The 144179-nt window shown below is 44.5% G+C and overlaps 1 protein-coding gene and 1 long non-coding RNA gene across 2 annotated transcripts; one reads left to right on the top strand and one right to left on the bottom strand.

Moving 5' to 3' along the window:
* Positions 1-21949: 21949 nt before the first annotated feature.
* Positions 21950-83343, top strand: LOC120033512 (xin actin-binding repeat-containing protein 2-like). The gene is made up of 13 exons (XM_038979884.1): positions 21950-22047; positions 22485-22784; positions 45901-46021; positions 55937-56112; positions 57446-57580; positions 59864-59932; positions 62189-62258; positions 62619-62722; positions 63007-63124; positions 63287-68433; positions 69151-73435; positions 82998-83131; positions 83229-83343. The coding sequence occupies exons 2-12, from the start codon at positions 22539-22541 to the stop codon at positions 83090-83092; spliced, it is 10566 nt and encodes a 3521-aa protein (XP_038835812.1). The 5' UTR covers positions 21950-22047; positions 22485-22538; the 3' UTR covers positions 83093-83131; positions 83229-83343.
* Positions 40976-44988, bottom strand: LOC120033513. Its single transcript, XR_005473965.1, has 4 exons — positions 44750-44988; positions 44320-44431; positions 42334-42542; positions 40976-41982 (listed from the first exon to the last, which is right to left on the bottom strand). It is a non-coding gene; the product is annotated as an uncharacterized LOC120033513 (long non-coding RNA).
* Positions 83344-144179: the final 60836 nt, after the last annotated feature.

Raw genomic sequence — 144179 nt, forward strand, 5'->3', positions numbered from 1 at the left:
TGAAATTGGCACTTCTCAGCCTTGACGAACTGGTGGTTAGCCAGGAGGCGTTCCAGGACTGCTCGAACGTGAGTGATGTGATCTTCTAGGGTACACAACCACCTGACATCCAAGCACGTCCCTGAACTCCTCGTTAACAAATGCCTGGAACACTGATGGAGCATTGGCTAAGCCCAATGGCATCACCAAGTACTCATGGTGGCCAGACATCGTGCTAAACAGTCTCCCGGATGTGGATGAGCTTGTATGCACTCCGCAGTTCGGTAAAAAAAAACGGGCCCCGCGGAGCTGTTCGACAGCTGTCGGAAAACAACGGGAGAGAGTAACGGTACTTTGTGCTGATTTCATTGAGTCGTCTGTAATCAATACATGGATGTAACCCTCCATCTTTCTTGGCCACAAAGATGAAGCTAGCTGATGCAGGAGAAGAGGACGTGTGGATGAATCCTTGTTGGAGCGCCTCTTGGATGTAATCCTCCGTGGCCTGGGTCTCAGCCACCGACAGAGGGTAGATGCTCCTGTGCGGAGACCCTGCCAGCAGGTTGATGACACAGTCCCAGGGGCGATGAGGAGGAAGACAGGTGGCGCAGGTCTTGGAGAATACCTCCTCCAGGTCCTGGTATACCTGGGTAGTTGGGCTGAAGGGCAACCACAGGACTCTCAACGGACGTAGAACCAACATTCGGGTGACCAGTCTGATTCTCATCCTCGACCATGAGATGGTGGGGTTATGGCATTGAAGCCAAGGGAGGCCGAGGGAGATCTTGTGAACTGGTAATGTAGAAGGGGATGTTCTCTTGATGAATGGCTCCACGGTGAGGGTGAGTGATTGGGTGATGTGTGTAATGGTTCTGGATCCTAGTGGTCGACTATCGAGGGCTTGAACTGGGAAAGGAGAGGAGAGCGGGTATGAGATGTTAAGAGAGGAGGCAAGGGTCTGGTCAATAAAGTTCCCTGTGGTACCGGAATCCACTAACGCTGTAGACGCAGTACATGAGGGACAGTCAACTAGTATTATGGACACCAAAAAGAGTTTAGCAGAAAGTGATGAAGATGGAATACTCACTCCTGCCCCAGGAGGTGGAAGATCATGTGACTCTGCTCTTGTGGATCCCGGATTAGGAAGTGCCGGACACCGCTGGAGCTGGTGCCCTCCTTGACCACAATACAGACAGAACCCCATCTGTCTCAGTCTGCGTCGCGGGGAGGCATGTGACCCCTAACTCCATGTGTTCAGGCTCTGATCGAGAGTGTTCACTGAGAAGGGGAGAGAAGCGATGAGTGCCGACGCTGCCGAAGTAGGATATCCAGACGGACGGCCATCACAATGAGTGCGTCCAAGCAGAGGTTGTCATCGACAGGCCAGTTCCGTCTGGACCTACTTGTGCAGACCTCTTCTGAATAGCGTACGAAACATCCACTCGTTCCATCCGCTGGATGCTGCTACTGTCCGGAAGGTGAGCGCATACTCGGCAGCCGTCTGGTACCCCTGCCATAATTGGAGTAGGCGCTCACCCCCCTCTGCCCTCCAGGGATGATCGAAGATGCATTTGAACAGAGCCATGAACCCCTCATGAATCTAGCTCCTACTCTCCTCTCCTAGACGGCCGTGGCCCATTCCAACACTCGCCCAGTCAGCAGAGAAATAACCTCGGCAACCTTGGACCTCTCGTTGGTGGGGGCTCCCATTTGGTGCATAAAGTAGAGGGAGTACTGAAGTAGGAAGCTACGGCATTTAGATGGGGTGCCGTCATATTTATCCGGGAGGGACAAACAGGCATCCCTGACCTGAGCAGGTTGCTAAATGGGCTGGTTGTGCTGGCTCGCTGGGTCAATTGGTTGTAGAGTATCCTCCGCTAGTTGACGGCAACGCCTCTGGGTATGTTCAAGACGTTGCACACTGTGAAGAACCTCTTCCATAGCCGTTGTACTAGCTGGTCATGGTGTTGACGTAGAAGGTATCCCTGCTCGTCGACCGTCTGGGAGATACTCTGTTTTCCTGCTGCTTCCATTGTTGGAGTCAGTATTCTGTAATGGAGACGCTGAGAGTTGAGAAGCAGGTGAAACTTTTAATAAAACAACAACCATGAACCGAGACAACATAACAGTAGCGTCTATGCATAAACACAGGAATAATACCGACTGGTGAAAGAACCAAAGGGAGTGCCAGATATAGGGGAGGTAATAAGTGAGGTAATGGAGTCCAGGTGTGCCTTATGATGACATGCAGGTGCGCGTAATGATTGATGCCAGGTGTGCGTAATGATGGATCCCAGGACCGGTGGTTAGTATACCGGCTACGTCAAACGCCGAAGGGGAAGAGCGGGTGTAGACGTGACACATAGCCATTAAAACCAGTAGATAGTGATAGTGCTGACGTCATCCACGTATTCCTATGAAAACTCCCAATGGCGCATGAAGCCAGAAGTATTTGAATTTGAAGCATGCCATATTGCTAAATGGGTCTGAATGGCACAAACAAATTGCTAAGGATCATGGTGAAAGTGGCCGTAACTAGCAAAAGATCATGGTTGATGTAGGTGATTTCATCCTGGCTGAGAGAGTCAACAGGGAGCCTCCGCGTATCCTGCCGGCCCGTGATTGGTCTGTTTCAGCATGTGGCACCTGTGTGACTACAAATGTAATAGTCAGAATGGATCACTATTGATCATAATAAACTAACAGCCTTCAAATCAAATCAAATGTATTTATAAAGCCCTTTTTACATCAGCAGATGTCACATAGTTGGTATATAGAAACCCAGCCTAAAACCCCAAACAGCAAGCAATGCGGATGTCTTATGGGCACAGAGGGATCCAGCGATGGCTGATGTAGTACCCCGTAGTACCCCGTTTGCTGTATCAAAATGTGGGGCACAGTCGTCACAGCAATGTTTTTAGTGGAGTGGTGCAGCTGCACGGGGGTCTACTTCCTCATCGGAGGAGCACGCAAGCCCTGCTCTCTCTACTCCCTCCAACTCCAAGAATTAAAAATAAGAGTAGGGTTGCCATAGCGCTTGGAGGAACACTAGTAAGCTTCATTCACCGGAAGTTATGCATGCTAGCTGACATTAGCCAGGAGGCTCTTTAGTCTAAACTAGGCTTGCTAGCCTCTTTGATCGCAGCATGGTCCGTTAACAATAATCAAATCAAATCAAATTTTATTTGTCACTTACACATGGTTAGCAGATGTTAATGCGAGTGTAGCGAAATGCTTGTGCTTCTAGTTCCGACAATGCAGTAATAACCAACGAGTAATCTAACCTAACAATTCCACAACTACTACCTTATACACACAAGTGTAAAGGGATAAATAATATGTACATAAAGATATATGAATGAGTGATGGTACAGAACGGCATAGGCAAGATGCAGTAGATGGTATCGAGTACAGTATATACATATGAGAGGAGTAATGTAGGGTATGTAAACATAAAAGTGCATAGTTTAAAGTGGCTAGTGATACATGTATTACATAAAGATGGCAAGATGCAGTAGATGATATAGAGTACAGTATATACATATACATTATATTAAGTGGCATTGTTTAACAACTTCTTGACGCACGGATCCCTTTAGCGGGATCATTTTCATCAACAACCGCTGAATTGCAGAGCGCCAAATTCCCCTCAAAATTGCTAAAAATATTTATATTCATGAAATCACAAGTGCAATATAGCAAAACACAGCTTAGCTTGTTGTTAATCCACCTGTCTTGTCAGATTTTGAAAATATGCTTTACAGCGAAAGCAATCCAAGCGTTTGTGTGAGGAAACAGCAGAGGGAGCACCCCCCTATCCACATCGACGGGACAGTAGTGGAGAGGGTAGTTAGTTTTAAGTTCATCGGCGTAGACATCACGGACAAACTGAATTGGTCCACCCACACACACAGCGTTGTGAAGAAGATGCAGCAGTGCCTCCTCAACCTCAGGAGGCTGAAGAAATTCGGCTTGTCACCAAAAGCACTCACAAACTTCTACAGATGCACAATCGAGAGCATCCTGTCGGGCTAGTGATACATTTTTGATCAATTTCCATCAATTTCCATTATTAAAGTGAGCTGGAGTTGAGTCAGTATGTTGGCAGCAGCCACTCGATGTTCGTGGTGGCTGTTTAACAGTCTGCTGGCCTTGAGATAGAAGCTGTTTTTCAGTCTCGGTCCCTGCTTTGATGCACCTGTACTGACCTCGTCTTCTGGATGATAGCGGGGTGAACAGGCAGTGGCTCGGGTGGTTGTTGTCCTTGATGATCTTTATGGCCTTCCTGTGACATCGGGTGGTGTAGGTGTCCTGGAGGGCAGGTAGTTTTCCCCCAGTGATGCGTTGTGCAGACCTCACTACCCTCTGGAGAGCCTTACGGTTGTGGGCGGAGCAGTTGCCGTGCCAGGCGGTGATACAGCCAGACAGGATGCTCTCGATTGTGCATCTGTAGAAGTTTGTGAGTGCTTTTGGTGACAAGCCGAATTTCTTCAGCCTCCTGAGGTTGAGGAGGCGCTGCTGCGCCTTCTTCACAACGCTGTCTGTGTGGGTGGACCAATTCAGTTTGTCCGTGATGTGTACGCTGAGGAACTTAAAACTTACTCCCTCTCCACTACTGTCCCGTCGATGTGGATAGGGGGGTGCTCCCTCTGCTGTTTCCTGAAGTCCACAATCATCTCCTTTGTTTTGTTGACGTTGAGTGTGAGGTTATTTTCCTGACACCACACTCCGAGGGCCCTCACCTCCTCCCTGTAGGCCGTCTCGTCGTTGTTGGTAATCAAGCCTACCACTGTAGTGTCGTCCGCAAACTTGATGATTGAGTTGGAGGCGTGCATGGCCACGCAGTCGTGGGTGAACAGGGAGTACAGGAGAGGGCTCAGAACGCACCCTTGTGGGGCCCCAGTGTTGAGGATCAGCGGGGTGGAGATGTTTTTACCTACCCTCACCACCTGGGGGCGACCCGTCAGGAAGTCCAGTACCCAGTTGCACAGGGCGGGGTCGAGACCCAATTACCAAGCGACTTAATGTTATGTATACTAAACAAGACAGTTACCCCAGCAACTCCATCGTGGGGAGGCAGGTATAGCTAGTAGTAGCTAGCTCGCCTCGCCTCATTAGCTAATCTGGCTAGCACACTATGCAGCGCTTGTTCACTAACCTGGTCTTGAAAGTGTACGTAGGACCGGATCACTGAGGTGGGAACGTACCCTTCTGGGAAGAGAGACAAGCGGTGCTTAATAACCAAGGTAGACACAGGCGGTGGGGATACCCACAGAACCTGGTCGCCCTCTCTCTTCAAGTAGCCTCCCGTAACCGGAGGCAGTGTGCACAGGAGCCGGGAGACATTCTACCCGACCAACGACCCAAACCATCAGCCGAGGTACGGGCACCCGGGAGAGGAAGTCACTATCGGAAACACCAAGTCCCCTAAAGAATGCTACACGATTGTCAAGAGAACCTGTGCCACGGATTAGTAGGGGAACAGTGCCAGCCATCCCCTAGTCTCTCGCACACAAACAGATTCAAGTGAGGGCAGCCTGAGCATGTACCGAGCCGAGACATACAAGACAACCAACGTGAGTATCTTGGGGCATGGTCGCGAATCCGAACCCGGCTTGTTAGCCTTCGTTGTTTCGGTCGCGTAAGCCAGCTTACTTATTGCTATAGCCAGGCCAAGCAATTTGAAGAATAACTAATTGTTTGTGATTGGGAAACGTATGAGAACCATACAAACTTCAGAACACAACATCCAGTGGGTGAACACTCTCTACCAATATGGGACAGTTGAGATGGCACGACGTCAGACTGTCTCGTCTTCCAATTGTGTTTTCGCCAGGGTGCGACTCACCATAGTGTGTTGTACCGAAGTTGACTGACTGAAAGGGAACATGCATCAAGGAATGCACACATGTAATCACCTGCACTGTGCATGCACACACACAGGACTCATAGAGGGATGTTTTAGACATAATACACAGATGATGCAGTGGCAGCCCTGTCCCACCCTTCCCATCCCACTCCACATACAGTACAGGACATCTCTCTGTCATACTGTGTTCAACCGTGTTGCATCTTGCCTAGCCATCTTGTCTCAAGAGGACCACAATGGAAATAAGTCCCAGACGTTATTGTGTGTTATCCTCCATGATGTTACTCATGCGCATGTATGGCTTTAAGTTTTATGTGTTCTTGTTTTTTTTTTAAATGGTCGAGTGAATAAACTAAACTGCAAACACAACCCCCCACAGTGACAGTATGGGGAGATGGTGGGAACTGGGTAAGGGTTTCCATGGCTATATCTAAGCATCATGTACCAACTTCCTGCACTTCATTTCAGTCATGTATTCTCATTCCCATCCTCAGAATCCAGCGCTCCGTACACCATGCTACCTATTCCTTGAAAACCCTGCGGTGGTTGCCATGACAACAGTGTCATCGTATACATGTATCTTATTAAGAGACATGTTAAATTCAGACAGTCGTCGCCTGATATAGACATTATGGATACTATGTGCAAAACAATACCACTTAAAACTATGGTTTACTGTCCACACAAATCCCAATCTCATAATAAATGCCTCCTTACTGATGGCCACAAAACAGGACCTGAGGCTGGGAGCTTCTCCCTCTGTGAACTGGTACCAGATGACATCATGCACCACAACAGAACACAGGAGCAGACTACCCTGCAATGGCAGTGAGAGAATCTCTCTCTCTCTCAAGAACTGTAGCTGTGCAGCAGGACATACACTGCGAACACAACGCTGCATAAGCTCCCTCAACACCAGGTGCTACAGATAGTGTCCTGTGCTGAATGGATCACATTCGTGACTTTCCCCCATAAAATGTAAAAGTACCAAAGGTGAGGATATATTACCGCCACAATTCAATAATGTATGTTACCACTGACTGACCTGTGTCGTATCGCCTTGCAAACTCCAGGAATCCTCTAGTGCATTCCCACAGTATTCACTACATAAACGTCCACATCGACAGGGCTCCCAGAAGAACAGACCTTGCTGCTACCCTCTTACTCTATTGTTTATCACCTGTCTGGCGTTCACAATCTTTCTCTCAATTCAATTCAATTCAATTCAAGGGGCTTTATTGGCATGGGAAACATATGTTAACATTGCCAAAGCAAGTGAAGTAGATAATATACAAAAGTGAAATAAACAATAAAAATGAACAGTAAACATCACTCACAGAAGTTCCAAAAGAATAAAGACATTACAAATGTCATATTATGTACATACAGTGGGGCAAAAAAGGATTTAGTCAGTCACCAATTGTGCAAGTTCTCCCACTTAAAAAGATGAGAGAGGCCTGTAATTTTCATCATAGGTACACTTCAACTATGACAGACAAAATCCAGAAAATCACATTGTAGGATTTTTTATGAATTTATTTGCAAATTATGGTGGCAAATAAGTATTTGGTCAATAACAAAAGTTTATCTCAACACTTTGTTATATACCCTTTGTTGGCAATGACAGAGGTCAAATGTTTTCTGTAAGTCTTCACAAGGTTTTCACACACTGTTGCTGGTATTTTGGCCCATTCCTCCATGCAGATGTCCTCTAGAGCAGTGATGTTTTGGGGCTGTTGCTGGGCAACACGGACTTTCAACTCCCTCCAAAGATTTTCTATGGGGTTGAGAACTGGAGACTGGCTAGGCCACTCCAGGACCTTGAAATGCTTCTTACGAAGCCACTCCTTCGTTGCCCGGGCGGTGTGTTTGGGATCATTGTCATGCTGAAAGACCCAGCCACGTTTCATCTTCAATGCCCTTGCTGATGGTAGGCTTTGTTACTTTGGTCCCAGCTCTCTGCAGATCATTCACTAGGTCCCCCCGTGTGGTTCTGGGATTTTTGCTCACCGTTCTTGTGATCATTTTGACCCCACTGGGTGAGATCTTGCGTGGAGCCCCAGATCGAGGGATCAGTGGTCTTGTATGCCTTCCATTTCCTAATAATTGCTCCCACAGTTGATTTCTTCAACCCAAGCTGCTTACCTATTGCAGATTCAGTCTTCCCAGCCTGGTGCAGGTCTACAATTTTGTTTCTGGTGTCCTTTGACAGCTCTTTGGTCTTGGCCATAGTGGAGTTTGGAGTGTGACTGTTTGAGGTTGCGGACAGGTGTCTTTTATACTGATAACAAGTTCAAACAGGTGCCATTAATACAGGTAACGAGTGGAGGACAGAAGAGCCTCTTAAAGAAGAAGTTACAGGTCTGTGAGAGCCAGAAGTCTTGCTTGTTTGTAGGTGACCAAATACTTATTTTCCACCATAATTTGCAAATAAATTCATTAAAAATCCTACAATGTGATTTTCTGGATTTTTTTCTCTCATTTTGTTTGTCATAGTTGAAGTGTACCTATGATGAAAATTACAGGCCTTCTCTCATCTTTTTAAGTGGGAGAACTTATACAATTGGTGGCTGACTAAATACTTTTTTGCCCCACTGTATACAGTGTTGTAACAATGTGCAAATGGTTAAAGTACAAAAAGGTAAAATAAATAAGCATAAATATGGGTTGTATTTACAATGGTGTTTGTTCTTCACTGGTTGACCTTTTCTTGTGGCAACAGGTCACAAATCTTGCTGCTGTGGTGGCACACTGTGGTATTTCTCCCAGTAGATATGGGAGTTTATCAAAATTCTTTGTGGATCTGTGGAATCGGAGGGAAATATGTGTCTCTAATATGGTCATACATTGGGCAGGAGGTTAGGAAGTGCAGCTCAGTTTCCACCTCATTTTGTGGGCAGTGTGCACATAGCCTGTCTTCTCTTGAGAGCCATGTCTGCCATGCCTTTCTCAATAGCAAGGCTATGCTCACTGAGTCTGTACATAGTCAAAGCTTTCCTTAAGTTTGGGTCAGTCACAGTGGTCAGGTATTCTGCCACTGTGTACTCTCTGTTTAGGGCCAAATAGCATTCTAGTTTGCTCTGTTTTTTTGTTAATTCTTTCCAATGTGTCAAGTAATTATCTTTTTGTTTTCTCATGATTTGGTTGGGTCTAATTGTGTTGCTGTCCTGGGGCTCTGTGGGGTGTGTTTGTGTGTGTGAACAGAGCCCCAGGACCAGCGTGCTTAGGGGACTCTTCTCCAGGTTCATCTCTCTGTAGGTGATGGCTTTGTTATGGAAGGTTTGGGAATCGCTTCCTTTTAGGTGGTTGTAGAATTTAACGGCTCTTTTCTGGATTTTGATCATTAGCGGGTATCGGCCTAATTCTGCTCTGCATGCATTATCTCTCTCTACCCCCTCTCTGCCTCTCTCCCTCTGGTGTTGCTTGCTGTCAGCTTTCTCAGCCAGCTTCTCTCTCCCCTCTAGCTCTCTCTCTCTCTCTCTCTCGTTCTTTCTATTTGTATCTCTATTTCTCTCGCCCTCTGTTTCTCTTGCTCTCGCTCGCACTCTCTCCCTTTCCACACAAAGACTCGTTGGCTTGTGCTGGCTGAAGTGCCGAAGCCTGACTGAGGTAGAGGAGGAAGCCCTTGGAGATCACATAAAGAGGAAGAGGATAGAATGAAAGAAGAGGAGAGAGAGAGATGGGGAGAGAGAGAGAGGGGGGGGTGTACTCAGACAATTTCAACAAAATAGCAAAAAGGGCAAGGAGACAGATCTGCAATACGAAATCTCCCTTTTATAATCCCAAACCCTGCACTGCCCCTGTATAACAGACAGACACAACACCACTGTGTCACTTTACAGGCTCAGGTTGCCACAAATAGCATGGAGATGAGTGACAAAGCTTAGTGGGAGGTACCGTTGCCAGCCCCTGTCCTGACCCTGTCCACAGACACTCAGTCTCGATTGTGAATACGGGCCAACTGTCAAACTCAACTTAACTCACTGCCCTAAAATACCCTCCTGCATTTCCTCTCCTCCTCTCTCTCTACTTCCCATTTCCTCTCATCTCTACTCCTCCTCCTACATTCATGTTTGGATTCATTGGGTTAATGGTGTGTGTGTGTCACACAGCAGAGAGGAGCCCTGACTCACTCACTGCAGTGAGACTGGTTGAATTAGCGCTAGGCTAGCTAGCCAGCCTCCATTCAGGCTGCAGGCAGGGAGGTTGAGAAAGGAAGCCCTCTCTAGATTCTAGAAGGACCTCACAGAGAGGGTCAGTTAAATGGGAACGGACCCTAATGTCATCTGGCGCTGAAGAAGCCTACTGCCGCAGACATGCACAAATACTACACACACACGTGCACATACTCACACACACGGAGGCAGGCAGACACACACAAAGACACACAGACCTGTCTTCACCTCTGGGCACAGGGAGTACAGGGGAGCAGGGCTGGGTAGGGCTGGGTAAGGCAGGGAGGACAGGGGAGCAGGGCTGGGTAGGGCTGGGTAAGGCAGGGAGTACAGGGGAGCAGGGCTGGGTAGGGCTGGGTAGGGCTGGTTAAGGCAGGGAGTACAGGGGAGCAGGGCTGGGTAGGGCAGGGAGTACAGGGGAGCAAGGCTGGGTAGGGCAGGGAGTACAGGGGAGCAGGGCTGGGTAAGGCTGGGTAAGGCAGGGAGTACAGGGGAGCAGGGCTGGGTAGGGCTGGGTAGGGCTGGCTAAGGCAGGGAGTACAGGGGAGCAGGGCTGGGTAAGGCAGGGAGTACAGGGGAGCAGGGCTGGGTAAGGCAGGGAGTACAGGGGAGCAGGGCTGGGTAAGGCAGGGAGGACAGGGGAGCAGGGCTGGGTAAGGCTGGGTAAGGCAGGGAGTACAGGGGAGCAGGGCTGGGTAGGGCTGGGTAAGGCAGGGAGTACAGGGGAGCAGGGCTGGGTAGGGCTGGGTAAGGCAGGGAGTACAGAGGAGCAGGGCTGGGTAGGGCAGGGAGTACAGGGGAGCAGGGCTGGGTAAGGCAGGGAGTACAGGGGAGCAGGGCTGGGTAGGGCTGGGTAAGGCAGGGAGTACAGGGGAGCAGGGCTGGGTAGGGCTGGGTAAGGCAGGGAGTACAGGGGAGCAGGGCTGGGTAGGGCTGGGTAAGGCAGGGAGTACAGGGGAGCAGGGCTGGGTAAGGCAGGGAGTACAGGGGAGCAGGGCTGGGTAGGGCAGGGTAAGGCAGGGAGTACAGGGGAGCAGGGCTGGGTAGGGCTGGGTAAGGCAGGAAGTACAGGGGAGCAGGGCTGGGTAGGGCTGGGTAAGGCAGGGAGTACAGGGGAGCAGGGCTGGGTAGGGCTGGGTAAGGCAGGGAGTACAGGGGAGCAGGGCTGGGTAGGGCTGGGTAAGGCAGGGAGTACAGGGGAGCAGGGCTGGGTAGGGCTGGGTAAGGCAGGGAGTACAGGGGAGCAGGGCTGGGTAAGGCAGGGAGTACAGGGGAGCAGGGCTGGGTAGGGCAGGGTAAGGCAGGGAGTACAGGGGAGCAGGGCTGGGTAGGGCTGGGTAGGGCTGGGTAAGGCAGGGAGTACAGGGGAGCAGGGCTGGGTAGGGCTGGGTAAGGCAGGGAGTACAGGGGAGCAGGGCTGGGTAGGGCTGGGAGTACAGGGGAGCAGGGCTGGGTAGGGCTGGGTAAGGCAGGGAGTACAGGGGAGCAGGGCTGGGTAGGGCTGGGTAAGGCAGGGAGTACAGGGGAGCAGGGCTGGGTAGGGCTGGGTAAGGCAGGGAGTACAGGGGAGCAGGGCTGGGTAGGGCTGGGTAAGGCAGGGAGTACAGGGGAGCAGGGCTGGGTAGGGCAGGGAGTACAGGGGAGCAGGGCTGGGTAAGGCAGGGAGTACAGGGGAGCAGGGCTGGGTAGGGCTGGGTAAGGCAGGGAGTACAGGGGAGCAGGGCTGGGTAAGGCAGGGAGTACAGGGCTGGGTAAGGCAGGGAGTACAGGGGAGCAGGGCTGGGTAGGGCTGGGTAAGGCAGGGAGGGGCTGGAGGGGACTGAAGGAGATGTGAGGGAGTTGACTTTATGGAACAATGTTTCCTCTTCCTATCCACCCACCCACACAAATGTGCTCTTCCTTTCAATTTGAGTTGAAAATGTTGCTGGATTGCCAGAATGGAGGGGGAGGGAGGGGGGGGGGGGGGGGGGGGGGGGAAGAGAGAGAGAGAGAGAGAGAGAGAGAGAGAGAGAGAGAGAGAGAGAGAGAGAGAGAGAGAGAGAGAGAGAGAGAGAGAGAGAGAGAGGAGGTGGACAGACAAAGACTAAGAGAAAAATCTAAAATTAGACTAGGCGCCATTGAACAAATCACGAAACGATGACTCCATGCCATTCATATGTTCTGCCATTATATTTCAAATAGACATGAGTCATGAGCAATACCAGACAGAGCGCTGTATCTCCCTTATTCAGAGAGCTGTATCTCCCTTATTCAGAGAGCCGTATCTCCCTTATTCAGAGAGCTGTATCTCCCTTATTCAGAGAGCCGTATCTCCCTTATTCAGAGAGCCGTATCTCCCTTATTCAGAGAGCCGTATCTCCCTTATTCAGAGAGCTGTATCTCCCTTATTCAGAGCGCTGTATCTCCCTTATTCAGAGAGCTGTATCTCCCTCATTCAGAGAGCTGTATCTCCCTTATTCAGAGCGCTGTATCTCCCTTATTCAGAGAGCCGTATCTCCCCTATTCAGAGAGCCGTATCTCCCTTATTCAGAGAGCCGTATCTCCCTTATTCAGAGAGCCGTATCTCCCTTATTCAGAGAGCCGTATCTCCCTTATTCAGAGCGCCGTATCTCCCTTATTCAGAGCGCCGTATCTCCCTTATTCAGAGAGCCGTATCTCCCTTATTCAGAGAGCTGTATCTCCCTTATTCAGAGAGCTGTATCTCCCTTATTCAGAGAGCTGTATCTCCCTTATTCAGAGCGCTGTATCTCCCTTATTCAGAGAGCTGTATCTCCCTTATTCAGAGAGCTGTATCTCCCTTATTCAAAGAGCTGTATCTCCCTTAATCAGAGAGCTGTATCTCCCTTATTCGGTGAGCTGTATCTCCCTTAATCAGAGAGCTGTATCTCCCTTATTCAGAGAGCTGTATCTCCCTTATTCGGGGAGCTGTATCTCCCTTATTCGGGGAGCTGTATCTCCCTTATTCGGTGAGCTGTATCTCCCTTATTCGGTGAGCTGTATCTCCCTTATTCAGAGGGCTCTTCAGAGTCAATATGGTCTTATAATGGTACCTTGGGTGAGTGTGGGTGTGTGTGTGTGTGTGTGTGTGTGTGTGTGTGTGTGTGTGTGTGTGTGTGTGTGTGTGTGTGCAGCAGCTACAGTTTACCCATACATGAATGAAAACTGGTTGCTATAGCAATACCAGACATATAGCACCCAGACAAACATCCCAAATCCCACAGCCTAACGAGAGAAGGAATACCCTTTCATCATAACCCAGCGCACCACTCAAATCCTATAAGGGACACTTGAACATCCATCCATCTAAATTCTACCTAGACATGACTGATATAGTATTGGGGAGGGTTGACATTCTGTCAGTATGCACTCACAGTCTAAAGCTTTTGGAGAACAAAGACCAACGTAAGATAATGAGCTATTTGCAAAGTTAATCTACGGACACTTGTCTCATGAGCTAACGCGTCACTGGAAATCAATTCAGTCTCTAGAAAATGTTAAACAAATGCACTCAAACGAGAGGTATAACATAGATTAATTTACCACTGACTGAATAAACAGTGGCCTTTACCACTGCACAAAATATGGCCTAGCTGTTGGAAGCACAATAAGAGGAGATAGTGGAGACGTCCAATTACTACTGTATGTTTCGTTTCCTACAGCGAGTTAGTGAGCCCTTTTCGCTGCTCTCTTCTCCCTCTCTTCTCCTAGTGACTGGTGGAAACTAATATTGCTGCATTTAAAATCTGCTACTGATTTCTCTCCCAGCCTCTGCTCTCGCTCTCTTTATCTCTCTCAACATCCCTCTCTCTCTCTCTCCTCTCTATCTCTCTCACCCACACTTCCGCTTTCTGTCGATTTCTCTCCCCATTTCCATCTCTTTCTGTGCTTCTCTCTCTATCTGTTTCTCTCTCTCAACATCCCTCTCTCTCTCTTTCTGTGTTTCTCCCTCACTCTGTTTCTCTTTCTCTATATGTGTCTCTCTGTTTCTCTCTCTATATATGTGTCTCTCTCTCTCTCTTTCTCACTCTCTCAACATCCCTCTCTCTCTCTCTCTCTCTCTCTCTTTCTTTCCTCTCCCTCTCTCTCTATCCATATCAATTTCTTTCTCTCTCCCTTGCTCTTTCTCTCTCTCAAATTATCTCTCTCCAATCAAACGTGGAGTAACGGGATGCAAAATAATTACCTCGATGAAAGTGGAAGGTGAGCGAGCGGTGCTGTGTATCTCCTGTCTGCATTCTGCCTGCAAGTTTATTTCATGGAAAGTCTCCAGACAGAAGCCTTAAAGAGGTGTGATCATGGTTGGCTATGATTGGGGGGTTGGAGAATTAGTTTACTAAACCTGCAACAAAAAAAACGATGAACATTTGTCCACTAAACCAAGTCAAATACAAAGAATACTATACATTTACAGTGGTTTGCCAGGTCATAATATATATATTTTTTATTACACTAAATAATCCCAAATAATGACCATCTCTTACAAGTAATGAACATGTGAAAAGAATTAATCCCACTTTCAGCTGACCTCAGCACCCTGGTTAATTCCTAGATGTTACCTTTTGTAAGCGGCTTGTCCTCTCCTAGGGGGTGAACAGCAATATGCTGCTGGAGACTGAGTGAACATTCCAATCAGCTGCCATGGCAACCAGCCACGAGGGGGAGGGGGGAGTGAGGGGAGGGGGGTGGAGGCGAGGGGAGAGCACTATGCTGAAGCGTGAGTTGGACTGGGAAGTATACATCTCACAAAGAACAACTGTTATGTATGCTAGCCAGGAGAGGCGAGGACTATAGATACAATATACAGTGTGGTTGCACACAATAGTTATGGAGCTGTATCAATGACAATACAGAATGATCCATTGAAATATAGAATAGTAATACAATTCTACATGTAAAATACAGTATAGACTATCATATTATTACTATGCATTATGAAGCATTCATTGGAAGTGTAACTAGAATACTATATTTAACAGACAATGATGCAGCCGCTTTCTCTCTCTCTCTCTCCCTCTTCTCTCTCTCTCTTCTCTCTCTCTCTTCTCTCTCTCTTCTCTCTCTCTCTTCTCTCTCTCTCTCTCTCTCTCTCTCTTCTCTGTCTCTCTCTCTTCTCTCTCTCTCTCTCTCTCTCTCTCTCCCTCCCTCCCTCCCTATGAAATTTTAACAATGTATCCTTCACCTTAATAATATACAGTCAAAGCCTGATGAAAACATGGCATGACCTCTAGTAATATAATTTATGCATTGGGAATTGCTTGATGATGGATTTGATAGACAGATGTTGACAGATGGAGAATCAGGGTGACCTTTACAGAGTGTGTGTGTGTGTGTGTGTGTGTGTGTGTGTGTGTGTGTGTGTGTGTGTGTGTGTGTGTGTGTGTATGTGTCTGTGTCTTTGCATTGTATTGTGTAATAACACCCCATACTTCTCCAGCTCTATTTTCTCTCCCCTGATATCTCCTGTAGAGATAATAACCATGGGGTGGTGGACAAAGAGAGGCTCTACCCAGATAAATCAAGCATCATTCAGCCTGCACTGGCACTTAGCTGCCCCACTCACTACATGATGACTTGTCCCATCAGGAACCTTTTAGGAAACGCCAGACAGCTAACAGGGCTGCTAGTTGGACAGACCTTATATGGAGTCTATGTTTAAAATCAGTCTATACAAACTGGAATAAAAACGCTTGGACAAGTTAAAGCCAACCTACCTTAGATGCTGAGAGATCAGGTTAGGTTGTTGGCATGAGAAGTCGCTGGCCTGTAAGGAAATGCACACAGGTGAGGACTGATGAGCTAATGTATTCTTATTTGACAATGGCTGAAATATAGCGAGACACAATTCACTGATAGTGTGGATTGGGTTCTCATAGAAACTACTCATGCAGTGAGACACAGCCTATAGTGAGAGTTTGGCTTGGGGAAGTGGAAAGCAGGCGTAGCTGCCCCCCCCCCCCCCCCCCCCCCCCCCCACTACCCCCTCCTCCCTCTTCTCCTCTTGTGATGAATAATTGGTTCCCAGGGGACTCAGGAGTGGGGCCCAGCAGTTCTACACACACAGATGCCCTTTCTCAACAGACTGACTGGGGCTGTAGCCTCCTCTCTGCAGCACTGAAGTGTAAGTGTGTGTGTGTGTGTGTGTGTGTGTGTGTGTGTGTGTGTGTGTGTGTGTGTGTGTGTGTGTGTGTTTACAAAAGCATAGATTGTTTTATGATAAGACATGCAAATACAGTTTAATCAATCTGTTTTAACTAATCGTAACCTCGGAATAAGTTAAACAGAAAAGGTTAAACTATGATGTCATTAATTATAAATGTTTTGGGGTACTAGCATATAAACTACAGCTTATATAAAACCAATGTCAAATTGTTTTAATAATAAAACATAGTGGTGAAACCTTTTGAATGAAAACATAATGTAGTTATACCTGTGACAAAGCAAGAAAACCTGAAGGCTATGAGGCCTCTATGACAAACCACGTATCCTACAACAAAATGTACTATTCTATTCCAAAACACTTTATATTTGTAAAATATGTGCATTGTTAGCGTAACATCGCTCAAATCATGCACTCACTCAGCTTGTTTAAAATTCAGATAGTGAAAAAGCACAGTAATGCGCTCATGGTATCGCGGTATACAGTGCTATATAGGAATTGAAAAGGCTAGCGGGAAAGACTAATACAGAGGTATCAAAAACAGTGACTTACCAATCATGTTGTCAAACCATCACGAAAAACTGGCAACTGTATAAAATGATGTCCTGTATTGGCTAAAATAAACGAATGAATAGTCTCAATGACAACTGTTAAATTAAAGGCTAATTGTCAATGCAACTTAAATTATATTTGCGCCCCATACACACAAACGCATAACATAGTGATATGGTCCTGTAACTGATTATGTTGTAAATGAATTAGTAGGTTTTGCAGCACGACAGATGCATGGAGGATTTTTCGGCTGCGCGCGCTGACAATGGTGGAGAGAAAGGGGTTGACACGAGCGCTACAGGCAACGTGACTACGGTTAGCCAATCATTCCCAGGTGAATGAAATTATACGTGGACTACCAAAGTGTTGGCTACTGTAGCAAATAATTACACGTTTTTGAAACATGGTAGCTTATCTTTGAAAACATAAAACAATATTTTTGTCAACGCCAACAAAAATAATTGTGGTCTTTGGTCTTCAGATAAGAAGCTGTGTGTGTGTGTGTGTGTGTGTGTGTGTGCGTGCGTGTGTGTGCATGCGTGCGTGTGTGAGGGTGTGCGCGTGTGTGTGTGTCAGCTATGGATTTGGTGCGGTGGAAATGTTTTGCTGCCATCCAGTGGAAAGCTTGGCTAGACTCTCAGCAGGGTATTTAAATACTTAATGTATTGTTTTATGTACTGAGCTGTCAAGAAGTATTATATTTGAATGGCGTAGCTGAGGTACAGAAACACCCTGCCAGGATGTGTCCACAAGTTGTTATAGTTGTATAATAACTAATATATATAGTATATTCTGTATGATTATCATGTGATATTTCATTACATTTGTTTTATTCAAGTGTTGGATTTGGGTACAGCACATCGTTTATTTGAATAGATTACTTAATAGCAACTACTTGGGGCCATTTGCAGCACTGGCCTAAAAATTGTTTATCAATGGGTACAGGTACTAGAGAGCGTGATATTAGAGCCAGGAGACAGTAGAGGGCGCTGACAGCCCACATACGGCACTGGATCCGTTCTGTTCCATTTCCAGTCTCTGGTTTTACAGACGTATTTAATCACTCTTCTGTTGCTGATAATTTTCCCGCACAGCAGGAAATGCAAACCTGTAGTGTGATTTTTTTAGAGTTTTAAAAAAGCTTCTAAAGTTTGTAATTTCCACTTTGAAATTTAAGACTTGATTTACCCTAACGGAAAATGTATCAACCCCTTCAAAAATATCCATTAATTGTAATCCACATAATAATTCAAATGTCCTTTTCTGCTGAAACAAACTGGCTCAAATTAAGATCCTACATCTGTATTAATGACAGGCACTGTAGGGCTCATTGCAGTCTACATACACAAAGGTAACTAATGTTGATTGTCTTGCACATTCATCGTCTTCCATCTGTCTTTGTAACAGAACGTCTTGCTTAGTACCTGGGAAACATAGGATCTATGAGACCCTTATCCCCTGTTGACTCTCGCTGCATTGTAATGAGAGCTAAATGAGATGGAGTCACTTTTTCCAGCAGCAGCAGTAGAGAGAGAGAGGTGGCTGAGAAATGTCCAGATACCATCTGAGTTTGTGTTTAAAGAACGGTCTGGTCTGGGCAGAGTACCAAGCCAAACAAGCTAACTATGGCCTCAAGCTTAGGATAAGTTGAATAGCTCTTTGCTTGTAGCCTAGTCATTCCTCTCCAAAACTGCAAGATAAAGCGTTCCCTCACTAAAATGGTGAACTCTCAACTGTCTATGTTGCAATCTGTCTCTTCAGTCTGGTTTCCAGGAAGTCAGTCATTAAACTATTCCATCTGGCTGTCAAGAGAACACGACGAAAGACTGAACGGGGGAAGAAGCAGTGTAACAGTTGGGGGAAAAAAATCTCCAATAACAGTTTATGCATTGTTCTTTTGGTCAAGCATTGTTAGAAGTTAAATCAAATGGACGTTTGTTTAAAGATGTATAGTCAATAAATAAGAAAGGTCAATACACTGTTTAACACCTATCGTGAAACAAGCACAACTAAATAATATAAAAGGAAATGTTTGATAATATCACATAGTGTCCAAGGCATTGAGTGCCATGTGCATCTCTGTTGTAGCTGTTGAGCTACATGAACACCCCATTAAACATTGTGTAAACATAGGCTGCAGTATTAGTATTACTGTTCACTAGGTAGTGTCCCTTCTCACCTGCCGTATCGGTGACGTGTGAAAACCAAGCTCTGAAGTAAACCTCAGTAACTGGAGTATGTGAGACAGAGATCTGATACTGAATGACTAGAAAGCCAGGAATAGATCATACCTACCCACATGTCTAGTACTGCATGCAGCAATTCTCCGTCTGCTGCAAAAAGTACACGTTAATCTAATGAAAGCTTAGAAATAAGAGCTTTTATTTGGATACAAAAGAAACAATACAGTGTTTTTTTATTGAGAACTTCTCTGTAGAGAAATACACCCCCATCTTACTTTTTGCAATCCAAGATAACAACTTATATTCCTACTTGTCATGACATGGTTGGTATGTAGCTGTTGAGTTATGTCTTTTCCATGGGAATGAAGAGGACTTTAGGACTACAGATTATGAGGCCCATTTCTTACTTCTGATCCGCTTTGGGAGGGAGAGGGCAGTGTGTGTGCGTACGTAAAACTCATCAAAAAAAGAAATGTCCCTTTTTCAGGACTCTGTCTTTCAAAGATAATTCGTAAAAATCCAAATAACTTCACAGATCTTCATTGTAAAGGGTTTAAACACTGTTTCCCATGCTTATTCAATGAACCATAGACAATTAATGAACATGCACCTTTGGAACGGTCGTTAAGACACTAACAGCTTACAGACGTAGGCAATTAATGTCACAGTAATGAAAACTTAGGACACTAAAGAGGCATACCTACTGACTCTGAAAAACACCAAAAGAAAGATGCCCAGGGTCCCTGCTCATCTGTGTGAACGTGCCTTAGGCATGCTGCAAGGAGGCATGAGGACTGCAGATGTGGCCAGGGCAATAAATTGCAATGTCCGTACTGTAAGACGCCTAAGACAGCGCTACAGGGAGACAGGACAGACAGCTGATCTTCCTCGCAGTGGCAGACCACGTGAAACAACACCTGAACAGGATGGGTATATCAGAACATCACACCTGCGGGACAGGTACAGGACGGCAACAACAACTGCCCAAGTTACACCAGGAACGCACAATCCCTCCATCAGTGCTTAGACTGTCCGCAATAGGCTGAGAGAGGCTGGACTGAGTGCTTGTAAGCCTGTTGTAAGGCAGGTCCTCACCAGACATCACCGGAAACAACGTCGCCTATGGGCACAAACCCACTGTCGCCGGACCAGACAGGACTGGCAAAAAGTGCTCTTCACTGAGGAGTCGCGGTTTTGTCTCACCAGGGGTGATGGTCAGATTTGCGTTTATCATCGAAGGAATGAGTGTTACACCGAGGCCTGTACTCTGGAGCAGGATCGATTTGGAGGTGGAGGGTCCGTCATGGTCTGGGGCGGTGTGTCACAGCATCATCGGACTGAGCTTGTTGTCATTGCAGGCAATCTCAACGCTGTGCATTACAGGGAAGACATCCTCCTCCCTCATGTGGTACCCTTCCTGCAGGCTCATCCTGACATGACCCTCCAGCATGACAATGCCACCAGCCATACTGCTCATTCTGTGCGAGATTTCCTGCAAGACAGGAATGTCAGTGTCCTGCCATGGCTAGCGAAGAGCCCAGATCTCAATCCCATTGAGCACGCCTGGGACCTGTTGGATCGGAGGGTGAGGGCTAGGGCTATTCCCACCAAAAATGTCTGGGAACTTGCAGGTGCCTTGGTAGAAGAGTGGGGTAACATCTCACAGCAAGAACTGGCAAATCTGGTGCAGTCCATGAGGAGGAGATGCACTGCAGTACTAAATGCAGCTGGTGGCCACACCAGATACTGACTGTTACTTTTGATTTTGACCCCCCCTTTGTTCAGGGACACATTATTCAATTTCTGTTAGTCACATGTCTGTGGAACTTGTTCTGTTTATGTCTCAGTTGTTGAATCTTGTTATGTTCATACAAATATTTACACATGTTAAGTTTGCTGAAAATAAACGCAGTTGACAGTGAGAGGACGTTTCTTTTTTTGCTGAGTTTATGTGCATATGTTTGTGTGCATGCATGCGCATGCACGTGAGTGTTGTAACTCCTGTAAGATGAGTGTGCCAGGCGGATACAGGATCCATTTGAAAGTGGCACACATACCTTTGGCCTCCACTAAATAATGTATATGCCACAGGTTCAAATGAAGCTGGATACTATATCCACTCGCACTCATTACGATGATCTGATCTCTCGCTCAATCTTTTTCCCTTTCTCATATCCCGCTGTATCCATCTCTTTATTCCCTGAGCTGAACGACTTTGGGGGATTTGACTATTTTCTAATAATGTGGCCCGAATCAACTACTTACTTCTATTGGGAGTAATTTAAGGCATTTTCAAATAATATGCTATAAATAGCCTACTATTTGAAAATATTTTCAAATACTCATTTTAAATACTATTTTAAAACGCATGGGAGTGTGTTGAGTCAGTGTATTTGAGTATTTTCCAATACCTTCTAAGTGTATTTTAAAATATATTCAACTACTACCTGAGATGGTTGCCAAGGTACTCTTTGAAATCCCGTTGCTTAAAAAAGTCCTTTTGACATACCTGAGAGGACCACAGAGTTGCCTTGGTGGATTTCACAACCTATGCATAAGTAATTCAATTAATTTCACATGGTTGACGATTCATCGCTTAAATTCATTCAGATAACCCAGCAAAACCTTACAGTACAGTTAGCATATCCTCACACTGCACAAAGTCCCCACACTGAAAGACCCTTGCCTTGACACAAAAAACATTCAACGCAAAGCTGTGAGAGACACCATTAATGTTACAGGGGGACAAAGAAAAACAGTAGAAAAGTTGTGCTCCAATGGTGTAAGTAGAGGAAAAAATGTGTTTAAACCGTCAAACAACCTTTAGCCGTGACCAGTGAAGTAAAACCCTCCCAAGGAACGGAAGGGCAATAAAACAACCATCACACTGGCGGCTGGGGTCGGAGGTTAATTGTGACAGAGCTTCCATGATTTGTTCAGGAATAATAGGATTGGAGCCAGACAAGAATAGGGCTGGGGTTGGGCGGTGTGAGGGTGGAGACGTTGTCAACCCTGGGTCTCAACTGTTTCCTGTCAGCCTGGCCTGGGTGGTACTGACAGAGGGAGGGAGAAAGGGGTCTGTTCAGTCTAAACTGGGTTCTGGAGTTCCTTGCTTCAGGATTAAGCTGAAAGGTAGGATATAATACTTCTATTAGTGTAATATTACATTTATAAAGGAGGCCTTATGTTGGTCAGTCTGTCTGTCTCTCTCTTTCTATCGCGCTCTCTCGCTCTCTCGCTCTCTCGCTCTCTCTCTCGCTCTCTCTCTCTCTCTGTTTCTCCCTTTGTCTCCCTCTGTCTCTCTCTCTAAAGTGAATATTTATTTCTCATAGCTATGTAGCTGACGTTACTGTGAGCTGCATCCAAGATCCAAAACGGTGTGTCACTGGGAAAACCCTCTCTCCTCCTCTGAAGGCCAGCCTCTCTGTGTCGTCTATCAGCCTGGTGTGTCTAGAGCTAGCCACAGGGTCAGAACAGAGCAGAGAAAGGCATCTACCCCCATCTACTCTTCTTTCTCTCATTCTCTCACTCACAAATCTCTCTTCCTTTCTCCCCCTTTTACCTCCCAGTCATACAATAGACTTCCCCTGTACGCTCCTGCCCAGAAGAAAGAACGGGGGGATATGGTTTCCACAACAATGGAAATTCAATCAGGAAATGGAGAGGAGTTGGAGGTGGTGAGTGGCGAGTCATTAGCGACCTCGGGCTCCGTTTCCTCCTCGCCGTATCTCTCTGTCCCTCAGGCAGACGGCACGGACGACCAAGTACTCCGGGAGGACCTCCAGGCTGCCAAGACCATTGAGAGGTTTGACATCCCTCTGAGTAACTTGAAGAGGATGTTTGAGAAGCCCCCAGGAGCAGCCAACACTGTAAGTACACTTCTTTGCTTATTATGCAGTACAGCGTTATGTGAATTGAATGTTTAAGGGAGGGAACCAACTGATGGGCTACATTTACTGTGAGAAACGGAATAAAACTTTAGTGGAAAGTTCAAAAAGTAAGTTTAGTGAAGTAGGTTCATTGGAGATTTTGTCACAGTTGTAATGCATCTGTCTCTAGTTTCTGAACGACAGTGAGCAGAGTATCAGTGTAGATAGAGGGAGGTCTGGTGACCAACGGCATCACACCTTTTAAAAACATCAGCTCTGCTGCTCGTTTTTGTGTTCTTGTTGCGTCTCTCACTTAATTCCATAAATACGTCTATTCTAGTTTCAAGGTGGCTATGTGGGATCCTGTGAAAGACTTCCGTGTGATCACTGACAAATAGAAAACCCCTGGTGCAGCACCTGGTTTCAGGATTTTGGCCTCTCTTTTTATTGCATTTTGTTTTAACACAGTTAGAAAATGCACTATTTACTAAGATGGATGGTTTAAATGTCACGATAGAACAAGATGACAAGGGATAGAAAGTATGTTTCAAAGAGCAGTGGATACCACGGTCTAGGGGTTAGGAGTATTGTTACAAAGAGCAGTGGATACCTCGGTCTAGGGGTTAGGAGTATTGTTACAAAGAGCAGTGGATACCACGGTCTAGGGGTTAGGAGTATTGTTTCAAAGAGCAGTGGATACCCCGGTCTAGGGGTTAGGAGTATTGTTTCAAAGAGCAGTGGATACCTCGGTCTAGGGGTTAGGAGTATTGTTACAAAGAGCAGTGGATACCTCGGTCTAGGGGTTAGGAGTATTGTTACAAAGAGCAGTGGATACCACGGTCTAGGGGTTAGGAGTATTGTTACAAAGAGCAGTGGATACCACAGTCTAGGGGTTAGGAGTATTGTTTCAAAGAGCAGTGGATACCACGGTCTAGGGGTTAGGAGTATTTTTACAAAGAGCAGTGGATACCTCGGTCTAGGGGTTAGGAGTATTGTTTCAAAGAGCAGTGGATACCACGGTCTAGGGGTTAGGAGTATTGTTACAAAGAGCAGTGGATACCACGGTCTAGGGGTTAGGAGTATTGTTACAAAGAGCAGTGGATACCACGGTCTAAGGGTTAGGAGTATTGTTTCAAAGAGCAGTGGATACCTCGGTCTAGGGGTTAGGAGTATTGTTACAAAGAGCAGTGGATACCACGGTCTAGGGGTTAGGAGTATTGTTACAAAGAGCAGTGGATACCACGGTCTAGGGGTTAGGAGTATTGTTTCAAAGAGCAGTGGATACCTCGGTCTAGGGGTTAGGAGTATTGTTACAAAGAGCAGTGGATACCTCGGTCTAGGGGTTAGGAGTATTATTACAAAGAGCAGTGGATACCTCGGTCTAGGGGTTAGGAGTATTGTTTCAAAGAGCAGTGGATACCACGGTCTAGGGGTTAGGAGTATTGTTACAAAGAGCAGTGGATACCTCGGTCTAGGGGTTAGGAGTATTGTTACAAAGAGCAGTGGATACCTCGGTCTAGGGGTTAGGAGTATTGTTACAAAGAGCAGTGGATACCACGGTCTAGGGGTTAGGAGTATTGTTTCAAAGCCAGAGAATATGATTCAGCCTTTGGCATAGGGTTTACCCAAAGTTTGTTGACTCTGGTAAAAGTGCTTACGTCTTATTTTTTCACTGAAGTCGAGGGCGAATGACTCACCGCCTGGTTTTCCATCACATTACAGCTGGCTGCTCTCAGAGGAAAATCTAAGACACTTGGAAGCAAAGTGGGTCATTTTGGGGAAAGCATCCCACTGCCAAATGTCTACCAGTGAGTAACGAATGGTCCATCTGACCTAGTTATTCTCTTAGTTGGTTTAAAAAACCGTCATGATGTCAACCATATTCTTCCCAAATCTGGCCATGATGTGTTCGTAATGCCAAAGATCCACCGCAGATTCGATCGGTTTAATCATAACTATAATACAAATATTATTACAATATCCTTAGTGAATCTATAAGCTACCAGCAGATGGCATGAAGAGCACAGCAAAAGTGAAAGAAATGAGTGAACTCTCCCCATTAGCTGCACTGAGAGATCTGTATCGATCTCCAGTTCATCCTCCTGTCTGTGAAGTGTAGCCTAAATACACAACTGATGCTTCTTAGCCCCGGCCATGGTATTACTGTCCTCTTGAGAGTTGTAAAGGGAACTTAGTCATGCTGTAAACAAAACAGATGACCATGTCTCAGTGTCAACCACCTGAAAGCAGCTTTAGTCATTTCTAAACTAGATCAATACACTGACAGTGTTTATTGGTTTATTCAGATGTCCATTAGCTTTTGACGAAGCAGCAGCTACTCTTCCTGGAGTCCACACAAAACACAAAACATGACGAGTAACCAAGCACTGATACACTGATAGACAAGAACAGTCACACAAATGTAGAATACAACGATGTACAACTGAAAAATAATGTGTGTGTAGATTGTGTTCGAGTGTGTCTGTGTGTGTGTCATTTCACAGTCGCTATTTTGCCATCAGACGTTGTTTTATCCACTTTTTTAAGGTCATTTTGCTGTTTGCTGGAGTAATTGGATCATGCCTCTGTATAATAATGTGTGTTGTCGTGAATTTGTTTTGGACTTGGGGAATGTGAAGAGACCCCTGATGGCATGTCTTGAGAAGTATGTATGGGTGTCTGTGCTGAATGTTATTTGATTATACAGACAATCTGGAATTTTCATTACAGCAATACTTCTCATAAAAATAAAAAGACAAGCAGTTAATCTCTCGTCAACCCTCAACCAGGAAAGACTATCATGAATGTCGTTGATGCTAGTTCTGTATGTGCAGTTAAGGGCAAGGCGTGCTGCTCTGTTTTTAGCCATTTTCAACTTTGCTTGGTCTTTCTTTGCTGCACTTGACCATATTACCGGACAGTAATCAAGATGGGACAAGACCAGAGCCTGAACAACTAGTGCAGTTGATTTTTGTGTCTAAAACGCAGAACATAATTTCAGAACAGACATACCCCTCCCCATCTTCACAACACATTTTTCAATATAACTTGACCATGATAATTGACCATCCAATGTTATACAGTTGGAAGTTTACATACACCTTAGCCAAATACATTTAAACTCCGTTTTTCACAATTCCTGACATTTAATCCTAGTAAAAATTCCCTGTTTAAGGTCAGTTAGGATCACCACTTTATTTTAAGAATGTGAAATGTCAGAATAATAGTAGAGAGAATGATTTATTTCAGCTTTTATTTCTTTCATCACATTCCCAGTGGTTCAGAAGTTCACATACACTCAATTAGTATTTGGTAGCATTGCCTTTAAATTGTTTAACTTGGGTCAAACGTTTCTGGTAGACTTCCACAAGCTTCCCACAATAAGTTGGGTGAATTTTGGCCCATTCCTCCTGACAGAGCTGGTGTAGCTGAGTCAGGTTTGTAGGCCTCTTTGCTCGCACATGCTTTTTCAGTTCTGCCCACAAATTTTCGAAAGGAATGTGGTCAGGGCTTTGTGATGGCCACTCCAATAGCTTGACTTTGTTGTCCTTAAGCCATTTGCCACAACTATGGAAGTATGCTTGGGGTCATTGTCCATTTGGAAGACCCATTTGTGATCAAGCTTTAACTTCCTGACTGATGTCTTGAGATGTTGCTTCAATATATCCAAATCATTTTCCATCCTCATGATGCCATCTATTTTCTGAAGTGCACCAGTCCCTCATGCAGCAAAGCACCCCCACAACATAATGCTGCCACCCCCGTGCTTTAAGGTTGGGATGGTGTTCTTCGGTTTGCAAGCCTCCCCCTTCTTCCTCCAAACATAATAATGGTCATTATGGCCAAACAGTTCTATTTTTGTTTCATCAGACCAGAGAACATTTCTCCAAAAGTACAATCTTTGTCCCCATGTGCAGTTGCAAACCGTAGTCTGGCTTTTTTTATGGTGGTTTTGGAGCAATGGCTTCTTCCTTGCTGAGCGGCCTTTCAGGTTATGTCGATATAGCACTCGTTTTACTGTGGATATAGATACTTTTGTACCTGTTTCCTCCAGGATCTTCACAAGGTCCTTTGCTGTTGTTCTGGGATTGATTTGCACTTTTCGCACCAAAGTACATTCATATCTAGGAGACAGAATGCGTCTCCTTCCTGAGCGGTATGCGTGGTCCCTTGGTGTTTATACTTGCGTGTTATTGTTTGTACAGATGAACGTGCTACCTTCAGGCGTTTGGAAATTGCTGGATGAACCAGACTTGTGGAGGTCCACAATTTTTTTCTGAGGTCTTGGCTGATTTTTGATTTTCCCATGATGTCAAGCAAAGAGGCACTGAAGGTAGGCCTTGAAATACATCCACAGGTACACCTCCAATTGACTCAAATGATGTCAATTAGCCTATTAGAAGCTTCTAAAACCATGACATCCTTTTCGGGAATTTTCCAAGCTGTTTAAAGGCACAGTCAACTTAGTGTATGTAAACTTCTGACCCACTGGAATTGTGATACAGTGAATTATAAGTGAAATAATCTGTCTGTAAACAATCGTTGGAAAAATTATTTGTGTCATACACAAAGTAGATGTCCTAACCGACTTGCCAAAACTATAGTTTGTTAACAAGAAATTTGTGGAGTGGTTGAAAAAAATTGTTTTAATGTCTCCAACCTAAGTGTATGTAAACTTCCGACTTCAACTGTACCTCGGAGTTTAGCTTCCTCAACTTGCTCAATGGTCACACACTTAATGCATAACTCCAGTTGAGGTTTGGGTCTTAGATTTTTTTTTTTTCCAAATACAATACTTTTAGTTTTAGATGTATTTAAGGCCTGTGTATTATTGAATCACCCATTCTGATACTGATTAACTTCTTATTTATCTATTCAGTGAGCTCACTGGCTTTGATTGCTTAGTTGTGGGACTCATAGTAGCTCTGACTAGTCCATAATTAGGTTCTAGAGTTGTTCCTGACCATATAGCCTTAACTTAACCAAAGTTGTTCCTAGTTAGCTCATGGTCAGGGAAAACTCTGAGCCCTACTCATAATAAACATACAGTAGTCCCAACTCTGTGGGTTTTAGAGGTCTTGTGGCGGCAGCACAGCTGCAATATGGTGTCTCTCTAGTCTGCCGACTGTGGGCTGAAACCTGTAGGTGGCACATGCTGTCTGTGCAGTGCAGTGCCATGCACAGACGACGGGGCTTATTCCACACTGTGCTATTTAAAGCCTATTCCTGGGGTTGTATGGTTAAGCTGTATTTTAAAATAACCCTGTAATTGGTATGTCTGCTGTGGCTGACAGCGGGGGAGTGGAGGGCCTAGATACTGCCAGCCTGCCATAGATCAGATGGGAGCACAGGCAGAGTGGAGACGTGGATCTATAGAGAACTGGATCATGCCTGTCGTAGTCAGAGTTCTGGACCGGGTCCTGCTGTCTGTCTTCTTATGTGGATCTGTGGGTTCTGGTGTTGCTTCAGATCACAAAGAGGAAGCTGAAGTCAGCTAAACTGATTAAAGGGCGAGAAGCTTCATTCTTAGTAGTTTAACCACAAGAGCAGAAGTGTAAAAAACAAAATAGTTCTTCTTTTTTTCTTTTTGTGATGGGGTTGTTGTTTTTATCTTTACTGTTCTTTAATTAATATGTATAAGTGACCTCACTCTGTTGAGACAGAGACAGAGACAGAGACAGAGGCAGAGGCAGAGACAGAGGCAGAGACAGAGACAGAGACAGAGACAGAGACAGAGACAGAGACAGAGACAGAGACAGGGGTGAGAGTGACTAAAGATGTGAAAGGAAATGTGAGAGGTTTCTCAGATGACTGTACCGTAGTTTGCTGTGACCACAACACTGAACCACTGATGCCAAAGGTCCAAAAGATGCAATCTTTCACAGACATTCTTTGGCTCAGAATAACTGGCCATGTCTCAAATACACAGTAAAAACTTCATCTGGTACTGAGTGAAATGTAGTATTTTAGGGAAAGTTAAGTCTTGTTAAGTATATTTAGACTAGTGTGGCGAGACAGAGTGGAACAGAGCCATAATAAACCAAACACGTCCTGATAAGAACGGTTTGGCTATTCCCCAATGGACCTTGTCCTATAATACATTTAGGAGACATTTGCTTCAAAGATGTATTATTTTATTCCCTTGACATGAGCTGACTGACAGTCATGATGAGACTGAGACTATGTAGATTAGGCTAACAGATGCTCTTATCCAGAGCGACTTACAGGAGCAATTAGGGTTGAGTGCTTTGCTCAAGGGCACATCAACAGATTTTTCACCCAGTCAGCTCAAGGACTTGAACCAGCAACTTTTTGGTTACTGGCTCAAAGCTCTTAACCACTAGGCTACCTGCTTCCCCCAAACCCCATACAATGGTGGTTATCTACTGTACCTTTATGATATACTAACACTGAACTGCTTGTATTTCTATAGGGATCCAATATGACGACTCTCAATCCTTCTTCTATTTCATCTTTCAAGTCAAGGAAACAGGGATATGGCCTTACTTTTAGTCTACGACACCCATTTGGAATTCATCCTTTATTTTACATGACCAAAATTCGTAAAGAAACCGATCTTTCTGTCATTATCTCGAATCTTAATTTTGAGAACACCTGTTTAATTCTTCCTTTGAATCATACTTAACCTGACCTTTCTATTTGACATTTTATTCTTAATGAATGTCAATCCAATTTGGCGTTTCCTTTCAATTTCCTCTGCAGAAGATTTCATTCTCGTTTTTAATTTTCGTTCTGCGTGCCCATGGTGTCAAAGTGCTTTTTTATTCCCCCAAATCAGATTAATTGTCCCCTTTTGGGGCAAGGTGACCTGAGAAACAATAAAGCGGAATATTAATATTTGATTAATACCCCTTTAGAACATTTAATTAAAGGAGACCTTGAATGAAGCACAATAATCTGACTGTTAATTTGTCTCTGTTTCACTCTGGTTTCTAATAACATTCTCAGCCACACAGTATTCCCAGGCAATGGGAAGGTCACCTTCTTATCTCTGATTTAGTCGTCTAACAAAAGCCTGTGTCAGTTCAACACAGGGCCAGTGTTCACAGATCACAGAAGAAAAGGTTTGCAGCTCACTATAAAACATGACTCTGTCTCTTGCCTTATCTGTAGGGTTGTAATGCAAATGTCAGCTTTGGTGGGATATTTTAATATTTATACAGTGGAATGCCTGGGATGTCATTGAGAGGTTAGACATAAGAATGGAGGATGGATCATCGCCGGGTGGTCGTATAAGTAGTGCCATATCTTCACTGATTCCACTGTAGAGGAGGACAGGCTATGTTTCCATTATCCACAGATGTGGAGTGATGCAATAGTTTATGTTCAGAGCGAAGAGCTCCTTTTTTGCTCGAGTGGACTAGCTGACTAGCCGACCCCCTTCTGTTTATGTTTACATGGTCTGTCTGACCCTGGTTGTGTAACACACATGTGCACGTCTTTTTTTATATATACAGTACCAGTCAAAAGTTTGGACACACCTACTTTTTAAACTATTTTCTACGTTGTAGAATAATAGTGAATACATCAAAACTATGAAATAACACATATGGAATCATGTAGTAACCAAAAAAGTGTTAAACAAATCAAAATATTTTTTTTTTTTGAGATTCTTCAAAGTAGCCACAATTTACCTTGATGACGGCTTTGCACACTCTTGGCATTCTCTCAACCAGCTTCATGAGGTAGTCACCTGGAATGCACTTCAACTAACAGGTGTGCCTTGTTAAAAGTGAATTTGTGGAATTTCTTTCCTTCTTAATGCGTTTGAGCCAATCAGTTGTGTGGTGACAAGGTAGGGAGGTATACAGAAGATAACCCTATTAGGTAAAATACCAAGTCCATATTATGGCAAGAACAGCTCCAATAAGCAAAGAGAAATGACAGTCCATCATTATTTTAAAACATGAAGGTCAGTCAATCCGGAACATTTTCAAAAAACATCAAGCGCTATGATGAAACTGGCCCTCATGAGGACTGCCACAGGAAAGGAAGACCCAGAGTTACCTCTGTTGCAGAGGATAAGTTCATTAGAGTTACCAGCCTTAGAAATTGCAGCGCAAATAAATGCTTCACAGAGTTCAAGTAACTGATACATCTGAACATCAACTGTTCAGAGGAGACTGCATGAATCAGGCCATGGTCAAATTGCTGCAAAGAAACCACTACTAAAGGACACCTAAGAAGAAGAGACTTGCCTGGGCCAAGAAACAAAAGCAATGGACATTAGACCGGTGGAAATTGGTCCCTTGGTCTGATGAGTCCAAATTTCAGATTTTTGGTTCAAACCGACGTGTCTTTGTGAGATGCAGAGTAGGTAAAATGATCTCCGCATGTGTGGTTCCCACCATGAAGCCTGCAGAAGGAGGTGTGATGTTGTGGGGGTGCTTTGCTTATGACGCTGTCAATTATTTATTTAGAATTCAAGGCACACTTAACCAGCATGGCTACAACAGCATTCTGCAGAAAAACGTAATCCCATCTGGTTTGCACTTAGTGGGACGATCATTTGTTTTTCAACAGGACAATGACCCAACACACCTCCAGGCTGTGTAAGGGCTATTTGTCCAAGAAGGAGAGTGATGTAATGCTGCATCAGATGACCTGGCCTCCACAATCAGCCGACCTCAACCCAATTGAGATGGTTTGGGATGAGTTGAACCACAGAGTGAAGGAAAAGCAGCCAACAAGTGCTCAACATATATGGGAACTCCTTCAGACTGTTGGAAAAGCATTCCAGGTGAAGCTGGTTGAGAGAATTCCAAGAGTGTGCAAAGTCATCAAGGCAAAGGGTGGCTACTTTGAAGAATCTCAAATATAAAATATATTTTGATTTGTTTAACACTTTTTTGGTTACTACATGATTCCATATGTGTTATTTCATAGTTTTGATGTCTCCACTATTATTCTACTATGTAGAAAATAGTAAAAATAAAGAAAAACCTTTGAATGAGTAGGTGTGTCCAAACTTTTGGCTGGTACTCAATATATGTATTCACAAGTCATATACACATTTAATGTGAATATAGAGACATCGCCATATTGCAACTTCTTAATCATTTGTGGTGTTTTAACATGTTGTTTTAATGCGAGAGGAGCAATATCAACATTTTCATTATCATCTGATATCTAGATTTTAATTAAACATGACATTTGTTATAGATGAGAAACAATAGCGCTAACCACTAAAGTGTTTATAAATGTCATAGCTGTTTAATCAAATCAAAGTTTATTGGTCACGTACTGTACATAGTTCAGCAGATGTTATAGCGGGTTCAGCGAAAGGTTTGTGTTACTAGCTCCTAACAGTGCAGCAAAAATGTCAAATAATAATCAAGAACAATAAATCACAAATGTCAGAACGAATCCAGTTAACAACTGTAATCCAAATGCAATCTGAAGCCATCCATAAAAGTTACATACCTCAACAGGTAGGTCTATAATGAAGAAACCAAAGTCATACAGCATATATCACTCCACAGAGATAGAATCTATGTCACCACACCATGGCACAGAGATAGATTCTATGTCACCAAACCATGCCACAGAGATAGAATCTATGTCGCCACAGAGATAGAATCTATGTCACCACACCATGGCACAGAGATAGATTCTATGTCACCAAACCATGGCACAGAGATAGATTCTATGTCACCACACCATGGCACAGAGATAGAATCTATGTCGCCACACCATGGCACAGAGATAGAATCTATGTCACCACACCACGGCACAGAGATAGAATCTATGTCACCACACCATGGCACAGAGATAGATTCTATGTCACCACACCATGGCACAGAGATAGAATCTATGTCGCCACACCATGGCACAGAGATAGAATCTATGTCACCACACCATGGCACAGAGATAGAATCTATGTCGCCACACCATGGCACAGAGATAGAATCTATGTCACCACACCACGGCACAGAGATAGAATCTATGTCACCACACCACGGCACAGAGATAGAATCTATGTCGCCACACCACTGCACAGAGATAGAATCTATGTCACCACACCATGGCACAGAGATAGAATCTATGTCACCACACCATGGCACAGAGATAGAATCTATGTCACCACACCATGGCACAGAGATAGAATTTATGTCACCACACCACTGCACAGAGATAGAATCTATGTCACCACACCACGGCACAGAGATATAATCTATGTCACCACACCACGGCACAGAGATAGAATCTATGTCGCCACACCACTGCACAGAGATAGAATCTATGTCACCACACCACTGCACAGAGATAGAATCTATGTCACCACACCATGGCACAGAGATATAATCTATGTCACCACACCACTGCACAGAGATAGAATCTATGTCACCACACCATGCCACAGAGATAGAATCTATGTCACCACACCATGGCACAGAGATAGAATCTATGTCACCACACCATGGCACGGAGATATAATCTATGTCGCCACACCATGGCACAGAGATAGAATCTATGTCACCACACCACTGCACAGAGATAGAATCTATGTCACCACACCACGGCACAGAGATAGAATCTGTCGCCACACCATGCCACAGAGATAGAATCTATGTCGCCACACCACGGCACAGAGATATAATTTATGTCACCACACCACTGCACAGAGATAGAATCTATGTCACCACACCATGGCACAGAGATAGAATCTATGTCACCACACCATGGCACAGAGATAGAATCTATGTCGCCACACCACGGCACAGAGATAGAATCTATGTCACCACACCACTGCACAGAGATAGAATCTATGTCACCACACCATGGCACGGAGATAGAATCTATGTCGCCACACCACTGCACGGAGATAGAATCTATGTCACCACACCATGGCACAGAGATAGAATCTATGTCACCACACCATGGCACAGAGATAGAATCTATGTCGCCACACCACTGCACAGAGATAGAATCTATGTCACCACACCATGGCACAGAGATAGAATCTATGTCGCCACACCACTGCACAGAGATAGAATCTATGTCACCACACCACGGCACAGAGATAGAATCTATGTCACCACACCATGGCACAGAGATAGATTCTATGTCACCACACCATGGCACAGAGATAGAATCTATGTCGCCACACCACTGCACAGAGATAGAATCTATGTCACCACACCATGGCACGGAGATATAATCTATGTCGCCACACCATGGCACGGAGATAGAATCTATGTCGCCACACCACTGCACAGAGATAGAATCTATGTCACCACACCATGGCACAGAGATAGAATCTATGTCACCACACCATGGCACAGAGATAGAATCTATGTCGCCACACCACTGCACAGAGATAGAATCTATGTCACCACACCATGGCACAGAGATAGAATCTATGTCGCCACACCACTGCACAGAGATAGAATCTATGTCACCACACCACGGCACAGAGATAGAATCTATGTCACCACACCATGGCACAGAGATAGAATCTATGTCACCACACCACGGCACAGAGATAGAATCTATGTCGCCACACCATGGCACAGAGATAGAATCTATGTCGCCACACCACTGCACAGAGATAGAATCTATGTCACCACACCATGGCACAGAGATAGAATCTATGTCGCCACACCACTGCACAGAGATATAATCTATGTCACCACACCACGGCACAGAGATAGAATCTATGTCACCACACCATGGCACAGAGATAGAATCTATGTCGCCACACCACTGCACAGAGATAGAATCTATGTCACCACACCATGGCACAGAGATAGAATCTATGTCACCACACCATGGCACAGAGATAGAATCTATGTCGCCACACCACTGCACAGAGATAGAATCTATGTCACCACACCACGGCACAGAGATAGAATCTATGTCGCCACACCATGGCACAGAGATAGAATCTATGTCACCACACCATGGCACAGAGATAGAATCTATGTCGCCACACCACTGCACAGAGATAGAATCTATGTCACCACACCATGGCACAGAGATAGAATCTATGTCACCACACCATGGCACAGAGATAGAATCTATGTCGCCACACCACTGCACAGAGATAGAATCTATGTCACCACACCACGGCACAGAGATAGAATCTATGTCGCCACACCATGGCACAGAGATAGAATCTATGTCACCACACCATGGCACAGAGATAGAATCTATGTCACCACACCATGCCACAGAGATAGAATCTATGTCACCACAGCACGGCACATCCTGTGTCATTGTCCTGTTATTTCACCAGGGATTTAATCTCTGGTGTTTGTTTTTGGAGGTCCTAGGGGTTCTCTGAAATAGATAGCCCACTCCCCATCCTCACTTCACGGGACATCCAGACTCTAAATATACAGCCCACTGTGACTTATGAAGCTTGATGTCATGGGTGGCTTTAAATGTGACATGTCCAGTTGGACACTTAAATGTGAGGCGTCTGCACACATTCAGATGGTGGCACGTGCGGGTGGGAATGTACATGGGAGCTTAGGTTGATCTTCACAGCTTGAGTAGCTACCGTACCTCTGTACTGTGTTGGATGTACTACAAAAGCATTTATCTTTATTTAGCTAGGCAAGTCAGTTAAGAACAAATTCTTATTTACAATGACAGCCTACTCCGGCCAAACCCAGAGGACGCTGGGCCAATTGTGCGCCACCCAATCACGGTGATACAGCCTGGAATTGAACCAGGATCTGTAGTGACACCTCTAGCACTGAGATGCAATTCCTTAGACCGCTGCGCCACTCGGGAGAATGATTGTCTTTCATTTTTATGGAGGCTTTGAACATTGCTTAATGTGTCCCATATGCATAATTATCAGCTAGGTAACTTGACACAACATCATGTGTATGCTTGTGTGTTTTATTTAGGGGTTAGTCAATTGTGTTTACTGTCATTTCATTGGCTGCCCTGGTTGACAGGAAGTGGTATTTGGAAAACAAGTATGAGAGCCTCTTTTAAAGCTCCAAATGGTTAATGTTATGTTGACATTAAGGCTACAGTTTACTAACACCCATACCAAAACCCCTTCATTTTGACCCATTCTTCCAGCCCTCTCTTGTCCAGCCCAGCCCGGCCCTCATGGCTCACTTGTAAAATTCCATTAGCTCTATGAGACACTTCCACCTCTTCTCAGTTTCACTGATTCAAATCATTTAATGGAGTCACGGCTGTATGAGTCCAACCACACGGCTCAATGACAAAGGAGTTGGTCTCTGAACGCTAGACATTCCAATTATTACCAGCACTTATCTGTTGTATAGTTAAACCAATGGCCAGGCCACATCCTCACCTGGCTTTCCATTTCCATTGACTTGACCTACAACAGGTTCTATTCTAGATACTCTACGGGTAGGGAATTTGATTGGGAGTTTCCCTTTCTAAAGCATTCATCTTGTACTACTGTTATGTGCATATGAGCATTCCTTTCCTATTGTTCACCAGTCATCTTCATTATCGTCATAACCCATCTTCGCCACCAGCATGATTCTGTGTTTCAGGGCCCTTTTCTTTTTTTTCAACAGTATTATGATGACACCCAGAACGGCACCGGAGCGTGCATGCTAACGGATTACCACACGAACCACGGGGCTTACAGTTTAATCATTTATGTAGATATTGCTCTGAGACAAAGACAGCACTATAATTCATAACGTCCCCTCACACAGACCTGGCTGCTACTGTGACTGTTGCCATGGCGAAATAGATTAAATTGTTGTTTGTTTCCGAACCTGTTAAAGCTTTATTTATAACTTACTGGATGACGAACGGTATTCGGAGTGACGGCTTAATCATTAACAGCAGCACCGTTGGTCAAACTGAGAACACACTCGCAGCTAGTTTATTTTACTTCCACCTGTCTATATTCATATAAACAAAGATAGACCAGGCCTATATCCCCAGAACATTGTATCGGTATTGATGAACAAGGGGCCCCTGATTCAGCTTATGTCCAAAGTCACTGTCTGGAAATGGAGAAGGTTCTGGATATACCGGTTTAGATCCGTCACTCGTACGTATAAATAGCGTCGGATGGAGTTGGTGTTTGGCAGCGCTCAGTAAACATTTAGAGGCAGAGGAGCCTGATGAAAGGGAGTGAAACATGATTTGCATTCATTACGCATAGGCCCAGTGGGAAGAGACAGAGAGAATGGCCTAGTCAGAGAGAGAGAGAGTGAATGAGAGAGAGTGAGAGAGAGAGACATTGGAAAGAATTAACAAAAAAACTGAGCAAACTAGAATGCTATTTGGCCCTAAACAGAGAGTACACAGTGGCAGAATGCCTGACCACTATAACTGACCCAAACTTAAGGAAAGCTTTGACTATGTACAGACTCAGTGAGCATAGCCTTGCTATTGAGAAAGGCGCCGTAGGCAGACCTGGCTCTCAAGAGAAGACAGGCTATGTGCACACTGCCCACAAAATTGGGTGAAAACTGAGCTGCACTTCCTAACCTCCTGCCCAATGTATGATATTAGAGACACATATTTCTCTCAGATTACACAGATCCACAAAGAATTTGAAAACAAATCCAATATCTCCCATATCTACTGGGTGAAATACCACAGTGTGCATCACAGCAGCAAGATTTGTGACCTGTTGCCACAAGAAAAGGTCAACCAGTGAAGAACAAACACCATTGTAAATACAACCCATATTTATGTTTATTTATTTTCCCTTTTGTACTTTAACTATTTGCACATAATATGACATTTGTAATGTCTTTATTCTTTTGGAACTTTTGTGAGTGTAATGTTTACTGTTAATTATTATTGTTTATTTCACTTTGTTTATTATCTAGTTCACTTGCTTTGGCAATGTTAACATATGTTTCCCATGCCAATAAAGCCCTTAAATTGAAATTGAGAAAGAGAGAGAAAGAGAGAGAGAGAGTGAACGAGATAGCGAGAGAAAGAGAGAGCGAGAGAGAGAGAGAGATGTTGGTTCTCGGGACTTAACAAGCAGGTCACTGTACTTCATAAACAAGTCCCATCTATGCTGAAGCATGACGAGCACATTTCAGAACCACACTATTTTGTTCATGTTGACTCTCTATAGTTCCAACTCGCCATCTCTCTATACATCTCTCTCAGAAATGTTCAGTGTAAAAAATGATTATACATGTTATATCAACATTGACAACTTTTTCAGAGTACTTCCCACACCTTCCATAAATCCAGTGCAAAGTAGCCTACACTCAGAGGAGTGTTACATCATCACTAACCCACCACTGTAGCTGGGGCTTTTCTGGTTTTGATGTGCTGTGTTGTGATAGAGTGAGAGGTGTTACCAACAATAAACCCTGGTGCCTAGAATAGTGCTCTCCACCCATACAACATATGACACCTCTGCAGCCTGTCTGTCTGGCCGTCTGGCCATCTGGCACACAGTACTGTTTAGCTCCTCTGTGTGTGTCAGCTGGCCCAGCGAGACAGAGGCTCCTAATCATCTCAAACCTGCTTGGAGACGCCACGGCCAAGCTGGGCCCACTCCGTCAACACACTCTCTCTCTCTCTACTCAGCTTCTCTCTATCTCTCCACTATGTACCTGTCTGTATGTCTCCTCTCGCACTCTCTGCTTTTCGCTCTCTTGCTCCCTTTGTCTCTCTCTCCGTATCCCTCTCTCTACCTCTCAATTCAATTCAAATGGCTTTATTGGCATGGGAAACATATGTTTTCAGTGTCAAAGCAAGTTAAATAGACAATAAACAAAAGTTGAATAAACAATCAGAAATTAACAGTAAAAATTAGAGTCACAAAAGTTTCAACGGAATAGAGACATCTCAAATATCATATTATGGCCATGTACAGTGTTTGTCAAGTTTTGACCTCTTTCTTGTGCAATTCCCCACTTGAAAAGGACAGTCCCTCCACATGAAGATTTTAACTGGATTTCACTCAATAAACAGCCATGGAATCAGTTGTTTGTCTTTTATTTACCATTCTTTGGTTGGCAGTAAACAGGTGAAAAACCTCAAAAAAGAGATGACAAATACAAGTGATTATTTGAGTTGACAGCCTAATTAAATACACAAAATTATCCACATCCACCTCAGAAACACATTTCTGCCATTATCAAATACAAGGTTTCCACTGTTAAGTAAATGTTTCCCAAAATAGAAACCCACCATTTTTAATCAAATGAGCAGAATCAGTACACTTTTATCCAAATTTGCATTTTAGCCAAACACATTCAAAATACCTCTAGTAGCAAAAAAACCACACTTATTTTCTAATCAGCAGTTAAGCAGACAAATCCTACATCTTTTAGCCAAAGATTTTCCAGACTATACATTTGTTACTGAATTAAGAACTTGGTTTACTAAGATTTCTACAAAGTTTAACTTACTTTTAACCATTTCAAACAAGTTCTATCAACAATGAATTTGGCTCTTCTTACTTTATACCCCACAAACAACATTTGAAGTTATAAATACCACTGCAAAAGTCCTATCAAAGTTAAGAGTTAAGTCTGTGTTTTCCAGAGTATCATTAGCAGTGCACTGCTTAAGTCAGTCTAACCAAACATGGCCAATATGGCGCTTACCGGCTGTCTTTCACAGTTTTGTGGAGGGCTTGGACTTGCACAGTCACCTTGATCACATAGATGAAGTTTCCTTGGTCTTGTGGTGCTATAAATGCTCCTTTCACTGCGTTCTAAAGACAACAGCAGAGCCAGGTGCTGGCACGCCCAGATTGCCTGGAAGATTTGTTCCACCTGGTTCACCACTGATTGAAGGAGGAGGAGTTTCACCACTGAGGAGCTCCCAGGCAGTTTGACAGCACAGTGTTATAACGATTTTAAAATAATTAAAGTACAAAAGGGAAAATAAATGAACAAACACCATTGTAAATACAACCCATATTTATGTTTTTCACTGGTTGCCCTTTTCTTGTGGCAACAGGTCACAAAACGGCACACTGTCGTATTTCACCCAATAGATATGGGAGTTTATCAAAATTGGATTTGTTTTGAAATTCTTTGTGGATCTGTGTAATCTGAGATAAATATGTGTCTCATACATCCTAATTCGGATGTCGAATTTTATGTTCCTTTCGATGGCGTAGAAGGCCCTTTTTGCCTCTCAGACTGTTCACAGCTTTGTGGAACTTACCTGTGGTGCTGATGTTTAGGCCTAGGTATGTATCATGTTTTGTGTGCTCTAGGTTAACAGCGTCTAGATGAAATATGTATTTGTGGTCCTGGCAACTGGACCTTTTTTGGAACACCATTATTTTTGTCTTACTCAGATTTACTGTCAGGGCCCAGGTCTGACAGAATCTGTGCAGAAGATCTAGGTGCTGCTGTAGGCCCTCCTTGGTTGGGGACAGAAGCACCAGATCATCAGCAAACAGTAGACATTTGACTTCAGATTCTAGTAGGGTGAGGCGGGGTGCTCCAGTCTGTTCTAGTGCCCTCGCCAATTCGTTGATATATATATATATATATGTTGAAGACGTAGGGGCTCAAGTTGCATCTCTTTCTCACCCCCAACACCCTTTGGAAATAAATTAGTTTTTTTGCACATTTATTGTTTGTGTACATGGATTTTATATTGTTTTACCCCAACACCATTTTATTATTGCATAGCAGATTTTTTGTAATTATATAGCAGACCTTCATGCCAAATTGAGTCAAAAGCTTTTTTGCAATCAACAAAGCATGAGAAGACTTTGTCTTTGTTTTGGTTTGTTTGTATGTCAATTAGAGTGTGCAGGGTGAATACATGGTCTGTCATACCTTAATTTAGTAAAAAGCCCATTTGACATTTGCTCAGTACATTGTTTTCACTGAAGAAATTGTCCTGTAATTCATTCAATGTAATTGGAGAATCCAGTGGGTTCTGGTAGTCTTTAATAGTTGATTCTAAGATTTTTTATTGATCATGTATATGTCTTTGCTGGTGATCTTTGTTGTAGGGTCAAAAAGATTGGATAAGTGGTTTACCCATACATCTCCGTTTTGCATAGATAACTATTTGTGTTGTTGTTTGTTAAGTGTGTTCCAATTTTACCAGAAGTGGTTACATTCTATGGATTCTTCAATTACATTGAGCTGAATTCTGACGTGCTGTTTCTTCTTTTTCCGTAGTGTATTTCTGTATTGTTTTAGTGATTCACCATAGTGAAAGCTTAGGCTGTGGTTTTCTGGATCTCTATGTTTTTGGTTGGATAGGTTTCCCAATTTCTTTCTTAGGTTTTTGCATCAAATCATTTGTCATTGTTGTTAATTGTCTACTTGAAATGTCTAGATTTGATAGGGAAGCTGAAAGGTCAAATATACTATTTAGGCTTTCTACTGCCAACTATCGTCATTATCTCTTACAGTTGAATGCATTCAGTTGTACAACTGACTAGGTATCCCCCTTTATCTCTTGCTCTCCCCGCTCTCATCTCTATCTTTCTATCCTCGCTGCAACTCTTTTGTGACTGTGTTGGCTTGAGAGTGAAATATAAGTGGGTGGATCTCAGTGGCCTGTGTGTCCTAATAATGGTTAGAGTCAATAGAGAATTGTACTGTACAATATTCTTCACTGCAAACTTTTGGATTGTGAGGAGAGCTTATGGCATTGGATACAAACAAGTAACTCAGATGGAAAGAGAAGCTCGTGCCAAGGTTTGGATGAGACACTCTGGAGTCTGTTAAGTGCCTCTGGGTGACCTTCAAAGACAGGAAATATCTGCTGTTTCAGCAAAAGCTTACAAACCAGAAACTAAACCTTTGTTATTTCACTAAGAGGAGGAGAATGTGAAATCAAACTTGTTCAGGCACAGTACGTGCTCAGGTGAAGCAAGTTTTGTGACGCTGTTACTCAAAACATCGGATCGATTAGTAAAGTATTGGATTGATTTAAGGTGAGGAAAGAAAAATGAGATGTTCTCCACCAGCAGCAAGGCAGATGCCTCCTACAGCCTAATGGTATGTCTCTGTCTTGACTATCAACTGTGGATCCCGATGAGTCATCTTCATGTCACTTCATGTTGTGCCAGGAAAGCAATAAGGCAGCTTTCACAACATTAGACCTCCTAGCCAGGAGCAATCAGGCTTGGTGGTGTGTATATGTGCATCTGTGTGTGCATCATTTGAAATAAAGCATCCCTCCAAGCGGTGAGTCAGTCACATATGAGCTGCCATTTCCCTCAGCAACCCCTTCTAGTCCGTCATCTCAGCCAGAACTCCTTTTTCTATACAGACACAGAGAGAGAGAGAGAGATCACCTATAGCTGCTGTATGACGTGCTTCACTGGATTTTAATAGGCATGGTTGTGCATGAGTGCACCTCCAGGTGACACAAAACAACAGGTCGCGATGTCACTTCCTAATCTTCAGCTCCATATAATAAACTGATGTCATCGCCATGGTTTCCCCTGACAAGTGTCTGACCGGCCTCACCGTTTTTACTGTGCACGCTGTCATATCAGCATTAATATCATGGATGGGTGGCATTGAATTCATTAGTGAGACACCCTTAAAATAGTTATTTATTTTTCCTGCAGGATTGTCTCTGAGGCTGGCAGATTTCCTGAAGCACGTACCTTATTAATGATGTCAGTCTGTCAAGGGGAGCGTAAGGGGAAGTAATTCCCCAGGCTGGACGGGAAGGCTGACGGGGAAGCTGACGTTGAAGCTGTGGCAGGGCCAACGGGAACATATGGAGGACAAGATCTGGCTAACAGGGAGCCCTGGGAAATGGCCTCCTGTCTGTGGCTTATCTGACCCCCATTCCTCTTCAGAACAGGAGATGCTGTGGCATGATAGTAGAGAAAAGCAGAAAACATTTGATCTATTTTAATGGGAATGGGTGATGAAATACATGACTATACTGCTGAATGACCATATATGTACAGTTGAAGTCGGAAGTTCACATACACCTTAGCCAAATACATTTCATTTAAGTTTTTCACAATTCCTGACATTTAATACTAGTAAAAATGTCCTGTCTTAGGTCAGTTAGGATCACCACTTTATTTTAAGAATGTGAAATGTCAGAATAATAGTAGAGAGAATGATTTATTTCAGCTTTTATTTCTTTCATCACATTCCCAGTGGGTCAGAAGTTTACATACACTCAATTAGTATTTGGTAGCATTGCATTTAAATTGTTTAACTTGGGTCAAACGTTTCTGGTAGACTTCCACAAGCTTCCCACAATAAGTTGGGTGAATGTTGGCCCATTCCTCCTGACAGAGCTGGTGTAACTGAGTCAGGTTTGTAGGCGTCCTTGCTCGCACACGCTTTTTCAGTTCTGCCCACACATTTTCTATAGGATTGAGGTCAGGGCTTTGTGATGGCTACTCCAATACCTTGACTTTGTTGTCCTTAAGCCATTTGCCACAACTTTGGAAGTATGCATGGGGTCATTGTCCATTTGTAAGACCAATTTGCGACCAAGCTTTAACTTCCCGACTGATGTCTTGAGATGTTGCTTCAATATATCCACATAATTTTCCATCCTCATGATGCCATCTATTTTGTGAAGTGCACCAGTCCCACAACATGATGCTGCCACCCCCGTGCTTCACGGTTGGGATGGTGTTCTTCGGCTTGCAAGCCTCCCCCTTTTCCCTCCAAACATGGTCATTATGGCCGAACAATTCTATTTTTGTTTCATCAGACCAGAGGACATTTCTCTAAAAAGTACGATCTTTGTCCCCATGTGCAGTTGCAAACCGTAGTCTGGCTTTTTTATGACGTTGTTTGAGCAGTGGCTTCTTCCTTGCTGAGCGGCCTTTCAGGTTATGTCAATATAGGACTCGTTTTACTGTGGATGTAGATAGTTTTGTACCTGTTTCCTCCAGCATCTTCACAAGGTCCTTTGCTGTTGTTCTGGGATTGATTTGCACTTTTCGCACCAAAGTACGTTCATCTCTAGGAGACAGAACGCGTCTCCTTCCTGAGCGGTATGACAGCTGTGTGGTCCCATGGTGTTTATACTTGCGTACTATTGTTTGTACAGATTAACGTGGTACCTTCAGGCGTTTGGAGATTGCTCACAAGAATGAACCAGACTTGTGGAGGTCTACAATTCTTTTCTGAGGACTTGGCTGATTTTCTCATGATGTCAAGCAAAGAGGCACCAAGTTTGAAGGTAGGCCTTGTAATACATCCACAGGTACACCTCCGATTGACTCAAATGATGCCAATTAGCCTATCAGAAGCTTCTAAAGCCATAACATAATTTTCTGGAATTTTCCAAGCTGTTTAAAGGCACAGTCAACTTAGTGCATGTAAACTTCTGACCCACTGGAATTGTGATACAGTGAATTATAAGTGAAATAATCTTTCTGTAAACAATTGTTGGAAAAATGACTTGTGTCATGCACAAAGTAGATGTCCTAACCGACTATAGTTTGTTAACAAGGAATTTGTGGAGTGGCTGAAAAACGAGTTTTAATGACTCCAACCTAAGTGTATGTAAACCTCCGACTTCAACTGTATATATACACAGTAGAGATATGACATGTTTTGTATAGAAATATGTCATATAATTTCTGCCTATATTATGTGATGTAAATGCTCACTTATCTGATATAGATGTTCTACATCCTGCCCTGTTTGTTGACATCTGACCTCAGAGCTGAATAGCCACAGAGGGGTTCGAGCCCAGTCTGCCCGGTAACATGACTGCGGGCCCTATCCAATGAAATCAATTAGAATACACCACTTGCTTGCTGTGATACAATGTGCAACTGGATTCTTTTAAACAGTGAAATAAGCTCACTGTGCCAACATGTTTGTAGTGGAGCATTATTATTTACAGGAGATTTAACTCCAAAATCCCCTTGTGGATTAGATTGAATGGAACCCTCGTCTCGAGATTAGCACACAGTCCTCTCTATACAGTCAACCCCTACTTCACAGACACACATGCTGTTCAAACATCAGTTCTGTTGCCGCTAACGACGCTCTTAAACATCTCTGGAGCAACACACAACGCTGCCGTAGACTTACTATTTATCACTATTAAATAACGGGAGACGTCAACAGAAATGGTAACACGATCCAGTGGGAGGCTGGGAGCTCGTTCCTGAGGAGAAGTGTGGTTTGAGCTTTACAGTCTCAGAATGGAGAGTTCAGCTACATGGCGTTTACTACTGTACTGCTGTTGACAAAGCTTGAAGTGTGAGGGACTTAGTCCCACATTCAGTCAATCGAGGAACCCAGACCACAGGTTAACTCTGTTCACGCTGTTTTGGGACCTGTAACCTCGACACAAAGCACAAGCGGTGTGGACATGCCCTTCAAATACATTGTATCTTTGTGTGTGTGTGTGTCCCAGATTTGTCTCAGGTGCGTTTCTCTGATTGTGGCAGTGTGTTTTGGAGCATTGTCTGTTGTGTCCTTGTGTTGTTGTTTGCTTGTTGTCACTCTTCCCCAGGTCCCGCTGGGAATCTGTAGATGAAATACCACAGGGAACACATTTGATTTGCAAATAGTTCTTGGAAAACAACACATAGGTGTGTTTGTTCCAGACAGTGCTGATTTGCAAGAAAACTAGGCGTGCTTATTCTACTGGTTTCTACATTTGACAAAAAAACACTTTAGGAAACACAAGATTATATGCCTCAAGGATATACCACTAACAACAAGACATGTTTTGCATTATAATATTGCTTTTGTCTAGCACGGCAGTTGTGTAACCTACAATTCTGTTGAAGGGTGGAGCCTTAAGCTGCTACACACACCAGGAGTTTGCCAATTAAAATTCAGTGGAGTGTTTTGTTTGCTGTAACTTCCCAGTCGTTGCCTGTTTTGCACATTCCAGTCAAGGTTGTCAGTGTTTGCGCTGTAAGTTCAGAGGTTTGTTTGCCATCCAGTCAACAGACACAGACATCCTCGCTACCAACTATAATGTTCCACTGGTGTCCAGGGGTTCAATGACACCTAACACTCACTGGGTGGATCATTTTTCAGATATGGGCATGTGTGTGTGTGTGTGTGTGTGTATACCAGCCTGTGTGTGTGTGCCGATTGAGCTATGACCTGTACCTCAATCACCACCCCCTTCTGCGAAAGCACAGGTGTTTCCTCTGATAATATACTCACCTGCCCCTCTTGTCTCTCTCTCCTCCCTCCCTCCCTCCCTCTCTTTCCCTAACCAGGAAGTGAGAACCGTACAGTCCAGCCCATCCAGAAGAGCCCCAGCCAGTAGCTACCAGCTGGACCAGAAGAGGGACCCATCACCTGGTGAGAAGATGGCCTCAACTCATGAGCCCAGCCTCTGTAAGTAGTTCATTACTGTAGTATTACACACTGCCCTACCTCCTCCTCCTCCTCCAGGACTTTTATTCCATCAGAAATCAGGTTTCACAACTTTCAAAGAATTTCTTCAAATCCACATAGCAGCTACAGAATGTGATACTGGTTATGTGTACTTGAGAGAGAAATCCGAAGACGAGCTTGTGTGTTGAGAATGTACTGTATTGTCCTGTGTGGGATCAAATCAACTCTGGGAATTGAGTATCATCCGAGGCAGAAAATGAACAACCCTAGATACACAAACAGTGTTTCCATTACTGTGATAGGAGAAGTTGCTGAGTGGCTGCATTGTGGCTTTTCTCTTTTCCACTGCAACTGATAACACTGGCTGTACAGAGTAGTCGTGGGGAAGGTGCAGTATTCTCCATCTGAAAAACTGCAGTATTTCTCATTTAAAAAGGTTCACAGATATATGTTTCTTTATGGAAAACCATCCACAAATAATTTCACTGTTTCACTCCATTTAAATGATTTACACGTGTGAAGGCAGAAGACATGACCTGAGAGAGATAGTGCTTGAGTGTGTGACATTGGGGTCATGTTGAGGTGCTTCTGTGAGTGAGTGTGTGTGAGAGACAGAAAGGCTCAGTGGATTGATGGACATGTTGACAGCTCACTGTGTGTTTCACTCACGTACTTACTGACATGCACACACACAGACACAGACACAGACACAGACACAGACACAGACACACACACAGACACACACTCACAAGCACACACGACATGAATCCTAGTTGTTGTGGTGGTTTCAGTAACAACCTATATACAGCAGTTCAATCTCCAGAATGTTTTTTTTCTCTTCTCAAATGTTACGTCGGCCATGTGAAATGGTTAACCAGTCCTAAATCACTGTGGTGGCTAAAGCTGGAAGACACTGTGGCCTTTGCAGACCGGTGTTGGTGTAACTGATGAGGGTTTGTGAGAGCTGACCGATCGACAGTGTCATGTCAGTGACAGCATCATGTGATTTACAGCTCACAGTGAGTGACAGAGGAGGTAAAGGTGCTGTTTTCCCAAAGCCACCGTGTTAAATAAAGACCTGTGAACGACACACTGCGCTTTGTGCTTTAAACAAGCACCGACCTCACCTCCGAAGCAGCATGCTTTTGTCTTTTAAATAGACAACCTTGGTTACAATATCTCCCTTTTGTATATCCCACTGGCATCTGGGTCTGGTTTATATAGCCCACACCTGTGGGTCCAAACAACACTATATTTTTTATATGGAATGTAATATTCACAGTTGTAGTGGTATTATTTTATAATATCAGGGGATACGCTCCGTTGGGAAAAGCACCACTGATTTTGTTAAACAAGTGTCACGACTTCCGCCGAAGTCGGCCCTTCTCCTTGTTCGGGTGGTGTTCGGCGGTCGACGTCACCGGCTTTCTAGTCACCATCGATCCATTTTTCAGTTTCGTTTTGTTTTGTCTGTATTATACACACCTGGTTTCAATTCCCCCATCATGTTCCCTATTTAACCCTCTGGCTTTCATTTCTGTTTGTCCGTGATTGTTTGTGCGTTAGGTGTTGTATTTGATACGTGTTCGTATCTGTTTATGTTCCATTTGTGGAATTGTGCATTTATTTTGAGTAAAACTCTGTGGTTTCGCTCAACACCTGTGTCCTGCGTTTGACTCCAAATATTCTCCGCACACAACCCTGACAACAAGGCAAATTTGTTTTGGGATTTTACCCAACGAAGGTTATTGGAGGAGATTTTAGCAGGATACCTGCTTGAATTGGAAATCGAAGCTCCAGTCACTCAGATTGACACCTATTGATCCACATTATTTCTCTTAGGGCTTCTCTAAATGGCAAAAGTTCACTTCCTCCCATTATCTTCCATTAAGCACAATACTCAAACAGAATCAGAGGGCTACGGTGCTTTGAGGGACAAGAGTCTCTACCTAGACAGGCAGCACATCAAATAAACTGTGATTATCTATTGTCTAAACACTGACCTGAAAATAAGCCTTGCCAGTGAATTTGCATACACATCTACTGTACATAAAGCAAAAAAAGTTTCCAGAATTTGTGAAATGCGTTCATTATTAACCCTTTGAAGGCCTGCAGGCATTAGCTAGCTGATAAAGCGCCAAGGGATGCTGCCTATGACATCAGATATTCCGGGCGAGTGTGTTTACACTCCACGAACAGGAAATCCATGTGCAATTTCAGAGGGATTATCAGCATGGCACAGGTTCCTACAGCAGAGATAACCAGGCTTTCCTTTAGTCAATGCACTGCTATGTCTGACTCTGGGGGTACTTACACACCAGAGGAGGCTGGTGGGAGGAGATATAGGAGGAAGGGCTCATTGTAATGGCTGGAATGGAATTCATGGAATGGAGTCAATCATGTGGTTTCCATATGTTTGATACTGTTCTATTCATTCCTTTCCAGCCAATACAATGAGCCCTTCCTCCTATAGCTCCTCCCAATAGCCTCCTATAGTAGGCACTGTGTTTCCTCTGCAGGGCCAGGAAACAACAATCACTGCTATCTATTTGAATTTAGTGAACTATACAATACCTGGTGGCTTTCTGAACAGAATCAGGAGTACCCTGGGTAAAATGTCAAGATACGTCAGGGTCTGCACATTGATGCCTTGAGCGAGCTAATGCGAATCAGTCTTTGATAAAATGCCTGAATGAGAGAAGTTAGCATGATGAAGCTACTCTCACAAGGTCAATGGCTTAAGGGGGGCTCGCTCTTGTTGGGCAAAGTTTACTCCCCTCTTTCATGCTGAGCTCTTTTCTCTTTCTGCAGGTTAGTGAGAAAGTTACAGAGGGTCAAAGACCATACCCCCAAGACATGCTAACCTCTTCGCCATTACCAATAACAGGGAGGATAGCCTGTCCTGGGGGTATGATCTTTGACACTCTGTAACTTTCTCACTCATCATTATTCACAATTCATTTAGGATTATCCGTAATCATTGTGGCATCCACATTACTGTAGTAGTGTTTAGAAACCTATTATATTCAATTTACAATAAAAGGGACTTCAAAATGAAACAATACATTATTTACCATGCATTTCTATTGGACACAAAATCAGACTCAGAGTCATTGCTACGAATATGGGACCAAATACTACACTTTTGACTTCTTTATTTATAAGAATCTTCAGGGGTGTCAATAATTTTGACTCCTACCTTAAAACTTCTTCAGGATTGGTGCGTCCCCCATGGGACCGTTGAGCTAACGTAGGCTAATGTGATTAGCATGAGGTTGTAAGTAACAAGAACATTTCCCAGGTCATAGACATATCTGATTTTGGCAGAAAGATTCAATTCTTGTTAATCTAACTGCACTGTCCAATTTACAGTAGCTATCACAGTGAAATAATACCACGTTATTGTTTGAGAGTGCACAGTTTTGAACTTGAAAAGTTATTAATAAACAAATTAGGCACATTTGGGCAGTCTCGATACAACATTTTGAACAGAAATGCATTGGTTCATTGGATCAGTCTAAAACTATGCACATACACTGCTGCCATCTAGTGGCCAAAATCTAAATTGCACGTGGGCTGGAATAATACATTATGACCTTTTGTTTTTTTCTTTGCATTATCTTTTACCAGATCTAATGTGTTATAGTATCCTATATTCCTTTCACATTTCCACAAACTTCAAAGTGTTTCCTTTCAAATGGTATCAAGAATATGCATATCCTTGCTTCAGGGCCTGAGCTACAGGCAGTTAGATTTGGGTATGTCATTTTAGGCGAAAATTGGAAAAAAAAGGGGCAGATCTGTAACGGCAGTCGTAATCCTCCTCGGACGAGGAGAGGCGAGACGGATCGGACCAATACGCAGAGTGGCTAGTTTCCATAGTGATTTAATAATTAACAACAACAATATGCGATACAAAATAACTACCGTGACAGTCCTGTGTGGCGGAACACTGACACAAGAACAAACACCCACAAAACACACGTGAAACCCAGGCTGCCTAAGTATGATTTTCAATCAGGGACAACGATTGACAGCTGCCTCTGATTGAGAATCATACCAGGCTGAACACAAAACCCCAACATAGAAAATAACACATAGACAACCCACCCCAACTCACGCCCTGACCAACTAAATAAATACAAGAAAAAGGAAAAACAGGTCAGGAACGTGACAAGATCCTTAAGAGGTAAAAAATAAAATGTATTTCTTGTTAAACAAAATCTCTTTCTCTGAACAATTTTTTGGAGCATATAACATAGCTCAGTATTTGAATTATTTATTTTATACACTTATTATTGCTCATCTTTAACAAGGGTATCAATAATTTTGGACCCCACTGTATGTAAACACTGGGTTGGTGCTGGAGATGATGAATATGAGGTTGAAAAGTTATTGAATGATACTTCTTGTATGTTACGTAAAGGGCCAAGTTTTCATTCACCAAATATTGTATTTAATTTATGTGTGTTCTTAAGATAGAATCCTTAATTGAAACAATAACAAAACACAATCCCCGCCCCTGTTTAGCTAAAAAGATAAGTAATGGGGCTGGAGAAATTTAACCACTCTCAAATTTATGATATCAAATGTATAGTTTTAACCATGTTTTGAATCTCTATAGTGTTTGTTTCAATTCACGCTGTTTTAAAAACATTGGAGTAAAGCAAGCTATTTGGGGTTCTGATGGGGTACGACAGTTGAACTAAACTCATTAAGCATTTATAAGATATTCTTCAAGAATCAATGGGAATCAATAAGTCCAAAAATGGATTTAGCAACTAAGGATTCTAGCTTTAAGGCATGCATTTATGTAACAGTTCCTGGAAATGTTTTCAAGGATTCCCAGAACACAAGTGGCTTTAATAAGAAGAATAATAGTAATAATAATCGATGCATTTTATGTAGCGCTTTTCATTACAAAGATCATTTCAAACACGCTGTGAAAACAAACAAAACTAATGTAGAGATCTGGCAGGTCTTGGACGATGTTCTTCCATCTTCAGATGATAAGGTGCAGTTCAGAAAGGCAGTTCAGAAAGGCTGGGCAGTAACTTAAGGGGAGGGAGCCTCGATGGCACAAAGAGGGAGCAGCCTCACTCAGTTACTTAGACAGGCCCGGTACCACAAACACACACACACACTGAGATCTGAGATATATTTGTATATAGTGTGTTGTAAATGCCATGATCATGGCTGATGCATCAGGGCGAGCTATGACAGGTGGCTCTGTTGTGGTCTCAGAGGGGACTCCTGCCCATCTGGTATCTCTGTCCCCCATCTGGGCCCGGGCAGCCAAGGGAGATCCCTGAACCTCAGGTGTCTGCCCTCTACTCAGTCCCCTTCACTTTCTAATTTTCATTTTTGGCATGTAAAAAGTCCTGCTGTCTGTGGCTCTTAATAAAAGGGAGCCTAGGGTGGATTCACGCATTTCATCATCAAAGATATTAAAATAACGTCATCATGGTGAATCATCGTTGTCAATATTTCTGGATTTGGGGACGTGTATGAGATTATCTGGGTCGGTCCTCTCATTGGGTTGATTACCCACCCCATCCCTTCGTCTTTTCCCCTCCTCTCTGAGAAACGAGGGATGCGGGTCCGGTTTCGAGGTCTCAGTGAAGAACGTCTGTTCCGTTAGGTCCGTGTGACTTAAGGTAAAAGGCATGTAGGGTACCTCATCTAAAAAAAGCCCCCCTACCCCTCCTGAGCTCCGTCTTTTAGGAATGGGGCATCTAAAATAAAATCAGCTGTCACTGTCCACTAGGCCCCACAGAGCTGAGCTGATCGCAACACTGCTGGAGCCGGTCTCCAACCCTCATTAAATCACCTCCCAGGGTTTTGTTTAGTTTCCTCTGGTAACGGCTGGGCGAAAAGACCCTGCTGCTGGTTCTCAGGGGATTTCAAGGCCCCTCAACATTATCTGAGGGATTGTATTGTCCGAGGTACACGGTCGTGCTAAAGGCATAGAGAGCATTACAGTAAGTAAGCCAGTCTTTACAACCTTCATATCCTTTCAGTGTGTTACAATACTCTGCATGTAAAGGTGAACTGACATTCATTGACACATGATTGATTTGAGTGAGACACACAAAGACACTTCGAGAGATATGTAGAGAGAGAGAGAGAGATACTATATGTACTGGATGAATGAGAGGCTGAATGGTGAATTGACTATGTTGACAGTAGATTGCCGTTTGAGCTTTATACAGCTTTTGCTTGCGTGTACTGTACGACTAGGTTGTTTTACCATGTAAAACAGGACTGGAATTACAGCAAGAGTCTTCTAAACGTGTTCCAGAAGTATAGAGTTGTCAGATGAAGCTGATTGGGCCGGTGACCGAGGGGTCGATGGTTCGAATCCCCGTGCTATCTAGGTGAGGGATCGGTCGATGTGCCCTTAAGCAAGGCACTTGACCCTAGTTGCTCCTGTAAGATGCTCTGGATAAGAGCATCTGCTAAATGAATAAAATGTAAAATTGCGAAAGGAAGCATGATTCCACGAGGATGTGGGATTGATAAGTATGCATGAAGTCAGCTTGTTTTTCCCGATCTGATATGACTTAGTTATTTCGCCTGGAATGCTCTCCGACTGTCCGACTGTGAGCGTACTCAGTAGAAACATCATGACCAAGTACTTGAGGCCGATCCAGTGGTCTATTTGATCCATTTGACAGCTTAATAATTGTGCGTCGTCTCTGTGCCTGTGGAACAGCCAGTTGAACTGGAGTCACAGAACAGTGAGCTTTGGCTCAGGATCTCAGCTGCTTCTCTGGGTCTGTGGTTCCATGAGGCTAGCTAGTAGTGTAGCCCACCTCTGATCACATAACCACAGGCAGAGCAGCAGCAGTGACCGTGGGGGGGGGGTTGGCTCAGCTCAATATAGCCACTGAGCCATGCATACCAGATGCAAGGCCTCCCCCACACATACTGTCTCCCCATAGACTTTTCCTGACGCCCACCCGCCACCTCCAACCATCCACCAGCCGCCTCAACCTCCCGCTCCTATCCCTAGAGCCAGATGAAGGCACCTCTGCCTCGCAAATCAGAGAGATTAAGAGTTATCACTCCTCAGGAAGAGAATAAGAGCCGCCCATCCCTTCCATGTGGAGTTTCCGCAAACACACTGCTGACTAATCATACAGTAGGTGGCCTTCCATGGAAGGGAAGTTAATATAGGAAAATAAAATCTGTGAAAGCACCTCTGCTTTTAAGATAGCGATGTCAAAACGCAAACAGATGGTAATCTGCTAGAAGAGTATGGCATCTTACCCAGTAAGTCATTTGTAAACGTTATAATCATTGAAATCGGTTGATATCGCTAATTAAACAGAGGAACGTGCCAGTGATGTAGAGGAAAAAGCTTTTTGGCTCCTGGAAAAATTTTGCTCTTTTGAGATGTCCTTGTGTTTGACCTCTCTCTCTTTCTCTTTCCCCTTCATCCCTCTTTCTCTTACTGGGAAACATGACTGCAGACAGGGCCGTAAAAAAAGGAGGATTTATTTTGCGACTCTCATGGAGCCTGGTTTAGTTACCTCACTTTCCCGCTATGGCGAGCTTTGCATTCATTCACCACCATACCTCCGCCCGCAGGCTGAACATACCAAGGGACTGTTGTCAATGTTTTTATGGCATCAGAACGCTTGTATGTCTGTCTGTCTTACTGACAGCCCAGGGCCCAGTTTCCTGATAGCGATGTAATTTAGGGTTAGGATTGTTTAAAATATGCATCTTTCCTACAACGTCCGAAGATATAACACACGTTTCCCAAAACACCAGGCAGAGAGAACGGTCACTAAGTGTGTTGTTGGCGCATGTGTCAATACTGATGGGATCAATAGAAAGGGAGCGCTGCTCTTGGATCAGCTTTCTCCATTCAAATCTTTCCTTAACATTATAATTATTCCACAATACTGACAACGGATCAGCTCCTAGAGAGATATTACCACCTACGGCTACAAATATTGAGGTGGCTTATTCTAATTACCCGGAGATCTGCTGTGGATAAAGTGACGCAGGAACGCCAACAAGCCTCTAACAACGCACTTTGCTGTCTTACGAGTGGTCCGAGGCAGGCGTTAGATTACAAACGTTTTCAAGTGCAACGTTAATAATGGTTTTGGGAAACAGCTCGGAGATTTAATGATGCTCCTACGAAGGTTCTAACGAGGAATTTAGCCTTAAGATGCCTTTGGGAAACCGGGACCAGAACCATGACGTGTGGTACGCACTTATCCCCAGTGATAAATGAGGACATTATCCCTCGTTCGCTGTGTTAAACGAGTGTCAGGTTTCAGGTGATCTCAGGTGCAGAGTATCTGACCCGTATTTATAGTCAAGAGCGGGTAAAACCCACATTTATTTTTGGACGTTGCTGTGCTGGTCAGTAATCCTCTACCTATCTCTCTCGGCAGCGCAGGGTGATTGGTTAACACTAACACGCCCGCCATAGCAGGAGGATCTAAAAATTGTGGTTTCATCACATGGTAGCCAATCCAAGTGCTCTGCTCCTGTGAGAAATCCTGTTTGTTTATGAGACAAATATATAATTTGGCCCTGTTTTAATAGACTTGAAGTAGGGAGCATGTTTGACTTGTGTCATCCGGTCAGATAACCAGTCAATTCTAGGAATAGGAAATCAAACCGGCAGATAGTAACACATGTATTCATAGGACTTTTCTAAAAGTGGTCTGACAGGCATTAGGACGACTAGCTCTTATCCATAGGGGTATATGCGTACGGTATGTACCAAGCAAAGAATAGCTTTAATCGCTAATAGTTGTAGCCGAGCTACCATTGGAATAGTTCCTTAAAAGATACCAGTGTTCTATCCGTGCTTCTGTTTGGCTAAGATCCCCCCCCCCCCCCCCCCAGTATGTGAAACGGCAGAGAAAATCCACAACGTAGAAATGTCAACGTGTACTACATAACACAATGACCATTTCCATCCGTGTCCAATGCATTATAACCCAGGCAGAATCAACATGCTAAAAGCCTTGAGGTCCAGTATGGGTGTTAGGGAGTCATCTCACTGGCTTAACGATGCTTTATAGTGTAGCGGAGTCAACCATAAATCAATACTTGACTCTAATTGGACGTCTACAGGGATGTACTGTACTAACTGCTAATCAGTGTGCGCGTCCATTTGTGTGTGCGTGCGTGTGATGTTAGAGCAGTCCTGGTTGATTGATGAGTTTGACTCGATTCTGTTTCATGACAACCCCCTTTGTGAATCCCCATTGTCTTGTCTATGGCTATGTATAGAGGGGTCCTGTAAGGAACATGTGACAGGGCGTGGTTCTGGAACAAGCCAGACGGAGGTGTGTAGCTAACTTGGATGGCAGAAGAGATGAGTGGAGGCTGCTGAGGGGAGGACGGCTCATAATAATGGCTGGAATGGTATAAACTACATGGAAACCACGTGTTTGTGTTTGATACTATTCCACTGACTCCATTCTAGCCATTATTATGAGCCGTCCTCCCTACAGCAGCCTACACTGGTGGAGATTGTCAATGTTGTCGCTCTGCCGCTCGCAGTTACATCATGGCCCCGTCCTTACAGATAATAGGATGTAGCTAGCAGAGCTGTTTTCCAATACGTCCTGTTAAAATGTCGTCCATGGTTATTTCAACAAGTATCTCTTGAAAGTATCTATTCTGTTTGTACATGTTTTATTTTATTTGACCATTAGTCTATTGGCACCACAAAATGGTGGACATCAATGGGCTGAAACGCTGAAAGGTTGACTCATAACTGATCTGACTCTTACGTAAACCATGGATTTACTGTAAATCAAGGATGAGAACGAATGCAGACATCCGTGTGACAAACGCCGCTTTCAAGTCAGGATTCGGCTCTTTATGTGCATAAACTGCATTCTCATGTCCTGGAGAGTAAACTGTTGCGTTTTGCAGCTGCGGGTGGAACCAGGTCAGGACGTCCTGAGGAAAGGGAAGGGGTGGTGAGTCAGAGGAAAGGAGACGGAGGAGCGCCCACCAGCGAGGAGGCGGAGTCCGTGTCACTAAAGGAACGCATGGCCATGTATCAGGCTGCCGTGTCCAAGAAGGAGGCCAGCAGCTCATCCCCCACGGTAAGGGGATACTTCCACAAGGACGTAAAGAGAGATGGAGGGAAAGACACTCCAAGGATAATAACTAGACAGGCTGCTAAGCAGGCAGGACAGGCAGACAGATACTATACCTTCAAACACACACATTGAAATGTGTGTGGTATAATTGGCAGTGCATCCCATTTTAATGCATAGTATTAACAGAACATTTTCACATATCTCCAAATATGACGAATTCTCAAAACTATTCTACACAGACATCCATGACCACACAAACATGCTGTGTAAAAAACACAACAAAAAAGAGCTTACATGCCTGGCTCATCAGAGTAAAGAAACACCTCTCTGAAAGCAGCTTACACTTTGTCCAACCTCTAATTGAAAACGAGGGCATGTATTAAGCCGAGGCCATTAATTCAACTCAGTCTGTGGACTGAAGCCATCGGAGCCGCAACCTTTTACTATACGTGACTCAGCGGTTCACTATTATTCACTATTATATGGCTTCTCTTCCCTGGTCTGTTGCATTCCATTCAGCTTCTCTATACCCAGGTCACTGTTATCTGATTGGAACTGAAAGGAAGTCAGGAATACATTTTCATATTCCTAAGCCTTTTTATATTGAGAATCCTCATAATTAGAAATAATTCCTCTTTTGTCATGAAGAAACCCAACGTTGAATATTACTGGACACTACAAAGATCTTCCAGCAACCACATATTCCAGGAACCTCTGTCCACACAGTAATATGTAACATTCTGAAGACAAGTAGTGGGATATCAACATTCACCATGCATCATTTACTTTTACATTCAGTACTGAATAATGACACCAATGTAGATTTGCTCTGAGGCCATCAGTGTCATTTGCCAGTGCCACTGCGGTGACCTCCGTTGATCCCAGTGTCACAGCCCATGGGGAGACTGGGCTGTAGGGTTACTGAACGCTATGAGGGGTAACAGACAGAATCTGGACCAGAATTATCCATCAATACATTTACAGCCACTGTCTGCATACGCCACTAAAACATTGCTTGATACTGTTATACTGTGTTGTACTAGTTAGTTTGATTTGACTTGATGTCACAGATGTTTGGGATTTCCAATTGCGTGGGGAGACTGGGGACATCCTTCTCTTGCAAACGTCATGAGGTCCAAGTCATAACTCCCTACTGTATTTAGGGTTGGAAGTAGTCCAGTCCTGTGGAATATGCTGCTCACGTATGCCCCCTTCAGGAAGTCCCGGGAACTATCACTTCTGCATTAACTACCACTGTACCCATGAAGATACTTTAATGAGAACTGTTTGCATGGAGATGACTCGAACTAATGATGCCTATGTCTTCTCTTAATAGGTTATGGAGGAGTCTGAAGCCTGTTCTCTGCCAGGGGGTTTGGCCAGTGTGAAGAAACAGTTTGAGAGCCAGGAGTACGCCTCCTCCTCCCAGTCCCAGACCAGCGTTACGCAGGTCCACTTAGAAAAGAGATCCGTACAGGTACTGGCAACTAAACAGGCCATACATAGAAATGTATTCTTATTTATTTATATTGCACTACCATAGTAAAGCATACTGAACCATACTGAACCATACAAATCCCTAGTAAAACAAGGCAGAAAGCCCATATACAGGTCCCAGCCACACAGGGATAGAGGTGTGTGATGACTCATCATGCTGTAGTGATCTCACTGGATCTCATAGAAGTCGACTCAACTTTGCCCAGTCATGCATTCTATAACATCCTGCCGAGCTTTAAAAACAGGCTGGATTCAGACAGTGGGCCCGGACTTGTGTAAATACTTAATGATGCATGGGGCTGTGGTCAGATGTGGAGCAGTGGGTTTTGTTGAGTTGTTGTTACTGTGCGTCAAGAGCCTTTTTACGCGTCTCTGCAGCTCAGGTAATGCAGCTCAGGTAATGCAGCTCAGGAAATGGGTCCACATGCTGTGTGGCAAGTTGTACAGCAACAACATACAGTGGGGGAAAAAAGTATTTAGTCAGCCACCAATTGTGCAAGTTGTCCCACTTAAAAAGATGAGAGAGGCCTGTAATTTTCATCATAGGTACACTTCAACTATGACAGACAAAATGAGAAAAAAAATCCAGAAAATCACATTGTAGGATTTTTAATGAATTTATTTGCAAATTATGGTGGAAAATAAGTATTTGGTCAATAACCAAAGTTTATCTCAATACTTTGTTATATACCCTTTGTTGGCAATGACAGAGGTCAAACCTTTTCTGTAAGTCTTCACAAGGTTTTCACACACTGTTGCTGGTATTTTGGCCCATTCCTCCATGCAGATCTCCTCTAGAGCAGTGATGTTTTGGGGCTGTTGCTGGGCAACACGGACTTTCAACTCCCTCCAAAGATTTTCTATGGGGTTGAGATCTGGAGACTGGCTAGGCCACTCCAGGACCTTGAAATGCTTCTTACGAAGCCACTCCTTCGTTGCCCGGGCGGTGTGTTTGGGATCATTGTCATGCTGAAAGACCCAGCCACGTTTCATCTTCAATGCCCTTGCTGATGGAAGGAGGTTTTCACTCAAAATCTCACGATACATGGCCCCATTCATTCTTTCCTTTACACGGATCAGTCGTCCTGGTCCCTTTGCAGAAAAACAGCCCCAAAGCATGATGTTTCCACCCCCATGCTTCACAGTAGGTATGGTGTTCTTTGGATGCAACTCAGCATTCTTTGTCCTCCAAACAAGACGAGTTGAGTTTTTACCAAAAAGTTCTATTTTGGTTTCATCTGACCATATGACATTCTCCCAATCTTCTTCTGGATCATCCAAATGCTCTCTAGCAAACTTCAGACGGGCCTGGACATGTACTGGCTTAAGCAGGGGGACACATCTGGCACTGCAGGATTTGAGTCCCTGGCAGCGTAGTGTGTTACTGATGGTAGTTACAGGTCTGTGAGAGCCAGAAATCTTGCTTGTTTGTAGGTGACCAAATACTTATTTTCCACCATAATTTGCAAATAAATTCATTAAAAATCATACAATGTGATTTTCTGGATTTCTTTCTCTCATTTTGTCTGTCATAGTTGGATTGTACCTATGATGAAAATTACAGGCCTCTCTCATCTTTTTAAGTGGGAGAACTTGCACAATTGGTGGCTGACTAAATACTTTTTTGCCCCACTGTATGTTATACCAGACCTAGGTGGTCTCAGGGAGCCAGTACTATTCTGGCATGTATGCTTCTATGCTCTACATGCCAGGGAAAGAAAGTCCAATTTCAGGTTTTCAATTTCGAAAACCTATTTGAGGTACATTTGGTGTATTTTCAATTTACTTCAGAGATTTTCCACCTCTCTCTATTTGTCACTCACTCTCTCCTTAAGTTACTGTCTACTATTCTCACGGAGAGAGCTCTGCAATTGATATAAAATAATGTATTATTTGTAGCAGATGAATTTTCCAGTAAGCTTTGCTCTCTAAACATTCATATTTTCCCCTCCTGCTGCTAAATATGGTCTGCTGTCATGGAGAACACAATATTGCTGTGTGTTTGTGACTGCTAGCTACAATGTGTGTGTGTTAAAGTGTTTGTGTGCGAGTGTGCTGCTTGCAACCTGTCAGCGACAGGAACAGACGCTAGTCGAGCGGGTCCGTGACAAAATACTGTATGCCGCCCTCAAGTAAAGTACCCCCGTAAAGTAGAACCGGTGTAAACCACACCCACCGGCATCTGGAGACATTTGTGTTTGTGAATCATAAATATGTAGGCCTAGTGTGTGAACGGTCTGTGTGGTCTTTCTGACAGGAGGTGTCCAGCTCACAGGAGGTGACAGTGAGGAGCAGTGTCAGGGAGGTCATTCCCACCACTCAGCAAGTGGCCTACTTCCATGGCCAGGAGGTAATATCACTTAAACCTTATTACAATGCATTACTTACCTGTTATTATTATTGACATTTCACATTCTTAAAATAAAGTGGTGATCCTAACTGACCTAAAACACATAATTTTTACTAGGATTAAATGTCAACTGTATAGTTGAAGTCGGAAGTTAACATACACCTTAGCCAAATACATTTAAACTCAGTTTTCACAATTCCTGACATTTAATCCTAGCAGAAATTCCCCGTTTTAGGTCAGTTAGGATCACCACTTTAAGAATGTGAAATGTCAGAATAATAGTAGAGAGAATGATTTTTTTCAGCTTTTATTTCTTTCATCACATTCCCAGTGGGTCAGAAGTTTACATACACTCAATTAGTATTTGGTAGCATTGCCTTGAAATTGTTTAACTTGGGTCAAACATTTCGGGTAGCCTTCCACAAGCTTCCCACAATAAATTGGGTGAATTTTGGCCCATTCCTCCTGACAGAGCTGGTGTAACTGAGTCAGGTTTGTAGTCATCCTCGCTCGCACATGCTTTTCCAGTTCTGCCCACAAATTTTCTATAGGATTGAGGTCAGGGATTTGTGTTGGCCACTCCAATACTTTGACTTTGTTGTCCTTAAGTTATTTTGCCACAACTTTGTAAGTATGCTTGGGTCATTGTCCATATAGAAGACCCATTTGTGACCAAGCTTTAACTTCCTGACTGATGTCTTGAGATATTGCTTCAAAATATCCACATAATTTTTCTCCCTCGTGATGCCATCTATTTTATGAAGCACACCAGTCCCTCCTGCAGCAAAGCACCCCCACAACATGATGCTGCCACCCCCGTGCTTCACGGTTGGGATGGTGTTCTTCGGCTTGCAAGCCTCCCCCTTTTTCCTCCAAACATAACGATGGTCATTATGGCCAAACAGTTCTATTTATGTTCCATCAGACCAGAGGACATTTCTCCAAAAAGTACGATTTTGGTCCCCATGTGCAGTTGCAAACCATAGTCTGGCTTTTTTATGGCGGTTTTGGAGCAGTGGCTTCTTCCTTGCTGAGCGGCCTTTCAGGTTACGTCGATATAGGACTTGTTTTTCTGTGGATATAGATACATTTGTACCTGTTTCCTCCAGCATCTTCACATGGTCCTTTGCTTTTGTTCTGGGATTGATTTGCACTTTTCGCACTGAAGTACGTTCATCTCTAGGAGACAGAACGTGTCTCCTTCCTGAGCGGTATGACGGCTGCGTGGTCCCATGTTGTTTATACTTGCGTACTATTGTTTGTACAGATGAACGTGGTACCTTTAGGCGTTTGGAAATTGCTCCCAGGGATGAACCAGACCTGTGGAGGTCTACAATTTTTTTTCTGAGGTCATGGCTGATTTCTTTAGATTTTCTCTTGTCAAGCAAAGAGGCACTGAGTTTGAAGGTAGGCCTTGAAATACATCCACAGATGCACCTCCAATTGACTCAAATGATGTCAATTAGCCTATCAAAATATTCTAAAGCCATAAAATCATTTTCTGGAATTTTCCAAGCTATTTAAAGGCACAGTCACCTTAGTGTATGTACATTTCTGACCCACTGGAAGTGTGATACAGTGAATTATAAGTGAAATAATCTGTCTGTAAACAATTGTTGGAAAAATGACGTGTCATGCACAAAGTAGATGTCCTAACCGACTTGCCAAAACTATAGTTTGTTAAAACAAGAAATTAGTGGAGTGGTTGAAAAACGAGTTTTAATGACTCCAACCTAAGTGTATATAAACTTCCGACTTCAACTGTATATATATTTTAATTAGTCTTTATATTCAGTTGGACCCTTATCCCTGCAACTGTGCAGTCTCAAACTAAACCTATTTCTCACAAACACATATTGAGCCCATCATGAAGCCTGCAAGGCCGTTTCCCATCATTTCAGCCCACATCTACTCAATAAGTCTAATTGTTTAAACTCAATATGTTAGCTGCCCCTGCAACTACCCGCAACATCTATAATTAAGTGTACGTGAATCATTTTAACACTTTTTGTTTCTCATATCACTTTATTTGTTTACCAAAGTTTTCCTACATAGAGTAAAGTTTTTAAAAAACAAATGCAGGACTAAATGAACCTCACGTGGTAAGAAAAATGCTGTTTTCATTGTGAATTTAACATTCCACTTACACACCCTTTGTGTTGTCTGTGTGTGAAGGAAATCAATTTGAAGAATTGCCTATTGTGCTCACCGCTTGCCTCCATCTCATTACAGGTGACTCATGATCAAAGAGTTCAACAAAGCAACGTGGCCTCCAGTTATGAAAACCATTATGATGAAACGGGTAGAGTATAATACCATTCATATTTAAAATTGTGGCTTTTTTGATCACACCCTAGAGTGTACGTTGTATTGTAATGACTGTTGAAAAGCTGGAGATTATTCTCCAAGCCTAAATTACAGAGGAGGTGTGGAATTGAATTGTATTGCAGATGCTTTTCTATTAGAAATTCAGTGCATGGCCGCAAATTAAATCAAGGCATAGGAAGGTAAAAAATATTGCAACTGGGAATAGGGTAATCAATGCCACTTTCGGAAATGGAAACGGTAGGTTTTAAAGACACGATTTTAGTTTCCTCCAAACCAACTGGGCTTCAAACTGAGAATCATTTAATGAGACAACTGCTTCCTGTTTCTATTTCAGTTAGGGTCATAGGAGGAGAGGACTTACCAAAGGTCTCCACTCAGGCTTTGAAGCAGCAGTATGAGAAGACGATCGAGCAGGCCACGCCGGGCAAGCAAATTAAGGTAATGATGCAGTCTGTTTATCTACATGGCCATTATAGTGTGTCTATAGACGATGCCATGATATCAACATCAAAGCAGGGGAATTCACTTTGAGGGTAGTGTGTACTGAGTAAATTGGATGACGTGAGAATTTTGTGTAAAAACAAACATATTCAGAGATCTCATTATCTGCTTATATCTACTCTACGCTTTTTCTGCTATACTGTCCTCTTTTCCATTTCTCTCACTTCATATTCTGACTGCAACTATCACTGTCCTTCTTTCCATCAATCATTAAACCATAGATTGATCTGGATTACAACCAGTTTCAATGGGCACCGGTAAACCAGTCCTCCTCAGCAGCAGCTAGCTATGAAAGTTCCTCCACTGTTAAACAGTCATCCAGAGCTTCAGCAGCAACGAGCTATGAAACCTCATCCACTATGAGGACAGGGGCTGTCTCCTCATCTACCGCTGCCTCAGCCTCATCCACTATGAGGACAGGGGCTGTCTCCTCATCTACCGATGCCTCAGCCTCATCCACTATGAGAACAGGGGCTGCCTCTTCCTCTACCGCTGCCTCAGCCTCATCCATGGATTATGAGACCATGGAGCACTTCCCTCCTCCACCCACTGAACTAATGCCCCAGGAGGTCCCTGAGTGCTGTGACTCTCTCCCGCCTCAGGAGCAGGCTGGCCAACAGAGATACATCTTCAACAAGGAGCAGTACTCCAAGCAGAGGAACCGCAATGAGCTGAAGCGTCTGTACAAGCACATGCACCCAGAGGTGCGGAGGACCATGGAGAAGGACTACTTCACCGACGTCACTGAGATCGAGCAGGCACAGCTGGATAGTGACGATGAGATGACCGGGGAAGTCCAGCAGGCTTGCTATGTGTTTGAGAACAGTGGTGGGGATGAATGTATGAGCCCTGAGGGAGATTACCTGGAGTGGGACGAGATCCTTAAAGGGGAGGTGCAGTCCATGCGCTGGATGTTTGAGAATAAGCCGCTGGATACCATTAAAGATGACACCCCAGATGAGGACGATGAAGTGAAGAACATTGCTCAGCAGGAAATCATTGCAGGAAGTGATGTCAAATACACAGCCTGGATGTTTGAGACCCAGCCCATGGATGCGCTGCGTGCAGACACCCCAGACTCCACCGTACAGACAGGGAAATTGACCGAGCTGGCGAGAGGAGACGTACGAACAGCCACATATCTTTTTGAGACCCAGCCACTGGATTGTCTGAATAAAATCTACCAGGAGGATGAGCAAGCCTTGGAGGTTGTCTTCACTAAAGATATTACAGGAGGGGACGTGAAAACGGCCAGGTATCTGTTTGAAACTCAACACTTGGATTCCCTCAGCCACACAGAGACCATTGAGGAGAGCCACTTCTTGAAACTGAAGTCAGAGCTTGAGGAGATCAAAGGGGAAGTGAAGACAACCACACGGATGTTTGAGACCCAGCCCATGTGTGTTATCAGGGGCAACTCTGGAAATATACTGGAGATCACCGCCATCCGCAGGGAGGAGATGGAGAAAGGAGACGTAAAGACCTCCCGCTGGCTCTTTGAGACCCAAGCTCTGGACATGATCAACAAAGACCCTGCCAAGGTGAAGCTGATCTGTGGAGTCTCCATGGAGGACAACTCGCAGGGAGACGTGAACCGAGGGAGGTGGCTGTTCGAGACAAAGACACTGGACTCCATTAAAGATGAGGAATGGCAAAGCATCAGGCAAAAGGAGGAGATTATTGGAGCTGATGTGCGGAAGCACTGCCTGGTTTTCGAGACACAGCAGATGGATACTCTGAAAGACAACGCCAATTCCAGACCTTTACCCTCAGAGGAGATTGTAGGAGGTGATGTGCGATCAGCAAAACATCTGTTTGAGACAGTGCCAATGGAGAACCTGAAGGATTTGGCTGAAGTAGGGAAACTTCAGAAGATGGTTGCGTCCGAGGAGGAGAAGGGTGATGTTAGACATCAGAAGTGGGTTTTTGAAAGTCAACCACTTGAAAACATAAGGGAGGAGAAGAAGGAAATGACAAGCTCTATAAACCTTGAAGAACTTGATAAGGGCGACGTCACAAATCACAAGGAAAGATTTGAAACCTTGGATTTAAGCAGATGTGAGGGGGCACAGAGAATTCAAGTTGAAGGTGTTACCAGTGGGTCTGTGAAATCAAACAAAGTTCTTTTTGAATCCACCCCGATGTATGCCATGCAAGACAGCGAGGGACACTACCACGAGGTGAAAACCGTGCGACGTGAGGAGATAGTAAAAGGAGATGTTCGAAGCTGCAGGTGGATGTTTGAAACACGTCCTATCGATGAGTTTGATGAAAGTAGCAATAAATTCCAGATTATAAAAGGTATATCAAAGGAGGAGATTGAATCGGGCGATGTCAAGACTGCCAAGTGGTTATTCGAAACTCAACCCCTCGATGGTATTAAACATTTCAGCAACACTGAAGAAGATGAAACTAAGACAAAGGAGAGTGTTGAAATTGAGAAAGGTGATGTGAAAACCTGCAGGTGGCTGTTTGAGACTCAACCAATGGATAATCTGTATGAGAAAGCAGATAAGGTGAGGAATGAGACTGAGGTTGAGGAGGTCAACAAAGGGGACGTCAAAACATGCACATGGCTCTTTGAGACTCAGAACCTCGATAACATCTGTGACCATTCAGAGTGTGAATCGGAGACCATTCTCAAAACCTGCACTGTCAAACAAGAGGACGTCCAAGGCAAAGATGTGCATCATGCTCGCTTCCTCTTTGAGACAGAGAACCTGGAGAACCTCACAGGGGAGGAGAGTGGTGCCTTCAGAAGGGTGACTAAGATTGATGTCCAGTCTGGAGATGTGTCTAGGATGAAGTTTCTCTTTCAGAATCGGTCTTCCGACATCATGACCTCAACCTCATCTGAAACAATGCATAAGCTGAAGACCCTTACGGCGGAGGAAATTCAGAAAGGAAATGTAGTGAACAACATGTGGCTTTTTGAAAACCAACCTATAGACACTATCCGCAAGGATACAGAGGAAGCCAAGGACACTCGCACCGTAACCGATGTGCAGGGAGGAAACGTTGGTCAAGGTCGCTTCGTTTTTGAGACTTACTCTCTCGATAAAATCCAGGAGGAGTCCACCGAGACTGAGATGTCAAAACTCCAGAGCATCATCAGGGACGATATAGAGAAAGGGGATGTGAAAAGCTACACCATGATGTTTGAAAATCAGCCACTGTATGCAATCTGTGACAAAGAGGGCCACTACCATGAAGTTACCACTATGACAAAGGAAGAAATCATGAGCGGAGACGTGGTGGGGGCCCGGTGGTTATTTGAGACAAAACCTCTGGATTCAATAAGGGACACAGACGACGTCTATGTCATCAAATCTGTCACTGAGGAGGACGTCCAGAAAGGTGATGTCAGCACGGCCAGGTGGAGGTTCGAAACACAACCTCTTGATGAAATTGCTGAGGACATGAAAGTGTTGACTAAAACAGTTGAAGATATCCAGGGTGGTGATGTGAAGACAAACAAACACCTTTTTGAGACAGATGAAATGTCCCAGAAGTATGTTAGAACTGTTAGCGTGAGTGAGATCCAAAAGGGGGACGTCAGGACGGCCTCATGGATGTTTGAAACACACAGCATCGATAAGATCCATGGCGAGGGCTCAGAATATGATGAAATGGAGACAGTGACAAAAGAAGAAGTGATGAAAGGAGATGTCAAGCAGTCTGTGTGGCTCTTTGAAAAGCAGCCGCTTGACAGCATTAAAGAGTCAGACGGAACAGAGACTGTTGTCACCCGGGAGGAGATCCCACAAGCAGATGTAAAGACAACAACATGGCTTTTTGAAACCACTCCTTTAACCAAATTTAATGAGAACAGTGTAGATAGAACTGAAATAATGGGGAAGAGCATCAAAGAGACCCTTGAAGAGCTCTATTGTCAGAAAATGGTTGACTCACAAGGGATTCTCATTGAGACGGATGAGATAGGAGATGTCAGAATGGCAAAATACAGACTCATGAACCAAGATGCTCCAGAAATCCAGAAGGAGGAGGTGATCAGAGGGGATCTGAACAATATCATGATGAACCTCCTAAACAGACGAGACATGACAGAGAAAGGGATAGTCATAGACCAGGACGAGAGAGGCAACATCAACACAACGGTAAAACAGCTATTCAACCAAGAAAAGGGATTCAATGTTGAGAAGGAGGAAATCCTCAGAGGCGACATTCAAGAGGCCATCAACAACCTACTGAAGGAGGAGGGCTCCTCAAAACGTGGAATTCTGATTCAAGAAGATGAAAAGGGAGATGTGCGAATGACTATATACTCCCTCCTCAATAAGGAAGACGGTGCTGGCATTGAGAAGGAGGATATCATCAAAGGCAATGTCAGTAGGACCCTTCACAGACTCTTGTCCAACCCAGGGTCAGAGGAATCTAAAAGGATAAGGGTGGAAGACACGGAGAGGGGTAACGTTAGCTTTTACTCCACCTGTATTGAATCTGGGGCTCTGGATTACCTCAAACAACTCCAGTTTGAACCTAATGAGGAACAAGAACAGGCGCAGAAGGAACGTATCATTGGCGGCGACGTTATGGAAACCAAAATGACACTAAGGAAGAATCAACAGCAGATTGAACGCACAGTAGCTGAGGACGATATTGTCCCTGGTGATGTCAACAACACAGTGAAGGTGTTCATGATGGAACCTGCTCTCTTGCTGGAAAACCTGCAGAAAGAGGAAATTGTCAAGGGAGATCTGAGGGCGGCCCTGGACTCACTGACCAAAACTATTAGCAAGAGAGTCGTGATAGAGAAAGAGGAAGTGGTGAAAGGGGACCTGCACACCACTCTGAGGTCTTTGGAGGAGGCTCAAAACCAAGCCAAGGAAATGGAAAAGCCAGAAATTGTCCGAGGTGATATCCGAGGAGCCCTCCAATCATTAGAGAAATCGGCGACCACCAAGACTGAGGTAACTGTTGAGGATTTAGTGCCCGGCGATATCAAAGGCACCTTGAAATCACTAGAAGAGGCTAAGCAGGCAGTGAAAGAGATGGAAAAGGAGGAGATTGTAAAGGGAGACATTCATACTGCGCTGAAGGGTTTGCATGAGGCCTCGAGTGAGAAAAGACTTTACCAGCACCAAGTGAGTGAACAGGGGGACGTGAGAGGCACAATACAGCTGTTAGTAGAACCATCCACATCCCCACGAATGCAACGCAGGGGAAGCACTGAGGGAGATGTGAAGACCTCCATAAAATGCCTCTACGAAGGGCAGGGGCAGGACCAGGATGAGGAGCAATCACAGATGGAGAAGGAGGAGGTGATAAAGGGAGATGTTAAAGGAGCGATAAAGAATCTGATGCAGAGAAAAGAATATTCCAATCGGAAAGTACGAAAGTATCCTCCCAGGAAAGCTCCCAGAGCTCATGTGAAAAATCCATTACCCACACAGCAAGTGGTGGACCATGAATACTCAGATGTGGCTAAGAATGAGAACGTCACAGTCAATCTAGCCCCTGCTGTGAAAAACCTGAGCAGTAAATCACAGGACACCACACAAAAGCACACTGAGAAGTACACCGAGAACAAATCAGTGAAGAGAAGCAAGACCCTCACCCAAGAGGAACACTCTATGACAACACAGGTCCAAACAGTAAATATGTTGGAGGACTCACAGCAGGAACATGTAAAAGAACAGACTCAAGTTAAAGAACAGACACATGTTAAACAACAGAGTGTGAAAGAGAAAATGCAACCCCCTCCTAAGCACATGATCATAAAGAAGAAAAACCTGACCAGTCAGATGACTGATAATACATCAATGAATCAGATGACAGAGATTAAAGCAGCCAATCAGATGACTGTAAATCAATCAGCCAATCAGATGACTGTGAATAAAGCAGCAAATCAGATGACTGAGAATAAAGCAGCCAATCAGAAGATTGTGAATAAATCAGCCAATCACATGACTGAGAATAAAGCAGCCAATCAGATGACTGAAAATAAAGCAGCCAATCAGATGAGTGTGAATAAATCAGCCAATCATATGACTGAGAATAAAGCAGCCAATCAGATGATTGTGAATAAATCAGCCAATCACATGACTGAAAATAAAGCATCCAATCAGATGAGTGTGAATAAATCAGCCAATCACATGACTGAAAATAAAGCATCCAATCAGATGAGTGTGAATAAATCAGCCAATCATATGACTGAGAATAAAGCAGCCAATCAGATGATTGTGAATAAATCAGCCAATCATATGACTGAGAATAAAGCAGCCAATCATATGACTGAGAATAAAGCAGTCTCAGACAAAAATGTGACGAAAGATACACAGAGAGAAACACAAGTCTCGGACATGAACGTGACAACACAGGTCAAAACAGTCAATATGTCTGAGTCCTCACAGCAGACACATGTTAAAGAACAGGCTGTGAAACAGAAAATACCACCACCCCCTAAACCCATCTTCAGAAACAAGAAAAACGTGAGCAATCAGATGACTGATAATACATCAACGAATCAGATGAAGGAGATTAAAGCAGCCAATCAGATGACTGAGAATAAAGCAGCCTCAGACATAAATGTGATGAAAGAAAGACAAAGCACATCTCAAACTAATATTGTTTCAAAGCAAACACAGGAAACAAAAACAATGAAACAGTTGCAAACAACAGTGACAGAGCATAAGACTGTCACACAAAAACACAACGTCAAAAATCTGAATACAAATTTCCGGAACCTGGACATGAAGGGAAAAGGTATGCTAAAAAAAGGGACGCCTGAGATTAATTTCCCCCCTCCTCCCACGTCCCCGCCTCCACCCTCTGAGTCTGAGATGTCTCTTCCTCCCCCGCCCTCACCAGTGGCAGGCTGCCCAATGTCCCTGTCAAGCCGTAGCCCAATGTTTCCCACATCCCGTCCCCTGATTATGAGACAGGACAGTGATCTTCCGCCTCCACCTCCTCCACCCCCAGTAGAATGCGGGGAGCCCGACTTTTTCCCTTCTCCCCCTCCCCCACCCCCACCCTCCGTGGCAGGGCAAGACTTTCTTCCTCCACCGCCCTCACAACAAGAGCTAAACTCAATGCCACACCAAGTGCCTACACCACCACCTGGAAAGCCATTTAAAGCTAGGCCTTTATTCAAAATCCCAAAACCTGAGCCACCCAAGCAACCAATACTGGTCAAACCAAAATGGCAGAAAAAGCAAGCAGCACCACCACCGACTCCTCCACCTCCTCAGCCAATGACAGTTCAAACAGAACATAAAAAGGAAGGAGTAGTTCAGGAAGTCAAAAGTGAAATCAGTTGTAAACAGGAAGAAAATACAAATACTACCAACACACAGGTTCAATCTGATTCTACAGTGTCCATGACTAAAATCCCTTCACCAATCCCAGTGGCAAAACCATCACAGGAAGAGTTGCCACGACCACCTAAAAAGGTATTCATCCCTCCAATCAAAATACCCCCACCTGCAGAACTTGCACCAGTGGCAAAACCTAAACCATATGCCCGTAAATTCAAAACCCCACTGATGCTGGCAGAGGAAAGGTATCGTGTGCAAAGAGAGGAGGCTGACAGAAACAAGTCACAAGACACAACTCCCGCCACTTCACGAGTCGCATCTCCCTCCTCTCCTCCAACTAATATGATGCAGATGATGGGCTCAACCAATGTTGCAAGTGAACAACACTCAGTTGCACACAAAACAGAGCAGTCAAAAGTGACCTCAGAGGTAACACAGGCTGAGGAAACTCAGTCTAAAAGCAAAGTATGCACAGCATCACAAGAGCCGCCCATGAAGAAAGCTCTATCACATATCCCCCTGAGCAAACCTTTGATCTCCATGGTAAATAAGAAATCAACCTCTGAATCTGGAAATATTTCCTCAGATAAGAAACACATTACCACTGATCAGTCCTCTATGGCCTCTTCTGGGAAAGAACTCACCTCATCTGTTGCCTCCAGAAAACATCAGTCTGTTCCCTCTGGCAAGCATCAGTCTGTTTCTTCTGGCAAGCATCAGGCTGTTTCAGTCTCTGCTGCTCACCTTCACCATGAGTTCAACATTAAAGTCCAATCTGGCTCTAATGTGATTTCGTCCTCAGTAGCTGAGCAGCAGAGTGGTATGAATGCTAGCTCACAGTCTATCATCTCCACTCAGAGCATTGTCCAGGAAAATGTAAATCTTCAAACCCAATCCGCCGTAACATCCGAAGCAGAGGATGCAAAGAATACTAACGCCTTACTCACAAAGGAAGTAAAAAAGATTCCATCTCAGCCCACCAAAATCAAAATTCCAAAAGTGACACCAAATTTCAAGGTGAGAACAGTGAAGTTGCCAACAGAGAAGAAGGAGGAGAAAAGCGAGGTGGTGGAAAAAGATCAACGAGCAGTGAAAAATGAATTACATGTACATCAAACGAGTATGGAGACTATTTCTAAGAGTGAGACCAGAGTAGTTCAGGAGAGCACCCAGATGGCCACCAGTAGCTCAGCAAAAAATGAAGTAAAGGTGGAGATGAATGTGACACAGGAGAAAGCTGAGGAGGTTGAGAAAACTGCAGCTGCCAAGGAAACAACGCTGGAAATCCAAATGAAGACAAAGGCAAAGCAGAAAGGCATTAAAGTCCCTTTGCCCAAAGAGCCAAAGCTAGTTCCCATGCCAGTAGCTCAAACTCCAGGGCACTGCCACATATCTGTCTCCCATAGTCAACAGAGCATGCAGGAACAGCACATTCAGAAGCACGAGCAAGTGATTGTTAATGAGAGAGTAGTTCAACAGAGCTTCCAGAAGCAGGAACAGCAGGTTCGCACACAGAAGCAGCAGGTCAAGTCTTTCCAACAACAAGGAGAAGTAAGCAAAATGCAGCAGCATCAAGAGAGGTTGAAGGCAGAGTCTAAGGCTGACTCCATGAACATTGCAGGGAAGGCAGCAGCACAGACAGAAACAGCTCAATCAATGGTGGAAAACACAGCTCAATCAGTGGAGGAGAGCACAGATTCAGAGAAATGTGTAATGGTACAGAAGCTGCTTTTTAACATTAAGCAGCTTCATCCAGGGAACATGGATTCAAACTCAGTGAGGACAATACTTAGTGAGGTCCCTGACTGGTTGATCAGGGCGGAGGAAAAACGTGATTTAACACAGGTTGCTGTTCAGCAGAATAAGAAGAAGCTCACAGAGATCCTTTTCCGTGTGAGAAACCTAGCACAAGCAAAACTTGTATTCTTAGAAGGACACATGGCAGCCATGGCAAAACAGGAAAGTGAACCGGCACCTGCATCATCACCTGCACCACCACCTGCACCATCACCTGCACCACCACCTGCACCAGCACTTGAAAAGAAAGGATTTGGAGGAGCAACAGCCAAGATATCTAAAATAAGCATTGGCTCGTCAAGAGTCGAAACCCATAAGAAAGTGGTTGAGGAGAAGAAGATCTCTCATGAGAGCAAAAAGCCAGAGCTGACTGAAGTAAAAGGTCCTGATCCCAGAGTTCCCTCTCCCATGCTTGCAACGCGAACACCTTCACCTACCTTCATAAGCATTGAATCAGTGAGGAGAACAAACTCACCCTTCACAGTGACACCCTCACCTCCTCTGTCATACAGGTCTGGTGCCACCCCAACCCCACCACCTCCCCCTCCCCGCACCCCTACCTCTCGGTTCTGTAGGGCCACACCCTCTCCCACCTTAAGCCGCTCAGAGAAGCTAGCCAAGTTGAAGGACACCACTGCGAAGCTCTCTCGGGGCATGACCCCTCCCCCACCCATGCCTGAGTTTCTGACGACAGAGCAAGCCTCTGACAGAGAGGATTCCCCAGCGCTGATTGAACCTGAGATCCACATGCAGACACAGGAGATGGAGACTGGGACAACGACTCCGGATGTGGCTGATATGGTTGACTCCATGATGACTGTCAGAGACAAAAAGTTCTTCTTTGAGGAAGCTCAGAAGGCAGAGGTGAGCAGGACTTACATGCGGAAGGACCCCATAGAAATCCCAGAGCGCCTGGGTCCAGAGGATATAGAGGAAGTTCCTGAGGGTGTGAATATAGACATAATGAAAGAGGATCTCCCTAGGCTTGACCTGTCAAAGCTGGTCAATCAATTTGAATCCCCACAACCAAAGCTGTACATCAGAAAAGATCCCATCATCATCACAGATAGACTGGGAAGTGACACTGAAGATCCAGAGGCAGACCCCAAAACGCCAAAAACCGATGAAACACCTGCCTTCAACATAAAGGCCATCAAGAATGCCTTTGACTTGGGTGATCGTAATGCTCTCAAAGAAGTGAGAGAGAAACAAGAGGAGAGAGAGAGGAGAGAATCAGAATCTGCCGAACCGACGGGGCACTCCAAAACAAAGTCCGTCACTGAGGAGTTCTCTGGCATGGATGAATTTGGCACCGTAACAAGAGGGGTGAGGAGCGAGACCAGCATGCACTCTGAGAGCCACATGACCCGCCCCCTCCCTCCCTCCTATGCCGACGTGGTGAAAGGGACGGTTGAAGAGATGGCAGTTCCTGTGGAGGCCGCCACCGAGGACCTACTGAAGAGCTTCCACCAGTCCTGGGCCGAAAGCGAGAGTGTGTTCCAGAATCTGGGATTCAGTGTCTCAGAACAGAGGACATCACAGATCGTAACACACCAGCAGGAGACTGTCGTGACGGGTAAACCAACGCGTGGAGCATGAGGGGAGACTAATAGAGAGTGATGGTGTGTTTAACATATTTTTTTGTGTGAAAGTAAAAAAAATATTAACAGTGCCTTCAAACTCAGCATTAAAGTTTTGCATCTGCACTGTTTTTAATGATGCATTTCCCCTTTGTTGCTCTTCTTATTTATTTTTATCTGACAGACACTAATACTTCTAAAGCATAATGAATCTAATGGGTACTGACAGTCTGTTTAGAATGCATTAAAACACAGCAAGAAAGTGCCTCATGATGTGCTTGTCTACAGGGGGTGGTTGAGTTGATGCCTAAGATATAGAGCTGCTTTTGCAAAAAGCAGTGATGGGAAGTTATGGATGAATGTTTTCATGCTTGTGTGAGGATGCGGTTGTATATTTCTAATTACAAACTGGGTGGGTCGAGCCATAAATGCTGATTGGTTGATAGCCGTAGTATTTAAGCCCGTATACCACAGGTATGACAAAATATATATTTTTACTGGTAACCAGTTTATAATAGCAATAAGGCACCTCGGGGGTTGCCTAAAAACAGCCCTTAGCCGTGGTATATTGGCCATATACCACACCTCCTCGGGCCGTATGCTTAAGTATAGAATTAGCATGTATATTCCATCAAAAAGTAACAAGTTATAGGATTTAAAGCTGCAATATGTAACTTTTTGGGGGACCCGACCAAAGTCACATAGAAATGTGAGTTATAGATTTCTCATTGAAAGCAAGTCTAAGAAGCGGTAGATATGTTCTGTGTTATTACAATGCTTCCATTTCTTAAGTTTCATTTTTCAGTCTTTCACTTTTGGTTTTGTACACCATCTTCAAACAGCTGAAAATACAATATTTTTGGTTATGTAAAATATATTTCACAGCGGTTTAGATGGTACAATGATTCGCTACACTATATTCACTTGTTTTGTCACTAAAAATGTAATTAGGCGAACTATTCGAATTTTAGCAACCAGGAAATGGCGGCGCGATTTCTGCATAGTGTACCTTTAAATCTAAATTGAAATGATCTAAACATGAACTACAATTTATAATGGACTCATATAGTATAATATAAAGTCTTCATGAGCACTACATACAGTGGAGTCCTAAATTATTGACACCCTTAATAAATATGAGCAATAATGTGTCACGATCTTTCAAGATCGAACCCAGAAGCAGACCAGGACAAGGAGCGTAGGAAGAAGGTGAGTATTTATTTACAGTGAAATGTGAAAAGGTAGATATATCCAGATGGCGTAGCGGGCAGCGGTGGTGAGTAGATGAGAGGAAATAGGTGAATCCAATGTAATAGCAGAATCCTCTGTCAACCAGGCGGGAATGGAGTGAATGATCCAGGTGAGTAACTGAAGACAAAACAAACGGAGGTAAGTTCAAGGCAAGCAATACGTAAATGAAAACAACAAAACAAATTCTATCCAACTGGAGTCTGGTACTCAGGCACAACATACTGTTCATGGCTAACGATCCGGCAGGGAATGGAAGTCAGGTCAGAGCTTTTGAAGGGTAGAGATGATGATCAGGACAGGTGTGCAGATTACTGACGGGAAACAGGTGCGGGTGAAATCAATCTCCCAATGAGCTAATTCGCCCGGCAACCAGACAGGGTGCGTTCCAGGACACCTGAAACACACTCCAGGACAGACACACAGGCAAACCCAGACTCAGGAAGCGGGATTCGTGACAGTACCCCCCCTCCGACGAACGCCACCGGGCGGACTACCTGGAGCGCCAGGATGGAGGCGGTAGAAGTCACAAATCAGGTCGTCATCCAGAATCTGTCGCCGAGGAATCCAACTCCTCTCCTCTGGACCATATCCTTCCCAGTCCACTAGAAACTGGTACCCTCGACCCCGCCGTCTGGAGTCCATGATGCGGCGCACCGTGTAGACAGGACCACCTCCGATCATCCGAGGAGGAGGAGGACGAGGAGGAGGAGGCAACAGAGGACTGAGGTGAACCGGCTTGAGACAGGAGACATGAAAAGTGGGATGCACTCTAAGTGTTGCAGGCAACTTGAGTCGAACCACCACAGGATTTATGATTCTCTCCACTACAAACGGACCAATGAACTTAGGTGACAACTTCCTTGACTCCGTCCGTAGAGGAAGATCCCGTGTAGCCAACCAAACCTTATCTCCAACCGTATAAGCTGGGGCAGGAATACGGCGACGGTTCGCCTGTATCTGATACCGGTCAGAAACTCTAAGGAGAGCCTTCCTGGCCCGATGCCAGGTCCGGTGGCAACGACGAATATGGGTCTGGACAGAGGGAACCGAGAGATCCCTCTCCTGAGAAGGAAACAAAGGAGGTTGGTATCCGTAAAGGCATTGGAAGGGGGACATCCCCGTGGCAGATGAAGGAAGGGTATTATGGGCATACTCAACCCAGGGTAATTGAGATGACCAAGAGGTGGGATCAGAGGAGACAAGACAACGCAGCGTGGACTCCATCTTCTGGTTGGCTCTCTCCGCTTGACCATTAGATTGTGGGTGAAATCCAGAAGTGAGACTGACTGTAGCTCCAATGGCCAAACAGAAGGATTTCCAGACAGCAGAGGTAAACTGAGGACCACGGTCAGACACAATGTCACTGGGCAATCCGTGAACCCTGAAAACCTCCCTGACCAGGATCTCGGACGTCTCCGTAGCCGATGGAAGCTTGGAGAGAGGAACAAAATGAGCAAACTTGCTGAATCTGTCCACAATGGTCAGAATGACCGTGTTCCCAACAGAAGGGGGCAATCCCGTGACAAAATCCAGGGCCAGATGCGACCAAGGTCGCCGAGGAATAGGTAGGGGGTGAAGAAGCCCAGAGCTGGGCCGATTGGTACTCTTGTTCTGGGCACAAACAGGACATGCGGCAACAAACCTCCGGGTATCTTCTCCCATGGCAGGCCACCAAAAACGTCTGCGCAGTAGTGCCATAGTCCGAGCAACGCCAGGGTGACAAGCTATCTTGCTGGCGTGGGACCACTGAAGGACAGCAGAACGGACCGACTCGGGTACGAACAACCGACCGGGTGGACCGTTACCGGGGCCGGGCTGCGTCCGAAGGGCCGCCATCACATCCTCCTCTATCCTCCATGTAACGGCTCCCACGACAACATTCTGGGGAAGAATCGTCTCAGTCTTGACCCCACTCTCCTCCGTCTTAGAGAACATCCGGGACAGGGCGTCCGCCTTCCCGTTCTTAGACCCAGGTCGGAACGTCAGGGAAAAATTGAAACGTCCAAAAAACAAGGCCCACCTAGCCTGACGGGCGTTGAGACGTTTAGCCGATTGTACGTAAGCCAGATTCTTGTGGTCAGTCCAGACCACAAACGGTTGCTCCGCTCCCTCCAACCAGTGCCGCCACTCCTCCAAGGCAAGCTTCACAGCGAGAAGCTCCCGGTTACCCACATCGTAGTTTCTTTCAGCTGGAGAAAGACGACCAGAGTAGAAAGCGCAGGGATGGAGTTTACCGTCAGTGGAGCTACGCTGGGACAGGATGGCGCCCACACCCACATCAGAAGCATCCACTTCCACAACGAACTGACGGGAAGTGTCAGGTTGAGAGAGAATCGGGGCGTTGGTGAATCGGCTCTTCAAGTCCAGAAATGCTCGGTCTGCCTCAGGAGTCCAACAGAACTTTCTGGTGCAAGACGTCAGGGCAGTTAAAGGTGCAGCCACCCGGCTGTAGTCACGGATAAACCTCCGATAAAAATTCGCAAACCCCAGGAATCTCTGGAGCTGCAATCTTGTACCGGGCTGGACCCAATCCCGAACCGCCCGAACCTTCTCTTGGTCCATCTTGATCTCTCCCCTGGATATGATGTACCCGAGGAAGGACGTTGTATGGGCGTGAAAATCACACTTCTCCGCCTTCACGAACAGACGGTTCTCCAATAACCGCTGCAGGACCTGCTTGACATGCAGAACGTGGCTAGAAAGCTCCTTTGAGAAGATGAGGATATCATCCAGGTAAACGAACACAAAAATACCAATCATATCTCTCAAAACGTCATTCACCATACTTTGGAACACCGCCGGAGCGTTGGTCAGTCCAAACGGCATTACCTGGTACTCAAAATGTCCCATCGGAGTATTGAACCCAGTCAACCACTCGTCCCCCTCCTTGATCCGAACCAAATGATAAGCATTACGTAAATCAAGCTTCGTAAAAACCGTAGCACCCTGTAAGGAATCGAAAGCCGAGCTCATCAAGGGCAGGGGATACTTGTTCTTAACCGTAATCTCATTCAAACCCCGATAATCAATACACGGTCGAAGAGAACCATCCTTCTTGCTCACAAAAAAAAATCCTGCTCCCAAAGGTGATGACGATGGCCGAATGAGACCTGTAGCTAGAGACTCCTTGATGTAGGTCTCCAAGGCCTCACGTTCCGGTCGAGAGATACTGTATAACCGTCCCTTGGGAAAGGCAGATCCAGGAAACAGATTAATCGCACAATCATAAGGTCGGTGGGGAGGAAGAGACAGAGCCTTCTGTTTACTGAATACCTCACCCCACTCGTGATATGTTTCTGGAACCAGGGACAAATCAGGAGGAGCAGAGTCACTGACCTGACTGGAAACAGCAGGAGAACAGGCAGTCCTAAGGCAGTTAGCATGACACTCAATGTTCCAACTAGTTACCTTCCCTGTCACCCAATCAAACGAGGGATTGTGTTCCTTCAGCCAGGGGTAACCAAGAACCAGAGGAACATGGGGCGAGGACAAAATGAAGAAAGAGATAAACTCTGAATGATTTCCCGACACCAACATCTTAACCGGTTCAGTCCTCATAGTGATCCGTGCCAGACTACTGCCGTTCAGAGTGGTTGCTTCAATGGCTTCCGGCAATTGCTCCTTGGAAAGCCCCAGCTGTTCCACCAAGTCGGCATCCATAAAGTTGCCATCGGCACCTGAATCGATAAAAGCGTTCAGGTCAAAACTCTGATCCTTATTCATAAGGGTCGCAGGAAAACAGGGTCTGACAAGATCCTTGAGAGATTGAAACTGGCTCGCTAAAATTCCTCCCAAATTTAGCGAGCCGGGCAGTTTAACGGGCGCTGTGGACAAGCGGAGTTGTAATGTCCCGATCTACCACAGTAGAAAGAGCTATTGGTCTCACGTCTACGTTGGCGCTCCTCCTTAGTTAGCCCGTGTCGCCCCACTTGCATTGGTTCAGAATCTGGTGGCAAGACTCCTCCACTAATCCCGTGTGGAGAATAACGATCAATACGTCCTGGTTCACCTCCTGAACCGAATGGTAACCGAGTTACAGATTGATTGGATAGACCCCACTGCTTCTCCCTCCTTCTCTCTCGGACTCTATTATCAACCCGAATAGATAAAGCGACCAAGCTGTCTAAGTCACTAGGCTCTGGATAAGAAATCAGCTCATCCTTAAGTTCATCTGACAACCCCTTGTAAAAAACCGCTTGTAGTGACTCCTCATTCCAACCACTCTCCACAGCCAATGTCCTGAACTCAATCATAAAATCTGCCACACTGCGATCTCCTTGGCGAAGAGAGAACAAACGTTTAGCTGCGTCCTTACCTCGGACTGGATGATCAAAAAGCTTCCTCATCTCTCCCGTGAACTCCTGATATGAAGCCGTGCAGGTTCCCTGTCGTTCCCAAACGGCTGAAGCCCATTCCAGAGCTCTTCCACGCAACAGTTCAATAACCAAGGCTATCCTAGCCTTGTCAGTGGCGTAAGAATGGGGCTGTAGATCAAACACTAACCCACACTGCATAAGAAACGAACGGCATTTTCCCAAATCCCCTTCATATTTATCAGGCGTCGGTACCTTGGGTTCACGAAATGGAACCGCTTCAGACACGGCAGGTGAGATGGGTGAAACCGGTGGTGAATGAATCACCTGCAAACTGAGCTGATCCTGGACTTGTGTCAAGCTAGCAGATAAATTCTGGATCGAACTCGCTATCTCCTGTAGCGCCGTATTGTGTTGTCCCAATTTCTTCTCCTGCAGGGTAATGGCATGGCAAACGGAGTCCAGGTCCGCTGGGTTCATTACTGGCCGGATCGTTCTGTCACGATCTTTCAAGATCGAACCCAGAAGCAGACCAGGACAAGGAGCGTAGGAAGAAGGTGAGTATTTATTTACAGTGAAATGTGAAAAGGTAGATATATCCAGATGGCGTAGCGGGCAGCGGTGGTGAGTAGATGAGAGGAAATAGGTGAATCCAATGTAATAGCAGAATCCTCTGTCAACCAGGCGGGAATGGAGTGAATGATCCAGGTGAGTAACTGAAGACAAAACAAACGGAGGTAAGTTCAAGGCAAGCAATACATAAATGAAAACAACAAAACAAATTCTATCCAACTGGAGTCTGGTACTCAGGCACAACATACTGTTCATGGCTAACGATCCGGCAGGGAATGGAAGTCAGGTCAGAGCTTTTGAAGGGTAGAGATGATGATCAGGACAGGTGTGCAGATTACTGACGGGAAACAGGTGCGGGTGAAATCAATCTCCCAATGAGCTAATTCGCCCGGCAACCAGACAGGGTGCGTTCCAGGACACCTGAAACACACTCCAGGACAGACACACAGGCAAACCCAGACTCAGGAAGCGGGATTCGTGACATAATGACTGATGACTAATAAACAATTAAAATACTGAGCTACTGTATATTGTATGCGACATTTTATGGGGAAATTATATTATTTTATACTAATACAATTGCTCAGAGAAAGAGATTTTATTGAATAAGTCAAATACATAAAAATAAATCTTATAAATAAAGTATTCAAAAGTTGAGTATTTGTTCCCATATTTCGAACACGTGACTCTACAAACTTGTTGGATGCATTTGCCTAATTACATAGTTTTGGTTGTGTTTCAGATTATTTTGTGGCCAATAGTAATGAATGCTAAATAATGTATTGTGTCATTTTGGATTCACTTTTAATGCAAATAAGAATATAATATGTTTCTAAACACTTCTACATTAATATGAATGCTAGCATGATTACGGATAATCCTGAATGAATCCTGAATAATGATGAGTGAGAAAGTTACAGAGGTTCAAAGATCGTACCCCCAAGACATGCTGTCCTCTCACCATAACCAATAACAGGGAGGATAGCATGTCTTGGGGGTATGATCTTTGACCTTCTGTAACTTTCTCACTCATCATTATTCACAATTCATTCAAGATGATCTGTAATCCGTAGTCATTGCGTGCTAGGAATATGGGACCAAATACTAAACGTTTGACTACATTATTTATTTAAGAATCTTTAGGGGGGGGGGGGGTTTAGAGAGAAAAAAGTATTACTTGTTAAACAAAATATCTTTCTCTGAGCAATTGTATTAGTGTAAAATGATATAATTTCTCCTTTTTTTAGCATACAATAGAGCTCAGCGTTTGAATTCTGTATTTTATACAGTCATTATTGCTGATCTTTATCAAGGGTGTCGGAACAGACTGTAGATGTTTCACGAGTCACCTATAAAGCACTAAATAGATGGTTAACATAACCACTCCATATGTAGGGTGCACTGCTAAATGCATAACACACTATGCTAATTCCCCCAAAAAGCTGTTTTTATAAAGGGTGACATGACGTATGCTTATTGGTAGGGACCGGACGATACCAGTATCGCGATACTCATTAGTATAATGGCAAGGAAACACAACTGAAAGCGGATTTAATTTCTTCAGGAAAACATCCTTAATGTTGGAAACAAACATCATTATGTTGTCAACCAGTCACATGTATTTATTTTCCAAGCTATTGCACACAATATTTTAAATACAGCAGATTTTTTAAGGACCAGCGTGTTTGGTCTGCTTCGTGTTTGCATTTTTGCCATGTAAAAAATATTGCGATATTGGTATCGTCACAGCCCTACTAATTAGGAGGCAATTCTGATGGTGACATTACTTGTTTTCAGGAAAGCCCTCAACTAGGGCCTTAAAAGGGGATAGAAAGCAGACAACCGGTATTATAACACCTACCACCAAGTTACATCTTTCTCAGTGCCAAAACGTACAGACACGTGGACCCAGTCACCACTTATAGTCATACACACAAATGTTTGAATGGCATAGGTAGGCCACATGGTGTATGCTACATATTTACTTTAACATTGCCTTGTTGTACATACCTTGCATGAAGAGGCCTCCATCTACGCCACAAAAATCATTGCCGATCTGATGTCACACACCCTATCACACCTAAAGTAACTAATCATTCCCGATACTACCTTTATAATAGGGTAGATTAATTTAGATCACACTCATGACTACTTTGAGTAGTGCTTTGTCATACTTCCTTTAAAGTGACACACCTATTGACATTCATAACACATCTAAAAAGATCTTGCTGCATTGCTTGGTTCTGCACACGTCCTTGCTTGCTCTGCCCATAGTGTGACAACCATTCCTATTGGAAACTAAATTAGGTTAGCTATGAGAATCTTGGCTTTAGACATTCGTAAAACACAGATGCATGCTGAATAAGTGTGTTACAGGCCTCGGACATGAGGTCTCATACACTTACAGCTATTAACAGCCAAGTTAATTGTCCTGTTATATTGACCTCTTCTTTTATCTGTTATAAACAGATAAAAGAAGACGCAGGAGAAGAGGTTTTGGAAAAGAAGGTAATCTGTTTTTTGAAAATGAATAGGAAACCCTTATACCCTTGAAATTAGCAAGGCTAACCGGCCTGAACAATACCTTGTTAGATAGCTAGCTTAGCTATTATTTCAAAATACCCTACCCGCTAACTAGCCAAATAGCAATTCTGCTAGGCTTGTTTTCTTCCAAATTATAACTAGATAAAAAGTCACATTAATGTGTCTGGGTGAACAATTATGTTACAGGAGTGTTATTTTAATGTACAATCAGTATCGGAACCCGCAATCATCATCATTAACATACAATCATCATCATTAACATCAGCACAAACGCCATCTTTATGAGGCCTGCTTAGCTTAGCTTGGTAGCATCTGTGTGTCGGTGTGTGTTATGTCTGTCTCGGTTAAGTCACATTTGGCAATGCAGCCTACTATACATAGGGAGATGCTCCCGAGTGGCGCAGCGGTCTAAGGCACTGCATCTCAGTGCTCAAGGCTGGTACGATCCCGGGCTGTATCACAACCATCCGTGATCGGGAGTCCCATAGGATGGCGCACAATTGGCACAGCATCGTCTGGGTTAGGGGAGGGTTTTGCCGGGGTAGGCCGTCATTGTAAAACTAATTTGCCTGATTTGCCTAGTTAAAAATAAAGGTAAAAAAAATGGTAGACTGTCACCTTTTCTACACCCTTTATAGAGTATGGAATTAACAGATTTGTGAAGCATCTGTGTAGTGCTTAGCAAGATGTTACTGTATGTATGCTACATAAAGCCTTCAGAATTTGTAGTTTGTTTAAGGTGGGAACCTTTTTTTTTGTGATTTCATAAATGATTTACAGTCCAGTAGGTTTCGTAATAATGACTAATTATTAACTAATAGTGTTGTTGCTTTGTTTGTCAATAAAATAATGACCTAACACTATCTTTCTCTTTCAGAAAATTCGAGTTCCAGAGTCCGAACTGTGTACGGTGTGTCGGAAGAGGGTGTATCCGATGGAGTGTCTGATCGCAGACAAACACAATTTCCATAAAAGCTGCTTCCGCTGTGAGCACTGCAGTGGCAAACTAAGGTAAACCACAAACTTGGACTTATAACCAGTACAAATAATAACAACTATCTTATTTCAAATGTTGTGTCTGAATAGTTACAAGATTTGTCTTTCTCAGCCTTGGCAACTACGCCTCTCTCCATGGACGAATGTACTGCAAGCCCCACTTCAAACAACTGTTCAAGTCCAAAGGAAATTATGACGAAGGATTCGGACAGAAGCCTCACAAAGACCTTTGGAGTGCTAAAAATCAAGAGTATTCCATTGAAAATGAAAAGACTAAGCTAAAATCACCGTCCCCTGAAAAACTAGATTCCAGAAATTCCACAGCCAGGAGCAGTGTCAGTTCGACAAAGATAGAGGTACCACCTCCACAGGAAAAGGAAGTGAGCAAATCACAGGATGAAAACAAAAAGCCCACTAGTAAGATTGCGGTTGTATGGCCCCCTCAGAATGATTCTCCCAAGAAAGTGTTCATGATGGAGGACGAGGTGAAGCTGGTTAAACCCTCATGGCCCCCCCAGGATAGCTCTCCACAGACCGACACCGATGCCAATAAAAGCCAGATCAATGAACCTTCTTTAAATGATAGCCCTGCTATAAAAACACAAAATTGTCCTCAAGAAACTGCATGGGAAAGTGCCGTTGTAACTGTAGAAACTCCAGCAGAGAAGAAGGCTTTGACCACTCCTGTAGTCCTAGTAGAGGAAACAGAGAGTACTCCCACCCATGAACCCCCAAGAGACAGTGGCATAGAGGTAGCTGGGAAAGTGGAAGCCAATGTGGAAGTGACAAGCGAGGTGAACGAGGAAGGAGCTGTGGAAAGTGGGAATGTGACAGAAAAAGATGAAAAGGAAAGTGGAGAGAAGGTAGAGGATGTGAGAGTAAATGGGCATAGCGGGGAGGCTGTGGCAGAGAACCCTTATAAAGAGGAGAAGAAGAAAATGGAGAAAGTAAATGGGAGTGAGGAGGATAAGGTCAGGGTCACAGTGATAGATGGTGAGGCATCAGGTGAGCCAGCAGTAAACGCAAACTCCAACAACAACAATAACGGACAATTATTATTTGACCATGAACCAATGTTCAAAATGCTTGATGACTACAAAACGGAAGAAAGAGATATAATACTTCAGTCCACAGAACCAGCTGCTGCCGAAAGTGATTTTAAGGAGGGCATATTCGGGGATAAAGAACTAAAATGTATGCCAACCGACGTTCTAGACATGGCACAGAGGGAGGACGCTTTTGTGCCAATGGGTGCCAAATGTATGGAGGCCACAGACGACAGTCTAGATGAACATGTCTTCACAGAGGCGACTCAAAGTACATTTTCTTTTGAAGCGGAACCAAAGATTAGCACCTCTAGCTTCCTGGAGGACATTTTTGCTGGGCTCGATAACAGTTCCATCCTCCTGTCTGATTTCAAGTCTGACATCTTCAGTGAGTCTGTTAGCGAGAGGCCCTTGGTGTCATCGCTGGACGACCTTTTGGATTTTGGAATGGAGTCAAGAGGACACACAGATAAACCCAAAGACGGGTGGAAAAGGGATGAACAGCTTGACAGCTTTGCCATGAAGGATGTCTGCGCACAGGGGAAAAGCAACATGCTGTGGAAAGATGATTATGACTCGCTGTCAGTGGAGGAACAAATCAAGAGGAACAGATATTATGACGATGACGACAGTGACAACTCCTAAATCTGATAACATTTCATCCATATTTTCTATCACTCAATTAGTTAATTCTGTCCTCATGCAATCCCTAATTTAATTTCTGTCCGTGGAGAGAAGAATCAAGCTAATATCACAACTTCCCTATAACAATTTTTGTACTGTGTTTTGGCAATGATATCGATGCTCTTTATTACATTATCTCGATTTGATCTCACTGTTTAAAAGCAACTGGTGTGCAGTTTAAAAAAAACGATAAAGGGATTTTTTGTTTCATGTTTTTCTGTATACGTTGATTCTGATATTTTAAAACCATCAAAACAGAACATATTCATATTTTGCAATACATTCATTATAATTTCTTGCTACAGTATAATGGTTTTCGATTTGCTTGGTTTGTTGTAAAGAATGCCTATGAGGTTTAATCTTCTGAGTCTGATTAAAGATGATTTACTTTTCCTATTCTATTGTTTCTACGTTAGTAATGTAGTTATTATTAAAGACTTGACATGTTTCTGCTACATTACTTTTTAATCAGTGGGGGAAGAGATACTAAGGTAAACATTGTGTGTAGAGGTGTAGTTTGGTCTACGGGTCTGTATGTATGTATGTATGTATGTATGTATGTATGTATGTATGTATGTATGTATGTATGTATGTATGTATGTATGTATGTTTGTATGTATGTATGTATGTATGTATGTATGTATGTATGTATGTATGTATGTATGTATGTATGTATGTATGGCCAGCTGAGATCTCTTAAGTTAGAGCCATTTTGAATTTCCATTGAGGGAACCAGAGGGTTGTAGGAGGAATACAGATTTTAACATGTTCAGTGCCTTCAGAAAGAATTCATACCCCTTGACTTATTCCACATTTTGTTGTATTACAGCCTGAATTCAATATATATATATATATATATATATTTGTCTCACTCATCTACACACAACATAATGACAAAGTGAAAACATGTTTTTAGAAATGTTTGCTAATTTATTGAAAATGAAATATAGCAATATCTAATTTACATAAGTATTCATACCCCTGAGTCAATAAATGTTAGAATCACCTTTGGTAGTGATTACAGCTGTGAGTCTTTTTGGGTAAGTCTCTAAGAGCTTTGCACATCTGGATTGTACAATATTTGCCCATTATTCTTTTTAAAATCCTTCAAGCTCTATCAAATTGATTGTTGATATTGCTAGACAGCCATTTATAAGTCTCGCCATAGATTTTCAAGCCGATTTAAGTCAAAACTGTAATTAGGCCGCTTAGGAAAAGTCAATGACATCTTGGTAAGCAACTCCAGTATAGATTTGGCCTTGAGTTTTTAGGTTATTGTCCTGCTGAAAGGTGAATTTGTCTCCCAGTGCCTGTTGGAAAGCAAATTTAACCAGTTTTTTCTCTAAGATTTTGCCTGAGTTTATAGATGTATTCTGTTTCTTTTTATCCTAAAAAGCTCTTTAGTTCTTGCCGATGACAAGCATACCCATTACATGATGCAGCCACCAGCATGCTAGCATGCTTGAAAATATGAAGAGTGGTAGTCAGTGATGTGTTGTGTTGGATTTGCCCCAAACATAGCGCTTTGTATTCAGGACAAAAAGTTATTTTTGCAGTAATACTTAAGTGCCTTGTTGCAAACAGGATGCATGTTTTGGATTTTTTAAATTATGTACAGGCTTCCTTCTTTTCACTCTGTCATTTAGGTTAGTATTGCGGAGTAACTACAATGTTGTTGATCCATCCTCAGTTTTCTCATATCACAACCATTAAACTCTGTCACTGTTTTAAAATCACCATTGGTCTCATGGTGAAATCCCTGAGCAGTTTCCTTCCTCTCCGGCAACTGAGTTAGGAAGGACGCCTGTGACTTTGTAATGACTGGGTGTATCGATACACCACCCAAAGCCTGGTTAATAACTTCACGTACACAAAGGGATATTCAGCGTCTGTTTACACATCTACCAAATCGGTGTCCTTCTTTGCAAAGCAACTAAAAACCTCCCTGCTCTTTGTGATTGAATCTGTGCTTGAAATTCACTACTTGATTGAGGGAGCTTAAAGATTATTGTATGTGTCGGGGTACAGAAATGGGGTAGTCATTCAAAAATCATGCTACCCACTATTATTGAACACGGAATGAGTCCATGCAAGTTATTATGCGATTTGTTAAGCACATTTTACATTTTGAACTTACTATAATGAAGGCGTTGAATACTTGACTAACATTTCAGCTTTACATGTTTTATTGATTGCAAAACGTTTCTACAAGCAAAATTCCACTTTGACATTATGGTGTATCAATTTTAATATTCAGGCTGTAACACAACAAAATGTGGAAAAAGAGCTCTGTCACATAGCAGTTTAGCAAAAATGCCCACACTGTGAAGTCGAGTCATGATAATTTAGCCTAAAATTGTCTAATTCCAATTGTCTGTTATGAGTAGCATCATATCCATGCAAACTCTACAAAAATACACATTAGCCTACCTCAAACTTCTCAGCTTTTGCAGTGCAATTCCTTGAAGCCATTCATGCATTGCAAATGTGTTTAGTAGCAATGTCAGTCAACCTTGCTAAAGAAAGTAGAATCCTCACTTCCAGACAGATTGATTGGCTACTATTCATTTCGCAAATAATCCTGATTGGACAGCTCTCTTGTCAGCTGCAGTACCGCATTCAGTCACTATCATGTCTCCCCCACTCCTTTCTTGCGTTGAGATCAGATGCAGAGCCCCGCGCAGGACGTACACAGTTTCAGCACCTCTTGTCTTGGTGGGATGTAGACAAGTACACCGGTAGGTTCAAATGCTTTGTAAACTGAATCCGATTGCTGCTATTTGTGTTTGTCCAGTGGCGACAGCCCGCAACAGTTGACTAAACACTTGGTACAAGCTTTCGTCGTCATTCAGCCTTTTTATTTCGTGCATGCGACTACTTTGTGGTTAGATTAGAATCGTTTTATAGTGACAGTGCAAACCATTCGGTCGCTGCTTCTTTGTGTTTAGAAATGCACCGTCCGTTGTTTGCTGTTGTCCTATTGGCTTTGCCCTCTGATGGACCGTCCGGGACTCCAAAGGAATGTTCTGTATGGAAGAGTGCGTCTCACATTAGCAGTGATGCTTGGATGTTTTGTGGTCCAGGATTGTCGGCAGATTTGATGTAACCTACGGCTTTGATGCAAAGCGATCCAAATAGCTATGAGTTGAAACCCTTTTATTGCTGCGCTTGAAGTGAATTGCGCGAGGCTAGCCTACATGTTTATCTCATTTTGAACTTCATGTCATATTGTTGTTTGTTGATAGAGGCTATCATACTGAGCACATGCCTCGGGAACAAGTCCACTAGTACTTACTGTATGTCATCCAAATACTACAGGGCGTTCAGCATAGGGACATACATTAATATACAACTACTGTTTTAAATACCACACATAGGCTACACTAACAGTATATTTTACTCAGAATCTCCCTCATCAAGTGAGAACCTATAAGCCCTGGGAGACAAGGATTCATCATATTCAAAGCATAAACATATGAATTATGAATGGTTTCTTAATATCGACTTTGCATAGGCTACAGTATATTCACTTTTTACGTATTGATTTTCATATTACGTTTTGGGGAAAGCATCTGTTTTTTGACATGATGGTGCACCCGCCACACCACACGATTGAGATGAAAATGTAATTGCTATACTTGAAAAAGCCTTTAATTATATTATAGGGGAGGAGAGGACGAACAGTGTTGATAGAGGCATCTGTTTGCAGTAAGTAGGTTCAATGCACTTGTTCTACTACAATGACCTTGCACATACAAAGCCAATAACTGCATGTGGACAACAATTGTTACATACCCAACAGTAGTAGGCGTTGATTTGTTTACTCTCCAGGACTGCTTGTGTATACTACACCACTGTTTACCATTTAGGTGTAGTATACACAAGCATGACAAAGTTAATCAACGCAAGACTGAACCTCCTCCGTTTATAGAACTGTTGATTGTAGCCAATAGGGCATAGTGACCATTTAAGCTGCAGCGTCTTGTCATTCTGTGAACAGTGTGTCTAAACCTCGGGAAATCTATTGACAGAGACTTATTCTGACAGAGCATTTGTCGGGCGAAACGCCATAGATCTCAAAGGCTTTTTCCCTGTGCGACTGATCCTCTTTTGGAATTACACTGCTGTTTGAAGTTGCTACATTAATACTTTTCACACACTTGCTTGTCAGAGAGTAATGCTGTAGCAAGAAGCATAGTCCATCTTGTGTAAGCGCAGCCTCTCTCTGTCTCTCGACCTTACAGTGCCTGGTCGCTAATTCCCCTGGTCCTGCCAAAATTCCCTCATTTAAACCTGCGTTCTGGCATCCTACCAGTAACTGATATTTTACGGGTGAAAAAAAATGTCCCATTTAATTTCAAACATCCTCAGTGCCCCTTTTATCTAATTTGACAAGAAATGCAGCAGTTGAATCTCAATGAAACAATTACATATCAACATAGTTGTCTTGGACAGATGGAAGCTTTATATGTGGAGAACAATGAAGGTGGTGGAAGAGAGAAGAGAGGAGGGGTCTTTATATGTACAAGGGATTGAGATGCTGAATTGGTTTGATCCATCTTAACACTGTCATATTGACTGATCTAAATAATATCATACTTATCACAATTGCCTGTTCTTCTATACTGCATTGAAAGATTACGGTTCCTTCAATAGCAATCATGGGCTATAATCAAAGCGAAAGCGTCTTATTTCTCCTGGCTGTACCCTACAGCGTCTATGTTCACGTTTGCATTACCTTAGATATAGATCGATAGTAAGTCAATACAGTAAGTAGCCGTGTGCTGTCAGCAGGCCATGCATCGGTCAAGTGTAATAGGAACCCACTAAAAGCCTTGGATGCACATTCCCTTACGTTAACAGCGGTGGTCGACGGGAAACAACAATTTGCCTTAGGAAACACCCTGTGCATTTTTTTTAGAAGCACTCATTCCCGTCAAATCTATTGCAATATTGAACGTGTACCGATCCAGGTCATATCACAAACCCTCTTATCTATAAATAGCTACTTATCTTTTCCCGTAAGCCATGTCCCATTGACACTGGTGAGGAGAAGCACCAGTGTACCCTATGTATTAACTCTCTATTTGATTGCGTGTTTATGGCCCTTCTCTCCACTGGCTACTTGCTTAAGATTCATTGTATGCGTTGTTCCATTCGTGTAGGGAACATGTAGATCTACATCTAGGATGTATTTGACTTGAGAAATTGATCCTTTGAAATAAACACTTCAGAACCATGCAACAATGTACTGCCACAGTTCTAATTGAATGGAATATTGAATGCCCTTATACCCACAGGGATCATAAAATAGCCAAGAGCTACATATTCTTAGTAACATTTGTGTGCTGTGGTGGAATGTTATTTATAAGAATCTACACGGTTAATAGTTCATTCGGGAGATAAACACTATGTGACAGTGGTGGATGGCATCGATAAGAGAGCAATATAAATGTGGATTGCAAAATAGCATTTTACGCTGTTCCCAGGTCATGTGCACTTCAGCGTTAGTTGTTTTTCTTATTAAAACAATTTAAAAGGAAAATCTGTGTCACGGGTAAACTTTTTTAGTTTTTTTTTTCTCAGGGGAATATTTCTGTCTTTCAAGTCTAGCCGGCCTGAGCTTGTCAAATGCCAATCTTCTTTTGTCCAAACAGAGTCAGCTTGAAACATCTGCCATTTTATTAACACCTTGTGGATGTGTGTATATTGGGTCAGTATTTGGGATTGTTTTAGTTGAAGGCCTTTTAAAAGCCTGCTATATGGCAGGTTGGTTTAGTAAGGGGCCTAGCAGTAGCACAAACTCCCTGTAAAGTGTCCTCCGCTGTTTACAATAAATACACTTTACCCCTTACTTATGAATGAATATGACTTAGAGTGTCATATATTTTACTATTCTATTCCTGTCCCCGTAGGAGAACCCTTTTTGGTTCCAGGTAGAACTCTTTTTGGTTCCAGGTAGAACTCTTTTGGGAAAGGGTTCTACATGGAAACCAATAGGGCTCTGCCTGGAACCAAAAAGGGTTCTTCAAAGTGTTCTCCTATGAGTACAGCTGGAGAGCCCTTTTAGGTTCTAGTTAGCACCTTTTTTTCTAAGACTGTACATGTAGTCTGTTGGCTATATATTCTTTTTGTGGCCACGTTTTTGTGGGACTATATTCTGCCTAAAGCAGTAGTTCACTTGTTTTACCAAAAGACTCTATGTGTTTCTGCTGGTAATGTCATTTGTGTTTGTTATACCATGCATAAAAGTCTTGTGTGGTGTAGTCTTAATATGAACCACAGTACAGCTATAATACAATTCCTCACATTTCCATTAGTGACTTTCATTCTCCTAGCGTCTCCGATGTTTTCATGCTGATGTGATTTGACCTGTGCTGTCCTCCTCTATACGGAGTCACTAACAAATGCAACTGTACATTTCATCCGTCTCACTCAATGCTCAGCCGTGATCATCTTTGTCATTGCCGTCCAGAGTTTATTGGATCACTAGATAATCCCTTTAGCTATGACAGTCACACATGGCTCCCGTCCTGCTTGTGCTTTCCAAGGCCCAAATGTGACAGCAGCACACAGTCAGTCAACCACAGTGACAGTGTTACCATTTTAAAGTTTTATTTGATTTGACACATGCATAAAATAGGCTAGCTAGATACATTTGACATTTAGCAGACACTCTTATCCAGAGCGACTTACAGTAAGTAGTGAGTGCATACAATGTCGTACTGGTCCCCCGTGGGAATCAAACCCACAACCCTGGCGTTGCATGCCCCATGCTCTACCAACTGAGCCACAAAGGACCACAACACTGTGTTGTATACCAAAGTGCATGCAACGCCAGTGATTAGGAAGGTACAGAGTCAAATTGATTGTGTTGTACAGTATGTGAATGGTTGTTTTATCAGTGATTTAAGTAAAGCCAAGCTATAGACACAAGCATTGTCCACCATATTTGTTTACAAGAATGGCAAATGGCCCTGTATGGCAAACACAGCATTGTTATCCTCCGTAAGCCTTCTAATGGCAAACGTCCACATTCATTTTCTGTGAAACAATTGAATAGCGTGTGATGTGATGTGAACGTGTCGGAGCGGAGCCAAGCGGCTGTCACGCCAAAACCACAAACACATCCGTGGTTGATGAGGTGAGCTACCGCCATCTGAACAATTGTGAGCAATGTGATGTCTAATGAACGCAGCTACATAAACTCAGTCCATTAGCTTTCCCAATATAATCCAATGGCGGATTATGTGGGAATCTAAACTGTAAACTTGCAGTTGCAGTCTTCCTTTAAGTGCTTTAGACAGTATGTGAGGACCTTTAGGACAAAGGTTCCCCTTTAACATGTCCTTGGAGCTCGTAGAGCTGGTATCACTGTGTTCGGCAGCCAATTTGGGACAAGAGATAAAGAGGAGGCAAATGCACCACGATTCCACCACATCAGCAGCATCAGCAGCCGTAGCCCACTTTGTTTTCTGCAGCCCTGCCACCACCAAGCTAGGACTGAACACCGACTCTGGTCCGTGCTCTGCGGTGTTGGTGTGTGGATCTACAGTACATGAGCAGCCTACAGAGCATAGGCCACCACACCACTGTTGGCTGTGGGAAGGGAAGAGCTCCAAGCTCTGAGAGTTTCTCATGGGTCTCGGGTATAATTTGGTTCTGCTGAAGGGCCTTTGTTGGTTTGCCAACCTGGCCACTGGAGGCGGACGGCTCCCAGCTCCCCTGGTCAAGTGGATGATTGGATTTGCGCTGCGGTAGTCATACAAGAGAGGGGCTTCAGGGGAACGAGCGGTCCCCTCGCTGCCTCCTTGTGTTAAACTTTGTCAAGTGCCCTTCTTCCAACAATAGTAGTTGTTGAATCTGCTCCTATATTTCCATTATGTGGAAGCTGATATGTCCCACCCACACCACATACATTATGTCTCTGGTCCTGTGCCATTTAGAAAGGGAGGGTCAGGCTCAGCGCGCCATTAGAACCATTTAAGCTCATAATTGTTTTTTTTATCCTCCTAGAACACAGTACGACTCCGAACTCATGATGGGCCTGGGTTAGAGGTCGAGAGACTGAGAGAAAGGGAGGATGAGGAAGAGAAGGCGTGGTCCATACATGTTACTTTGCATATCTGAAGCAATGTACAGACCACTATAGCCCCCAGATGTCACATTGAAGGATTATGGCTTGTTGGAAGGACATGCTACATTTAGATGTGACAAGGTAACCTTGTTCACATTGTCAATTCTAGTCTGTTTCCACGCTGTGAGTCTGTGAACAAAACAATATTACAGCTCAGTGGACTACAATGTTCCATTTGAATACTCATTTGTTCACTCCAATAGGCTATGTACTACACAGGAGGTTGGTGGCACCTTTATTGGGGAGGACGGGCAAGTGGCAATGGCTAGAGCGGAATAGGTGGAAAGGTATCAACAAAATCAAACACATGGTTTCTATGTGTTTGATGCCATTCCATTCGCTCCGTTCCAGCCATTATTATGAGCCGTCCTTCCCTCAGCGGCCTCCACTGATGTACTATTCTGATTGTTTATACGGTATATAGGATGGAGTAGACCTAACAGTATTTTTATTGCAAACAGTAATTAGATACAGACCACGCATGTTTCAGTTTCCCTCTGAGATCTGCATGTCAATTTGACATTTGCCTTCCGCTCAGAATTATGCCTCTCAAATTGATTTTGAAGGGAGGCAGGTTTAATATGGAACTGTCTGATCCCTGGCTTATCCCTGATGGTCACATGACCTACTAGTACTTGGGGATTTAAACACTCTATGAATCAGAGGTGCTCTTTAAAGGCTTTGACTGACTTTGAAATGAACCAAAAATTGAAGATCACCTTTTTTTTTAAACACACACATTGACTCATCTCATTCGCTCCACTAGACTCGTCTTCTGTGAGAAAGAAAATGAGAGGTATTCGTATTTATTATGGATCCCCATTAGTTCCTGCCAAGGCAGCAGCTACTCTTGCTGGGGTTTATTAGGGATCCCCATTAGTTCCTGTCAAGGCAGCAGCTACTCTTGCTGGGGTTTATTATGGATCCCCATTAGTTCCTGCCAAGGCAGCAGCTACTCTTGCTGGGGTTTATTATGGATCCCCATTAGTTCCTGTCAAGGCAGCAGCTACTCTTGCTGGGGTTTATTATGGATCCCCATTAGTTCCTGCCAAGGCAGCAGCTACTCTTGCTGGGGTTTATTATGGATCCCCATTAGTTCCTGCCAAGGCAGCAGCTACTCTTGCTGGGGTTTATTAGGGATCCCCATTAGTTCCTGTCAAGGCAGCAGCTACTCTTGCTGGGGTTTATTATGGATCCCCATTAGTTCCTGCCAAGGCAGCAGCTACTCTTGCTGGGGTTTATTATGGATCCCCATTAGTTCCTGTCAAGGCAGCAGCTACTCTTGCTGGGGTTTATTATGGATCCCCATTAGTTCCTGCCAAGGCAGCAGCTACTCTTGCTGGGGTTTATTAGGGATCCCCATTAGTTCCTGCCAAGGCAGCAGCTACTCTTGTTGGGGTTTATTAGGGATCCCCATTAGTTCCTGCCAAGGCAGCAGCTACTCTTGCTGGGGTTTATTATGGATCCCCATTAGTTCCTGCCAAGGCAGCAGCTACTCTTGCTGGGGTGTATTATGGATCCCCATTAGTTCCTGCCAAGGCAGCAGCTACTCTTCCTGGGGTTTATTATGGATCCCCATTAGTTCCTGCCAAGGCAGCAGCTACTCTTGTTGTGGGTTATTATGGATCCCCATTAGTTCCTGCCAAGGCAGCAGCTACTCTTCCTGGGGTTTATTAGGGATCCCCATTAGTTCCTGCCAAGGCAGCAGCTACTCTTGCTGGGGTTTATTATGGATCACCATTAGTTCCTGCCAAGGCAGCAGCTACTCTTGCTGGGGTTTATTATGGAGCCCGATTATCGGAGGACCAAAAAAAGCCGATACCGATTAATCAGCTTATTTTTACATATATATATTTGTTATAATGTCAATTACAACAATAATCAATGAACACTTTTATTTTAACTTAATATAATACATAAATAAAAATCAATTTAGTCTCAAATAAATAATGAAACATGTTCAATTTGGTTTAAATAATGCAAAAACACAGTGTTGGTGTCACGCCCTGACCTTAAAGATCCTTTTTATGTCTCTATTTGGTTTGGTCAGGGTGTGATTTGGGGTGGTTATTCTATGTTCTTTAGTTCTATTATTTGTATTTCTATGTTTTGGCCGGGTAGGGTTCTCAATCAGGGACAGCTGTCTATCGTTGTCTCTGATTGAGAACCATACTTAGGTATCCCTTTTTCTCACCTGTCTTTGTGGGAGGTTAACTTTGGTTGTGGCACATAGCCCTTTAGCTTCACGGTTGTTTTTGATTGTTTGTTGTTTTTGTCGGCGTCATAATAAATAAAGGATTATGTACGCTCACCACGCTGCACCTTGGTCTACTTCTGTTGACGGCCATGACAGAACCTCCCACCACAAAACGACCAAGCAGCGTGGTAAGGGGGACTCATGGACTTGGGAGGCAATCCTGGACGGTCAAGGACCCTGGAGGCAGGCTGGGGAATATCGTCGTCCCAAGGAGGAGCTGGAGGCAGCAAAGGCGGAACGGCATCGTTACAAGTGAACATGGCTAGCAAGGAAGCCCGAGAGGCAGCCCCCCAAAACAATTTTGGTGGGAGGCACACGAGGAGATTGGCTGAGTCAGGTTGGAGACCTGAGCCACCTCCTCGTGCTTACCGTGGCGAGCGTCGTACTGGTCAGGCACCGTGTTATGCGGTGGAGCGCACGGTGTCTCCAATGCGCTTTCACAGCCCTGTGCGATACATCCCAGCTCCCCGCATCTGCCGGGCTAGGGTGAGCATCCAGCCAGGACGGGTTGTGCCAGCCCTGCTCTCCAGACCTCCAGTGCGCCTCCTCGGCCCAGTATATCCTGCGCCGGCTCTGCGCACTGTGTCTCCGGTACGTCTGCACAGCCCAGTGCGTCCTGTGCCAGCGCCCCGCATTTGCAGGGTGAAGATAACCACCCAGCCAGGACGGGTTGTGCAGGCTCTAAGCTCGAGACCTCCAGTGCGCCTCCACGGCCCAGTGTATCCGGTGCCTCTGCCAAGGACAAGGCCTCCTGTATGTCTCTCCAGCCTGGTGAGTCCTGTGCCTGCGCCCAGAACTAAGCCTCTGGTATGTCTCTCCAGCCTGGTGAGCCCTGTGGCAGCTCCACGTACCAGACTGCCCATACGTCTCCTCACTCCAGTGATGATCCATGGCACGAAGCCTCCAGTGATGATCCATGGCACGAAGCCTCCAGTGCTGACCCATGGCAAGAAGCTTCCAGTGATGATCCATGGCACAAAGCCTCCAGTGATGATCCATGGCAAGAAGCCTCCAGTGATGATCCATGGCACGAATCATTCAGTGATGATCCATGGCAAGAAGCCTCCAGTGATGATCCATGGCACGAAGCCTCCAGTGATGATCCTTGGCAAGAAGCCTCCAGTTATGATCCATGGCACGACGCCTCCAGGGAGGAGTCATAGTCCGGAGCCTCCAGCGACGTTCTCCAGTCCGTAGCCTCCAGCGACGTTCTCCAGTCCGGAGCCTCCAGCGACGGTCTCCAGTCCGGAGCCTCCAGCGACGGTCTCCAGTCCGGAGCTTCCAGCGACGGTCTCCAGTCCGGAGCTCCCAGCGACGGTGCCCAGTCCGGGGCCCGCAGCGACGGTGCCCAGTCCGGGGCCCGCAACGAGGGTGCCCAGTCCGGGGACCGCTATGAGGGTCCCCGCACCAGAGGTGCCACGAAAGTGGGGTGAGCCAGTGGTGGAGCGGGGTCTGCGTCCCGCACCTGAGCCGCCACCGTGGATAGATGCCCACCCAGACCCTCCCCTATAGGTTCAGGTTTTGACAGTTGGAGAAGAAAGTAAAAGTGCAATATGTGCCATGTAAAAAGGCTAACGTTTAAGTTCCTTGCTCAGAACATGAGAACATATGAAAGCTGGTGGTTCCTTTTAACATGAGTCTTCAATATTCCCAGTTAAGAAGTTTTAGGTTGTAGTTATTATAGGAATTATAGGACTATTTATCTCTATACCATTTGTATTTCATATACCTTTGACAATGGGATGTTCTTATAGGCACTATAGTATTGCCAGCCTAATCTTGGGAGTTGATAGGCTTTAAGTCATAAACAGTGCTGTGAAGCAAGCATTGCGAAGAGCTGATGGCAAACGCAGGAAAGTGCTGTTTGAATGAATGCTTACGAGCCTGCTGCTGCCTACCACCGCTCAGTCAGACTGCTCTATCAAATATCAAATCATAGACTTAATTATAATATAATAAACACACAGAAATACGAGCATTTGGTCATCAATATGGTCAAATCCGGAAAATATTATTTCGAAAACAAAACTTACATTTTTTCAGTGAAATACGGAACCGTTCCGTATTTTATCGAACGGGTGGCATCCATAAGTCTAAACATTGCTGTTACGTTGCACAACCCTCAATGTTATGTCATAATCATGTAAAATTCTGGCAAATTAATTAAGTAAATATGCAGGTTTAAAAATATATACTTGTGTATTGATTTTAAGAAAGGCATTGATGTTCATGGTTAAGTACATTGGTGCAATGGCAGTGCTTTTTTTCACGAAGTAGGCTGTGATTCGATGATAAATTAACAGGCACCGCATTGATTATTTGCAACGCAGGACAAGCTAGTTAAACTAGTAATATCATCAACCATGTGTAGTTAACTAGTGATTATGTTAAGATTGATTGTTTTTTATAAGATAAGTTTAATGCTAGCTAGCAACTTACCTTGGCTCCTTGCTGCACTCGCGTAACAGCTGTTCAGCCTGCATTTCATTAATGTTAGCTCCCTGTATACATTTAAGGGCCAGCCGTGCTGCCCTGTTCTAAGCCAATTGTACATTTCCTATGTCCCTCTTTGTGGCACCTGACCACACGACTTAACAGAAGTTCAGGTGCGACAAAACTAGGACCTGTAGGACCTGCCTTGTTGATAGTGTTGTTAAGAAGGCAGAGAAGGGCTTTATTGTGGACAGACTTCTCCCCATCTTAGCTACTGTTGTATAATGGGAAGGGATATCACCTCCCCCTCTTTTTTCTCTGTTTACCGTAGTTAGCTAGGTGAGATGATATGACTGGAAGAAAGCCAGTGAGCAAAGTAATGCACTGCTTTTCCTGGAGCATATTCAGGGAGGGAGTCAGATTCCCCAGCTACAATTTTGACCCAAAAATGGCTTCTTTTGGTACCACTCTGTCCTGTAGATATATTTACAGCATGGTACTGGCTTGCCTCATTTTGTCTGTTTTCCAAGTAGTTCATTTTTACCAAGGATATAAATTCCCCAAGGTGAAGCTAAAATGTGTACATTTAACTCTATATCCAAGCATTTTGGATTTGAGATCATACCCAGGGCTGGATTACCGAACGGGGATGCAGGGCACGTGCAAAGGGCAAAGCATAATCTGAAACACAAACCCTCCAGAAAACTGCAAATGCATCCAACAAGTTTGTAGAATCACAAGCGTAATGTAGTCATTGCGGGCTAGGAATATGGGACCAAATACTAACATTTTGCATACTTGAATACACTTACATTTACGTGAATTTGTCAAAATGCTTATGATTTTTTTGTTGTCATCAAGTGAAAATACTCTTACATAAAAGGTGACATTCTGTACTGTGACCTCATATGAAATATTTGATCTCAAATCCAAAATGCTGGAGTATAGAGCCAAATTGCGTGTATTTACTGTCCCCTGGGAATTGTGGGAAAGAAAATTTGTGACTTAAGGATGAAGGAATGCTCTATTATCCCTCCTGAGAGGAATTTGAAAACAATTGTGTGCACTGCTTACATTATTGTCCTTTAATTTGTAGTTGTTTTGTTTTTGTTTAATCATGTGATGCTACAGTACATATAGAGGTCACCGTTTTCACAGTTTATTCTTGACGAGACCCCCAGTACTGTAGGCATTTGAACATGGATTTGAACATGGATGTTGAATATATTGCATTTTGTAGTTTAACAAGGTTTGAAAGAACATCATCTGTTGCGGTCAAAAATAGTAAATACGACCTGACTTGTACTGTAACTGTAATCCAGATATTTGGATTTAGCCATTTCTTAGCAAAACATCTGTCTCCTTCAGTCCTTATTTTCCTTTCGCAGGCTACACAAAATGTCATTGCTTCATGATACGGGCGCTGTGATGTGTTGCACACAATATCATCTCTCATTTGTTGCGCCCATGCATATTTCATGATGCAGTTGATTACAGTTTCTGGATGATGTTTGTATTTAATAAGCACAGAGCCTTAGATGGGATGAACTCACACAAAGGAAGATACTGGATTATGTCTTGAGTATACGTATTATACATCATGATTACCACGAGTCGGTAATACTCCAGCTATTTTTTCAGATGTTTATCAGATGCTATCAATTACCTTATGAAAGCAGGAATTCAATTAAATCTGTTCAATGCAACAAGGATTGCTTCCGTGACACACATTATGCTCCCTTGGCCCCTTCCGGGCACCGAAGACGTGGATGTTGATTAAGGCAGCCCTCCGCACCTCTCTGATTCAGAGGGGTTGGGTTAAATGTGGAAGACACATTTCAGTTGAATGTATTCAGTTGTTTAACTGACTAGGTATCCCCCTTTCCCTTTCCTTTCTCACTTTGTCCTGTGCACATTTCACCTTGCTGTCATCTGACCCAGGACCAGTTTATACATCAGCAGTGGTGTAAAGTACTTAAGCAAAAATACTTGAAAGTCCTACTTAAGTCGTTTTTTTTGGTATCTGTACTTTACTGTTTACATTTTTGACAACTATTACTTTTACTCCACTACATTCCTAAAGAAATAATGTATGTTTTTCCGTGACACCCAAAAGTACAAAATTATGAATGCTTAACAGGACAGGAAATGGTCCAATTCACACACTTATCAAGAGAACATCCCTGGTCATCCCTACTGGCTCTGATCTGGCGGATTCACTAAACACACATGCTTCATTTGTAAATTATGTTGGAGTGTTGAGTGTGCCCTTGACTGTCCATAAATAAAATAAAAATGCAAGAAAGTTGCGCCATTTGGATTGCCAAATAGAAGTCATTTGAAATGATTTATACATTTACTTCTACTTTTGATACTTAAGTTTATTTTTGCAATTACATCTACTTAAACTCAAGTATGACAATTGGGTACTTTTTCCACCACTGTACATCAGTACATAAAGCCATTGAGTCTTTCCCGAAACTGAAATATGTGATGAGCCTCCTTTTGATTCAATCTTTGATAGCAAACTCCTTGATCTTCATACAATACGGATTTAATCTCATTGTGCTTAGGAGCATCTGCCAGCGACCCAGAAAATTGGGAAGGGATGGAGTGATTATGATGAGTGATCTGATAACTCCACATGATGGAGAATAAACCAAGCTTAGACTTCAGATGCACATCAATCTCTTTATATTGGCTTATAGGAAAATATACTTCTGTTCACTGTGCTTATCACATCGCCTTAGCAAAGAATAAGTGCCATTTGTAATATTTGGAATATTCTTTCCTGAAATATTCCAAAACATCTGCCGATGTGTGTCCAAATAATCAATCTCTTATTAATGTTGTTGATAGTTATCATTAGTCTTGATCTACTAAGTTAACATTTGACCCTTATGACCCTTCCAGCTAAATTAAGATGAGCTCATGATTAAGGCTGTGGCGGTCACAAAATATAGTCAGCTGGTGATTGTCAAGCAAATAACTGTCGGTCTCACGGTAATTGACTGTTAATTACCATAAACACATTTAGCATCTCCAGGCTTCCACACAGAGCCTACAAGCCACTGATGTGGCTATGCCAAATGGCTGTGGGCTACACTAGTTCATTTAGCAGACAAGATTTGCTTAGAATTCCGTGGCATTATTTTATATTATTTTATAGTATGAAGAATACACGTGATCGGGTCTTTCTCACAGTCTACAAGTGAAGGCAGACACATTGAGGATGCAACTACGTGCGTCCTTATCCAATTCCAAGGTGCATATTGAAGATCTTAGAAGAACTGTCCACATTTACTTTTCGTCAGCCAACAAGATGAGTAGGCCTAACGAACAGCAAAATCACTAGCCTATGTCAATCTACTATCCCCCATAGTAAAATAGTCAACCTGTTATATTCTGTGCAATAAATAAATATTCCAAACATAGTCTGGGACAGTTGTGGGGTGCAATAGATCCCAAATGAATAGAACCACTAGCATAAAACATTTTTTTTACTCAATGTGTCTTAGCTTAAAATGTTGATAAACTATTAGGCTATTTCTTGACATTATAAGCGCAGCAATGCGCACATATGGCAGTAGGCTATAAGCGCAAATTTTCCATTAGTGGGAAAACACCATTATCAAAAGCAGTGGTGTAAAGTACTTAAGTAAAAATACTTTAAAGTACTACTGTCACGCTGTTTAATGATTGGAGACAGGCGCAGGAATACGTAAGAGGGTTTTTTATTTCTCCACCAAAAATAAAGTACGTCATGAAAATGTCGGGGACGAAGCCCAAAACAAATAAGTATATATATATATATAACACAGTGATGTAACCCAAACAAAAGAGCGAGGAGTAAACCTCTGAATAATACAAGGGACGAGACCCGTAATAGTACACAATAACACGTAGCACGAAAGCCGATACAACAGAGCACAGGTACTCACAAGACCAACAGACATGGGGACAATAATTGACAAGGACAATGGGGAACAGAGGGCACATATAATACTAATCACATAATACATACTAATCAGGGGGAATGGGAACCAGGTTTGTGTAATGAGACGAAACAGTCCGGGGTTGGTGGTAATGTATCCAATTCAGTGATGTCTAGAAGGCCGGTGACGTAGACCTCCGGAGCTGGTGAACGGAATGAGCAGCAGTACCGGGGGGATCTGTGACAGTACCCCCCTGACCCGCTGTACCAGCAGCTGGATGACACCGGCCTCGGGGAGGACCACAAGGACGTGGTGTGCGTCGGTCAGGGCGCCAACGGTGAAAATCCCTGGTCAGCGAATCGTCCAGGATGTTCACCGCAGGAACCCAGGACCGCTCCTCTGGGCCGTACCCCTCCCATTCCATGAGGTACTGGAGACGCCCCGCCCGACACCTCGAATCCAGGACTTCACGGACCGAGTACGCTGGACCTCCCTCGATGTCCAGAGGAGGAGACGGGGAGTCACTGGGTCCAGCCTCAGCGAGGGGACCAGGCACCACTGGCACATGAAAAGACACATGAAAAGTCGGGTTAATGCGGTAATCAGCAGGGAGTTGCAAACGGTACCATACCTCATTAACCCTCCTCAGGACTTTAAACGTCCCTAGCCAAGGTGGGCCACCAGTACTTCTCAGTCAGGCAGGCGATGGTACAGCTTATCCCAGGATGACCCGACACAGGCGCCGTGGGTGCCTAGGTAAGGAGGCGGTCCCGCACACCCGTGCGATTCTCCGGGCACTGTGCATGCGCAGGTGCATCACACCACTGGTGCGATGACAGGGGACAGAGGGATGATGGGGGTCTCCTCTCCTCTGCGTCATAGAGGCAAGACAGGGCGTCTGCCTTCACGTTCTTCGAGCCTGGCCTATATGAAAGCGGGAATTGGAACCTGGCGAAGAATATAGCCCACCTGGCCTGTCTCGGGTTTAGCCTCTTCGCTGCCCTGATGTACTCCAGGTTGGGGTGGTCCGTCCATACCAGGAAAGGGTGTTTGGACCTCTCCATCCAGTGCCTCTACACCTTCAGAGCCTTCTTGACCACCAAGATTTCCCGGTGACCAGAGCCGACTCGTTCCATCCGGTGGAGGATAGGGGCAGCGGGAAAGAATACATGTCATCTATGCTCTTAAATAGTGGATGGAGGACACTTTTCCTGTGGTTCATTTTCATGCCTATAGAAATGTTGCGCAACATGAGCTCATGGGCTCTCATGAAGTGTTTGATTAGATTTTCGATTACATTTGCATTGATGTCAGAGTGATTAGAGGAACAATAGAGTACTGAGTACCAGCTAGCAAGTTTACTAATGACCATCGGCAGCATCAGGGCTTGGAGAAGCCTAATTGCCGTGACTAAACAGTGTGGCGGTAATACGGTCAACGCAACAGGTCTACTCATGGTCATTCATTGTTTCTGTCAATTGTTATTTATCTCTTGTCGTACTGCTCTTAGCCTCCTGCTTAAATTGCCAGTTCTGACAGTAGCAGTATATCCGTATCCCAAACCTGTAACTTTTGACAGTGTTCCATCCACCATCATGCAACATATCTCAACTTTAATTCACCATCTGTTCCTCTTGGACATTTTACCACAAGCCATTTACCACTGCGCTACTCTTCACCATTGTTCAACGATAATGAATGATCCATTATTGACCCCGTACTCTGCCAACAGAGTAGTGGATGTCAGCCCAAATGGAAAGAGTGTTATGAATATCCGCTATTCATTTATTGGGCATTTCAGTTTGGGGGCATTAAAGACTGGCAGCGGTTGGAGAGAGATCAAAAGGACGGAGGCTACATGCCATCATTTTGTCTCGTAAAAAAGACACTGTCAGGGATCCATCCATGCATCACTCTTCTCAGCGAAACATCAACTGAGAGCCATTAAGCACACCACCAGTACTTTTACAGCCCATGTCTGCTCTGCAGTGTTGATCACAGCTCTGAATCAAAGATGTGGAGGGCACACTGTGATTCTTATAACCACAGAACCGATGGGTTCTGCTGTTTAAAAGCCAAACGTACAGCCATTAGGCCAAGCAGAATCTGTTCTATGACAGCTATCTGTTTTATTATCCGACATTTCGTTTTTTGCTTTGTGCTCAATGCTTAGATTTTGGATTGTATCTTTCTCTAAGAACTTTCTCCTAGAATTGTTCTCTCTTTTGGGGCATCTTCTTTTAATTATACACTATCATTACTGTTGATGAGGTTTAGTGAGACAAAGTAACTCATTGCTTGGCTTGCAAAATAGAAAGGAATTGAGGGTAACACCTTACTTGACACCCAGCGTCATAACACGTTATGACACAGCCCATGTCAGCTAAAACCATGTCATAATATGTGTATATGTGTCATGACAGTGTTATGACCATATTATGACAGGTTATGAGACGTTATGTCTGCTGTCATGACACATATATTTAGACTTGTTGTGACATATATTGTGTCATTAAATGGCTGGTTATGACACTTACATAAGAGTGTCAAAACCCACAAAACCTACCACACAAGGAAAAACATTCCATTACACCATAATTTACCTGTCAACGGTATGTTTATGTTATATAACATTTCAGGATTTCAGGAGCAGGACAAGTCTCCCTCTTTTTGACTGATGACTGACATAATGGCATGGACATGATAGGCTTATCTGGCTTATATGATTATGATGGTCATAATGCTTCTTGACATAGTCATAAAGTGTATTTTCTTAGTCCAAGTAAAGTGACACAAGATGGTCATGATGCTTTATGACAGTGTATTTTCTACCAGTTATTTAAAATATGATGGGGAAAAAACATGACTGTAAAGAATGAATTACAACAACAACAAGGGATTTGAGAAACAAACTTTCAAACAAAAGGAAACTTCTCGGCAGGGAAAAAACACATTTGAATAAAATTGGGTTTTGACACTATGTATGTTTTGACTTATGTAGGTGTCATAACCAGCCATAAAATAACGCAATATATGTCACAACAGATGTAAATATATGTGTCATGACAACGCTATGACCATTTTATGACAGGTTATGACAAGTTATGTCAGCTGTTATGACGTATTATGACATGATTATGACTGTGTCATAACGTGTTATGACGCTGTGTGTCAAGTATTGTGTTACCGAATTGAGAAATACTACAGTCTAAGGGCATCGTCCTTTGTGGTTTCTAATTAATATTGGAGGTGGAAATGTAATGGATCTCCAAGAGTCATAAGTAATTTGTAGGTGCATTGTAGTAAAATAATGAGAAATATTTTCACTGCAAGAATTAATCGCTTTGAGTCACAGTTGGAGGTTTGTACATAGCAGCCTCGGTACAGTAAAGTGAAACCAAATTTGAGAAATACATTTTTCTCCACTGGTAGCTAGGCTACAGTATATTCATCACCATTGAGCAAGCACCCAATGTTCCAGGAGATTGGCATAGTAGTCTGTGAGACACAGAGACCAGATGGTTTGCAGGCCAGGTTCCTCCACCATCTCCCCGCTACAATATCGAGTGCTGTGATTTATTGGGGGTGAAAACCGGAGCAGTCTTCAAATAAAAGCAATAACTCTGTGCTTCCGGTTGGTGCCGGGCCTAGCTGGCAAGCAACCGTCAACCAACCGGCTGTCTTTTTCCCTCACAAACCCAAACGTGTCTGGGCCACCGTTGTATTCTCACGCCTTGCCGTGCTCAAAGTTTATCATTACGGCCCCTGTAGATGGCCTATTACCGTTTCCTCCAGCGTTCGCCTGTCTGAAAGGCCTCCCAGGAACAGATTAGCGATCCAATAACGGTGGAGCATCCACCTCAGCAGCAGCAGGTGCTCCCCTGAGTGAATGCTGATGAGGCTGCTACCATGCAGAGCGGGTAGGCCCCGGAGCGAGACGGAGGATGAGACGTAGGAGAGGAAGGGTGACAGCAGGTGGCCAGCCCTGCCGGTTCTGTTTACCTGTGTCTCAGCTGGTGCATGCTATAGAACAGGGATGGTCAACTAGACCCCACTTTTGTAGGCCCGCAGACCAATATTTTTTTTTAATAATAATACTTTTTGTGGAACTCAGTCGGGGTCTCAACTTACTGTTGAGAGTTAGAATAATAGAATATCCAATGTGCAATTTCAAAAATTGGTTGTGCATCAGCTGACACTCAATTAGCCCATGTCAGCTAAAACAAATGAGATTGGTAAATGAGTCTCGCTGCCAGCTATCTAAACTTGTAGTAAGCATGGTCCAATTACCGCCTGGGGTGGGGCCCATTGATCATCAGTTATCATATTAAAAACTGCAAACATGATGAGTTCCGTTTTTTTGTGGACCCCACCCCGACCAAAGTTGCCCATCCCTGCTATAGAAGACAGGGAAAACATGTTCCCTTATGTGAAGAGGAATAGCACATCTCCCACACCGATGACATATTGCATGTATGACAACTCTGGCCACAGTTATCAAGTTACAGTTATCAGTTATCAAGTAAACTCTAATGTAGCGTTGCCAGCCTCGTAAAAGGACAGCATAAGCAAAGTCTACTGTATCTTCTGTAAGACAATAATGTGCAGTCTACAATATGAAGCATGAACAAACAGAAACCATTAGAGCTTTTTTCTCTTTATAAATATTTGTATGTATTTTCTGATAGTAAAAGAAAGTTTGATTAATTTATGAATATACACGTTCAGTATATTTATCACACAGTAAATAAGTAATAGATACACTTTGTACACACTGCAATAAAATGTGCTCCTTCAAAACCTGGCAAAATTGACTTGGAGGCATATGGATAAGACAGTTGGCCGATGTAGTCAAATCACTTTCTACAGCAAAGGAAGTTCATCATCTCCTCACAGTCCCTAATTCCCCAGTACTCTTCTTCTTTGGCCAGGGTCCCACAGTGGTAACTGCCTGGGCACTGGGGCAGCTTTCCCCCGGTCCCTAACCCGGCCTGGTACTCCAGAGCATCCCCGTTCACCCACAGCCAGTAGCCGGCATGGAAGCGCAGGCCCGTCCACACGTGGTCCGTCTGGGCCCCCTTCATCTTGCTCTGGGCCTGGAGCTGCTCTGTCTCAGAGAGTAGGCTGGGGAGGTCTGCGTGGTGATCCCTGCAGTGCTTCAGAGCCTCCAACCACGTCTTATTCTCCTGAACCAGGATCAGCTCACGCTCCCCTCCATAGCAGAGAAAAGTGTGTTTATTATTGCATGATGTGTCAATCCATACATTATCAAGCACATGGGCGCAGGTCTCAGATTTACCTTTGCTTGGTTCTTTTTTTCCCCAAAGCCTGAACTCTGAGTCCTCACCTCCTGACCACTTCCACCCAATTGGGTCATTGTTATCTCTGTACAGACCAATCCACATCACCTTGGTCGTTTCTTTAATGTTAAAGACCAGCTCTGCCTCTTCCTGGTTGCTGATGAATGCCAGGTCAGTGTAGTGCTCTCGGCAGTACTGTTGAGCATCGTGCCAGGTCAATATTTTATCCACATGGTAGTACTTTTTGCTGGTCAGCCCAGAGGCCACTGCACACAGAGCAGTGACGAGGAGCCCAGTGAAGCTGCTCTTCCTCTGCATGATGATCAGTCAGTGTGGTGTGGAGCTGAACTGACCCTGCTGCTGCTCTTCTACCTGCTCCATCTACCTGGCCACACCCACCTGGAAAACCCAGCCCACCAATAATAGGGCTTCCTTTTCTCACCTGAACATCCCATTGCTCCTTGTGCCCCCCACCCTCTCTCTGTCCGAGGCGGGTCATTGCTCTTACCTCTAACCCTGAACATTAGATACATCTCCACTTTCCCTCTCAGGCAAATAATAGCCATGCAAAACTCCTCACTCCCTCAGAGCAAAATAGAAGGCTGGAGAGGGCTACATTCCAACATGAATTGGCCCACCCACATGTTTTCACCAAGGTCCTGTGTCTTGACTGTACAGGGTACTTCACCCTGCCTTCAGACCTGCTGTTGCATTATTGTATTAATTTTACAGTGATATTATTGTCTCCCACAATGAAATCGTGAAGGGGACTGTGGATCTGTCTCCTTCTGTTAGTACATTAGTACATTCATGCGATAGTCACACGTAAAATCTCAGACAGCACTGGCCCGATTTTGACGAAACCTGGGTGAATGATGCGTCTTGCCATAGAGATCCCACATTTACAAAATTACACTGTTTGGCAAGTTGGTATCGCTATAACAAGAGATTAAAAATTATAACTTTGAAATGTCATGCCCCTCAACCTGTTTGACCTAAAGTTATAATTCGGTACATAGGTCTCTCTCATCACAAGGAACACATTTGCCTCAGGGACCAATAAGGTCCGCCATGATGGATTTTGTGAAGTTTGTGAAAAACAATTAAAATGCTACTTCTCTGGCACCGAATGACCGATCTGCACGAAACTATGGACAAAGCTCTCCGTAATGGCTTTCGTCGGTCGAAGGAGAGGAGGACCAAAGCGCAGCGTGGTATGTATCCATATTTATTAAATTACTTTTTCAATAATGAACAAAAACAATAAACAGACGAAAACCCAACGAAGCTACAGTCCCGAACTAGAGAACACAAAAACAGATGAACGCAAGAACAGGAACAATCACCCACAAACCAACAGTGAAAACAGGCTACCTTAATATGGTTCCCAATCAGAGACAATGCAAAACACCTGCCTCTGATTGAGAACCATATCAGGCCAAATGACAAACCTCAACATAGAAACACATAACATAGACTGCCCACCCCAACTCACGCCCTGACCATACTAACTAAAGACAAAAACAAAGGAAAATAAAGGTCAGAACGTGACACTCTCTCAGCTGAATACTTTCCAGACTAGTACCTAAAACAACATGGCTGCTATTGGCCAATAAACATTCACGTGGGTGTGTGTAACAAAATGTGTACACATGTTGCAAACACTGTCAAGCCTCAACATTGACCACATGGTGGCGCTATAACAGGCACTTGTTTATATCTCTTGAGCTGTTTGACTCACAGTGATGAAATTTGGCTCACATGCTCAGGGATATGAGTCTAGCTAACCCACACAATATCTCAGACATCACTAGCCTGATTTTGACAAAACTTGGGTGAATGATGCGTCTTGCCATAAAGATCTGTAATTTACAAAATTACACTGATTGGCCCAAGGGGGGTACTGCATCATTCACATGTTTACCATTGCCTTTTTATATAGTTGGCTTATGTTGGTACTAGGAGCCCGAGGGTGTCACGAATCCCGCTTCCTGAGTCTGTTTTTGCCTGTGTTCTGTCCTGGAGTGTTTTTTCCGGTGTCCTGGAACGCACCCTGTCTGGTTGCCGGGCGACGTAGCTGGTTGGGAGATCTCTGATTACCGCACCTGTTTCCAATCCGCTATCTGCACACCTGGTCCTGATCATCACCCCTCCACTTCATAAGCACTGACCTGACATCCATTCCCTGTCGGATCGTTAGCCATGAACAGTATGTTGTGCCAGTGTATCAGCCTCCAGTTTGATAGAGTTTGTTTTGTTGTTTTGTACGTTTTGCTTGCCTTGAACTCACCTCCGTTTTTTCTGTCTACAGTCATTCACCCGGAACACTCATCTCATCCCTACCTGGTCGTCGGTGACTTCAGTTACTTCATTGGATCTGCCTATTCAATCCCATCAACTCACCTCCGCTGCCCGCTTCATCACTTGGATTTTTCTATCACTACATTCAAACTTGTAAATAAATACTCACCTTCGTCTTACTCTCCTTGTCCTGGTCTGCTTCTGGGTTCAGCTTTAGAAAACCGTGACAGAGGGTGTGTCAGTATAGGACAGTGTGGGCGATGGGATGAGAAGGAGAAAACAGATAAGTATTCTTGTTGAATGTACAGGAGCCTGGCGTTGAGGTTATTGTTTCATAACTCCCCAGTTGTGAGAGGTTGGTTTTATTCCAGGGACTTGTAAATGTGGTTGATTCTGGGAAAACGCAGGATATTTCAGAAACTCACATAAATGATGGATGGGGTGAGCAACCCCACAGAATGTGAAGCGTTTTGAGAGTCAAACATTTTCTGTATATGTGCAATCCGTTATTGTCATCATCATTATTAGTAGACCTTTATGATCCTGATGCAAGGTAGACAGCTACAAAATATCTATTGAACCTGGCTGAATATCAGCTATAGGCCTAATTTCATATGATTTTATTGGTTGTTAATGGTGATTATGATATGATAATAATCAGAGGGCATTCTGACCTCAACAATGGAGTTGTGTTGCCTAAACCCACCTGTCTTGGCAGTGTACCTATTTAGGCAAATCAGTATCATTAGTAGACTCCGTTCACCTGCACAGAGACAGCAGGCAAATCATAGCTCTGCTTCCCTAACAAATCAGCCCTGCTCCAGAGTGAAAATCAGACCTTAGGCAAAAACCCCCATTTGAATACATCCAATGCTTCCAGTTTCCAACAGTGAAATTTTCTGAAGCATGGAAAACTATTTTTGTCATTCACCTCCTGTGATCATAATGGCCATTTGAATTGAATTGATCCCAGGCCTGGTTATGATGACGTGGCCGTACACCTCCTTTCCTATCTTTCATGGTGACCCTGGCGGACGGAGAAGTGGAGGAGCAGCGCTGTGAACCTCCAGGGATGTGTTTGTCCCCTGTGTTCCCTGACAGGCACGACGTGTAAACACACACACACGTGACTCTAAGTCTAAACAGACAGTCTTCTAGTGTCTGTCCATTTCTTAAGAAAACACGGAGGCCTGGGTCTGTGAAATTGAAAAAACACACAAAACACAGACAGATCTCATTTAAAGTGGCTTGATATCTCCCCGTGAAAGCTGTTGGGGTTTTATATGGAGGATGGCGACGCTCGACGGATTGGGTGTTACAGTCCCATTGCGTTCCACAGAAGAAAGCTCTTCATGTTTTTGTTTTGTTTACCACTTTTTTTTGTCCATGCCTCTTTTATATTGGGAGCTTTTGTTAAGGCTATGATGCCATAGATGGAACAATAGCCTGAGAGAGAGACTGGATTTACTGCCGCTGTGCAGCAGCAGATAGCGATGTTAACGTGGTGCTGTGGTTTTTGTTCTTAAGAAGGGACTTTTCAGAACAGTCACTCACAGGTCACCTGGCCATAGCCTGAGACCTTCTCCTGCATACTTCAATAAAAAACCTGTCTTTCTTTCTGTTTCTATTCCAATGGAAGCCATCCTGTTTTGGAGGTATCATACGACTTGACTGTGTGAGGAATGAGCAAGTACGTACTTGGTGCTCTTTCAGAATTCAGCTCTAAGCTGCTCTCTGTCATGGTAGGAAAGTTCCTCATACAAAAATATAAATGCACTAGTGTTGCTTATAATTGTGATATAATGTGTTTTATGAATTGATGCTATAAAAAACACATTGCACAGAAACAATTAAGGAAGATGTGGCACATCGGCATCTGTTTTCACAAGGTGAATTGAATCACAGCAGAAAACATAATCAAACGGGTAATTTCATTGCAGAACATTATCTTTTGTGTCTCGTTTGCGTCTCAGAAATGCATTAATTTCACATTATGGAGGAGGCTGCCTTCACATGGAAATGTTCAATACCGTAATTACATAGATGGAAGTTTGTGGCAATTTACAGGCATTATTTTTCCATGTGATTCTGTATCGGAGAGTTAAATACACGCAGTACTCAAATACATAAGATCCGAAAGGCTTGTATAAAGACAGCTGCTTCATTATGTTGTGAGATAGATTAGTGTTGTAATCTTCTTAATACGCCTTTATCCAAAATGCTTTTTCACAAGCAAAAGCTAATAACCATCCCTGACTGTCAAATGTAGATTGTATTATTCACATGGGAAAATAATAACATTATGACTTTGTTTTATAGCCTCCGGGTCATACCCGACTCCCTTATGATGCTGTCTTTGAAGATTCCTTCGATTAAATCCCAATGCTGTATTAACTTTGCGTTCACAAATTATTGTACACAGTAGTTGATAAAAAGATTAGCTATGTGATGCTTCTTCTCCTACAACGACTGTCAGATGTGGAGTATGGGAGTGATAAGAAGAACCTCAAGCTCGAACAAGGATGAGATAGAGAGAGCGGGAGAGAGAGAGTGTGCGAGGCGCAAACATGAACATCATCACTCCTACCTCACAAAGACGCTCCCTGTAGCCAGAACCACACCCCTTATACCTTCATTCACCACCATCTGTTATCTCGCCAATAACAATGAATTCATTTACATTGCATTCCCCATTTCCAGTTGTTTTTTTAGATAGGACATATAGTATCGGCACATGGGCGACCACAACGTTGGTCTTAGACTGATTCCCAGCTCAGCCGATGATAAACTGTGTATCCCAAATGGCACCCTATTCCCTATTCAGTGCACTACTTTTGACCAGAGGTCATGCACTATAAATGGAAAAGTAATGCACTATGTAGGGAATATGGTACAATTTAAGACACATGCAAAGACTGGTCTGAGCTCAGTTAGTAGGCGAGACCCAGCGATAGCTAAATGCAGTAATTATGAGCGATGGGCTTCTAGCAGAGCGACAGCATCAAACCCAGAACTCACACTTATGAAGCTAGCATCTCCTATTTAGAAGAGAGGGGGGGGGGGGGGGGGGGGCAGCTCTTTTATGTAAATACTCTCGAGAAGGGAAATATGTGGGCAGGCAGGCTGAATTTCATTAATAAACCCAGTGTTTTTCAGTAAAAAAAAAAAGTTTTACTTCTGTTTGTAGTCCAGGCCAAATGGAAATGAGGATGAGGGACTGAGTCCTACACGATAGAATTACCAGGGTATTCTGACAGGAGACTCCAGGGTGACATTTTCTGTCAGCTAAACGGCACAGGAATGGGCAGAAATTACCCTATTACTCCCAGTACTTGCTGCAGGACTTACTGTATCTCAAAACAGCCCTCCCTCCCTTTCTCCACATCCCTTCCCCCTTCCTCCTCTACTCGCCCTCTCTCTCTCTCTCTCTCTCTCTCTCTCTCCCTAGATACACAGCCACAGGTTGTCACAAACATCATTTCCACATACAATAATGTTACAGCCCACTGCATCATAAACATCATAAACCATTATTATTCAGTGCAGAAAGGCGCTAAACCTCCGCTCGCTACTTGGAATGTTAAAGGTATGGCTTTTCCTACCAAACACATTATGCTGTGTTGGCATAGATTTCTCATTTCAAGATGATAGGTGTGCTAAGGGAACGTGTGTGAGCATTCAGCTGTATCGTTCTTGCTCTCGGTTTCATTTGCTGTGGGTTGCATCGAGGCGCTCTGAGGTTAACCACCCAACACAGGCCAGCCCTCGGGGGAGATAGCACGCTTGTTTTTCTCTTATCTCCCTGGAATAGATAAGCACCCACCTGGAGGCACAGACAACACAGCCTGCATGCTGCTGGATCCACTCCTCTATCCACTCCTCTCTTCTTCTTTTCTGTCCGTCTCCCTCCTGAGATTTGCTTCTGCTTTGTGTGTGTGTGTGTGTGTGTGTGTGTGTGTGTGTGTGTGTGTGTGTGTGTGTGTGTGTGTGTGTGTGTGTGTGTGTGTGTGTGTGTGTGTGTGTGTGTGTGTGTGTGTGTGGTGTCTGTATGTTTTGCCTCATAAAAGGGCATTCGGAAGAGGAGGTCTCATCCTCTCTGTATGAATCGTGTGTTATTTAAAAGTGGAGGTATGTAGCTGTTTGACTGTTAATCACTGAGTTAAGACTAATTGTGGTGTAGTGATGTAACGGTGATGTGTCAGTTGACAAACGCTGTGTGGGCCCTGGCACGATGACGTTTGAAATGGTTCATGCCTCAGTGACGGTATCAGATGATCGCATATTAATCATACGCTATTCACACGCGCACGCACACACACACGCACACACGCACACACGCACACACGCACACACACACACACACACACACACACACACACACACACACACACACACACACACACACACACACACACACACACACACACACGAGTTCAAACAGCTTTTATACTCTCCTTACTCTCCTGTAGCCCTTGATGTCATCGGGGGGGGGGGGGGGGGGGGCTGTGATTTGAATTACATGAATCTTCTTTAATCTGATTTTCAATCTTCTCATCCACTGGAAGTTTTCTCTCCCAATTAGATTGGCAAAACTCAGAACACAAGGGTAAAAAAAATAGCAAAGGTTGAACTGCATTTAAGTGGAATTACACGAGGACCCTCAAAGTGAATGTCAAAGGGACTTTGGCTAACCGGTTAACATGGACATTAGAATTCCAGTTGCAAGCTCTCTAATTTATTCTCAAAATTCTCATAATCATTTATGGCCCTGTTCCATATTCAAGGGGAAGGAGGGCTGGTGGTGAGATTTCCATTCCTGAATGTCATTGGAACGTTACTGTACTGCATCCTCCCTGGCTGGCTGCTTCTGGCCTAGGCCTTGGACATTGACTTGTTTCATTGGTAGATAAACACCCACTGGCTTAGTGGCTTTGTCTTTGCATACAATACACAGAAACATACCAATGTTTCAATTGTGAAAGATGCCTAAAGACAATGACATCCTATTTGCATGTATTCCAGTCTTTGAAAATAGGGATTTAGTTCCTGCGCCTACAGTGTTCTACTCAGTCTTCATTTGCTGTCTTCTTGTGTAAAACATTTGAAGAGCAACAATACTTGTCAGCGACTAATATGTTTCTCAGCCTCGTGACGTGGTGTCATGCTGCACGAAGAAAACGGGCCCAGTGCCTAGTCTCTGGCTGTGTCCCAAATGTCACCCTATTCCTTATGTAGTGCACTACTTTTCACCATGGCCCATAAGGCTGTGCACTATATTGGGAATAGGTTGCCATTTGGGCACTGCCTCTCTCTCTGTCTGATTAATGAGTGGAGGTGTTTCAGGATAACGATGCAGAGGTGCACTGGAGAAGAGTGATGTGTTGGCACAGCCTTGCATGATTTGTACTGTAATACTGTAGGTGGTCTCATTAGGTTTAAGTGTGCCTAGGGCTGACATTATAAAGTGGGTAACCCTAAAGGATTAGCTATATGTGACTCATTTCAGGAAACTAGGCGTATGTCGTGTGTCACTACTTCACAGGAGTGCCATTTGAACGTAAACTAACTTTTTGGGGCAGAAATGCCTTCTGGAATATTTGAACTTTCATATGCTGTAATAACAAACTTGTATGCCATCTGTAAATACGAATAAAATTGTTAAATTACAAGCCTAGTTGGTTTAGCCACCGAAAAAGTGAGCAACCTTCCCGCTAGCCATGATTGGCTGAGATAATGAGTGTGCTGGACATGCCGAGAGATGAGTTCGGATTGGTCTGCCATGTTGCCGCTTCTGTCTATAATATGAGCTGGTCAGTATGTGTAGGTCATCCTTTCTAATGCGGCTTTTTGAAAGATATCACGTAGTAGAACTGTATAAGTTTTGCTCTTCGCTTTCTGGAAGACGTAGTTTTGAAATCAGTGGAATTAGAGTATGATAGCTAAGGAGATGGAGAAAATTCAGGCGTTTGATTGCAAATATGCAGACGGGGTTGAAAAGAGAACACACGGAAGGCTGTTGTATAAAACACCTGTCTCTGGATTACATCTTCAAACTAAGGGCAAACATGGCATCCGTGACAGAGATTGAGAAGCGTCCATCCATGTATACGGGTAAGAGAGTCTAGCTAGCTACATTTTCAGATATTACACGTTTCTAATTTTGTCAGAAAGTAATTTTAACTTCAAGTTAAAATGTACTGTTAGCTGGCTAGCTAGCTAACGTTACATGTATGATCTGTGAAAACAAAAGACTCCACTGTGCAAGTAACTATTTCAGTAACTATTTCAAATGTTTATGATGTCACTGCAACCACTATCGATAGACATAGCTGGTAAATTCACTCTGGCTATCTACTCCGATTTCAGAGCACTCTCATCTAAGTGTGCCAGAGTGCAGAATAACTGATACATTTACGAACGCTCAACACCTGTTGAATATGGCTGGTGTCAGTAAACTTTGGCAAAAAAGCATAATTAAATTGTTGACAGTCACCAACACAATGGATAACATAACAACAGCCTAACCAGTTCTGCTAGGGCGAGTAAAATGATCAATGTCAGCTGTTCTATCATTTGTGTCTGGAAGTAGCTAGCAAGCTAGCCAACATTAGCCAGTTAGCTTGGGTGCTTGACTGCTGTTGTTAGCTCAGAACGCTCGGATCAACCCTACTTTTCGGCCAGAGCGTCCAGTGTGTGCTTTGAGAGCTCCGGGAGCGAAACGCTCTGAATTTACGAACGGCCAATCTGACAAGTTTACAAATGCCCAGAATACACTCAAAAGTGAGGTTACAAATTTATCAACTTTCAAAGCAGAATTACTTTCACATTGTTCCTCAACTGTAGTGTATGATATACCATTTTCTAGCTCTGAGTCTCTACTTTTATCCAATGTAAAAAAACACCACTTCAAAATGTGCTACATAAGACCGAATCGAGCCGGTCGGTCACATATCATTATTGCTGTATACTGAGCAGATGCAATATAACTGTTTTATCGAATTTAGTCCAATACATGAAACACCGCTGATACGACAGTAAAATATGCATACAGTGGGCTGCAAAAATGTGTGCGCTGGCTGTGCAGCCATTATAGTTGTGTTGTCTAAGATGAACTGCTCTGACGTCCCCATGCTGTTCGTGATTTGGGACTTTTGCAAAGCCAACTTGGAAAATGAGACCCGTAATTGAGCAGGCAGGAACAGTCTAGGCACGGGGAGAACTCCCGTAATGCACAGCAATTTGTGAGTCTAGAGTAAATGAGGACTCTGCCAGTGTGGTCCCCATCCCTCCCTCCCTCTGGGATATTAGTGCCCTTGTTTTAGACTAATGTAGGCTATTTAGCTTAGCTCCAGGCTGCGGCTGCTGGAGGTATTTTGGCTATTGTTTCTCACCACATTGTACTGAAACAGTAACATGCACAGGGATTTCACTGAACAGAGAGATATGGAGAGAGAGAGAGAGAGCATTTGAAAAAAATATATTATTAAGATATTGTTCTTCACAACAGCTACATTTACAAGGATTGAGGAGAAATTGAGAGATATTTTGAGAAACTAACAGAGTATTTAAGCAATAAGGCATTCGAACCCGGGGCTGCCGTGAAGCTTAGGGCCGGGAAAATAGCTCTTACGTTATTCACAATAATCCCCGGGTTCGAGTGCCTTATTGCTTTTATAAAATGGTTGCCAACATATTAAAAAAAGATTTAAAGACAGGTTTACATTAAAAGCTTTACATTTGTTTTATTTCATCCTTCCACCAGACAATATAGTCTGTGAAAAAGCCATTAGTTAGTTTGGAGATTTTGAAATTGCTTGCCAAGCAGGTTGGTCGTCCATTCTATTGGCATGGTTTCCCGCCAAGCGGACTGGTCATCCATTCTAGGCTAAAAAAGTTCCTATGCAAGCTGGCTACTTCTCCTTTGCTAGCTAGCTAACTAAAGCTTTCAGACAATCACATCAAGCAGCTGTAATTACAGCAAACTATGTACATTAGAGTTTGTTTTACCTTGATTTTTATTGTAATTTCTTTGGATATATCCATTATAGTGAGTCTCCTCTGGACACGTTCATTCTCAATGGCACGGTGGAAATCGCAAAAACACCCCAGCAACATTGTTGCACAGGTCGGAGAGGCAGGCAGCAAGGTTTAGACCAGAGGTTTTCAAAGTTTGTGGCGCACCTCCCAAGGGGGGGTACGAGAGAGTTTTCAGGGGAGGCGTGAAAGGAAAGCCAAGTCAAACTGTATTCGGTTCTCTAAAATGAATAAATGTTAGGCTTGTTTCTAGCTACAATCGAGGGGAAAACACATATTTTAGCTTTCCAGTGCTACCACGTTTATTTTTCAATTCCTAAAATTGCGAGCATGGAATTGTTTTAAAAATGCAAATACAACCGGAGTTTGTAGCATCGGGTTGTGGTCAGTTTGATTTAAATGTTTGCGTGACAGTTTGTTCTGAACGAAGGGAGGCCCACTGTCTCTAACTTTGAAAACGTCTGGTTTAGAAGACTAGGCTAGAAGCATGGGGAAATGTCTAGATGCTTTTTTCCAGGGGAAATTAAGTTTATGAATTGCTTGGCTGGGTTGTGGGACAGTGGATGCGCATTGATTATTCAAACTGTTTTTTAAATTTTACCTTTATTTAACTAGGCAAGTCAGTTAAGAACAGTGACAGTCTACCCGGCTTAACCCTAACACGGACTAAGCTGGGCCAATTGTGCCCCCGTTCTATGGGACTGCCAATCATGGCCGGTTGTGATACAGCCTGGAATCGAACCAAGGTCCATAGTGACGCCCCTAGCACTGAGATACAGTGCCTTAGACCGCTGCGCCACTCAGGAACCCTGTTAACAGGCATTACCCAGGGATTGTCGTTAATAACTCCCTGCTATCAACCAATCAGCATCCAGGATACAAACAACACGTTTTATAACAATATATTGTTCTTCACAAATGTGTACTGAAAAGCAAATATGTATTGAGAGAGAGGAAAGAGTTAGAAATTGGGAGAAAGGCCAAAAAAACTATATTCTATTTACTAGACTAGGTCTTTTCCACAGCCGCCCCATTTCTGCATAAATGAATACCAATTGGGTTGTGAAGTCTCCTCTGCTTAGAAGCATCTAGACATGTGGCTGATGTTCCTAGTCAGTGTCCCTATACTCCAGGATAAATAACTCCATATCAGTTTAATTTAACCAAACACACTTTCATCCGTTCCCTTCCCTTTTTATATGTAATATGAATGAAACAACCGTCCCTCCGTTAGCCCGGGCTAGAAATATTTGGTGTGCACTATATAGGGAATAGGTTGCAATTTGGGATGCAGCCATGTTTGTTGCCCAGTAATCCTTGTTGATTTCTCTTCACCATTCTGGTGACATAGTGTATACATTCTCCTTGTAATATATTATATCATATCATTCCGTACATACAATATGTATAAAAGGGGGAGTTGTGTGTATGCAGCCTGATTCTGCAGATGGCTTGCGATCATTTAACACAGCTCATTGCAGTCCAGAGCTGGGGAAGCAGCAGCTGCTGGGAGCAGGGCTGGATCCTGATAACTCACACCCAGGAGAGATGAGGGGGGGGAGAGAATGGCGGACTGAGAGACTCCCCCTCCCTTTCCACACTCACTGTATGCTAGGTGAATCAGAATGACGTATGGGAATGGATTGCTGGGTGGGTGGATGGACGGAAGGGTTTGTGCGCGTCTGCACATGCGTGTCCATGTGCGCGCTTGTGTGTTTGCATGTTTATGCATGTGTGCATGTTTGCACTGTTTGTGTGTTGGTCCATTGGTGTGCATGTGTGCTTGTGTTCCATCTGTGCACTACTCATCCTCTATCCCCTCCTCGCCAATCAGCTTCATGAACACATGTAAATGTTTCTCTCTGGCTCTGGCAGCTACCAGAGAAAAACTGCTCCGTAGCCGGCTGACATTTTGACATGTTGTTAGCTGTTGACATGTTTATTCGCTAATCCCTCCATGATTCCTGATGAGATTGACAGATAATTCAACACCAATCAGACATAGCCAGTTTACCTGGGCTTAATTAGAGGTTGGGACCATAGATATTGCACAAGGGTGGATTGGAATAATAACGTCTTTGTTTTGCCAGCTCTGTGGCTTGACAGCTGTTGTTTTCTCAGCGACTTTTTTTGCCCTACCTCTGTTTTGCTACTGCCCATCTGGTGCGTCTGTGTCAGAGCTGATGTGTGTGCCGGGCTCAGTGAGTCTCTCTCTCCCTATCTGCATTCTCACGCACACGTTCCGTTTTTTTTTCAGACCACCACCTGCCAACCGCCACTGTGCAATTTCCTGCAGAAATATGATTCAGCCAATTGTGCCGTGAAGAAAGGGAATCATGGGAAAACAAACGAGTGCCGTTGCCATTCTGCCGCGCTAACAAGGAGGCTGAGAATAATAACCGCCAGTCAGTAATGATAATATAGATGAACGGGTGTCAGGCTCCTCGTGAAAGATGAGCAATTATGGTGACTTGTCTACTCGTGAAACAATAACTAACAGTTGTTCCTTGTGTGTGTAAACACCATTATGAGTTTGACAACTATGTGATTGCTTTATTCATGTGCAGAAATATCTTATTTTTCTTGCTTAGCGAGAAACAGATAAAGACAGCTCATATCATTTGGCTACGTGGGTGCATATGTGTGTAATGGTGCCCCGTGTGAGGACAATTCTTTACATCTGTGTGGGAGGGCAGATACTTTGTATTCATCCAGTTCACATGTCATAATTGACATTTTATAAAGCATCAAACTCAGTGGGTTTAATGGTCCAAAAGGTAGGAGAATACGACTACACTAGTTATTGACTGGTTTGTTTTGAAAAGAAGCCTAATTACCATATCTGTCTGGAGGGCATAGCTTCCATTCACACTCTCGTTCAAAGTCTCATCTTTTATAGTGTGTGTGCTGTTTGTATCTAGAGAGGGAAGAAAAGAAAGAGTGTGTCTAATTAGAATGAGTAATACTCCATCTTGTATGTCGAAAGCGCAAGTGCATTCATTTTTTGTTCCCACATAATGCCTGCTGTTCGTTTCGAGCTTGGGGCGTTTTCGTTTTTGTCTGGTGGTTTCATAGAGCTTCTAAGCAACAACAGAGCTTTCACTGAAGACCTCTCTCTCTCTGTCTCATTTGTTTTTGTCTGTGACGACCGAAGGGAAGGTGAACTGCCTCGCTGTAGTCCCTAGGAGCCTAGTTGCTTCCATTGTATCCTTGAGCTCTCACTCAAAAGGGTTAAAAGCTAGAATAATTCTATCGACCCACTACATTGAACCTCTTTTATCCCCTTTTATAATCACATTGTGAGAGAATCAACGTGAAATTGTCTGGGTTCTGCCTGTACGTCAATGCCTACCCACAGTGCTGCGACTCCCAGCAGCGACTGCTTTATTTATTCGCCGCCACGTCAGCTAGGTTGTGGCGCGTGTCTGATTGCCATCTGAGCAGCCCATTTCAAATAGGACAGAGAGGGGAAACGAAACTACCTCAATGGGCTTTTTAAAATCTCATCTACAGGATATTGTCATAACAGGTGTGGCGGGGAAGCGGTAGTCATGAATTACAGACAGAGTCACAGTAGAGAGGTGCTCAAGAAGCAACAGGCCCTGTGATGAGTCCGTCTGCTCTCTCTTTCTCTCTCTCTCTCTCTCTCTCTCTCTCTCACTCTCTTTTTTCTCTCTTTCATTGGCACGACTGTGATTCTATGACGGTGACAGTTCATGGCAGCATTCGGACACGAGCAGGTGACTAAGGGTGACAGTTAATTCACCTAGAGAGCTGCTTCCTGCCTACCACATTCTGTCTCTTCATTTGGGTAGTGACTCTGTAGGCTATCAGTAATGTGTAGCTCACGCCTTCCAGTGTAACCTTCACTCCCTGGTGTCCGTAGCTGTAGCTACCGTGCGAAACACTTCCTGTATGTGTGCTGGTAAAAGACCTGGGATGTTGTCTAGGTAGGAGGCACAAGGCAGGTTGTTATGACTGTACCTTTAAGACAGATCATGCCTTTCCTTTTCCTCTGGCTCTGGCTCCGTTCACCTTTAAGTGCAGGCGTGCTGTGCCAGAGAAAGCGGAGGTGTGAATTCAACTGTTTTCTTTAGAAAGTAACCCTGCACCCTACGCACATTCCATTGTACGAGGTCTCTCTTTCTCCCTCTCTGTCCATGTTTCTCCCCCACTCCTTCCTTTCTCTCTATATCTGTCTCTCTCGTTCTCCTCTCCTTATGTTGTCTCATCGTGCTGATGATGTTCATAATATTGACAAATTTCACCTCAGATGACCGACCCGTTTTACCATAGAGGCAATATATATTCAACACGGGATTGAACTTTTCCATTTTCGTCTCAGATTGTTTGGCAAAGTGTTTCAGGTAAATAAAGTATTAATTCCCCTAGGGTTTAGCATGCACTGTGTAAACACTTAGCTTTGGTTAAAAAATGAAACCCAAAGTCTTTCCTGATTAGTAGGTCATTGCTTTTAGTTAAAATGCTCAGTCAGAGGGGAAACAATTGAACCCTGTGTGAGTTTGTAAGTTACTGTGCCAGCTGTAATGCTCTGTTGAGAGGAACGCCTTGTGCAGGTCTCTAATGGCTCTGGGGAAGTGAAGAGAGATGACTTTGGCTTACTCTGACCTCCTCTCCATTCTGAGGTTCCCTTGGTAACCATTATTCCTGCCTGAGGTGACAGTTTTTGTCATCCAACCATTTCGGCGTCTTAAAAAGGATTTGGGCTTTCGGAAATTGTAGGTAAAGATAATGGTAGACAGTCACGGCAAAGGTTACGCCATGGTGGAAGAAATACACTGTATTTCTAAACTTACCTGGAATCGTTCATAACATAATGAATAAAAAGTATGTTCATAATACTTTTCTTTACCCTATGTTGCTGCATAATATTTCCCTTAATAAGAAACCATGATTCATTCAAATGTGTGTTTTTGCCTAGTCACAATATTGTTACCACAAAGGCATTGTTCCACACAGACAATTCATCATACAAAATATGATAAAAATGCGCTCCCTTTAGGTTATTAACACCAATTTATGCATTTAATTCTCAAAAGGTGCATTCATTTACATATTTAACCAGGTTAAGGTGACTCCTACCACCTCATAATACAATTTATTGATCAAGGTCTGAAAGCATGTTTTCATAGCAAGACACCGTTACTGCAATATGTAATTTTCTCATCAGCCCGCTACTGTTCTGCTGGGTTTGACAAGGCGAGAACTTAACATTCAATGTTGTTTACCCTCTCCCTCCATTAACGTCTATAGCAGCCTGCAGTGATGAGGTCTGTGCACTCCAATCAACTCTCACTGTTCAGCTCACACTCTGCTGTTACTCAGACTCATATCATTCATGTTTATCATAATTATGTAACGTCCAATCACAGGGATGCAGAGGGTTGCTTATAAGAAATCCTGCTATGCCCTCCGACGAACCATCAAACAGGCAAAGCGTCAATACGGGACAGAAGAAAAAAAGGGCAGAAATTGAGAGATTTTATTAACCATTGTCATGTCCTAGATTACATTTGACCTCTATCATCTAGGACATGACAATGGTTAATAAAATCTCTCAATTTCTGCCCTTTTTTTCTTCTTTTTTTTTGTTGCACAGTCTTGCAGGCCTTCTCATACAGCTGCAACTGTAAATGCATTTGTAAATCAAGAGTTGGGCTCTGGGATGGTGCAACTGTTGAGAATGTGAGCCTATGGTTTTGTGGGGGTAAAGGGTTGAGTGAGTATGAGTGTGTGGGTGTATGTGTATGTGTGTATCCCACAATTGTTGCGAAGGAGTAACAGATGTTAGGGACAATAGAGGATGATTCACAGCGATTGTTTGTTAATATAATAATTGCTTGTAATAATGTAATTTTGATAATGGCGAGACTGGTGAGAGGTAAAATCCTTTTCATAAATTGCCTACATTACTACAAATATTAATAGCTAATTATGGAAAATAAGAAACAGGATTCTTAAAATATATATATATATTTTTTGGGATGGCTATATATAATACAAATCGAGGTGAGGGCGATGGAAATGCATTTGGCAGTTGATCTACTTCTGTTCTGTAAATGGGACTGTGTGCTCTTTTCGAAGGATGGATCCTAGTCTTTTCAGGGCTATGGGATACGGGGGGTCGGGGGTGGTCTGCCGGGCATTGGGATGACAACCCAACTCGGGATGAGGCAGGCTTTTAGAGGGTGGAATAGTGGGGACCAATTGGAGGTTTACTTAGTAGCAATGCAAATATCATGATACAGCTATATAGACACTCAATCATCATGTTACTTTTTAATGGTACGTTTACAAACATATATTTTGATAAATAGAATTTAAAGTTGTGTCTCATTATGGTAAGTGGTGAAATAAGTATAGCCAGTTACAACTGTAATGGCAGATAATAAGAAAAGACGATCAGTATTTACCTGGCTAAAAGAGAAGGAATATATCTATTGATTACAGGAAACTCATTCAACAATTTTAGAGGAATTTTTGTGGAAAAAGGACTGGGGGGTGAAATATATTTATCCCATGGTCAAAGAAATTCAAAAGGGGTGATGGTTTTAATTAACAGTAATTTTGATCCAAATGTGCAATTTGTCCAAACAAATAATCAAGGTAGATGGATGGATTATTTTAAATATGTTATTGGACAATAAACAGATATGGCTTATTAACCTATACGATCCAAATAATGATGATCCAAGCTTCTTTGAAAATATATATAAGAATTTATCAACTCTACAAGCAACACTAGACTCTATTATTATGGTGGGAGATTTTAATACGGTCTTAAATACCTCTATGGACCAGAAAGGAAAACACACTACAAACTATCACCCTCAGGCACTTAAGGAAATCATGAATGTCATGGATATGTTGGAATTAGTGGATATATGGAGACTTAAATACCCTGACCTAGTGAGATATACATGGAGGAGGTTTAATACCCTGACCTAGTGAGATATACATGGCGGAGGCTTAATCAAGCTAGTCGTCTTGACTACTTTCTTATGCCATTCTCTCTGGCACCAATAGTTTAAAAAGTGTTGATAGGGGACAGAATGCGGTCGAATCATCACATAATTGGCATATATATTACTCTAACAGAACTTCCACGTGGGCGAGGATATTGGAAATTAATCAAAGCCTACTAGATGATAAATTGTTTAGAACTAGGACAGAAGAATTTATAACTGACTTTTTCAGACATAACATAGGTACAGCAGATCCCCTTATTGTATGGGACACTTTTAAGTGTGCCTTTAGAGGCCATGCAATTCAGTACTCATCTATAAAACAAAAGCAATTTAGATCAAAAGAGTCCATATTAACAAAGGAAATTGAAGGACTAACAGTACAGTTAGATAGCAATAGAGGCACAGAATAAGTTAGAGGAAAAACAAAAAGAAATGGAGGACCTTATTCAAGAAAGATCCAGTGTAATATATTATAAAAATAAAGCGAACTGGATGGAATATGGGGAAAAATACACCAAATTCTTTTTCAATCTTCAATATAGAAATGCTACCAAAAAAAAGTATTAAAACTTGTTACAAATGATGGAGTCATGCATGATTCACCGAATGATATTTTGAAAGAGGAAGTAAAGTACTTTAAGAATATGTTTTCGTTTCCGTCTCCTCCATCTCCACTAATTCAAACTAATTGTATGGATTTTTTCCCTAATAATAATGTAAAATTAACATCTGTACAGAAAGACTCATGTGAGGGCCAAATTACAGAGGAGGAACTTCTTGATGCAATTGGGGCCTTTAAGGATGGGAAAACTCCAGGGCTGGATGGCATACCAGTGGAAGTATACAAAACTTTTTTTGATATACTCAGAGGACCATTATTAGCATGTTTTAACCACTCCTATATAAATGGTAGATTATCAAAAATGCAACAAGAAGGTCTGATATCATTATTATTGAAACAGGACCCAAATGGTATATATAAAGATCCAGTCCATTAACAAAATTGGAGACCTCTTACACTTCAGTGTTGTGATGCAAATATCCTAGCAAAATGCTTGGCGCATAGAATTAAAAAAGTATTGTCAGATATTATTCATCCTAATCAGACAGGTTTTTTACATGGATGATACATTGGAGATAATTTAAGACAAGTACTGGAAACAATAGATTACTATGACATTTCGGGGACACCAGGCGTGGTTTTCATAGCTGATTTTGAAAAGGCTTTTGATAAAGTACGACTGGAGTTTATATTTAAATGCCTAGAATATTTCAATTTTGGGGAATCTCTTATAAAATGGGTTAAAATGATGTATAGTAACCCTAGGTGTAAAATAGTAAATAATGGCTACACCTCAGAAAGTTTTAAACTATCTAGAGGACTAAAACAAGGTTGTCCACTATCAGCATATCTATTTATTATTGCCATCGAAATGTTAGCTGTTAAAATTAGATCAAACAATAATATTAAGGGATTAGAAATCCGTGGCTTAAAAACGAACGTGTCATTGTACGCTGATGATTCATGTTTTCGTTTAAAACCACAATTGGAATCTCTCCTCGGCCTCATAGAGGATCTAGATACTTTTGCTATCCTCTCTGGATTAAAACCAAATTATGATAAGTGTACTATATTACGTATTGGATCACTAACAAATTACCATTTAGTTGACCAATTAAATGGTCTGATGGAGATGTGGACATACTCGGTATACAAATCCCAAAAGAAAGAAATGATCTCACTTCAATACATTTTTATAGATAGTTAGCAAAAATAGATAAGATCTTGCTACCATGGAAAGCAAAATACCTGTCTATTTGTGGAAAAATCACCCTGATTAACTCTTTAGTCATATCACAGTTTACATATTTGCTTATGGTTTTGCCTACACCTAGTGACCTGCTTTTTAAATTATATGAACAAAGAATATTCAATTTTATTTGGAACGGCAAGCCAGAAAAAATTAAAAGGGCCTATTTATATAACGAATATGAATTCGGAGGGCAGAAATTATTAAATATTAAAGCATTAGACCTCTCACTAAAGGCATCAGTCACACAAAAGTTATACTTAAATCCAAACTGGTTCTCTAGTAAATTGGTAAGAATGTCTCATCCTATGTTCAAGAATGGCCTTTTTCCCTTTATTCAGATTACACCTGCTCACTTTCGGCTGTTTGAAAAGGAAATAATCTCCAAAATATCGTCATTTTTTAAACAAGCCTTAGAAAGTTGGTTGCAATTTCAGTTTAATCCACCTGAAAAGGCAGAACAAATAATACAACAAATATTGTGGTTAAACTTAAATACACAAATTGATTAAAAAAACGTATTTTTCGAAGAAATGTTAAAAAAATGTATAATTTTAGTGAATGATATCATAAATAGGACTGATGGAGTTATGTCACACATACAGCTACCACAGACATATGGAAATGTCTGCTCTACCCAAAATTACAATCAATTAATTGCAGCATTACCAGAAAAATGGAAGAGGCAAGTAGAAGGGGAAAAAAGTAAGGAACTTGTATGTTGGCCCTGTATTAAAGAACAAAAATGGTTAAAGAAAAGTGTGATAAATAAAAACATATACCAATTTCATTTAAGGACCAAAAACTGACAGCTGTGCCATATAAATTGCAAAATAGTTGGGAAGAGATTTTCGATGTACCCATTCCATGGCACATGGTTTATGAATTGATACGCAAAACAATGCCGGATTCAAAACTTCAAATTTTTCAATTTAAATTACTATACAAAATTCTTGCAACCAATAGAATGTTATATATATGGGGGATACAATCTTCCCAGCTCTGCAGATTCTGCTGTGAGGAAGCAGAGTCATTAGAGCATTTATTTTGGTAATATAATAATTATTTTAGCAAAAATATATATTTTTAATTTATAATCTGTAGAAGCTATGAGAATAGGAAGGTTCAATACTTTTGTGAAGCATCACTGCACAGGGTTTGCGGGGAATAATAAAGGTATATTCTAAAAAAAGTATGTATGTCTATATAGGTATGTGTAACGGCAGTCTACTTCGTCCTCCTCCTCAGACGAGGAGAGGCGAGAAGGATCAGAGGACCAATGTGCAGCGTGGTAATTAGACATAATGAAATTTAATAAGACAAAACAAAAACACGATACAACTGACAAAACACACTAACCGTCACAGTCCTTGCTGGTGCAGACAAAACACAAAGACAGGAAACAACCACCCACAATCCCCAACACAAAACAAGCCACCTATATATGATTCTCAATCAGGGACAACGATTGACAGCTGTCTCTGATTGAGAACCATATCAGGCTGAACATAGAAACAGACGAACTAGACACACAACATAGAATTCCCACCCAGCTCACGTCCTGACCAACACTAAACAAGCAAAACACATAAGAACTCTGGTCAGGACGTTACAGTACCCCCCCCCCTGAGGTGCGGACTCCGAACGCACCCCTAAAACTCAAGGGGGGGGCATCGGTGGGCATCTGTCCGCGGTGGCGGCTCCGGCGGTGGACGAGGACACCACTCCACCACTGTCTTTGTCCCCCTCCTTAGCGTCCTTTGAGTGGCGACCCTCGCCCACGACCTTGGCCTAAGAATCCTCCCCAAGGCCCCCACATGATTTAGGACGTAGCTCAGGACAGAGAGGTAGCTCAGGACAGAGAGGTAGCTCAGGACAGAGAGGTAGCTCAGGACAGAGAGGTAGCTCAGGACAGAGAGGTAGCTCAGGACAGAGGGGCAACTCCGGACAGAGAGGCAGCTCAGGACGAATGGCAGCTCCGGACTGAATGGCAGCTCCGGACTGAATGGCAGCTCCGGACTGAGTGGCAGCTCCGGACTGAGTGGCAGCTCCGGACTGGGTGGCAGCTCCGGACTGGGTGGCAGCTCCGGACTGGGTGGCAGCTCCGGACTGGAGGGCAGCTCCGGACTGGAGGGCAGCTCATGACTGGAGGGCAGCTCATGACTGGAGGGCAGCTCATGACTGGAGGGCAGCTCATGACTGTAGGGCAGCTCATGACTGGAGGGCAGCTCATGACTGGAGGGCAGCTCATGACTGTAGGGCAGCTCATGACTGGAGGGTAGCTCATGACTGGAGGGCAGCTCATGACTGGAGGGCAGCTCATGACTGGAGGGCAGCTCATGACTGTCTGGCGGCTCTGGCAGCTCCTGACTGGCTGGCGTCTCTGGCAGCTCCTGACTGGCTGGCGTCTCTGGCAGCTCCTGACTGGCTGGCGTCTCTGGCAGCTCCTGACTGGCTGGCGTCTCTGGCAGCTCCTGACTGGCTGGCGTCTCTGGCAGCTCCTGACTGGCTGGCGTCTCTGTCAGCTCCTGACTGGCTGGCGTCTCTGGCAGCTCCTGACTGGCTGGCGTCTCTGGCAGCTCCTGACTGGCTGGCGGCTCTGGCAGCTCCTGACTGGCTGGCGGCTCTGGCAGCTCCTGACTGACGGACGGCTCTAGCGGCTCCTGACTGACGGACGGCTCTAATGGCTCGGGACAGACGGGCGGCTCTAATGGCTCGTGGCAGACGGATGACTCAGATTGCGCTGGGCAGACAGATGGCTCAGACGGCGCTGGGCAGACAGATGGCTCAGATGGCGCTGGGCAGACGGATGGCTCAGACGGCGCTGGGCAGACGGATGGCTCAGATGGCGCTGGGCAGACGGATGGCTCAGACGGCGCTGGGCAGACGGATGGCTCAGACGGCGCTGGGCAGACGGATGGCTCAGACGGCGCTGGGCAGACGGATGGCTCAGACGGCGCTGGGCAGACGGATGGCTCAGATGGTGCTGGGCAGGCAGGCAGTGCAGGCAGCTCAGACGGCGCTGGGCAGACGAGCAGTGAAGGCGGCGTTGAGCAGACGAGCAGCGCAGGCAGTTCAGACGGCGCTGGGCAGGCAGGCAGCTCAGACGGCGCTGGACAGACGAGCAGTGCAGGCGGCGTTGAGCAGACGAGCAGTGCAGGCAGTTCAGACGGCGCTGGGCAGGCAGGCAGTGCAGGCAGCTCAGACGGCACTGGGCAGACGAGCAGTGCAGGCGGCTTTTGAGCAGACGAGCAGCGCAGGCAGTTCAGACGGCGCTGGGCAGGCAGGCAGCTCAGACGGCGCTGGACAGACGAGCAGTGCAGGCGGCGTTGAGCAGACGAGCAGTGCAGGCAGTTCAGACGGCGCTGGGCAGGCAGGCAGCTCAGACGGCGCTGGACAGACGAGCAGTGCAGGCGGCGTTGGGCAGACGGCCGACTCTGACCTGCTGAGGCGCACAGTAGGCCTGGTGCGTGGTGCCGGAACTGGTGGTACCGGACTGGAGACACGCACCTCAAGGCTAGTGCGGGGAGCAGGAACAGGGCACACTGGACTCTCGATGCGCACTATAGGCCTGGTGCGTGGTACCGGCACTGGTGGTACCGGGCTGAGGGCACGCACCTCAGGGCGAGTGCGGGGAGAAGGAACAGTGCGTACAGGGCTCTGGAGACGCACAGGAGGCTTGGTGCGTGGTGCCGGAACTGGAGGTACTGGGCTGGAGACACGCACCACAGGGAGAGTGCGTGGAGGAGGAACAGGGCTCTGGAGACGCACTGGAAGCCTGGTGCGTGGTGTAGGCACTGGTGGTACTGGGCTGGAGCGGGAAGGTAGCGCCGGATATACCGGACCGTGCAGGCGTACTGGCTCCCTTGAGCACTGAGCCTGCCCAACCTTACCTGGTTGCATGCTCCCCGTAGCCCGTCCAGTGCGGGGAGGTGGAATAACCCGCACTGGGCTGTGTTGGCGAACCGGGGACACCATGCGTAAGGCTGGTGCCATGTACACCGGCCCGAGGAGACGTACTGGAGGCCAGATATGTAGAGCCGGCTTCATGGCACTTGGCTCAATGCTCACTCTAGCCCGCCCAGTGCGGGGAGGTGGAATAACCCGCACCGGGCTATGCACCCGTACAGGAGACACCGTGCGCTCCTCCGCATAACACGGTGTCTGCCCGTACTCCCGCTCTCCACGGTAAGCATGGGAAGTGGGCGCAGGTTTCCTACCTGCCCTCGCCACACTACCCTTTAGCCCCCCCCCCCCAATACATTTTTGGGGTTTCTTCACGGGCTTCCAGCCACGCTTCCATGCTGCCTCCTCATACCACCGCTCCAGGGCTTTAGCTGCCTCCATCTCTTCCAGAGAGCGGCGATATTCTCCAACCTTAGCCCAGGGTCCTTCTCCGTTCAATATTTGCTCCCATGACCATTCCTCCTGGTACCGCTGCTGCTGTCGCTGCTGCCCGTTGCCACGCTGCTTGATCCGGGTTTGGTGGGTGGTTCTGTAACGGCAGTCTACTTCGTCCTCCTCCTCAGACGAGGAGAGGCGAGAAGGATCAGAGGACCAATGTGCAGCGTGGTAATTAGACATAATGAAATTTAATAAGACAAAACAAAAACACGATACAAACTGACAAAACACACTAACCGTCACAGTCCTTGCTGGTGCAGACAAAACACAAAGACAGGAAACAACCACCCACAATCCCCAACACAAAACAAGCCACCTATATATGATTCTCAATCAGGGACAACTATTGACAGCTGTCTCTGATTGAGAACCATATCAGGCTGAACATAGAAACAGACGAACTAGACACACAACATAGAATTCCCACCCAGCTCACGTCCTGACCAACACTAAACAAGCAAAACACATAAGAACTCTGGTCAGGACGTTACAGTATGTGTATGTATATATGTGTATATGTATGCATGCGTGTATGTATATGGATATATATATTTACCCCAAAAATATATGCGGGATTGGAAATGATGCAGACAATTACATTGATGGAAGCAACATTCTCTCCACAATATTAAGCTGATCTACCCCTAATAATAATAATTTTTAAAATAAAGGACTAAGATCAAATCGAACTACACTGACTCCGACGCTCGTCGGATGTGGAAGGGCTTGCAAACTATTACAGACTACAAAGGGAAGCACAGCCGCGAGCTGCCCACGAGCCTACCAGACGAGCTAAATTACTTCTATGCTCGCTTCAAGGAAAGTAACACAGAAACATGCATGAAAGCACCTGCTGTTCCGGACGACTGTGTGATCATGCTCTCCGTAGCCGATGTGAGTAAGACCTTTAAACAGGTTCACAATTCACAAGGCCGCAGGGCCAGACGGATTACCAGGACGTGTACTCCGAGCATGCGCTGGCCAACTGTCAAGTGTTTTCACTGTCATTTTCAACCTCTCCTGTCTGTGACGTAATACCAACATGTTTCAAGCAGACCACCATAGTCCCTGTGCCCAAGAACACCAAGGTAACCTGCCTATATGACTACCGACCCGTAACACTCACATCTATAGCCATGAAGTGCTTTGAAAGGCTGGTCATGGCTCATGTCAACACCATTATCCCAGAAACCCTAGACCCACTTCAGTTTGCATACCACCCCAACAGATCCACAGATGATACAGTCTCTATTTCACTCAACACTGCCCTTTCCCACCTGTACAAAAGGAACACCTATGTGAGAATGCTATTCATTAACTACAGCTCAGCGTTCAACACCATAGTGCCCTCAAAGCTCATTACTTAACTGAGGACCCTGGGACTAAACACCTCCCTCTGCAGCTGGATTCTGGACTTCCTGACGGGCCGGCCCAGGTGGTAAGGGTAGGTAACAACACATCCGCCACGCTGATCCTTAACATGGGGGCCCCTCGGGGGTGCGTGCTCAGTCCCCTCCTGTACTCCCTGTTCACTCATGACTGCATGGCCAGGCATGACTCCAACACCATCATTACGTTTGCTGATGACACAACAATGGTAGGCCTGATCACCGACAATGATGAGACAGCCTATAGAGAGGAGGTCAGAGACCTGGCCGTGTGGTGCCAAGACAACAACCTCTCCCTCAACGTGATCAAGACAAAGGAGATGATTGTGGACAACAGGAAAAGGAGGACAGAGCACACCCCCATTCTCATCAACGTAGCTGCAGTTGAGCAGGTTGAGAGCTTCAAGTTTCAAGGTGTCCACATCACCAACAAACTATCATGGTCCAAGCACACCAAGGCAGTCGTGAAGAAGGCACGACAAAATCTAAAATCTATTGCCCCCCCCACCCCCCATTTTACTCTGCTGCTACTCTCTGTTTATTATCTATGCATAGTCACTTTAACTCTACCTACATGAACATATTACCTCAATTACCTTGACTAACCGGTTCCCCCGCACATTGACTCTACCGGTACCCCCTGTATACAGTCGTGGCCAAAAGTTTTGAGAATGACACAAATATAAATTTTCAAAGTCTGCTTCCTCAGTTTGTATGATGGCAATTTGCATATACTCCAGAATGTTATGAAGAGTGATCAGATGAATTGCAATTAATTGCAAAGTCCCTCTTTGCCATGCAAATGAACTGAATCCCCCAAAAACATTTCCACTGCATTTCAGCCCTGCCACAAAAGGACCAGCTGACATCATGCCAGTGATTCTCTCGTTAACACAGGTGTGAGTGTTGACGAGGACAAGGCTGGCGATCACTCTGTCATGCTGATTGAGTTCGAATAACAGACTGGAAGCTTCAAAAGGAGGGTGGTGCTTGGAATCATTGTTCTTCCTCTGTCAACCACGGTTACCTGCAAGGAAACACTGGCAAGGATATTGCTGCCAGTAAGATTGCACCTAAATCAACCATTTGTCAGATCATCAAGAACTTCAAGGAGAGCGGTTCAATTGTTGTGAAGAAGGCTTCAGGGCGCCCAAGAAAGTCCAGCAAGCGCCAGGACCGTCTCCTAAAGTTGATTCAGCTGGAGGATCGGGGCACCACCAGTACAGAGCTTGCTCAGGAATGGCAGCAGGCAGGTGTGAGTGCATCTGCACGCACAGTGAGGCAAAGACCTTTGGAGGATGGCCTGGTGTCAAGAAGGGCAGCAAAGAAGCCACTTCTCTCTAGGAAAAACATCAGGTACAGACTGATATTCTGCAAAAGGTACAGGGATTGGACTGCTGAGGACTGGGGTAAAGTCATTTTCTCTGATAAATCCCCTTTCCGATTGTTTGGGGCATTCGGAGAAAAGCTTGTCTGGAGAAGAGAAGGTGATCGCTACCATCAGTCCTATGACATGCCAACAGTAAAGCATCCTGAGACCATTCATGTGTTGCCTCTCAGCCAAGGGAGTGGGCTTACTCACAATTTTGCCTAGGAACACAGCCATGAATAAAGAATGGTACCAACACATCCTCTGAGAGCAACTTCTCCCAACCATCCAGGAACAGTTTGGTGATGAACAATGCCTTTTCCAGCATGATGGAGCACCTTGCCATAAGGCAAAAGTGATAACTAAATGGCTCGGGGAACAAAACATCGATATTTTGGGTCCATGGCCAGGAAACTCCCCAGACCTTAATCCCATTGAGAACTTGTGGTCAATTCTCAAGAGGCGGGTGGACAAACAAAAACCCACAAATTCTGACAAACTCCAAACATTGATTATGCAAGAATGGGCTGCCATCAGTCAGGATGTGGCCCAGAAATTAATTGACAGCATGCCAGGGCGGATTGCAGAGGTCTTGAAAAAGAAGGTTCAACACGGCAAATATTGACTCTTTGCATCAACTTCATGTAATTGTCAATAAAAGCATTTGACACTTATGAAATGCTTGTAATTATAATTCAGTATTCTATAGTAGCATCTGACAAAAAATATCTAAAGACACTGAGGCAGCAGACTTTGTGGAAATTAATATTTGTGTCATTCTCAAAACGTTTTGCCACGACTGTATAGCCTCCTTATTGTTATTTTACTGCTGCTCTTTAATTGTTTGTTACTTCTATTTCTTATTTTTTTTACTTATCCATTTTTTACTTAACACTTATTTTTTCCTAAAACTGCATTGTTGGTTAAGGGCTTGTATGTAAGGATTTCACTGTAAGGCGACCTGTTGTATTCGGTACATGTGACAAATACAATTGATTTGATTTGTTTGTCCAATAGAGAAGCAGGGAACTGAGATGTTTGTCCAATACAGAAGCAGGAGACTGGGATATGGGTCCAATAGAGCAGCAGGAGACTGGGATGTGGGTCCAATAGAGAAGCAGGAGACTGGGATGTGGGTCCAATAGAGCAGCAGGAGACTGGGATGTGGGTCCAATAGACCAGCAGGAGACTGGGATGTGGGTCCAATAGAGCAGCAGGAGACTGGGATGTGGGTCCAATAGAGCAGCAGGAGACTGGGATGTGGGTCCAATAGAGAAGCAGGAGACTGGGATGTGGGTCCAATAGAGAAGCAGGAGACTGGGATGTGGGTCCAATAGAGAAGTGAAGAGAATGAAAAGGGCTTTGACTAACACGAGGTGCAGGAGAACATCGAGGTAATGAGAAGTATCAGTCTCATCAGACATATAAACAGTAAATGAGCCAGTCTAGTCAGAGAAAAGAAAAGACGTTGATTGAAATGGCCTGCTGTGAGGAGGCATTGATCTTACATCAAAACACATCAGGCAGAACAAATAACAGAGCGCCAACAGAGAGGAATGATTCTCCGTCCTTCTTTGTACTTCCTAATCTGAACCTAATAGATCACGCCACCATTTTGGGTGTCTTGTACACAATGTATGAAGAACCCCATACAAACATTAAATTGGAGCTATGTCTCCTTAAAACACTGGAATTCCACAATGTCTCTTTAGCTGAGCAAGCCATCCCCATCCTTCATACCAGTCTCTCACACACTCGCGCAGTTGCAGCACCGTACCGTAATTGAGACAATTGGCTGTACTGAGGAAGGAACATCCCCTCACCATCGAATGGCTCCACTTTGACGGAGGGAATAGCCAGCTCCGATTAGTGAGAAGAGCACTCTCGGTGGACTGGCCACGTGACGTGCAAGGCGTTAGGTTTGGGAGAGGATGAAGGGAGCCCAGGTACACAGACGGTCAGCGATGGTGTCCATGGCGGGATGAGGTGCGATTGGTGAGGAGAGGTGCAGACAGACATGCCACACTTCAGGGTCCTGACAGAGAGAGAGGAGACTTGCTTTGGCAATGTAAACATATGTTTCCCATGCCAATAAAGCCCTTTGAATTTAATTTATAGGAGAGGGGGAGAGGCAGAGAGAGAGAGATAGAGACAGAGAAAGAGGGTAAGAAGAGGAGAGGCAGAAAGAAAGAGTAAGAGGGGAGGAGGGGAGGGGAGAGAGGAGGTATAAGAGACGTAGAAAGAGTGCGGGGTGTTTGGAGGCTTCCGGAAGATCAAAGGAAATCATATTAAGGGAAGATTGTCTCTTCTTCGGCTGTGATGCGCTGCAATGCCAATTGAGAGTGAGGGACGAGACTCTGTAGCCATCAGGATGGACGAAGCCTTCTCCTTTAGCTAGCTAAAACCGTTTCTCTTCATTTTTCTCTTTAATCGTTAGCATAATCATATTATTTATCATCATCATTACTAAGATGTTTGAACCTACACTAGCAAAAGCTATTAAAATGAATCACTGCTTATCATACAGTTGACTGAGCAGATTCATTCCTCAAGACCGATTGGCCATGTGAGTGACTGACCATTTTTCCACTTTTCCGCCTTACGCCCAGTCTACGCACCCTCTGGCTATTTGTCGCGGACAGTAACATGCCGGTGGTGAAACGAAGTGGCCTGGTGGCCCTGGTGCACACACTTCCATGTTTAACGATGCCTCGAGAGCGACTTCCCTCATTACACATGATGATAATGAACCAGAAGGTTACTGAGGAAATCTAGGCCAGCCTGACCTATTTTACTGTGGAGCGCAGATGCTCTTTTGTCATACTGGGAAGAAGCAGAGGAGAGTGGAGGGGAGGAAAGGAAAAGAGGGGAGATGATGGGAGAAGAGGAGAGGAAAGGAACGTTGACTTCCAGTGAGGCAGTGATGGAAGTGTTTAAGACTCTCTGGTTTGCGAAGCCTCAGATTCTCAAGAGGAAGCATCCACAAAGTCCAAGAAATAATGGTTCAATTGTTAAAACTTTTGAGTCTCATGATGAGGTACAGTTGAAGTCAGAAGTTTACATACACTTAGGTTAGAGTCATTAAAACTCATTTTTCAACCACTCCACACATTTCTTGTTAACAAACTAACGTTTTGGCAAGTCGGGTTAGGACATTTACTTTGTGCATGACACAAGGAATTTTTCCAACAATTGTTTACAGACAGATTATTTCACTTATAATTCACTTATAATTCATATTTCACTTATAATTCACTAATTCACTTTGGTGTGAAAAGTTCAATTCAATCCCAGAACAATAGCAAAGGACCTTGTGAAGATGCTGGAGGAAACAGGTACAAAAGCATATTTTTCCACAGTAAAATTAGTCCTATATCGACATAACCTGAAAGGCCCCTCAGCAAGGAAGAAGTCACTGCTCCAAAACCGTCATAAAAAAGCCAGACTACGGTTTGCAACTGTACATGGAGACAAAGTTCGTACTTTTTGGAGAAATGTCCTCTGGTCTGATGAAACAAAAATAGAACTGTTTGGCCATAATGACCATCGTTATGTTTGGAGGAAAAAGGGGGAGGCTTGCAAGCGAAGAACACCATCCCAACCGTGAAGCACGGGGGTTTTAGCATCATGTTGTGGGGGTGCTTTGCTGGAGGAGGGACTGGTGCACTTCACAAAATAGATGGCATCATGAGGTTGGAAAATTATGTGGATATATTGAAGCAACATCTCAAGACATCAGTCAGGAAGTTAAAGCTTGGTCGCAAATGGGTCTTCCAAATGGACAATGACCCCAAGCATACTTCCAAAGTTGTGGCAAAATGGCTTAAGGACAACAAAGTCAAGGTATTGGAGTGGCCATCACCGAGCCCTGACAGCAATCCTATAGAAAATGTGTGGGCAGAACTGAAAAAGCGTGTGCGAGCAAGGAGGCCTACAAACCTGACTCAGTTACACCAGCTCTGTCAGGAGGAATGGGCCAAAATTCACCCAACTTATTGTGGGACGATTGTGGTAGGCTACCCAAAACGTTTGACCCAAGTTAAACAATTTAAAGGCAATGCTACCAAATACTAATTGAGTGTATGTAAACTTCTGACCCACTGGGAATGTGATGAAAGAAATAAAAGCTGTAATAAATCATTCTCTCTACTATTATTCTGACAATTCACGTTCTTAAAATAAAGTGATGATCCTAACTGACCTAAGACAGGGAATTTTTACTAGGATTAAATGTCAGGAATTGTGGCTAAGGTGTATGTAAACTTCCGACTACAACTGAATATTTAGGGCTGTTGCGGTGCCCGTATTACTGCTACACCGGTAGTCACGAGTGATGAAGGCAGTCAAATTCCACATGACCATTTAGTCACTGTAATTAGGCTTCTCCAAGCTCTGATGCTGCTGCTGGTCATTAGTAGCCTACCAAACTTGCTAACTGCCTGGTGTAAGGCGTGGGTGTCGGAGTGTGGAGTCAACACGCAGGAAACAGCAGGTGCCAATACAAAATGTTCTTTAATGAACACGGACCAACTAGTCCACCCTATTAACACACTGGGTGTACTATATAACCAACCCCAGACACGGGGGGAAAGGAACACAGTCCAGAAAACACGTAGCACACAACCAACACCACTACTTACAAACAAACAATCCCGCACAAAGAAACGTGCGGGCCGGCTGACTAATAAGCCCAACTAATTAACCCTAATACACCACAGGTGAACCCAATAACCACATAGGGAGGGGGAGAAAAGGATCAGTGGCAGCTAATAGGCCGGTGACGACGACCGCCGAACGCCACCCGCACGGGAAGGAGAGCCTGCCTCGGTCGAAGTCGTGACAGTACCCCCCCTCTGACGCGCGGCTCCCGCAGCGCGCCGACACCGGCCTCGAGGTCGACCTGGAGGACGAGGTGCAGGGCGATCCGGATGGAGGCGATGGAAATCCCTCAGCATCGACGGATCCAAAATGTCCCCCACCGGTACCCAGCACCTCTCCTCCGGACCGTACCCCTCCCAGTCCACGAGGTACTGAAGGCCCCTCACCCGGCGTCTCGAGTCCAGAATGGCCCGTATCGTGTACGCCGGGGACCCCCCGATGTCCAGAGGGGGAGGAGGGACCTCCGGCACCTCACCGTGCTGCAGGGGACCAGCTACCACCGGCCTGAGGAGAGACACATGAAACGAGGGGTTAATACGATAATAGGAAGGGAGTTGTAATCGATAACACACCTCGTTTATTCTCCTCAGGACTTTGAAGGGCCCTACACACTGCGGACCCAGCTTCCGGCAGGGCAAGCGGAGGGGCAGGTTTCGGGTCGAGAGCCAGACCCTGTCCCCCGGTACAAACACGGGGGCCTCACTGCGGTGGCGGTCAGCGCTCCTCTTCTGCCGTCCACTGGCTTGTTGGAGAGATTCCTGGACGGCCCTCCATGTCTCCTTGGAACGCTGCACCCATTCCTCCACCGCAGGAGCCTCGGTCTGGCTCGGATGCCATGGTGCCAGGACCGGCTGGTCCCCCAATACACACTGAAAGGGGGACACGTTAGTAGAGGAGTGGCGTAGTGAGTTCTGGGCCATTTCGGCCCAGGGAATGTATCTCGCCCACTCCCCTGGCCGGTCCTGGCAATACGACCGCAGAAACCTACCCACCTCCTGGTTCACTCTCTCCACCTGCCCATTACTCTCAGGGTGATACCCGGAGGTCAGGCTGACCGAGACCCCCAAACGCTCCATGAACGCCCTCCATACTCGGGACGTGAATTGGGGGCCCCGATCAGAAACGATGTCCTCCGGCACCCTGTAGTGCCGGAAGACGTGGGTGAATAATGCCTCCGCAGTCTGTAGGGCTGTAGGAATACCGGGCAACGGGAGGAGACGACAGGACTTCGAGAACCGATCCACAATCACCAGTACCGTAGTGTTCCCCTGAGACGGGGGAAGATCGGTCAGAAAATCTACGGACAGGTGCGACCAAGGCCGTTGTGGAACGGGGAGGTGTTGTAACTTCCCTCTAGGAAGGTGCCTAGGAGCCTTACTCTGGGCGCATACCGAACAGGAGGAAACATAAACCCTAACGTCTCTCGCCAAGGTAGGCCACCAATACCTCCCCTGAAGACTCCCCACCGTCCTCTTCACCCCTGGGTGACCCGAGGAGGGTAGAACGTGAGCCCACCGAATCAATTTGTCCCGAACACCAAGCGGCACGTACTTCCGCCCCACCGGACACTGAGGAGGAGCGGGTTCCGCCCGTAACGCCCGCTCGATGTCCGAGTCCACTTCCCACACCACTGGTGCTATCAGCCTTGAGGCGGGAAGGATGGGAGTGGGTTCGGTGGGCCGATCGTCCGAGACGTAAAAACGGGACAGTGCATCCGCCTTTACGTTCTGAGAGCCCGGTCTATATGTTAACGTAAACTGAAATCGGGTAAAGAACATGGCCCTCCTTGCTTGACGTGGGTTCAGTCTCCTAGCTGCCCGAATATACTCCAGATTCTGGTGGTCGGTCCAGATGAGAAAAGGGTGCTTAGCCCCCTCAAGCCAGTGTCTCCACACCTTCAGGGCACTGACCACTGCTAACAACTCCCGGTCCCCCACATCATAGTTACGCTCCGCTGAACTGAGCTTCTTCGAGAAGAAAGCACAGGGGTGGAGTTTTGGTGGCGTACCAGAGCGCTGTGATAGCACGGCACCTACCCCAGCCTCGGACGCGTCCACCTCCACTATGAATGCTAGAGAGGGATCCGGATGCGCCAACACGGGCGCATCCGTGAACAGCGCCTTCAACCTGTTGAAAGCTCCGTCCGCTTTTGCTGACCACTGCAGCCGCACCGGACCCCCCTTCAGCAGTGAGGTAATGGGAGCTGCTACCTGACCAAAACCCCGGATAAACCTCCGGTAGTAGTTGGCAAAACCCAAAAACCGCTGCACCTCTTTTACCGTGGTCGGAGTCGGCCAATTACGCACGGCCTTAATGCGGTCACTCCCTACCACCACGCCCGAGGTGGAAATGCGATAACCCAGAAAAGAGACGGCTCGTTTGGAGAACACACACTTCTCAGCCTTGACATATAGGTCATGCTCCAGCAGTCTACCAAGCACCTTGCGCACCAGAGATACATGTGCGGCGTGAGTGGCTGAGTAGATCAGAATGTCATCGATATAAACAACCACTCCCTGCCCGTGCAGGTCCCTGAGAATATCGTCTACAAAGGATTGGAAAACGGCTGGAGCATTCTTTAACCCATATGGCATGACGCAGTACTCATAATGGCCCGATGTGGTACTAAATGCGGTTTTCCACTCGTCTCCTTTCCGAATACGCACCAGACTATACGCGCTCCTGAGATCCAATTTTGTGAAGAACTGCGCTCCGTGAAATGATTCCATTGCCGTAGCAATGAGAGGTAGTGGGTAACTAAACCCTACGGTGATGGCATTTAGACCTCTATAATCAATACACGGACGCAAACCTCCCTCCTTTTTCTTCACAAAAAAGAAACTCGAGGAGGCGGGTGAGATGGAGGACCGAATGTACCCCTGTCCCAGAGACTCAGTGACATATGTCTCCATAGCCACCGTCTCCTCTTGGGACAATGGGTACACGTGACTCTTGGGAAGCGCAGCGTCTACCTGGAGATCTATCGCACAATCCCTTCCCGGTCGATGAGGTGGTAATTTAGTCGCTTTCTTTTTACTGAAAGCGATTGCCAAATCGGCATACTCGGGGGGAATGCACACCGGGGAACCCTGGTCTGGACTTTCCACCGACGTGGCACCGATGGAAACTCCCAAACACCTTCCAGAACACTCCTTTGACCACCCCTGGAGAACCCCCTGTCTCCACGAAATTTTAGGATTGTGCCGGGCCAGCCAGGGAATCCCTAGCACCACTGGAAACGCAGGCGAATCAATAATATAAAAGCTGATACGCTCCTTATGATTCCCCTGCGTCACCATGTCCAGGGGGACCGTGGTCTCCCTGACCACCCCTGACCCTAATGGCCGGCTATCTAGGGAGTGCACGGGAAAGGGAGAATCTATCGGCACAAGCGGAACCCTTAACCTAAGAGCGAGTCCGCGATCCATAAAGTTCCCAGCTGCGCCTGAATCGACTAGCGCCCTATGCTGGGAAGAGGGGAAACATTTCAGGAAAAAAATCAAGACAAACATGTGACTAACAGGGGGTTCTGGGTGAGTTTGGTGCTGACTCACCTGGGGTGATCGAGAAGCGTTCCGCCTGCCATCTCGACTCCCAGACGGACCCCCCCAGCACCGATCGGCCGTGTGTCCTCTCCGACCACAGCTGGTGCAGGGAGAGCCTCCTCCTCCGGTATCCCTCGGCCCAGCCCCTCCCAACTCCATCGGAATAGGAGCGGAGGGGCTGGGTGGTGGAACGTACAGGACCCTCTCAGAACGCCCGCGGGCAGCCAGCAGATTGTCCAGACGGATGGACATGTCAATCAGCTCATCCAGAGAAAGAGCGGTGTCCCGACATGCTAGCTCCCTGCGGACGTCCTCCCGGAGACTACACCGGTAGCGATCAATAAGGGCCCTGTCGTTCCACCCAGATCCTGCAGCCAGGGTCCGGAACTCCAGCGCGTAATCCTGGGCGCTCCTCTTCTCCTGCCTAAGGTGGAACAGTCGTTCTCCCGCCGCTCGGCCCTCTGGAGGATGGTCAAATACGGCCCAAAAACGGCGGGTGAACTCTGGGTAATGCTCCTTCGCCGAGTCTGGGCCATTCCAGACTGCGTTGGCCCACTCCAGAGCACGACCCGTGAGGCAGGAGACGAGGACACTCACCCTCTCCGCTCCCGAGGGAGTGGGTCTTACGGCGGCAAGGTACAGTTCCAGTTGGAGTAGGAACCCCTGGCACCCCGCCGCCGATCCATCATAATCCCTCGGGAGTGTCAGACGGAGAGCGCTGGAGCCGAGGAATGGAGAGTCCTGGGCTGGAGGAGCCGAAGGTGGAGAGAGGAAACCACTCCTCTCCCATCGGTCCATTCGCTCCATCATCGAATCCATCGCTGATCCAACACGGTGGAGAACAGTGGTATGCTGGAGCACCCGTTCCTCCATCGATGGGAGAGGGTTGGCCGCTGCTCCTGCTGACTCCATTCTTGGTGCGGGATTCTGTAAGGCCTGGGTGTCGGAGTGTGGAGTCAACACGCAGGAAACAGCAGGTGCCAATACAAAATGTTCTTTAATGAACACGGACCAACTAGTCCACCCTATTACACACTGGGTGTACTATATAACCAACCCCAGACACGGGGGGAAAGGAACACAGTCCAGAAAACACGTAGCACACAACCAACACCACTACTTACAAACAAACAATACCGCACAAAGAAACGTGCGGGCCGGCTGACTAATAAGCCCAACTAATTAACCCTAATACACCACAGGTGAACCCAATAACCACATAGGGAGGGGGAGAAAAGGATCAGTGGCAGCTAATAGGCCGGTGACGACGACCGCCGAACGCCACCCGCACGGGAAGGAGAGCCTGCCTCGGTCGAAGTCGTGACACCTGGTACTCAGCACTCTATTGCAAATGTTTTCGAAAATCTAATCAAACACTTCATGAGAGCCCATGAGCTCATGTTGCGCAACATTTCTATAGGCTATGCAATTGCGGGAGAAAAAAGAGTGATGGCCGCTAATAAAAAGAGGAGGATCCCATCAGCTTTCTATAGGCTATGTATTTTTTTCTCAACTTTCCTAATATTAAGCACATTGCTTATATTTACAGCAGGAGTATAGCCTACCTGGCTGGCATGAAAATAAACTACGGGGAAAAGTGTCCTCCGTCCGCAATTTAAGTGCATAGATGACATGTATTTTTTCCCGCTGCCCCTGTTTCAATACAGGTGAATGATAATGGTCCATTCTAAATCAAAACAAATTTCACACATATATTATTTAGAATATGTAAAGACAAGATTAAATCAAGAATAGTCTGATGGGTGACAATATTAGCCTGTCACTTGTGAATGATATATTATCACTTGTGAATGATGCCCAGCATAAGAAACAATGCTTTTTTTTGCGACTTGTTCGAATCATGGTCACACACCTCATGTAGCCTAGCCCATAGGCCTATATGTTTTAATAAGGTTTGTATCACAAATAAAGTGGTCAAATAATTTCTTAAAATTAAGCACATTAATCCGCTTTGCAAGGGGTGTAGAGCCTAACTGGTATATACATAAGCAGTGCGTGAGTTTCAAGTTTGGGGAAGATAATTTTCACCATAAAAATGCACCTTTTTAATAAAAGCATTACATGCAGAATTGCATTTGCGGTCACTTTTGATAATTGTGTTTTCCGCTTATGGAACATTCGCACTTATAGCCTGCTACCATGTGTGCATTGCTGCACTGATAATGTCAAGAAATAGTCTAATAGTTTATCAACATTTTAAGCTAAACGTTTTGATCTGTTGCGTAAAAAAAAGTTTGTATTCATCCCACAACTGTCCCAGACTGTGTTTGGAATATGTATTTCTCGCACAGAATAGAGTAGGTCGACTTTTGTACTATGGGGGATAGTAGATTGACATAGGCTAGTGCTTTTGCTGTTTGGTAGGCCTACTCATCTTGTTGGCTGCTGAAAAAATATATTCAATATGCACCTCGGAATTGGATAAGGATGCCCACAGTTGTGTCCCCGATGTGTCTGTCTTAACTTGTAGCCTGTGAGAAAGACCCGATCACGTGACGGAGAGTTGTGTGAGTGAGAGACGCTTTGGATTGCGCAGCACACACAGGGAGAAGGGCACAATGCATCACTCCGGTCCACAAAAGCCATGGATTTCTTTAGAGTGCATTACGGCCACAAAGGGGATGCTGCCGTGAAATTTGAGGCATCATCAAGTGCTTGTCAAATTGTGAATGAGAGACTATTGGAGTGTGAACAGCCTGCGCAAAAAAAACAAAGCAGGGCTCATGCCTTTCAAGCAACTTTTTTCAAAC

The sequence above is a fragment of the Salvelinus namaycush genome, chromosome 40, assembly GCF_016432855.1.
Source record: "Salvelinus namaycush isolate Seneca chromosome 40, SaNama_1.0, whole genome shotgun sequence".
Lineage (NCBI taxonomy): Eukaryota > Metazoa > Chordata > Actinopteri > Salmoniformes > Salmonidae > Salvelinus > Salvelinus namaycush.

Excerpts from the sequence above, each read along its gene's own strand:
- LOC120033512 (XM_038979884.1), top strand. The coding sequence starts at position 22,539 with ATGGTTTCCACAACAATGGAAATTCAATCAGGAAATGGAGAGGAGTTG. Across the intron at positions 46,022-55,936 it reads AACTCATGAGCCCAGCCTCT|CTGCGGGTGGAACCAGGTCA; the intron begins GTAAGTAGTTCA and ends TGCGTTTTGCAG. Across the intron at positions 56,113-57,445 it reads CCAGCAGCTCATCCCCCACG|GTTATGGAGGAGTCTGAAGC; the intron begins GTAAGGGGATAC and ends TTCTCTTAATAG.